The 121,896-nt window shown below is 39.4% G+C and overlaps 3 protein-coding genes and 1 pseudogene across 4 annotated transcripts; 2 read left to right on the forward strand and 2 right to left on the reverse strand.

The window, feature by feature from the left end:
- Window positions 1-31,190: 31,190 nt before the first annotated feature.
- LOC147379585 (large ribosomal subunit protein uL5 pseudogene) lies at window positions 31,191-51,254 on the reverse strand (annotated as a pseudogene).
- A 5,522-nt stretch (window positions 51,255-56,776) lies between these two features.
- ACTL6A (actin like 6A) lies at window positions 56,777-88,138 on the forward strand. 2 transcript variants are annotated; one of them, XM_086395229.1, is made up of 14 exons: window positions 56,777-56,975; window positions 68,834-68,910; window positions 69,074-69,248; window positions 73,407-73,507; window positions 74,125-74,222; window positions 79,363-79,457; window positions 79,729-79,835; window positions 79,931-80,020; window positions 81,438-81,499; window positions 81,872-81,986; window positions 82,135-82,215; window positions 83,998-84,093; window positions 86,338-86,424; window positions 87,667-88,138. In XM_086395229.1, the coding sequence occupies exons 1-14, from the start codon at window positions 56,951-56,953 to the stop codon at window positions 87,745-87,747; spliced, it is 1,290 nt and encodes a 429-aa protein (XP_086251355.1). In that variant the 5' UTR covers window positions 56,777-56,950; the 3' UTR covers window positions 87,748-88,138. The 2 variants fall into 2 exon arrangements, with proteins under 2 accessions (XP_086251355.1, XP_086251364.1); XM_086395238.1 differs by lacking the exon at window positions 56,777-56,975 and adding an exon at window positions 57,066-57,691.
- Window positions 88,139-88,370: 232 nt separating this feature from the next.
- Window positions 88,371-105,675, reverse strand: MRPL47 (mitochondrial ribosomal protein L47). The gene is made up of 7 exons (XM_086395249.1): window positions 105,558-105,675; window positions 102,722-102,873; window positions 102,133-102,193; window positions 98,922-99,018; window positions 92,926-93,056; window positions 90,711-90,806; window positions 88,371-88,684 (listed from the first exon to the last, which is right to left on the reverse strand). Exons 1-7 carry the CDS (start codon window positions 105,653-105,655, stop codon window positions 88,561-88,563), a joined length of 759 nt encoding a protein of 252 aa, XP_086251375.1. The 5' UTR covers window positions 105,656-105,675; the 3' UTR covers window positions 88,371-88,560.
- A 155-nt stretch (window positions 105,676-105,830) lies between these two features.
- Window positions 105,831-120,944, forward strand: NDUFB5 (NADH:ubiquinone oxidoreductase subunit B5). The gene is made up of 6 exons (XM_086395263.1): window positions 105,831-105,975; window positions 113,187-113,275; window positions 114,521-114,587; window positions 115,351-115,412; window positions 116,442-116,548; window positions 120,277-120,944. The coding sequence occupies exons 1-6, from the start codon at window positions 105,852-105,854 to the stop codon at window positions 120,395-120,397; spliced, it is 570 nt and encodes a 189-aa protein (XP_086251389.1). The 5' UTR covers window positions 105,831-105,851; the 3' UTR covers window positions 120,398-120,944.
- Window positions 120,945-121,896: the final 952 nt, after the last annotated feature.

The following is a 121,896-nucleotide window of genomic DNA, read 5'->3' on the forward strand; positions in this document are numbered from 1 at the left end:
TAGGTTTCTCAAGAAGCAGGTCAGGTGGTCTGGTATTCCCATCTCTTTCAGAATTTTCCACATGATAAAGCAATTATTGAAATTTAAAAAATGGCAGAAAACCTGTGATAGATAGGCAATTGTTTCTCCAGGCAAGAGTACTGGAGTGGGGTGCCATTGCCTTCTCCGATGAAACTAAATATAAATTCTATTATTAAGACTAAAAAATTGTTACCTTTTAACCAGATAATGGTTTAAATAATCTTTTGATTTTTCTCTGTAGATTATTTACCAGTCTTCCCTAATGGCTCAGCCATAAATAATCCACCTGCACTGCAGGAGACATAGGAAGACAAAGGTTCAATCCTGGGGTCAGGAAGATCCCTTGGAGGAGGAAATGGCAACCCAACCCAGTATTCTTGCCTGGAGAATCCCATGGATTCTCCTTTATGTAGATTGTTTAGATGGTTTATTTCCATTTTGACTTTAGGAGAATTTTCTTCTCTTCTGACAGTGTCCTAGTAAAGATTAGGGTTTAGGAAATGTTAACTAAAGTAAAAATATTTAACAAATTTTATTACAATTAATGTAGTTTAAATAATTTTGAATTATCCCTTACCCCTTCCTTCCTAAGGCTGTTTAGTCTCTCAAAACTGCAGAATTTAGACCTGAAAGAAAGGACTTTAGAACTTTTCTAGTTCTATCTCCTCATTTAGCAGTCCTGGTCATATTTTCTTAGTGAATTAGTCTCTGAAAATGCATAAAGTACAATTTTCAGGTTTAAAAAAAACTACTCTCAAATAAACAAAAAAATTAACACGCGTTAAAGATTTTACTCAACTTGTTAGTTAATAAAGGAACTAGGAATTCTCTGGTAATCCAGTGGTTAGGACTCTGCTTTCACACTGTGACCTGGATCCAATCCTGGTCAGGGAACTAAGATTCCACAAACCACCCAGTGAGGCAAAAAAATAAAAGGGACCAGAAGGATATTAAAATCAATACAAAGGGCAAATGAGAACTGACAAAGGCAGATGAATTGATTTCTGTCTCAGGTATAAAATTGGTTAATCCTTTAGCAGGGCAACATACCATGAACTACAGGATTCTTTTCATTGGTTAGAAATTACATGCATCTCTGCAAGATGAATAAAGTCAATCTTCGTTATTTGCAGATTCCATATCTGTGAAATTCTGCTCATTAAAACTTATTTGTAACTCTCAAATTAATATACTTACCACACTTTTGTGGTTATTCAAGAACATGCACAGGGCAATGAAAAATTTGAATTGCCTGATGTGCATGTTCCCAGCTGAGGTTAAACCAAATGACATTCTGCCTTCTTGGTGAAGCTCTCACACTGTAAACAAATGTCTTTTTTGTGGTCTCAAAGTGCCATGTTTTTTACATTTCTGTGGGGTTTTTTGTTGGTGATTTCACTGTTGAAATGGTATAGTGCTCAAGTGCTGTCTAGTATTACTAGAGCAAGCAGGCGTTGGTGTACCTTATATGTGGTGTGTATTAGATAAGTTTTGTTCAGGCCTGAGTTACAGTGCTATCAGCCATGAGTTCAGTGCTAATGAATCAACATTATGTATGTATATATTAAATAAGGTGTTTCAAATATGAAAGGAGATTATATATTGATCAGTTAATGAAAATGTTGTAACCAGGAGCTCTCAGGAATTTAACATTGTATTTCCCATAAAAGCAATAGTTCTGTGTGTGTGCTAAATCACTTCAGTTCAGTTCAGTCGCTCAGTCATGTCTGATTCTTTGCGACCCCATGAACCACAGCACGCCAGGCCTCCCTGTCCATCACCAACTCCCAGAATTCATCCAAACCCATGTCCATCGAGTCAGTGATGCCATCCAACCATCTCATCCTCTGTCGTCCCCTTCTCCTCCTGCCCTCAATCTTTCCCAGCATCAGGGTCTTTTCAAATGAGTCAGCTCTTCACATCAGGTGTGTCCAACTCTGTGCAACCCTATGGACTGTAGCCCGCCAGGCTCCTCTGTTCATGGGATTCTCCAGGCAAGAATATTGGAGTGGGTTGCTATGCCATCCTCCAGGAGATCTTGTCATCCCAGGGACTGAACTTGTGTCTCTTTTGTCTCCTGTATTGGCAGATGGGTTCTTTACCATTAATGCACCTGGGATGCAATAGTCAGTATTTGCTAGTTCAGTGTTCACAGTAGTGCTATAGAACATTACCAGGAATAGTGAGACTCAGCTGTTTATTGAACTCTACAAGTTAATCCCTGAGAGTTATAAAACTTGCCTGGAACTAGGAAGTCAAACCCAGCACTGGACTGCAAGAACACCTGATAACACTTTTCCTTATTTCCATATTTCAGATAATATTTCTAGCAATATTTAATTAGCTTGTAAAATGCCTTGACCCCACTTGAGTTCTCTGCTGTTTTCTAAAGTTGCGAAACACAAAGCATTTTGATCAGTACTATGTGGACTGCTTTTTCTCACTTCTAACTCCAGAGATGCACTGTCTTCTAACATATAAAATCCAGTCTCCTGTGCTTTAAACATCATCACTTTAGTTCATATTTAATCTGTCGTTCACCGACTTAAATCCATTTCTGCTATTCCTAGTGTTTGGAAAACTTACATTTCAGTTATACAGTTATATATGATATGATTATCGTATTTTGCTCTCAACTCAAATATAAGATGGCAAATCAAACTTTTGCAATCCCTTAGATGGGTTTCCTTTTGGACGTTTAAAGGACCTTATTTAGGAAGTTTTGTTTAGGATAAGAGCCATCTGGCTAACTTAAAAGACCTGCTATATAGCATCAGAAGACAATTCATCAAGTTCTGCCACTCACTAGTTGTGTGTTGCAGGTAAGTCATGTCACTGCTCTGTGTCTCAGTTTCCTTGTCTCAATCTCAATCTCTAAAATGAGGTTGAGAGCTACCGAACTTGTTTACCTCCCAGTATTTTTTTAGCGACCAGCTACACGTGCATAAGGCAGACAAAGTCTAACCTAGTTCCTGGGATCAGGCAGTGACATTTAAGCTGACACTGGAAGAAAATAAGGAGAAAGAAAGGGTAGCTTGTGAAAAGTCTCATCTGGAAGACAGAGTGTGAGACGGACCCTCAGACTGCAAATCCAGTGTCACTGGAGGGCTGAGGAGGCCAAGGGTGAGGCTGGACTGAGACATGGGCTTGGTAACTGCCTTGAATATTCTTCAAGTCATTCCTTTGTTAAACAATTAAAAATAATCAAATTAACAAATCCCCTCTTAGATGAACATTTCCCTGCTTATTTTGGTCTATCTTAAAATTGAGATAGTAATCTAAGGGCTCCTAGTCTAGCTTTTCCAATTCCTAGCAGCAGTCATCAATTTTTTGCCATAAGTTGAAGAATATTTGTGTATCTTTCGTTAAACAAGAGTAAGAACATATGAAAAGTAAGCAAGAATACCACTGACATCTCCTGCAATAACTCAATGAGATATTATAAGATTCCAACCAAATTTTAGGAGGAATTCCTAGTGACATAGTACAGGTTTTGACACTATTTTACTTGGTGTGGCAAATGACAAGCACACTTAACACTCAGTGGAGATCTTAGCAGGCAGACACTGGCCAATCCATTTTAGAAAGCAATGTTTTACTTTAAATTCAGTAAGCTGAATGCACAAATATACCGCTGCACTGCCATGAACTGAATTACGTGGGAAAACCTAAGGGTTCAGCAACAGCTTCCAATCAATCATTAGGAAGTTGTGTTGCCCTGTGAAAGGTGAGCTTGTGCCTGCAAATTAAAAACAAAACAAAACTGTTTAAACATCTGGCCTCACAACATAATCATACAAGTCTTCTAAAAACAGATTGGCATAAATCAAGCTGGAGAAATTGGGCCTGTAGTTAGAGAACACTTCTATTAAAAAATGGCTCCTTCTAAGGGAAATCTGAAAGAAAAAAGAAAGCTTTCATCAGAACCATGAGACACTTCATTATTCCCAAATCTAACCAAACCTATTTTAAATAGGAGTCATTTAAAGCAACTTGTGCTTACTGTGAATGTCTTTAGACTATAAACCAATTCCTACAGTGTTTAACAAAGAAAGACATATTGTTAACGGTGATGAATATGCTAACAAATTTTGAAGGAAGGAAGATTAGACAACCACATCTTACCACATCATCTGATTTTGTTAGAAAAATATTCTTCACATGTTATCAGTATCTTAAATGTTTCAAAAATGGGTCATATATAGGAGCAATGCCAGTTTGAGATCTAAAATGTAAGCTCTAATTGTAAAATGTGAATTTCAGTTTTAAGCTGTGGCTACTCTATGACCAAGGGTTCATGACTCTGAAATAACTATCTCTATTTTAACTTGAAGTGGTTTGTTTTATAAGAAAATAACTGCAAAGTTTCAGTTAAGGAACATAAAATGTTTAGTAGTACTGTATAAGTTAAAAGGCGTATAGTATATAGTAGCTTTTTTAAGGCTATGTTCCATCCAAATCCAAAAAGCTTAAAATATTTTACCATAAAAGTCACATTATACTATTTGGCTATTGCAGTTTCAAAAAATGCAAAATAAAATGCCATGTTATTCTACAGAGACAAATATACCAGTTCCTCAAATGAACATATTGATTGCTCATCACACTTAGCTCTGAGTCTCCTGTCAGCCAAAGCATGAAGAAAAATACAAGTTATGTAATTCTTACCATATGACTAAAAGAAGCATACTATTCCTTCAGGCAATCTTTTCCTGATACTAAAGTCTAAATGGAATTAATGTTTATTTTCTATCTTATGTATGCTGGGGAATTTACATACATGTTATGATTTTATCCTCTCAGTGGACATCATAATAATCTATTTTTTCCACTCTATGAAGTGTAGGTTCAAATCTAGGACTGCTTAATTTCAAGGCTTATGCTTTTTCCATATTTCCCAAGTTCTTTGCACTGAACACTTTAAATCCTGCAATGGGTCAGGATCCATCTTAAGAACTGTCCTAGGAACTCAGCAGCATTCTTCGTATTGTCATTTCTTCTATTTAACCTCTATAGAAATTAAGGACATACTTTTTTTGTTGTCGTTGTTTGGCAGCTCTGAATCTTGGTTGTGGCACATGGGCTTCTCTAGCTTCAGTGAGCAGACTCCGTTGCCCAGTAGCACGTGGGATCTGTTTCCTGACCAGGGATCAAACCCACATCCATTGCATTGGAAGGTGGATTTCTTAATCACTGGACCACCAGGGAAGTCCCAAGGACATACATTTTTAAAATGCCTTACTAAGGTTCTGTTCTGGGCAAGATAGCACTATTCAGTCTGTTTCATCCACTGAATACTGCTATGAAATCTAGATAGAACACATGGAACAGCTATTTTAAGGCTCTTGAAAAGTAAATCATAGTAGATAGATTGGAGAAGAAGATAAGAACTGAAGGATCACTGAACTGATGGTGACTTTCCAATTTTTATCCCTCTAATATTTCCTAGCCTGAACTGAAGGCAGCCCCAAATCCAAAAGTATGATCGAAATTTGTAGCCTGAACCCAACCAGGTAAATTACCCACTAAAACAAAAAAATCAACATTCTCCATAGGATTTCAATAAGACCCAGAGCCCTATAATATTCAAAATATCCAGAGCACGATCCAAAATTACTCAGCACTGAAAGAACCAGTAAAGTCTCAAGTCACATTGGAAAAGACAATCAATAGCTGCCAACACCAAAATGGCAAATACATTAGAGTTATATGACAAAGTATTTGAGGTAGCTATAATAAAAATGCTTTAAAAAGTAAGAGTGAGCAGTCTTGAAATACATAGAAAGATAAAAATTCTCAATAAAGAAGTAGAAAATTTAAAGGACCAAATGGAAATTTTACAGAGAGAACAAGAAATGTTCCCTGTGCTCAAAGTGCTTGTGATCTAACTGGAAGGATAAGAAAATTTTAAGTTACAGAGATCCAAATGAACAGATTGAAATCCATTCATAGATTTCAACAAACTCAGAGCACTTACTAAGACACTTAAATCATAACAATACCTTACGGAAAGTGCTCTGACAACATGCTGAAAGAGCAGAAGGGCCAGATGGAGGGAGTGGTCAGTCCTTGGGGGGAGGGGATAGAAAAAGATTATCGTAGATGTCCTATTTAGGATGAGATTAGATCAAGAATGTCAGAGACTCCACAAATCACTATTTTTTTGCTCTTATACAAGTCAGGATGAAAGCACTGCATAGCTGGTATAGAGAGTCTGCCATTTCAAACTGACTGCAACTTTCTACTTCACCGTCCCTAACTTATGGTGGGAACCTTAGCCAGGATGGAGTTATAGCCATCCTGTGTGCTAAGTCGCTTTAGTCCTGTTGGACTCTTTGTCACCCTATGGACTGCAGCCTGCCAGGCTCCTCTGTCCATGGATTCTCCAGGCAAGAATACTGGAGTGGGTTGCCTTGCCTTCCTCCAGGGGATCTTCCTGATCCAGGGATTGAACCTGCATCTCTTACATCTCCTGCACTGGGAAGCCGGTTCTTTACCACTAGTGCCACCTGGGAGGCCCCTTTAGCCATCCTAGAGACGTTCTAAGTAGCAGGAAGGAAGAGACAAGCAATGCAAAGATTTTACCCGCTATTTTTGTTTTGAAGGAAGATTTCCTGAAGCAGCCACTGATATATTATTGGCCAGAACTTAGTCACATCGTCACATCTAGCTTTGATGGAAATTGTGAAATTTTGTCTTTATTTTGGACAGCCAGATTTACATCTAAAATCTGGGAGTTATAAAACTCAGGGAGAAGACAAGAACAGCTATTAGGAGACACCCCGGGATGTTTGATACAGCAGGTTTCGTGTTGTAACCATTTGAACTTCTCTGGGTTTCTAATCCTTCCCTTTTCTTGGTTACTCTCCTGCTTCAAAGGCCTCTCTATCTCTCCTAACTGGTTTCTACTTGATTTTCAGTTCATTTCAGTCGCTCAGTCATGTCCGACTCTTTGCGACCCCATGAATCGCAGCACGCCAGGCCTCCCTGTCCATCACCAACTCCCGGAGTTCACTCAGACTCACGTCCATCGAGTCGGTGATGCCATCCAGCCATCTCATCCTCTGTCATCCCCTTCTCCTCCTGCCCCCAATCCCTCCCAGCATCAAGGTCTTTTGCAGTGAGTCAACTCTTCGCATGAGGTGGCCAAAGTATTCGAGTTTCAGCTTTGGCATCATTCCTTCCAAAGAAATCCCAGGACTGATCTCCTTTAGAATGGACTGGTTGGATCTCCTTGCAGTCCAAGGGACTCATCTGCATGTGTAATGACCATCTATAACTTAACATTGGAAACTTATAACTGAGCTCCTGAGCCCCTTCTTCGCCCTCCTAATATTTTATCCCACCTTCCACGTCTCAGTGAGTAACTCAGGTAAAAACCAGGCATCACCCTTGAGTTCTTTCTTCTCATGGTACACGTCCTGTTCACCGTCACACCTGGTTTTCTCTTCCCTTGAAGTGCCCAGAATCTGACCACTTCTCACCACTATGGCCTCTTTATTCCAAGCACCATTATCTTCTGCTGTGATCATTACACATGTATTTATTTAATAGAGTAATATCCCCTCTTATTATTCTGTTTTAGACTTTTCTGTCATAAATTTCATAATCATTTTAAAAATAGTATAGACAGAAAGTCCCACTAATATTTCAGTTTCAAAAGTCTTAAGCCTATAAAGTTGGGGAGAAATAAAATCTTACTTTTAATCTCTCCACTCAGGAATATGGCTTCCCCCCCATATTATTAAAGCCTTCTTTTATCTTTCAGTTGATTTATAGTTTCCTTTATTTATGTCACACATTTCTCTTGTAAATTTGTCCTGAGGCATTTCATGTTTTAGTTACCATTGTGGGTGACCTCATTCTTATCATAATGTTTTCTAGTCTACTATTGCTGGTATATTTGTCAAATGACTGGAGGGAATCATTGAATAGGTGGTGGTAGCCTGTAATTTATTTTTTGGGTGGTATTTGAGATTCAAGCTTTTGAAAAAAAAATTGAACTTAAGTAAAAGTCAATGACATGGAATATACAACCCTAAAAGTAAAGTATAGTCATTTAGACTGAAGATTTAAAAATCTATGTTCCAGATGTATGCATTTGTTAAAACTTGTCAAGTGGTACATTTAAGATTTGTGCCTTTCACTGTGTGTAAATTTTACCACACACACACACAAAATCCCTAAACAAATAGGCAGGCTGAAGTGTTTAGAGGTAAAGTGTGCTGATGTCTGCAGTTTACTTTGAAGTGCATTAAAAAAAAAAAAAAGGAGATGGATTGGTGGGTAGATAGACAAATTGATAGGTAAATGTCTATAAGAAAGCAAATATTGCAAAACAACAATTATAAAGTCTAGGTGGTGAATACATGAGAGGTTACTACAGTTTTATCAATTCTGATATGTTTGAAATTTTTCAAATAAAATTTCTGGAAAAAAATTCCTCATATCAACTACACATTTTGTTAAAATATCTTGGGCTTCAGTAGTGGTTGATATCTCAGTGGTTTTACCTCCAACAAAGAGAACCTCTGCCATTTGTGGCTTGCCATTTGTTTACTAGTGGTGAACTAAAAACATCTTTGATTTTCTGTTCTGTGTTTCTATTCTAAGACACTTATAATTAACACTGTTGGGAGCATAATGTCATTGCACCCAGTGCTATTTAGTGCCAGCAAGCAGCCGAAACACAGCCTTCAGGCTTCATGGTGGGTTGGCTCATTATCCAAATACAAGGATGCAAACATACTGTAGTTGCATTCAGAAGACTAAATTAGAGGGCAGTGGCTTTAAATTGTAGAATGAATCACAAGCCAAGCTTGTTCAATCTGTTTTTCATATGTTAGCAACCAAGATTTGAAATATTACTCCTGGCTTTTAACATTGCTTTCTTTTCCTTGTAAGATTAATAACAGAATAAGCTAAGTTGAACTAAACGAGGTGTGACAGAGCCTCCTAACCCTTTTCCCAGTTTATCAGAGTTTCCAGGGATGGATGGGACAGGTAAGTTTTCATAACTGCTTTTTTTTTTTTGGTATTATAATCCTTTTCATTCATATTGACCGTAATTCTGAATTTTCTAGTCTTGTTTGCTGTTTTACAAGTTTGTGCTTAAAAAAAAAATAGTAGTGAAAGTCTTTATGCAGCTATCTTAGATGTAGCAAAGAGATAACATAACATTTTATAAAAATAACCAGATACCACCCTCTTCCATCTCTCACTCGTGCCTAAGGTTAACCAGTTTAGGTGTAAAATATATCACAGGTAGAAATATAAATTCTGAATATATATAGCATGATATCCTTTTGTCCAAACAAAAGGAGCTGATAAGAGATTATAAAACTTACTTTGTGACTCTAAGCCCAACTCCTACCTCCAGTTTATAGGTAAGATAAAGACTGTTGGAGGTGAGAGTTACTTTTGGAAATAGTTATTAGAGCCCTGTGCTTTAAAATGTTCCCATCTGACTCCCACCTTAGATAACAGGTATAAGAGGATGGCTCAGAGAACTTGCCATGGGTCTTCAGGTGTCTGGAGGACCTGGAAACTGACTTGTACCTGGAAAAGTCTAAAGATAAGGGCTCGCTAGAGCTGCCCCTGGTGAGAGAGTGAGGATTGAAGGCTCTAGTGGGAATGGCCGGTACTTTCAGGATTTGGTGGAACAAAAATGAGTATTTCCAGTGAAGCAGACTGGACATCACATCACACATGCTGTTCAGCATGAGTTGTCTTAAAGTGTCTTCATTCTAGAAGCCTGTCTGCCTGACAAGATGGCCCTGAGAGGAAGAGTGGTCTTGGGGTGTAAATTGAGAAGCAAGAGCTTATAGGAACAGTGGTGGGGTCAACTGAAAGATGCTTGCCCACGTCTGGGAACAGTGCACTGGGGACCTCTAGCAGGGAGTCTTCAACAGCCCACAAAACATCCCTGAAGAGAAAGAGCCAGAAACTCTGCCTGTCTTAGGCAGAGGGCCTAAAGCCATGTGGCAAAACAATTAGGGAAATGGTAGAACATGTAGAGAAAAACAGACTCACTACAAGTGTCCAAGGGAAAGTCACTCTGTTGTGTCCGACTCTGCAACCCCATGGACTATACAGTCCATGGAATTCTCCAGCCAGAATACTGGAGTGGGTAGCCTTTCCCACTCCAGTGGGAAAGATCTTCCCAACCCAGGGATCGAACAGATCTCTTGCACTGCAGGCAGATTCTTGACCAGCTGAGCCAGACGGGAAGCCCACAAGTGTCTTCAAACCTCAATCTGTTTAAGAACTGTGGAGGAGAAACGCTTTAACTAAATGAAGGATTAAAGGTTTTGTTTTGATCAAATCAAACTTTTAAGTCATGATAACAAGACCATGTGATAAAACCTCAAAGCTATAAGAAAATCATTCAGATCTGCCCATGATAATGTCATGGGGAAGAGGGTCTTACTCAGTCATATTTGAAAGACAGTAAGAAAAATAAAGCTATTTAATAATTTTGCCCACGAAATCCAGCTAGTTCATAAAGATGATACATGAAGAATAAGCCAAACACATGTATCCATAGGAATTTAAAACTGAGGTGGATTTTATTATTACCTCAACGACTCACTGGCTCGCCGTGTGCGAAGACTATACTTCCCTACTCACTGATGTCAAGCTTGACCATGTTACTTGCTTTGGCCAATAAAATAGGAGTGGGAGTTATGTACAAAACTTTTAAGCAAAAGCTTTAAGGGTCATTACATGACTCCCCCAGCATTCTTCTCCCCCTGCCACAAGAATGGCATGTCCCAGATAGAGGCTGCTTCAGTCCAAAGTAAAGAGCATGTGAAGCCGATCCACAGCCAACCTGTAGTCAACATGAAATATGAGGGGGAAATGAATATTTTATTGTAACCATTGATATTAGGGGCTTGTTTTCTACTGCAGCATAACTAACCTAAGCCAACTGATACTTAAAATATTTGGTAAAACCAAAACACAAGCTTATAAAAAAGTTAAATAAAAATATAAAGATACAATAAAGTAGATTGTGATATAAGTGCACTGACAAACGTTATGAATTTGGAGAAAGGAAAGATGGCATAATATTGAAATGGTCAAAGTTGTTCTTAATCCTGAAAATTGGAAATAACAGTCAAATACAACATAATGCTATTAGGTCATTAAATATTATGCTATAGAGGAGTCTTTAAGGGCAGAGGAAGAGATCCATGTTACAGTGTTTAGCTTTTTTTTAAAAAGTATGTTAAAACCCCAAATATACAATATGAACCTCTTTTTGTAAATAAAAAATGTTTTCTCTTCTCTCCCACTTCATTAGGAAAAAGTGGAAAATTATCCTAAAACACTACCAGTATTTATCTTTGAGTGATGGAATTATAAGCTATATTTTAACTTTATTCTCTTTGCTTATATGATACAGAGAAGGAAAATATTTTAAAATAAAAAAAATACAGTAAGAATGAGAAATACACAAAGGAACAGGAAGAGTGTCTGAGCTCTGGTGATAGAAATGACAATGTAAAGGAAGCTACAAGAAGCTTTATAAAAAGAATTGATAGGAACTTGGTTCACCAGCCTCTGAAACTCTCCAGGGCTTCAGCATCCATTCATGCTGAAGCAGTTTTAGGTCAACATACTGAGATCCTTGAGATTTGTTACTTTCTTCATGTTTCTCAAATGCAGGCTCCATATTCTCATCCCCATTAATACTCATCCATCTGTTCTTTTCTCTCTCATTTTTCCTCTCTAATCCTCTCTCTATTGTAAATAAACTCCTGCACATCATAATCTGTTGCAAACTCTCGAGAAAACAGTGTGCCTTTCACAGAGTAGAAGATTAGTAGATACGTGTGTGTTGAATGAGTACTTTTTTCCTAGTGTTATTTCACTGGATACCTTCATCTTTGCTCCCTATTCTCCAGCCATTGCTTCTCATCTTGTGCTCCTATTCTAAGTGAATGGTGCCACCACCCACTTAGCTGTCAAAGCCTGAAGTCTGAGAGTGTCCTTGAGTCACCATCCATTTGCCAGTCCTATCAGTTCTGTCTCCTTCAAGTCTGTCAAGCCAGTTTTCTTCCCACATCTTTTCTGCCACTGCCCTTGGTTCAGGGATTCAGCATTTTTTCCCTGAATTATGGCATTAGCCTTGCCTCCAGATTTTTCCTCGCTCATTTCATTCTTATTCCCTGACCAATCTTAGGGTGACTTATTAAAAGTGCAATTCTGATATAACACTGCTACTGCTACTGCTGCTAAGTCGCGTCGTCAGTCATGTCCGACTCTGTGCGACCCCATAGACGGCAGCCCACCAGGCTCCCCCATCCCTGGGATTCTCCAGGCAAGAACACTGGAGTGGGTTGCCATTTCCTTCTCCAATGCATGAAAGTGAAAAGTCAAAGTGAAGTCTTTAAAATCTATCAAAGGCTTCCCTGAGAGTTCTGATAAAAAACCAAAATCTGTAACATGGTAAGTGAACAAAATTCTTCACCATCAGGCTTTTAATTATCTTTCTTCTTCTGCCAAACTGTGATACTCCACACACACTGAAAAATGTGCAGTTCTTGAAACACAACTTGCTTTCATTTATCTCTTATCTCTCTCTGCCTAGAATGTTCTTTCTCTCATTTTCATCCTCTTCTTCTCATGAGCAAAACCTACTCGCACTTCCTGCCTAAACTCAACTTAGGCATCACCTTCTTTGTGAAATTCTCCTTAACTAGAATTTTCTGTACTCACTTTATTCTTCCAAACCATCCCTGCCTATTTCAAGTATAGCACCTTACACCATACTGGGATCTTTTTTTTTTTTTTTCCTGTGACTTCCCCACTGCAATATAAGCTTCCCCTTGGAGTCACCAATCATGTCTTATTTATCATGTACTTGGCATAAAGTCGATGCTCAAAAAAACATTGATGTCAAATGTAGTGATTGATAGAGTATGAAGACTAAGCAGAATGGAGAAGTCCAATTTGACCAAAGTTTTTATACTAAGTGATTAGTAGAACTAAGGTGCTGAGAACTTATAGGGGAGTTTGGAGGCAGTTAGTTTGAGAAGAAGGCTGATGCCCTGACTTTATACATGATGAATTTCATCTGACAGTATCCAAATGAAAAAGACAAATATGGACATTTTCCTACATAACCACCATGCTCTTACCCACACAGACCCATGGCAAACATACCACATGGGGGACAGGTGGGCACAGCTAATTCCTCACTGGAGTGGCAGGCAGCATCCAGGGCACTGCAATCTCCCATGATCACTCAGAACTGAGTATGAAGGGGATAGGGTTAAAATAGATATCTATCTGCTTATATGAGCAAAAAAAAAAATGCTACAAACTTAAAACCAATAAAAATGCAGATGAAAGTAATTCTCCCCAGAGTATACTTTATTATGTAATTTTAGCATCTTGTTAATATTTTAAATTTCCAAAAATGGATAAGAAGAAAAAGCAATCTCTAAAAGTTCAAAAAGAATTAAAATGAATGTTTCATTGCTTTAAACTATATATCAAGTTGGTGATATAACTACATTGAGAAAATAATTACTTCAAGTTATTAATCCAGCATTTTGACTGTATGTCATCAATGGAATATATTCTAGGAACAGATAGAGCTTCAGAGAAATCACAGACTTCATGCATTAAGTAGTTTTATTGTTAACAGTACTATTATTTTGCAGCTGTCTTTTATATTGCAAGATAAAGCAACTAGCTATGTTAATGTTGTTAGGAGTCAAGATTTTCCACAGTACTATATATTTATATATCCCTGTAATGTTAAATTTGAATTGGAAATATCAGTATGTGCCTGTGATTTTTTTTTTAAGTTTAAAGAAATATGTGTTTCATAGCTCTGACCACTGAAAAGGCCTAGATGTAATGACAGCACAGATTGTGACCTTTAAATATCATTTCCCACTCAAGAAGACAAGGCTTCTTGAAGGAATGAGTGATTCCAGATCTAAGACCTGAGATATATGTGTGTGTGTGTGTGTGTGTGTGTGTGTGTGTGTGTATCATATATGTGTGATTATTGCCAAGAAATATGATTATCAAGCATGTCCTAGATGATGAGGTCCTGAGTTTAACCAAAAGATATGAATTTGTAAAGTCAGAATGCCTCTTTATTATTTGGAGAGGTGACGTGAAACTACCAAATAAACTGGGTATTTCATATTCACATTCTCTATCTGTGGACAGATCTTGGGAAACCCAATTATAAGCAGAAGTAGCATGAGGAGTACCAAGCCCAAATGAGTAGAGTTAGTTGGATAGTCATAGCAGATGTTACCAAGCCATACTCATCTGAAGCAGACATCTCCACCAGGTGACTCTTACACCCCTGTAGCGTGGAGTGGGTTCTTGTGCTCTGCTTACCTGGTATTGCAGTGTTACGGACCCTTGGCCTCCATTCACTCTCTACTCACTCTCCCTTCATTATTTTCTTCTGGTCACTCCTCTCCCCACAAGCAAGCTCTTTCGATGTGGTGAGATTATCAACTCTTAGGAGCAAAAGACCAGATCTATGGGTTGTCCCACAGATGTTAATGCACAACATAGTTGCCCACATTTCACAAGAAAATACAGATTTCTGGCTTGTCTCATGGGAAAAAGGAATTGGGTAACAATGAGCTGGAGTAATAGGAGCAGCATGAAATCCCCATTTCACCACGCAACCACCCAGCCCACATCACTCGTTTCTGTCCCCTGTCTCGCTGCTGTAGGCACTGAGCTTGCAGCTGTCATTTTCAGGGGCCTCTGTAGAATCAGTCACTCTTTTGAGCCACTGCCCTTTTTCAGTAGCTAAGTCTCAGAAAGTAAGCTTTCTTCCTAGAGTCTAGCTTCAAGGCCAGAGCAGGCTATCTCCCTGTTGGTCTACTGTCTGCATTTGTACCATCTACTGATGAGCTGGTTAAAGCCATGAAACAGAGTGACTTTACTGAAGAGAAAAAAACTGAGGCCTGAGCCTGGGGGAAACCCACAGCAGAAAAGTGAGAGAGAAGAAGCCTCTTTAGAACAAGATTCCCATTTGCTCTTTTTGTTCTTTTTAATCTTTTTTTTTTCTTTAACAAAATTTCCTGCTTACAGAGTTAAGAATCAGCGCTCCTTCTGGAGCAAAGTGTCTGAAGTCAGAAGCCCTGAAGCAAATCTGTAATGTGAAGTTTCCTCGCTGAGTTTTGCACACACTTACTGTGTCACACACACATGACTGACACAGGCCTGCGCTCTGGTACCTCTGTGTTTAAGTAGTGCACAGGCTGAACCCCAAATTATTCTTGGTCCCCATTGCAGATATTAGCCTGTGTTCCATTTTTAACTCTGATGGAGACACGTACACTGGTTGTCCAGGAGACAGGAATCTGGGCAACCCAGAAAGAGTGCCCTGAGTAAGGGCAAATTTTGTTTCTCTGTGATCCTGCTCACTCAAGCCTCCAATCTCACCCTCTCCTTCCCTCCCTCTCCCACAGAGACCCACAGTGAACACATCACTGAGGGGAGCAGAGCTGATCCTCACGAGTGGCAGTGCCAGGACAGTGGAGACCCCCTGACCTCCCCTCATCTGTGTGTTGATTTCACTGTTTATGTTTCATCAGCTCAAAAGAGCCACACCTACCCTCTCTGACTGGGTCAAATCTCATTATCCCATTAAACACTCAGTTCTGAAGGCCAGTCCTTAGTCAAACTTCTCCAGGCAATTGTCCCGTGTATTTATGTTTGATTAATGTCTGCTTCTGTCACTACGAGGGACCATGTCTGCTTTGTTTGTTGATGTATATCCAGCATATACTTCCTCTCAGAGTAGACACTTGACAGCCACTGCATAAGTGAATAAATTCTAGGCCATCGGCACTGGAAAGGACTTCTGGTGGCATTTGGTCTGCTTTCCTCATTTGATGAGTGAAGTGAAGCAATTTCCCCAGGTCACATGGATTTTCAGAAAGACAGCGTTAAGTAGTAGTTAAGGCCACGGATTCTGAAGGTACAGTGCCTGGATTCCTAGCCAGGTTCTACCTTTACTGGCCCACTAAGTTAATGTCTTTGTGCCTCAATAGCCTCATCTGGAAAATGGGGGTATTTGTGAGGATTAAATGGTTGTGTGTGTGTGTGTGTTTGCTCAGTTGCTCAGTCACGTCTGACTCTTTGTGACCCCATAGACTGTAGCCCACCAGGCTCCTCTCTGTCAGTGGAATTTTCCAGGCAAAATACTAGAGTGGATTGCCATTTCCTCCTCCAGGGGATCCTCCTGACCCAAGGATCGAACCCACATCCCTTGCATCTCCTGCACTGGGAGGTGGGTTCTTTACCACTGAGCCACCTGAGAAGCCCCAAAGTGGTTTTTATAGAGTGCTTAAAATTATACTTGGTACACAGTAAGCACTATATGAGGGCTTGTCAAAAAAACAGAAGCTGGGATAGGACCAAAGTCTGGGTCTCTTGATCCCCTAAATGCTTTTTACAAAACTGCCTGAGATTATTTTGTTATTGGGATAGACCAGTGCCATCCAGTTGAATTTTCTGCCATGATGGAAAGGCTCTACACTGCCCAGTATGGTAGCCTGCTAGCCACATGTGGCTACTGAGCACTTGAAATATGGCTAGCATGATAGAGAAAATTAATTTTATTTTAATTAATTAGAATTTGAATTTAGACTCAATGAGGGACAGTCAGGAGTTGGTTGCTTGCAGCAGCCAAGTCATCATGGCTGATGGAATTAGTGTCTGGCTACCCTGGGAGATCCTTCTGAGCATGAGAAGCTCAGTGTCTTGGAAGCCAAGAAATTTCCCACATCTCTATTTTGGTCAGGCCTCCCCGACCGGGCACCTGGCATCCAGGCAGAGCTGCTATTCTGTCAGGTAGCTGTGCAGGTTGGCTTCCCCCCAGACCTTGGTTAAATAAACACATCTTTCCTTTTTTAGGGCCATACACTGCAAATTTTAAAATATCAGTTTACGGATAAACAAAAACTTTCAAAGCTCTAATATAAATCTTTTATTCAACTGGTTTTGGAATATATATTCTTCAAGAACACTTAAAATGCTTCTTTTGGAGAACTCCTTTCCCATACGTATAGATATCTATTGCCATTAAAAAAAAAAAAAAAATCAAGAAAAAGCAAGACCTCAACTGGTTGGATTCCAAATTAAGCTACAGCTTGAGCTAAAAATAGCTTGCCAGTGTTGAGAATCTGTTCTCTGAATTTAAATGGCTTCCTCACTCCCAGAGGACAGCATTCACTGTGTTCTGTGGCAGGATTAAACTTTGGGAAAGCACACTTCATGTTTTCCCTGGATTCATTTCTGCTTTGGGCACAAAGCAGAGTGAAAGTAACCGACCATAGTTTTTGGTTCTATGCTACATGTTGTTATGTGTAATGAACATAAATATCTATAATGTAGTAGGAGGTGTGTATGTGTGTGTGAATTCAGCTTTGTATTGATACTTCTAAAGGTATGCCTAAAACCTGAAGGAAAATTCTGAAGTAGGTTTTACCTTTTTTTTCCCCGACCGGTGTTATCATTTACTGTATAAAATTTATCTTCTAATTATCACTGAAAGACTCTGTTCTCTTTAATTTCAAGAACAATCTTTGTTTTGTCTCTGGAATTCTGGGAGAGCTTTCCATGTAGCAGTGAAGACTAGAAAAGAAATATAAGTTGGAGACTCAATATGTGGCAAAAATTTTATTTCAAAAAGGCTTGCATTCATACACTTAAAATTTTTTCAGTACCACAGAAAGTCAGTGTAAGGCATTTATCATGCATAGAATTTTTTTTCAAGTTTTCATTTTTGTCAGTTATTCATGATGTTTTAAATAATCAAGGAATTCTAAAAACCTTGTAAATTATTTTTGGGGATGAGCCCCTCCGCATATGTACACACCTCAGTTGCCTCCAAAGTCCTCCTCCTTCACTGTCTTGGCCACACAGACCATGCGTTTTAGAAGTAATAGCCATGTTTCCTGACATTAATCTTTTTCTTCCCACCTACCTCTTTTTAAAGATGTTTGAAATTTCCAGTACTTTTTCTTATTAAAAAAGCAGGGCATGGGCTTCCTTGGTGGCTTCAGTGATAGAATCTTCCAGCCAATGCAGGAGACACGGGTTAAATCCCCGATCTGGGAAGATCCTACATGCTGCAGAGCAACTAAGCCAGTGCACCCCAGCTATTGAGCCTGTGCTCTAGAGCCTGGGAACCAAAACTATCAAAGCCCAGAAGACCGAGAGCCTGTGCTCTGCAACGACAGAAGCCACCACAGTGAGAAGTCCGAGCACCACAACTGGAGAGTAGCCCCACTCATGGCAACTAGAGAAATGACTGAGCAACACTGAAGACTGAGCACAGCCAAAAATAAATAAAGAAAATTATATAAAAGTCAGGCATGTAAATCAAAAATTCAACTGATTCAAAAATATAAAATGAAAGACCTCTGAAATCTCACTCCTCTAAGAATAACCATAGTTACACTTTGATATTTGTACTTCCAGATCCTTCCTACTCTGTCTGCTCCTGCCTGATTTTCACTGGCATGCAATTGATACTTCATTCGATTCATTTTTGGGGAACATCTATGCAGAATAAGGGGCTTCCCTGGTGGCTCAGTGGTAAAGGATCTGCCTACAATTCAGGAGACTGTGGGTTCAATCCCTGGGTCAGGAAAATCCCATGAAGGAGGAAATGGCAGCCCACTCCAGTCTTCTTGCCTGGGAAATCCCATGGACAGAGGAGCCTGGTGGGCTCCATGAGTCCATGGAGTCTCAAGAAGAGTTGGATATGACTGAAGTGACTAAACAAAATCAGCAGCAGCAACATGTTAAATAAGGCTTTATTCTGGGGAAGGATTATGGCAGATCAATCAGAACTAGTTGGCACCCAGAGAACTCATAGAGGAGCCAAAACACAGGTTAACATGAAATGCAGAAAATGAAAAGTGCTGAAAGGGAGACTCCATACTTTGGGAGCTCAGCTGAGAAGAGAGGCTTTCCGTCAGGGACGATTGGAACAGGTTTCCTGGAGGAAGCTGCATCTCGGCTGGCTTCTGAGATATAGATGTGACATGGACACGTAGAGGTAGGGAAGGGCAATTTTAAGAGTAGGAACCAGGAAGACTACAGACAAAGAAGAACATACCTCAAGCAAAACAACTTATGATGAACTTTACTTAAATCTTAGAAGAAGCAGGACTTCTGGGTGTCCTGTGACTAAGATTCCATGTTCCCAATGCAGGGGGCCCAGGTTCAATCAGTGGTCAAGCAACTAGATCCCATACACCGCCAACTAAGAGTTTGCATGCCACAATTAAGACCTTGTGCAGCTGGATAAATTTTTTTTAAAAGACATGGAAGAAGCCTAGAAATGTGGTGGGAAGGAACCCTCTTAGTCATCATGACTTAGATTGGACCTACTTTCAAGCCATGGAGGAAAATAAAAATTTTAAGACGAGGGAACAAGATAGTGTGTTATGGATTGAATTGTGTCCCTGTCCCTCCCCACCTCACCAAATTCATGTGTTGAAGTCGCAACCTCCAATGTGACCTTTAAGAAAGTAATTAAGGTCAAATGAGGTCACATTAATGAACCATAATCCAGTAAGGCTGGTGTCCTTAGAAAAACAGATACCAGGAGTGTGCGTGCACAGAGGGAAAGGCCAGGTGAAGACAGAGCAAGGAGGTGGCCACCGGGAAGCCAGGAAAACAGGCCTCACCAGAAACCAACCCTGCTGGCACTTTGATTTAGAATTCCAGGCTCCAGAACTGCAAAAAAAAAAAAAAAAAATCTGTTTAAGCCACTCAGTCTGTGGTATTTTGTGGAGGAAGCCCTAACAGACTAATAGTTAAGCATATTTGGTTTAGAATATTTCTTGGTTTTTACTGAAGAATAGACTCTAGAATGGTCACATCTTAATATGATGAAGTTGTCCTTATCGCTTCATGCTTTGCTTCTCCATTTAGACAAGACTGACACCATTGCTGTGTGTTATTTAGTATGACAGCCAGATATTGAATACTCATTCATATTTTCAGCACCTGAGTTCTGTACAAATAATCAAAGGTCACAGTCTTAGCACACTGAGTAATTTTATAATTTTAGGTAAAATGGCTTGATAATAAAAATAATAGCAATAAAATCAACATAGCGGTTAATAACACCGCTTATAGTGCTGCAGACGCTATTTTAAGTGTTCCTTGTGTACTGACTCATTTAATCCTCCCAGCAATCCTGTCAGGTAGTTACTATTATTATCCCCATTTCACAGATGCGGAAACCAGACATGGGGGTTAACTATTAATAACTCATCCCAGGTTTTACAGCTGGGAAATGCAAACTGGGACTGATACAGCTAGAACTGACCTAGTTTACCTAGACATTTGTCCGTGTAATTAGCATCCTGATAGGAAGTATTGCCACTTGACAATGTGTTGAGGATGACTTGCTTATTTTCAGAGGCAACTCAAAATTTAAACTGAGTATAAGTTCTGTGATGAAACTATGTGCTGTGTGTGATGTTGTGAGTCTAAGGCAAGATATGAGTATTTAGCTTCAAACTGAATCTAAACTTTCTTTGCCACTTTCTGATACCAACGTTGGCGTCACTCGGTCTGCACTCAATATTTTTTCATCCTTTCTGAAACAATGGGAGAAGTTTTCTGGCCAATATTTGGCTTCAAATTGTGGAAGTCTTGGCTGAGAACAACTAAAAATCCTCCTCAGTATCACTGAAAACATATTATAGTTCAATTTGCAGATATGTGACGAAACATTCCTCACAATTCTAATGTCTAAACAAAAACTGGAGTTTCTGGGCCCACAATGCTGAGGGCTACCTTTGGACCCTGGAAGGCCTTTCCCTAAAGCTCTGAGTGATTTGCTGACCTCTCTCCAGACATCTCTATTTCATTCTCTCCAACTCAACACTGTCTCTGCTATCTTTATTGCAAAAGTCTGAACTGTGCTTCTGTGCCAAGACCCTGTCAACTTACACTCTAGACTGAATTTTCTTAGTCTGGTTATATAAATTTTGAAAAACAGAGAACAAAATCTCTCTTTTCTATGTCAAGTAGTTCCTTAGATGATAAAGAAATCACAGTGTTGTACATATATAGAAGATCCTCTGTAAACAGTTCTGAGCTACAAAGAAATTATCTCTGACACAATTCCCAGTATTCACAGCAGCAACAAAAATTTAATTTTATTTATGAATGGTACAAATGGATATTGTAAAATGCATAAGAAGGCTTATGGGAATCGGGAGGGGAAATCTGTGAAGAGTTTTCCATCCCAGAAGCTAAGAATGCTGTGAATTTGTACATTATTCTGGGAAAAGGGTCTTTAGCAATTAAAGAGTTAAGCCTGGAGTGAGGCAGGCAGCAGCTGGAGGGAGTGTTTATAGAGTAAGGCAGGAAGTGTGGAGTCCAGGACTTCTGCTGGCAGGAAGAGGTAGAGGAGAGGGGAGGGGAGGAGAGCCTGGAGGGGAGGGAGGATTTTTAGTTGTTGACAGCCTGGAAGACTTTCACAATTTGAAGCCAAATATTGGCCAGAAAACTTCTCCCGTTGCTGCAGAAAGGATGAAAAGACGCTGAGTGCAGATTGAGTAATGCCAAAGTTGGTAGATTCAGGCCTTGTGCCCAGAATACATTTGGGACTTCCAGCATTTGAATGGACCTACATGGAAGTAGGAATTGAGATGCTTAAATATATAGAAACACATTGATAAAGCATTCTTAATAATAATAGCAACACCTAACATTTATTTAGCAATTTTTATATGCCAAGAGCTGTATTAAATGTTTTATATTTATTATTCTGTTTAATTCTTAAGAACCCTATGAGGAAAATCCCTGTTTTAGAAAGTATTCCTCAGTGAGGCTTTCAAAGATAAATAGTTTGGCCAAAGTATAAATTTAAATAGTATTGAGACTTCCCTGGCCATCCAGTGGTTAAGACTCATTGTTCCCAATGCTAAGATTCCACTTGCCCCTTGGCACCGCACCCCCCCCCCCAAAAAAAAGGTACAAATTTTAAAAACTTATAAATATGATAGTCATAAAATGTATAATGTCCAAGATTTGCTGACCTAATTTGTGACAGAACCATCTGGTTCAGAGGGAAGGACAGGAGATTGTAGTGTGCACTTGCAACTTAACAATCTTCTGGATATTAACATCTACTCTTAAAGACTTGGAACCCTAATCAGTAAAACATAGTAAGTCAAAATTGCATTCCCCTAGACAATTGGGTGACCTCAGGTGGACTTATTGGACGATGTTGTCTCTAGCACTATCCAATGGAACTTGCCACGATGCCGGAACTGCTCTATAATTGCACTGTCCAGTAAATAACCAGTGGTCACATATAGCTAGAGAGCACTTGAAGTGTGACTAGTATAATTGAGGAACTGAATCTTAATTTAAATTTAAATAGTCACACCTGACTAGTGACCTCTGTATCAGATTATGTTAGGTGACACTGCCCTCCTCCCCTTTTTTGACATGACTCTTTGACTTGAAAGAGCACGGTCTGCAGAATCTGCACATGATTCGGATAAACAGTAAATATTGAGAGGCACTTTTTTTAGATGATACAGAAATTGTCTATTTTTTTTAAATTACAGTTGATTTACAATGTTGTGTTAGTTTCAGGTGTAAGGTAGTGTTTGCTGTTTTATGCTTTGAAAAGCGCTGCTCCAATCCATTCTCTCCTAGAATGCACTTTCTAAAAATGGCAAAAGTGGTATTATTGATCCCATTTAACAGACTGGTAACTGAGGGTCAGCTGTTGAAGACAAAATGATTAGTGGTAAAGTGGGATTTGGACCCAAGTGTGTCTGGTTGAAAGTTTGCAACCTCAAATGCCTACAGAGGCCAAGTAGGGCAGACAGATGGGTCAGGAGCTTTGGTTATAAAACAGACCAAAGCAACTAGTCTGGATCTGGTTGATTACAGTTTCAGAATTGCCAAATCACATCTTGTAATTGTTCAGGAAAATCCATAATTCCGGACTCTTGTGTATGATATTTCTGATTTGACCCCTGTATGGACCAACTAAAACAGACTTTCAGTCCTGATACTGCCCACAGGCCACCAGTGTTCAATTCTAATGAGAGTGCAACAGTGGGAGAGATTTCCTCTTTGCACAGCTGCATCTACAGTTACCTGAGATCGTGGGTTTGGCCTTTCCAGTCCTTTTCAGGCTGAATCAAGGGCTTCTCACAGCAATGACACTTTTAATATTTGTCACATATCTCTGCTGCTGCTGCTAAGTCACTCCATTCGTGTCTGATTCTGTGCAACCCCATAGACGGCAGCCCACCAGACTTCCCCATCCCTGGGATTCTCCAGGCAAGAACACTGGAGTGGGTTGCCATTTCCTTCTCCAATGCATGAAAGTGAAAAGTGAAAGTGAAGTCACATATCTCTAGATGGTTATTAACATGTTTGTCTTCTCAGCTAGATTGCAAGTCCCTGGAGGGGAGGAACATCGACTCAGCTATCTGTTGCCTATATAACCCTGCAAATAGAAAACATTTAATACATGTTGCTTGAATGAATATGTATAAAAATTAGAAGCTTAAATAAATACAGCATTAATGGGCCATTTCTTCATTTTCACTTTAAAAATTAATTTTATTTATTTCTGACTGTGCTGGATCTTCGTTGCTGTGCAGGCTTTTCTCCAGTTGCAGGGAGTAGGGGCACTTTATAGTTGCATTGTGTGGGCTTCTCACTGTGGTGCATCTCTTGTTGTGGAGCACTGGCTCTGGGGCGAGCAAGCTTCAGTAGTTGGGGCTCTCAGGCTCTAGAGCACAGGCTCAGTGGTTGTGGTACACAGGCTTAGTTACTTTGCCCGGCATGTGGGATCTTCTTGGATCAGGGATTGAACCCATGCCTCCTGCATCAGCAGGTGGATTCTTTATCTCTGAGCCACCAGGGAAGCCCCATTTGCATTTTAAATTTCTTTTTTTTAATGTTATGTATTTTTTAATTGAAGAATAATTGCTTTATAGAATTTTGTTTGTTTCTGCCATATATCAACATGAATCAGCCATAGGTATACGTAGGTCCTGCACCTCTTGAACCTCCCTCCCATCTCCCTCCCCATCCCGCCCTTCTAGGTTGTTACCCTGTTTGAGTTCCCAGAGTCATACAGGAAATTCCCATTGGCTGTCTATCTATTTTACATATGGCAGTGTATGTTTCCATATTACTCTCTCCATACATTGCACCCTCTCCTTCCTCCCATCTTCTCCCCTCCATTTGCATAAGTCTGTTCTCTGTTGCCTGCGTTTTCACTTTAAATTTCTGTGGGCCAAACTGATCTATTTCTCTGTAGTGATGTTGTTGTTATTGTTTGTAAGCCTAGACTCAGACAATAATTCAGAAATAATCTCAAAGTAGTAATGGCAACTATCTTTTTATTTTATTCTTATTAAAAAGTTTTTTTGGCTACCAGTTTTTTTAAAAAGCTTGCTGTGCTTAAGGTTCTTTCTGTACATTAGCTTAATTCCCTCCAATAAGCCAATGAAGTAAACATTGTCATCTCTATTTTATAGAAGAGAAAACAGATTCAGAATTGTTAGGTAATTTGTCCAAGGTCACATAGCTCTCATCTCTTTTGCTTCCCAGTATTAATACTCTGTGTGGAGAAGGCAATGGCACCCCACCCCAGTACTCTTGCCTGGAAAATCCCATGGATGGAGGAGCCTGGTGGGCTGCAGTCCATGGGGTCACTAAGAGTCGGACACGACTGAGTGACTTCACTTTCACTTTTTTCACTTTTTCACTTTCATGCATTGGAGAAGGAAATGGCAACCCACTCCAGTGTTCTTGCCAGGAGAATCCCAGGGGCAGGAGAGCCTGGTGGGCTGATGTCTATGGGGTCACACAGAGTCAGACACGACTGAAGTGACTTAGCAGCAGCATTAACACTCTGTGAGCTCTGCTCAGTGACTCACAGTGCATTTTAAATCTACCTGGTAAAGTTAATACATCTAATCCCTTTCCTTTGGTGGAAAGGCAGTGAGTGGAGGAGGAAGGTGAGCCAGCGGAGTTCCCTGGGGCTGGGGCTAGTGGCATGAGACTCTCTCAGTGGGTTCAGTCTGCCAGTATTAAGCAAACCAGGCAGTGCAGAGCTGATGTTGGTGAAGACTGGTAGAAGGTCTAAGAATGTCACTGTAAAAAGGAGGGCTAGAAAAAAGAACCCAGCTAGAAAATCTGTGAATAATAGGAGCTTAGGGAAGCACATATTGTATCAGCAGCAAAGAGTCCGTTAGGTTTTCTTTACATGGTCTCTGAAGTTTGATATTTGGGAAAGTCACAGGAAGGCACAAACTCTGTAATATTCCAGAGCAGTGCCAGACCCTAAAATAGGGGCTCAATCATGCTCAACAATTGATTAACTGTCGTAAGTTTGCTTGTAAGGGATGCACTAACGGATGTTTCTTACCTTTAAAATTCAAGCAAAGCAGAGGTTCAGAAAATTTGAGAAAGCCAACACAACCCAGTGGTATTTCAAATTGTAACTTTCTCCTCCCCGCCCAATTCCCACACCAGCAATTTCTCAACCCCATGAAGATGTTAGCATTCAGCATCTATTAACCCATACATTTGTTTTAAGGACCCATTTGCACACTCTCCCGAAATGCTGATCACTCTCAAGAAAGACATTGTGGACTTGGCAAAGTTCCAAAATAACCCAAGGAGAAAGAATGACCTCCAGGGGTTTGGACTTTGAGTCCTGGGCCTCTAATGGCGACTCAGGAAAGTGGTATGATCCCATCCCATGAAATGAGGAGAGGCGTGTACACAGAATTTTCCATCAAACTCCATAGCAAAAGGGCACATGATCTGAGGCTTGACTCTTATAATTCTAAGATGTACAAAAAAGAGATATACTACAGTCTTACAAACTTGGTGCTAAGTTTATGGAATCTTTTGCCCAAGAAGTGGTTCAGGCTGAAAATAGAAATTGTCTCAAAAAAAGGTAAAAACCTCAAGAGGTGTTTGAGGACAGATTTGTTTCGCACCCTCTATAATTGGCATCCAAGAGGACAAGCATGCTCATAAACAAAAAATCCTGTATCTCATATAAAACATTGAAAAATGTTTGTTCACACATAAAAAGATTTCTGCATCTTGCAAAGATCTCCTTAGAAAATAACTTTTGTTTCATGTTTGGACTTCATTTTAAAGGTAAATAAATGAATTTCAAAAATGCCAAAATATACAGACTTAAAAGTATACAATAGTAAGAACTTATTTTGAAATGAATGAGCCATTAACAGAAATAGAATATTGAAGTTCATGCCAGCATGTAATTTTCTAATATTAGGGTGACTTCATTTCAAAACATAATGAAGTTCAACTGAGCTGAAATGAGTTCCTTCTCAACCCACAGTGGTTTATTTATTGCTGCCACAAAATAAAAATATACTTGTCAACGTGGAAAGTTGTAACACTTATATGCTTTTTATTGATGGAAAACTTAGAATTAGTGTGACATGACAAATCTGTCCCATTAGAAACATGTCAATTAATCATACTGATTGATAAACCCAAGTATCGTTTCTTAAGTTTTTTTTTTTTTTTAATATTTATTTATTTGACTGTGCCAGGTCTTAGTCACAGCATGTGGGATCTAGTTTCCTGACCAGGGATTGAACCCAGGCCCCTCTGCATTGGGAGCTCAGAGTCTTAGCCACTGGACCACCAGGGAAGTCCCATTTCTTAAGTTTTAAAAATCACATACTTTCCAAGGAACCTGAAAACTTCCTTTTTGAAACAGATCTCAATTTTTCCCATGCCTGCCTTTGAGGTAAACTAAGTCTTTCTGTTGACTTTACCAAAAATGATTTTTTTCCCCAGGAAAAAATATACGGCATATGTAAAAGCCTGTATGCAGTTTTCAAATAATTCCAGTCATTAAAAGCAGAGCTGCAAACACAGGGCTGGGCAGGGGTGGGAGGGATTAGGGGAGTCCTTTTCTGTACAGTGAAGTTTGGTTCTCTGTGAAGTCGAATTTCATCAAACTGTGTTATGAATTTTAAATATATTGGATGCTAAAAGAGAAAAAATAAATATGCTGTCCTTTCTTGTGGCCATGTCTTTAGATGTATCTGGTCATTACCTTGGCAACCCTTACAAATGGCAACTGACGTCAAGAAAAGAGGAAAAACACCGCTGAGAGCATACACTCCATGCATTATAGATCATCCTGAGGCCTCAGTCCCTTGCAGGCACTAAATGGCTTTGAGATGAGCACAAGCAATCTCTCATTTTACAAACATTCTTCATAAACTTTTTAAGGACTTAGAGATCTGAGAAGAGCATCTTTGAGTTTTTAATTTAAGCAAAATACAGTTCAGCTATTAGCTTAGGTGTTCTGACTCACGATAACTGCCAAGCCCATTAAAGTGTTTGTCACTGGTAAATCTTAAAAACGAACAGAAGCTGCTTTTTTCTTTTAAGAGTCCCCCCCCCCCCAACTTTCATTATGAAAAAGTTCAGAGCATCAGAATTTGAAAGAATTTTACAGTGAACACCTGTGTACTCATCACCCAGAGTCCTCCATTACCATTTAAATTTACTGGCCTAGTACATACCTGTCTGTCTGTCTGTATGTCTATCCACCTGTACATTCATCCATCCCCTTATATATACTGTAATCCATCTAATTTTTGATGCATTTCCAGCATCGAAATTACAGACATGAATGTAGTTCTAGCCAGGAGTTTTAACCACTGGAAAACCAGGGAAGTTCCTATAGGTTTTCTTTTGATACAACATTTACAGTGACATGCACAAATCTTAAATGTACATTTGCCAGAGGTTTGAACAGTGCATACAAAGTCCCATCAAGATATACAGCAGTATTGTAATCACAGTGCCCATGTGACTCTTCTCATTTAGTTCCAACCCCCAGCCACCCTCCAGAGGCAACCTCTCTTCTAATTTCTGAATTAGGGCTTTAGCCTAAATGAGGGCTTCCCCAGTGGTAAAGACTCTGCCTGCTAATGCAGGAGCTGCGGTAGATGTAGGTTCGATTCCTGGGTGGGGAAGATCCCCTGGAGGAGGAAACGGTAACCCACTCCAGTATGCTTGCCTGGAGAAATCCATGGACAAAGGAGCCTGGTGGGCTATAGTCCATGGGGTCGCAAAGAGTCAGACATGACTAAGCACACTTACATACTTGACCTAAATGGGAAGGAAATCCAAGGAATAAGGGATATATGTATCCATGTGACTGATTCACTTTGCTGTATGGTAGAAACTAACATGACATTGTAAGGCAATTAAACTCCAATAAAATAAACAAACAAAAATAATTTTAAAAAAGAGCCTTGTATTAGGTCTTATTACCTCTAAGAGCCTTTCCTCCTGAACTGTCCTAAGGACTTCATCCGTCCTTCAGATTGCAAGTGTACATGTTCAGTGACACATAATACTTGCATAGCCAGCATTTACTTTTCTTCTTTTGTAGCTTTCCCCTGACTGCTACCATGTAATCACAAAACCTCTGCTCTAGTGATGAAAGGCAAGATCAGAACAGGCTGTGTAATTTTTTAGACTCAGTGCAAAATGAAAATGCAAGGCCCATGTTCAAAATTAATTAAGAATGTCAACATAGTGACAGCCAAGCATTAAACTAAATACAGGGCCCTTCTAAATGCAGGGCCTTTTCAACTGCCCAGGTTACACACTTGTGAAGCTGGCCCTGGTCAAAGATTGAACAATTGTTACAGTGCTGCTGATTGATCAAAGTGTTGTGCAGCCAAGCTGGGTTGTGGAGCTACTCATTTAGAAGTTGAATGGTGAGCGGAGGTCCGGGAACCTGGCAAAGGGTCAGAGTAATCCACAGCAGAGAAGTACTCGGGGGATTCTAGCAGCAGTTATATATACAACAATATATATGGATGTATCAGGGTTTCAGCCTTGGAGATGGCCCTTCTGCTGCCCTCTGGCTGCAGATGTCCCTGGCAAGTGACTCTGGCTCAGTCTTTCTTTGTAGCCTACTCTCCCTGAGTCATGAAGGAGTCTTGTAACCCAAGCTAGACTAACTGGAGATTTTCCCTATGGTTTTTGTGCTTAGAGCTGCAGAGGCATTATCTTTCCAGCCTCTTCCTTACTTTTATTTCCACACTGTGCCGCCTTGAACCAGGGATGGAACCCATGCCCCTTGCAGAGGAAACATAGTGTCTTAACCCCTGAACCAGGGAAGTCCTGTACTGCAATCTTATAAGAGAACCAAAGTAAGATTTTTCAGGGTTTTGATTAATTTCAGAATTAAGTAGCACAGGTTTTATAGATTTATGGTCCATTTGCTCCAGGCTCTCTACACATAATATTTTTAAAATAAGCTTTGTTTTTAGAGTAGTTTTTTGTTTCATAGCAAAATTGAGCAGAAAGTACAGAGAGTTCCCATATACCTCCTGTCCCCACACGTGCATAGTCTCCCCCACTATCAACACTGTGAATTAGAGGGGTAAATTTGTTATCATCAATGAGCCTACTCATCACCCAAAGTCCATAGCTTACATTAGGGCTCACTCTTGGTATTTTGTATTCCATGACAAATGTGTGACAGTGTGTATCAAACATTAGAGTATAATACAGAACCAAAATCCTCCATGTTCTGCCTGTTCATCTTTTCCTCTCCCCTCTTCCTTGGCAACCACTGATCCTTTCATTATCTCCATAATTTAGACATTTCCAAAATGTAATACAGTTGAAATCATATAGGATATTACCATTGTAGATTGGATTCTTTCACTCAGTGATGTGTATTTAAGGTTCTTCCACATCTTTTCATGGCTTGTAGCTCATTGTTTTTAAGTGCTGAAGAATATTCCATTGTCTAGATGTGCCATGCTATATTTAACCATTTACCTAATGAAGGACATCTTTGTTGCTTCCAAGTTTTGGCAATTATAAATAAAGCTGCAGAAAACACCTGTGTGCAAGTATTGTGTGGACATAAGTTTCAACTCATCTGGGTAAACACTAAGGAGCCACAACTGGTGGATCATATGCTAAGACTATGTTTAATTTTATAAGAAACTGTCAAACCATCTCCCAAAGTTGGCTGTACCATTTTGCATTCCCACCAGTAATGAAAGAAAGTGCCTGTTGCTCCACATCCTGCTAGTATTTGATATTGTCAGTGTTTTGGATTTTGTCCATTCTAGTGCATGTGTAGTGATTTTAATTTGCAATTTTAAATTTAATTTGCAATTTCCTAGCAGAGACATTACTTTGCCAACAAAGGTCCATCTAGTCAAGGCTATGGTTTTTCCAGTGGTCATGTATGGATGTGAGAGTTGGACTGTGAAGAAAGCTGAGTGCCGAAGAACTGATGCTTTTGAACTGTGGTGTTGGAGAAGACTCTTGAGAGTCCCTTGGACTGCAAGGAGGTCCAACCAGTCCATTCTGAAGGAGATGAGCCCTGGGATTTCTTTGGAAGGAATGATGCTAAAGCTGAAACTCCAGTACTTTGGCCACCTCATGCGAAGAGTTGACTCATTGGAAAAGACTCTGATGCTGGAAGGGATTGGGGGCAGGAGGAGAAGGGGACGACGGAGGATAAGATGGCTGGATGGCATCACCGACTCAATGGACGTGAGTCTGAGTGAACTCCGGGAGTTGGTGATGGACAGGGAAGCCTGGCATGCTGCAATTCATGAGGTAGCAAAGAGTCGGACATGACTGAGTGACTAAACTGAACTGAACTGAACTGAATGATCTATAGTGTTGAACATCCATCTTTTCCTATTCTTATCTTGCATCTGCATATCTTTTTTTCTTTTTTACTGAAAAATTTTTGTTGGCTTTGTTTTATTTTTTTTTTTTTTTGTGCTGGGTCTTGATTACTGTGAGCAGGTGCTCTCCGGCTTCTGTGAGCAGGGACCACTCTTCACTGTGGTGCATGGACTTATTGCGGTGGCTTCCCCCATTGCAGAGCACAGGCTCTAGGTGAATGGGCTTCAGTACTCGTGGCACATGGAATCCTCCCAGTCCAGGATTCAAATCTGTGTCCCCTGCATTGGCAGGCACATTCCTATTTAGCGTACCACCAGGGAAGTCCTGTTGGCTTCTTCATAATTAAATTTTTTCGTTAATATATATCTGACATATTATATTAGTTTCAGGTGTACTTTCTTGGCCTTTCAGAAAGAATCAGGAATTTATTTGCCAGGAATGATGATCCCATCATACTTCTGCTGAAAACAGCGCGTGGCCTATGTTCTAAGTCTGTGTTTGTCCCCAGTGCGGCCTGTTCTGCCCTTCTGTGATGCTGAAACCCGGCCAACCCAACACCACACATAAGCCCAGACCATAGGCGCCGGTGCTTGTATCACATTTGATTGCCAGATCGATGTGTTCCTGGATCCCAAAGCCATTTCCAGCATCTGAGCAATTCTTTTTTTCTTAACTTACACTTCTGTGCCTTTAGACCTCTTTCCAGAATTTCTTCTGCCTTGGCCACACAATGGATGGCAGTCTTTTCATTTCTGCTGATACCAAAGGACCTGATGGCGTATCTAGCTTTGGAGAACACGGAGGTCTGGCCCGTGGGCTGCTCCTGCCCTGAGGCTGCCCAGGTCAGTTCGTGTCTGCTCTCCCTGCCAGAGATGTTGAGGCAGAGCTTATAGATGGGAAGTCCCCACATGGGGCTCTCCTTTTCACTCTGATTCTGAACTGTGATGGAAAACAGGAAGAGTATCTGTGTATCTTCTTTAGTGAGGTGGCGGGATGTTGGCCCATTTTTTAATCAAGTTGTCTTTTAATTGCTGAATTTTAAAGGTTCTTTGCCTGTTTTGGATAATAGTCCTTTATCAAATACATCTTTTGCAAACATGTTCTTCCTGTCTGTGGCTTGTCTTCTCATTCTCTTAGTAATGTCTTTTGCAGAGGTATTCTTCTTCTTCTTCTTTTTTTTTTCACTCAAGAGATAGTTCAGGGCTTCCCTTGTGGCTTAGTGGTAAGAAATCTGCCTACCAATGCAGAAGACACTGTTTTAATCCTTGGCCTGGGAGGATCCCACATGCCTCGAAGCAGCTAAGCCCATCTGCCACAATTATTGAGCTTGTGCTCTAGAATCCAGGAACTACAACTACTCAGCCCACATGCCATAACTACTGAAGCCTGTGTGCCCTAGCCAACAATAAACAAATAAATAAATTTTTTTAAAAAAAGAAATAATCATTTCAACTGAGGGGATGACAAGAAGATCCTTGCCTTCATAAAACATACATTTTAATGGAGAAAATGACAATAAATAAATAATTGAATAGACATATGCAGGCATTTATGTGGCGATAGTTCCTGGGGAGAAAATTTAATCGGGGTAAGGAGTTAGAGAGTAACTAGAGAAAAATCACTCTAGCTACTATGTGGACCTCCCTCTGAGCCACCAGGGAAATCCTCACTATGTGGACCTACCACTACTACTACTAAGTCGCTTCAGTCCTGTCCGACTCTGTGTGACCCCATAGACGGCAGCCCACCAGGCTCCCCCATCCCTGGGATTCTCCAGGCAAGAACACTGGAGTGGGTTGCCATTTCCTTCTCCAATGCATGAATGTGAAAAGTGAAAGGGAAGTTGCTCAGTCGTGTCCGACTCTTCGTGACCCCATGGACTGCAGCCTACCAGGCTCCTCCATCCATGGGATTTTCCAGGCAAGAATACTGGAGTGGGGTGCCATTGCCTTCTCCGCTATGTGGACCTAGCAGAGCCCAAAGTGGAATCAACTGTAGTGGGAGCCAGAACAGGTGGGGAAGCCAGGTAGCCGTCTGTTGCATTCATACAAGCTAGATATATGTGGGTATGGACGAGGTTGGATGCTGTGCAGGTGATGAGGAGTATCCAGATTGTTTGTTGTTGTGTTTTGGCCACATCATGTGTCTTGTGGGATGTGGGATCTTAGTTCCCCAACCAGGAACTGCTGGGCCCTTAGCAGTGAGAGCACCAAGTCCTAACCACTGGACTGTTAGGGAACTCCCTGGACATTAGTTGAAAGTGGAGCTGAATTCTATCCATTAAACCACTGATGTCTCTGTCACGCACACAAAAAGTGGAGCTGACATACTTGCTTATGGATTGGGTGTAAGAGAAATCAATGATTCAGGGATGAAAGCTAGGTTTGGGCCTAAGCTATCAAGTGAATGGTGGTAAAACTGGGAGGGGAGTAGGGAAGGAGTAGGGAAGGAACAGAATAGGTAGGACCAGGCCTGGGCATGGGACCCTCAAGTGAAAATTCAGGGGGCCAATGGACCACTGTGATTCAACTCAAAAAGTTAAGGTTGGTACTAATCAAATATGTGACTCTTCCACAGAGGAGAGCATGCTGGACATCTTTGCAGGCCTTCCAGATTCTTTCCCCACACCACTCCACCCTGCTCCCTGCCTCCGTACAGACTAATCCATAGTGATTAAGTCAGTGGACTCCAACCTTCTGGTGTCCAGCTGAATTCAGCCGCCGGCAGCACATCAGAAGAAAGGAGAGCAAGGTGGGGTGACTTATTCCCCAGCTCCCTCCCTTCAGTTCCCTTTAGCTGCCTGAGCCCCTTCATGAAAATTTACAGCTCCTGTCAGGCAGGCCTCCACACAGCTGTCTCTCCAGACGCGGTCACTGCCCCCTCCTTTTAACCCTCTAGTCCTGGGGTAGAAGCAGCCCCTCCCTCCCCCTGCTGGCCTCAGAGTACTGCTGTCCGTGAAGTGAAGTGAAGTGTTAGTTGTTCAGTCACATCTGACTCTTTTTTGCCCCCACAGACGGTAGCCTGCCAGGCTCCTCTGTCCATGGGATTCTCCAGGCAAGAATACTAGAGTGGGTTGCCATTTCCTCCTCCAGGGGATCTTCCCGACCCAGGGATCGAACCTGGGTCTCCTGCATTAGAGGCAGATTCTTTATCATCTGAGCCACCAGGGAAGCCCCATTGCTGTCCTTATGCCTTTACAAATAGTCCCCGTAGTGAGCCCTACTTGAATTACTGTAATTTCAGTGAGCCATCTGTTTCCAATTGAGTCCTTGACTGCATTTGGAACCCTGAGACTGGCACTTCCCTGGTAGTCCGGGGGTTAAGACTCTGCGCTTCCATTGCAGGAGGTGCAGTTTCAGTCCTTGGTCAGGGAACTGAGATCTCACGTGCTGAGTGGCACGGCCAGAAAAAACAATCAATTAAAAAACTCCTGAGATTGGATAAGATCACTTAGGGAGTGAGAAGAGATAGAAGAAAAATTTGTGGACTGACTTTCAGGACTATCTAATTTAGAGGCTGGAAAGAGGAGGTGTATTTCCCAAAGGGAGGTCAGAGGGACAGGAAGAAAATCAGGAACTTGTGGTGATGTCTGGGTAGCAGCTCTGGGAAGATAACGTGCAAGAAAGGGCTCTCTTACAGGTGGGTCGGTGGTAAAGAATCTGCCCGCCAATGCAGGAGACATGTCTTGGATCCCTGGTATGGGAGGGAGAGAAACAGAGTAAAAACACCACAGAACACATGCAGGCACACACAGTTACACCTGCCTCAGGAACTCTTCTGTGATTACGGCCATGGCAGGAACTATTTTATATTCACCCTAATGTTGAGGACCTGATATCACAGTGGCAGCTTAGTGGTTTTCTGGATGAATAAATGCTTTTTTTTTTTTTTTTAATGGCTTATACACTATGCTTTTTGGTGCATGAAGGCCCCTTTACAGACTTGACCACTAATTCCTTGAATTGCCCTATTATAATATGTCCCTGATTATGCTGTTGTATACTATGTAATGCTTGGGTGTGAATGTACTTATTTTTTTCCTCAAACAGAATTGTATTGAGAAGATAACAACATAAACTCTGCAGAAACAAAGGCTGTGGATTTTTGTCACTTGGGCTCTAGTGCCATCAGATAAATCTATTACTACTGTACTTCTAAGAACAATCCTCTTTGTTTAAAGTGTGAAACTGCTCTTCACTAATATTTTGGTGTCATTCCCAGAAAGCATGCTTCGTGTAATTGGCAAGTTTTTGCAAAGGCTATTCGCTATTTGCAGCCTCTGTATTAGTGTGCTTGACTGATTTCCTCAACTCTGTTTATCCTATCCTGACTCAGTACTGGTGAAAAAAAAATCTTCTACAAAGTAAAATTTGAATCCTGGCTATGCTAACTTCACAAGCAGTGACCTTGTGAAAGATCTTAACTGCTGCAAGTCTTAGTTTCCTTATCTATAAAATGGGATTAATAGTACAGTTGATCCTTGTTACTTACAGAGTTCACATTTATTTTTTTTATTCATTTATTTTTGGCTGTGCTGGGTCTTCATAACTGCTTGTGGGCTTTCTCTAGTTGCAGCAAGCAAAGGTTACTCTCTAGTTGCAGTGTGCGGGCTTCTCTTGCTGCAAGAATGGGCTCTAAGGCATGCAGGCTTCAGTAGTTCTGGCACATGGGCTTAGCTGCCCTGTGGCATGTGGAATCTTCTTGGACTAGGGATCAAACCTTTGTCCCCTGCACTGGCAGGAGAATTCTTAACCACTGGACCACCAGGGAAGTCCAAGATTTCATATTTTCTAATTCATCTACTTGCTAGAATTTATCTCTGACTCCAAGATCAATACTTGAGGCACTTGTGTAGTCATTCACAAGCATGTGCAGTGCAATGAAAAATTTGAGTTGCTCAACATGTGTGTTCTCAGCTCAGTTCAGACTGTAAACAAGTTATCTTTTTATGGTCTATTTAGTGCCGTGTTTTTTTTTTTGTGTGTGTGTGCTTTTTCTTGTGATTTTGCTATTTAAAATGACTTCCAAGCATAGTGCTGAAGTGCTGTCTGGTATTCTTGGTACAAAAAGGCTGTGAGGTGCCTTACAGAAAAAATACAGTGTTAGATAAGCTTTATTCAGGCATGAGTTATGGTGTGGCTGGTTGGTAGTTCAGTGTTAATGAATCAACAATGTATATTAAATAAGACATCTTTAAACAGAACAGGGAGCTTTCCAGGTGGTACTAGTGGTACATGTCTCCAATGCAGGAGGCATGAGAGACGCAGGTTCGATCCCTGGGTTGGAAAGTTTCCTGCAGGAGGGGCAGCCCACTCCAGTATTCTTGCTTGGAGAATCCCATGGACAGAGGAGCCTGATGGGCTACAATTTGTAGGGTTGCAGAGAGTTGGACATGACTGAAGTGACTTAGCACGTGAGCATGTGCAGACACAAACTGAACACACATAAAACAAATATATGTTCATTGGTTGATGAAATTGTTGTAATCAGAGGCTCGCAGGAACCTAATCCTGTATTTCCTTTAGGAGAAATGGTTCAGAATAGTAGCTAATTCAGTGTTTGCAGAGACTTTATAAAAGATAGGGTTAGGGTTAGGGTTAGGGTGTACCTTAAAGACCTCGTTTTACCTTGTGCGCTTGCATGCTAAGTCGCTTCAGTTGTGTCCAACTCTTTGCGACCTCATGGACCGTAGACCACCAGGTACATCTGTGCTTTTTGCCTTAATTACCTCATTAAAGAATATATCTCCAAATACAGGTACATTCTGAGATCCTGGGGATTAGGACTTCAACATATAAATTTTGGGGGACCCAGTTCAGCTCGTGACACCACCTATCCATCCTCATCTCCCACACCTGCTTCTCTAGCCAGGTTTCCAAACTGGCCACTGATTACTCCGTGGGGTTTCCTTGCCAGGTTTTGGGACTTTGTTCATAATATTGCAACCTTACAGCATCCCCTATTTTTGCATGTCTAAGTCAAATCTACTTTTCAAAGACAAGATTACTGACAAGTGCTCATTAAGGAGGTAATTAAGTTAAATGAGGTCTTTAAGACTCATTGGTCCTAATCCAATATGATTGATGTCCTTATAAGAAGAGAAAATTGGGACAAAGACATGGATACACACAGAGGAAGGACCATGTGAAGGCAGAGATAGAAAGTGGTCGTCCAGCCAAGGAGAGAAGCTGACACCTTGATCTTGAATTTCTCTGCCTCCAGAACTATGAGAAATACATTTCTGTTGTTTACAGTTGACCCTTGAACAATAAGGGTTTAAACTGCATGGGTCCACTTACATGTGTGTTTTTTTCAATAGTAAATACTGCAATAGTACACAATTCCCAGTTGGTTGAATTCCAGGTGCAGAACCACATATACGGATGCATCTTGTGTAAGGAGGACTACCTATAAATGATACCTTGATTTTTGAATGCACAGAGGGTAGGTGCCCCTAATTCCTGCCTTGCTCAAGGGTCAACTGTATTAAGCTACTCATCTGATAGTATTTTGTTATAGCAGCCCAAATGGACTGAGACACCAGGCAAAGGACTTTGGGTTGGATTCTGTAGTTGGTAGGGATGACTGAATTTTTTAAAGAGTGATCTATGTTGTCCTTCAAGAAAGGAACTGGAACCATTTTCTGAAGAGAATGAGCTAAAAATGAAGGCCAAGACTGGAGTGAATAGATTTGAGAGTCATTTGCCTGTGGGAAGCTGGGTAGATGATTACTGTTAGAGAAATTCTTACAGGTTTATACATCTACAGATGAGAATTTTATATTATGGTTTATTGTTGGGCTCTGTTACAAAAACATTTTCAGGATAGTAGTATAATAAGAAAGTTAAAGAGTCTGGGACAAGACTTGGAAAACATTCTCTAACAAAAAAAATGATACTGCCTGAGTTCTGGAAAATCTTTTGCAGTAGCTTGTTTGAAACTTTTCTGTGGGGCCATGAGGACTCTGAAAGAATTTTGCAGCATTGGCCCCTGAGCATATGTCCTGAGGATATCATTGCAGATATGAAGTACTGAGATATAACTTGTGAAGACAAATAACAGGAGTCTAGCAGACATTCATCTGAGAGTTCTGAGCTGATGTATGTGCCTGGACAAGAGGTAGAAAACAAAAAGTTATTTCAGTTTGTATCTTTTTATTTAATTTTGTTTTTGGCCTTCTGGAATTTGATCAGAAACCCAGTTTCTATGGATACTGAAGCAATGATTGCATGAGTCTGCAAAATAGGTAATAAAAGCCCAAATTAGTATCTATGTTGGTAGTAAGGAGGGTATAGTTTGGAGAAGTACTGTAGGGTGATATTGATATGACATAGTAACTAATTGGACCTGAAGATACAGAGGAGAGAAACTGAGATTTCTCAGAATAACTCGGAACTTGAATTTTGAAAGAGCAGAATAATTTCACTTTTGGACATGGTGAGTATGAGGTGTTTTTCCAACTGGGGCATGTGAATGCAAAAGCCTAGCAGGCCAAAACTGGATTTGAGAGCCATTTGCCTGTGGGTGACAGATAAAGCCAAAGGAAGAGATAATCAGGAATCTGCACACTGTAAGAAAGGACAGGTAGATGCTGTGAACAGCTGTTCCCTGGTTGCAGTGGAAGGAAATGGAGACACAGGAGTGGTTGGAGATATTAGAGGAAAACCAGGACACAAACCACCAGGAAAGGAACAAGTGATATGGTTAAGTTTGGAAAGAGATGGATAGATGAAACTGCATAGGAATAGGGTATAAGTAGAGGATGTTCAAGACAGATGAATTTGATTTCAGAGAAGTTAAAGGCTAGCTCATCTTAGGGAACAGGAAAGGAATTTAAAGTAGAGAATGTCTGGGAAAAGGTGCCATGAGGAATACAATAGGAAGTAAATAAAGATGAGCAAGAGGAGTGCTGATCCCACTGAGAATTCAGTTGATATTCTCTAGGGTGACAGTATAAGGGAAAATTGTGTGGTTTACTGATGTTTCCATTAATGCTTTGCAGCTGTTTTAATCAGCATTTTTTTTTCAGTTGCAAGTGACAGAAATCTCAATTCAAAATAAAGAATAAAGGAAATTTATTGGCTTACATCACAGGAAAGTCTGAAGAGTATAAGGATTTATGGCATGGCTAAATCCAATGCCTCAAACAATGTCATCAAAACTATATTTTACTCTTTGGACTTTCCTGGAGGTCCAGTGGTTAATACTCCCTGCTGCCAATGCATGGGGCATGGGTTTGATCCCTGGTCAAGGAACTAAGATCCCCTCATGCCATACAGCACCACCAAAAAAAAAAAAAGAATAGCAATGAAAACTTTTTCTACATTGTTTGCCTCCACTTTCCTAAGTATCCACTGACAGCCCCAAGAATACAGTCTACCTGCTTAAGCAAGTCCATACAAAAAAAAATTCCCTCCCAATTTTCCAGCCAAACCCTGATATAAACTACAGTGTCTAACTTGGGTAGTGTGACCAACACTGGACTAATCGCTGGGGCCAAAGGGATGGGATAGTTTGATTGCCTGGGTCTGAGTCATATACTCACCCCTGAAGCCATGAATTACATAAACCCAAAGTGGGAAAGGGGTGGTTTTCAAAGGCATACTGGTTAGGTAAAATACCTGGTCCACTACAGACTGGAATATGAGTGGAGAAAATAGATGGTAGATTAGTATCTGTACAAAAACAACTCCCTAATCTCAAATGCTTCAAGCAACAAAGATCTATTTCTTCTATTGCTCCATGTCCATTGTAAGTTGGCTGGGGCTACTCTTCTCACTCAGAGTGTATTGTTGGTCATGGAGGCAAAAGGAAAGAAAATATGGCAAAGAAAGCATTATCTCTTTACAAAAATTTTTTATTGTATATTGGAGTACAATTGATTAACAATGTGTTAGTTTCAGGTTTACAGCAAAGTGATTCTGTTATACACATACATGTATTTTTTCTTTTGCAAATTCTTTTCCCACTTCAGTTCAGGTCAGTTCAGTTCAGTCGTTCAGTTGTGTCTGACTCTTTGCGACCCTATGAACTGCAGCACTTAGGTTAATACATAATATTGAACAGTTCTGTGTGCTATACAATAGGTCCTTTTTGGTTATATTATTTTATTTAAAAAATTTTTTACCTTTTTATTTTATATTGCAGTATAGCTGATTAACAATGTTGTGATAGTTTCAGGTGGACAGCAAAGGGACTCAGCTATACATACACATGTATCCATTTCCCCCCAAACTCCTCTCCCATCCAGGCTGCCAGATAACATTGAACAGAGTTCCCTGTGCTATACCGTAGGTCCTTTTTGGTTATCTGTTTTAAATACAGTAATGTGTACAAGTCCATCCCAAATTCCCAATCTATCCCTATCACCAGCCTTCCTGCTAGTAACCATAAGTTCATTCTCTAAGTCTGTGGGTTTGTTTTATAAATACATTAATTTGTATCATTTTTTAGACCCCACATATGTGATATCATGTGATATTTGTCTGTCTCTGTCTGACTTACTTCACTTAGTATGACAATCTCTATGTCCATCCATGTTGCTGAAATGACAATATTTTGTTCTTTTTTTATGGCTGAGTAGTATTCCATTCAGAGAAGGCAATGGCAACCCACTCCAGTACTCTTGCCTAGAAAATCCCATGGACGGAGGAGCCTGGTAGGCTGCAATCCATGGGGTCATGAAGAGTCGGACACGACTGAAGCGACTTAGCAGCAGCAGCAGCAGTATTCCATTATATATGTACACATCTTCTTTATCTATTCATTTATCAGTTGACATTTAGGTTGAGGAAGCATTATCTCTTAAAGCTTCTTCCTGGAAATGAGACTTTTCATAAAGACATTTTGTTGGCCAGAGCAGAGAGGGTAGAGAAGTAAGACTCTACCAGTTACCTAGACCTAAGAGAACTGGAAGTTTTGCAGATGTCCTAATGATGACCCCAGGAACTACCAAATTTGAAATATTGGCCAAGAGAAGATGGCAGAGAAACCAAGATAAGAGAGAATCTAAAATGTTTGGAATGTCCTGGAGCCACGAGGGAAGGAAATAATGCAAGAAAAAAGCCTCTGGGGTAAGTGACTAGAGAACAAAGGAAGAAGGAAAATCCCATTTGATAACAGTAAGAGAGTGGCAGAAAGCTTGGGGGCTGTTATCATATCTCATTTCATAGCTTGTCACAGAAAAGTTTACTGAAACTTGGTAGGGTAGATTGAATTGAAGCTGGACCAGTCTCCTTGCGTGAGCAGATATCAGGGATAAAGATCCAGCTGTTGGCACTGGGAGAACATCTAGCTAGACAGGCAGAACATAGTGGGCAGGAGATACATGAACCTTTAAAATTCAGGGTCCAAGCTAATGGTTAGCCTTAGCATGGATGTGGCTACTGGATTCTAGACAGAAGTAATGTTCCGATTTAAGATGACACAGAATGGCAGGTTTTAAGTGCCAGAAAAACTTGTTACAGATAAAACCCCAGCCCCAAGCTGGGGGAGGAACAAGGTCAGGACCCCTGGAGGCTTGTGGGGACAGAAGACTGTCACAGGTCTTAAACACAAGGGAGCAAGATGAAAACCATTTTTGTCACTTTGTAACTTCTTGACATCAAGTCAAACCTCAGTTTCTAGAACTGAGAAAAAAGGTTAGAGTTCAACCGCAGGAAGGTCTATTTACTTTCAGTTCAGTTCAGTTCAGTTCAGTCGCTCAGTTGTGTCCGACTCTTTGCGACACCATGGACTACAGCAGGCCAGGCCTCCCTGTCCATCACCAGCTGCCGGAGTTTACCCAAACTCTTGTCCATTGAGTCGGTGATGCCATCCAACCGTCTCATCCTCTGTCATCCCCTTCTCCTCCTTCCCTCAATCTTTCCCAGCATCAGGGTCTTTTCAAATGAGTCAGCTCTTCGAATCAGGTGGCCAAAGTATTGGAGTTTCAGCTTCAACATCAGTCCTGCCAATGAACACCCAGGACTGATCTTTAGGATGGACTGAGTGGATCTCCTTGCAGTCCAAGGGACTCTCAAGAGTCTTCTCCAACACCACAGTTCAAAAGCATAAATTCTTCTGGGCTCAGCTTTCTTTATAGTCCAACATACACAACTACTGGAAAAACCATTGCCTTGACTAGACAGATAAAGTAATGTCTCAGCTTTTTAATATGCTCTCTAGGTTGGTCATAACTTTCCTTCCAAAGAGTAAATGTCTTTTAATTTCATGGCTGCAATCACCATCTGCAGTGATTTTGGAGCCCAAAAAAGTAAAGTCAGCCACTGTTTCCACTGTTTCCCCATCTATTTCCCATGAAGCGATGGGAGCGGATGCCATGATCTTAGTTTTCTGAATGTTGAGCTTTAAGCCAACTTTTTCACTCTCCTCTTTCACTTTCATCAAGAGGCTCTTTAGTTCTTAATTTTCTGCCGTAATGGTGGTATCTGCATATCTGAGGTTGTTGATATTTCTCCTGGCAATCTTGATTCCAGCTTGTGCTTCTTCCAGCCTAGTGTTTCTCATGATGTACTATGCATATAAGTTAAATAAGCAGGGTGATAATATACAGCCTTGACATACTCCTTTTCCTATTTGGAACCAGCCTGTTGTTCCATGTCCAGTTCTAACTGTTGCCTCTTGATCTGCATACAAATTTCTCAGGAGGCAGGTCAAGTGGTCTGGTATTCCCATCTCTTTCAGAATTTTCCAGTTTGTTGTGATCCACACAGTCAAAGGCTTTGGCATAGTCAATAAAGCAGAAATAGATGTTTTTCTGGAACTCTTACTTTTCCAATGATCCAGCGGATGTTGGCAATTTGATCTCTGGTTCCTCTGCCTTTTCTAAAACCAGCTTGAACATCTGGAAGTTCACAGTTCATGTATTGTTGAAGCCTGGCTTGGAGAATTTTGAGCATTGCTTTTGAGCTTTCCAAATGATGATACAAAGCTTCTCAAAGCCTTTGACCATGGAAGGTCAGGGCAGGATCAATGAGTGAGCATTACTGCACCCAGCTGGCAAGGGGAGAAGGCAAGATTAAGGAATTATATTGGTCCTCAGAAGAATTGTGAGGTTAGAATGTTGGGAAGTTTGTATGCAGCTTTTGAGGTTGATGGTGGTAGATAGGGTAGAGAGAAAGACTAAAATCCTGAAATGATCAAGGAAAGTGGAGTGTATTCTGAATTTCCATAGATAATTAGAGAAGGTGGGGGAAGGGATGTATAAGTGAATGGCTTGGGCTTCCTTCCAAAACAAATATGGTACTGAGAGCAGTGGTGGAGAAAAAGTAGGAAGTAACAATGAAATAAAATATAGCAATGCCTCCTTACCCTGTGAGCAATGAGGAAACACAATGGGATGTGGCCTACATTAGAGATGACAGTGGTATTGGTGGAAAACCAAACTCTAATCATACTGAGTCATGAACTATATTTAAGATAAATCGTGTTCAAGGATGTAGGGGAGCTTGTTGATCCTAGAATGGGGAGTTCCTAATACCCAAAAGTAGATCTTAGTTTTAATTAAAGGTCAGACAGATATGAGAATGGATGGAATTGAAGTATGAAAGAGGGCATCTGGCAGAGAGAATATGTGGTTGTGTAATTACAGAAATAGATCATTACAGAACTGTATTTGCCCTAATATCCTTTTCTGCCTCTTTTCATGGACATAGCTATTGCCTTTATACTAGTTTTAAACCCCCAAAATATTAATGGTGTTTTCCCATTAGTGAGTTATCCAGGCAAAATTGTAAAATAGATTCAAGTATGTGACTGCATTGGGCTTTGCAGGTGGCTCAGTGATAGAGAACCCTCCTGCCAATGTAGGAGATGTAAGAGACATGGGTTTGATCCCTGGATCGGGAAGGTTCCCTGGAGGAGGGGATGGCACCCCACTCCAGTATCTTGTCTGGACAGAGAAGCCTGTTGGGGTCGTCCATAGGGCTGCAAAGAGTTGGACGTGACTGAAGTGACTTAGCATGCATGTGCATGTGCCTGGATTAGGACAAAATGTGGTCCCCCCAGAGAGGTCTGCATTCTAATCTCTGGACCTTTCCATGGCAGAAGGGACTTTGCAGATGCGATTAAGGTTAGGATCTTGATTCTGGGAGATTATTTTAGATTATCTAGGAGAGCACAACATAATCACAAGAGTCCTTATAAAACAGAGGTAGGAGTTTCAGAGTCAGAGAAAGAGATGTATTGACAGAAGCAGAAATCAGAATGATGTGGGACCATGAGCCAAGGGTTGCAGGCAACCTCTGAAGCTGAGAAGGACAAAGCATGGGTTCTTCCCTTGAGGCTCCAGAAGAAACATGGCGCTGTGAATACCTTGATTTATTACTCGTAAAATTCAGTTTTGGACTTTTGACCTTTAGCAGTATAGGAGAACAAGTCTGTGTTGTTTTTAAACCATCAATTTTGTGATGCAATGTTACAGCAGTAATAGAAAACTAATTACCATCTAAAGACGCGATTTAGGGAAAATCCAGACTCTGACATCCCAATGTCTCAAAAGGCAGGAAAACAAGGGCTAGAGTTAGATGGCAAAATCATGAGAGGTTATCATTTGCCATTCCTCATCTTTAAAATTTAATAGCAGTCATAGCCAAATTCTCTCAAAAAGAAATGCAATGACCCTATGTTTATACATAGATTCCAGGGTGATTTGAAGTTATTTTTGTCAGTCTACAAAGAAAACTGGAAATTCTTTGAAAGAGTCAAAGAAAGAGTTCTAAATGACAAAGAGGAGAGAAGATAAAAGAAAACAATTACTGCATTTTAGAAATACTATTCCATGTGTTTACTTTTTACAAGATATTCTGTACAATTTGTGAGAAAATGAATTCTTAGGAGATCAAGAAAACAACCTGTGGCAATGAATTCTCATAAACTTCATGAAAGAGTATTTTTTAAAGTTTATTGAAACTTCCACACTGTTCTGTAAATTATGCTGTAATGGCATCCTCTAGGTCTTCTGAATCAGTTTATTTTCATTAAAAAATAGCTAGTTTCAAAAGTTAACTTTATTAATATAGACACATCCTCCCCTCTCTCTTGCCCTCTGCAGATCTCTTTGTGGATGGTATTAGACGTATGCTGCTGCTAAGTCGCTTCAGTCGTGTCCGACTCTGTGCAATCCCATAGACGGCAGCCCACCAGGCAAGAATACTGGAGTGGGTTGCCATTTCCTTCTCCAATTAGACGTATACTGTGATATAATTTTGATATTTGAAAGTACCTGTGAGGCATTAACTTCAGGGGGCTAATTGGATTTTTCTTAATAATGGATTTTTTCTTGAGTAACAAATACACATTATTCCAAGTTCCATACACTGAGAACTATTTGAAGGGGAATTTCATTTGGCATTGGTTCTGTTAGCCTGTCTGAACTGGTGACCACACAACAGACAAGGCAGGCCAAACATTAAAAAGTTGCAGCCCAGGGTGAGAGCCTAGTTTGGAAAGCGTGAAAAAGTATAGCGTTCAGGAAGCCCAGAGACGTTGGCACTCTGTGAGTTCAGCTGTGCCTGGCTAGCTAGAGGCGTGGGCAGAGTCATGGGAAGGTGGGACCCGAGGCAGTGTGCCAGTCAGAATTTGGATTTAGCCTGGAGATAGAGTTCAGCCAGAGCCTGGGAAGATTAACCCAGCCATCAGTCAGAGCACAATCAGAGTGGCTGTGTCATGGGCAGCTGCTCTCCCCTTCCTGCTCTCGTTTTGAGCCATTTTCCTGGTATAAATGGAAAAAGAATGAGCAGGGCCATCCAAGTACATATTGGAGAATTCAACAGCAGGTTAGATTTGCTGAAAAACAAGCAAAACAACAACAAAAAACCCCTAGTTCCCAGTAGCTATCCACCTTTCTATGCATGATACTAAACACAAAAATTATAAAAGAAATGACTGACGTATTAATATCAATGCAAAAAAGTTTTAAATTTGTGTATATCAGTCAATATTCACAAGTGTGCAAAGACACAGACGTCCAAAATACCTGTAATACGAGATCAAACTATCATTTAATCTATATGAATATTTATAACAGCAGAACATTAGAAATGATTGAAATGTCAATCAATAGGCAATTGCTTAATGATGCACTATCCTTACAGTGAAATTTGAAGGCTTTTTTGTAAAATGTCAAGTAATAAATATTTTGGGGTTATGGGCTATAAAATCTCTTTTGCTACTACTCAATCTGCAGTTATAGCATGAAAATGTCCTTAGAAAATATGGAAACAAAAAAGCATGGAAAATAGTTCATAATGAGGTTAACACTCAACCCTTTTCTCCTGTCAGGACTAAGAAGACCTTCATTTAGCGTTAACCTAATGTGATGGTGAACGTTTTATTATCTCAGGCAGTCTATACGTATTAACCCAACCAAGGAACTTAGTCCATTCAGTTAAAAAATAATAGCATGGAATGTTCCAATAAAACTTTATTTACAAGACTATGTGGGTGATCCACTGGTCATAGTTTACTGACCCTTATTTTAAACAATCATTTTTTCAGATCAGATCAGTCGCTCAGTCGTGTCCGACTCTTTGCGACCCCATGAATCCCAGCACGCCAGGCCTCCCTGTCCATCACCAACTCCTGGAGTTCACTGATGCTGTGAAAGTGCTGCACTCAATATGCCAGCAAATTTGGAAAACTCAGCAGTGGCCACAGGACTGGAAAAGGTCAGTTTTCATTCCAATCCCAGAGAAAGGCAATGCCAAAGAATGCTCAAACTACCACACAATTGCACTCATCTCACACATTGGTAAAGTAATGCTCAAAATTCTCCAAGCCAGGCTTCAGCAATATGTGAACCGTGAACTTCCAGATGCTCAAGCTGGTTTTAGAAAAGGCAGAGGAACCAGAGATCAAATAGCCAACATTCGCTGGATCATTGAAAAAGCAAGAGAGTTCCAGAAAAACATCTATTTCTGCTTTATTGACTAGGCCAAAGCCTTTGACTGTGTGGATCACAATAAACTGTGGAAAATTCTGAACGAGATGGGAATACCAGACCACCTGACCTGCCTGTTTAGAAACCTGTGTGCCGGTCAGGAAGCAACAGTTAGAACTGGACATGGAACAACAGACTGGTTCCAAATAGGAAAAGAAGTACGTCAAGGATGTGTATTGTCACCCTGCTTATTTAACTTATATGCAGAGTACATCTGGAGAAGGCAATGGCACCCTACTCCAGTACTCTTGCCTGGAAAATCTCATGGATGGAGGAGCCTGGTGCGCTGCAGTCCATGGGGTCGCTAAGAGTTGGACACGAGTGAGAGACATCACTTTCATTTTTCACTTTCATGTATTGGAGAAGGAAATGGCAACCCACTCCAGTGTTCTTGCCTGGCGAATCCCAGGGATGGGGGAGCCTGGTGGGCTGCCGTCTGTGGGGTCGCATAGAGTCGGACACAACTGAAGCGACTTAGCAGCAGCAGCAGCAGCAGAGTACATCATGAGAAATGCTGGGCTGGAGGAAGCATAAGCTGGAATCAAGATTGAGGGGAGAAATATCAATAACCTCAGATATGCAGATGACACCACCCTTATGGCAGAAAATGAAGAAGAACTAAAGAGCCTCTTGATGAAAGTGAAAGAGGAGAGTGAAAAAAGTTGGCATAAAGCTCAACATTCACAAACTAAGATCATGGCATCCAGTCCCATCACTTCATGGCAAATAGATGGGGAAAGAGTGGAAACAGTGGAAACAGTGGATGACTTTATTTGGGCCGGGGCAGTGGGGAGAACTCCAAAATCACCGCAGATGGTGATTGCAGCCATGAAGTTAAAAGATGCTTACTCTTTGGAAGGAAAGTTATGATCAACCTAGATAGCATATTGAAAAGCAGAGACATTATTTTGTCAACAAAGGTCCATCTAGTCAAGGCGATGGTTTTTCCAGTGGTCATGTATGGATGTGAGATTTAGAGTATAAGAAAGCAAGCACCGAAGAATTGATGCTTTTGAACTGTGGTGTTGGAGAAAACTCTTGAGAGTCCCTTGGACTGCAAGGAGATCCAACCAGTCCATGCTAAAGGAGATCAGTTTTGCGTGTTCATCGGATGGACTGATGTTGAAGCTGAAACTCCAATATTTTGGCCATCTGATGCAAAGAGCTGAAAAGACCCAGGGTCATTGGAAAAGATCCTGATGTTGGGAAAGATTGAGGGCAGGAGGAGAAGGGGACGACAGAGGATGAGATGATCAGATGGCATCACCGATTCAATAGACATGAGTTTGGGTGAACTTCGGGAGTTGGTGATGGACAGGGCGGCCCAGTGTGCTGTGGTTCACGGGGTCACAGAGTCAGACACGACTGAGCCACTGAACTGAACTGAACTGACATTATCAGAATCTAACAGTTGGTAACCAAAGTGAGTAATCTTAGAGTAGTGTGGTGTAGTGTGATTCTATATAAACTATCAACGGAACGTATGAAAATAATTTCCCACAAAATAAAGGCTTTCCTGTAGTCAGTTTAGGGAGAGCTGGAAGATGGCAGTTGTTAGAATCTGCTTCAAATACTGATGTTTTCACAATTAGTTTCTTCTGTTTCTCATATGTTAAAAAAAACAAAACCAAACTTTGATATCCTTTTCTTGCCACCCAAAAAAGGACGAAAAAAAAAAAAAAAAAAACCCTTTCTCCCCACTCTCCAAGAACATAAACCCTATAGCTTGTTCCTAGGCTAGAGATACAGAGCATACTGCAATTAAAATGTGAGTACCACCTATTAGGTATACCAAATGCTTTCTATTTTGTTTGTAACTGTCTTATTCATATGACAGAGTGAAGATAAAAGGCATCAAGTGGGAGGGTTGTACACCACCACAACCCCCTGCTGCCCGGCATCTTCTAAAGCTTTGGTGGAAGTCTAAGCCTTTTTGGTAAAGAATCTGCCTGCAACGCAGGAGACCCGGGTTTGATCCATGGGTCAGGAAGATCCTCTGGAGAAGGGAATGTCTATCCACTCCAGTATTCTTGCCTGGAGAATCCCATGGACAGAGGAGCCTAGCGGGTTACAATCCATGGGGTACAAAGAGTCATGCACGACTGAGTGAGTAAATGAGCATATGGGATCCATTCTCCAAGTAGCAATTGAAATGTGCTTGAAGCCATTTTCACCAAAACTTGGGGACAGTTATAGTCCCTGAGTGGAACCAGGGCTCATTTATTCCTGTATTCCCATTGCCTGGCCTAGAGTAGGTACTAAATAAAGTAGCTGATCAAAGGTCACCTTGCTTTTGTTGTCCAGAGTGAATGAATTTTGTCTCATGAATGTATTCCTGAGTCTGGTACACAGTGAAACAGTAGATTTAATCCATAAAATCAGAAACTCTACCTAAACAGCTAATAAAGGAATGAAACTCCATCTTGACAGAAGTTTGATAAAGTTCTGTGTTGGTGAGGTTTGGATGAAAAAGTGTACTTTCAAACATGTTAATGAGGAAATGTAAACTGTACAACCTCTGTAATTTGGCAACGACCATTGAAATAAATGCATATGCCCTATGACTCAACAATTCTACTTCTGAGAATTTATCCTGCATAAAACCTTTCTCACATATGTACACAGAAGAGGATAGTCATCAAAGAATTCTTCACACTAGCAGGAGACACGAAATAATGTAAATGTCCATGCATAGAGAACTGGTGAAATAAATTATGGTCTACACATGTAACAGAATTCTGTCTGATGTTGAAAGTGATTAAGATAGAATTATACAAACTAACATAGAATGATCTTCAAGATATTATGGTTGAGTGAAAGAAGTCAGGTGCAGAACAATGTGTTCAGTTTGCTGTTGCTTATGTAAATAAACAAAATATACTGGAGGAAGGGATACAAATACATGTTTTTATTTGAAAGGAAGATATATGGAAGGTTCCAAAGGCAACTGGTAACAGTGGTTCAGTCTGGCAGGAGAAATTGAAGAATTTCAAGGACTGGAGGAAGAGACTTGCTTTTCACTCTGGATTGTTTCAGTTTCTAGCCATGTGTAAAGACTATCCACTAAATTTTTAAAAATAAAAATGTTCAAAAGTAAACATCTTAGTTTCCAAGGAGAATGCTTTTTAAAACTCACTGGCATAATGTGAGTTACCATTTATATCAGAAAAATTGGAGAGGGGAGTGTGTACCTACATAATTACTTGTAGAAGCATAGAACATCGCTGAAGAGGAGGTTTGGCAGCTGGGGACTCAAGTAGGAGGCAGATGTTTCTTTTTGTAATTTTTCATTAAAAAAAAAATATATATATAATAAAAATGAACACTTTTGTTGTTTTTAAAGTATACAGAAAATGCAGTGGAAATAGAAAGGAAAATGTATCTTAGGAAGTAGGAACAGCGTGCTTGGTAGTTTAAAATCCTGACTCTCTCAATCACTGTTGTTACTGTGTGCATACTCAGTCACGTCTGACTCTTTGTGACCCCATGGACTGTAGCCCGCCAGGCTCCTCTGTCCATGGGATTCTCCAGGCAGGAATACTGCAGTGAGTTGCCATTTCCCACTCCAGGGGATCATTCTGACCCAAGGATTGAACCTGCATCTCCTGCACTGGCATTTGGATTCTTTACCACGGCACCACCTGGTAAGCCCTGACTCTTTTAATAGCTGTGTCGTATTGGGCAACTTGCTGAATCTCTAGGCCTATTATGTAAAACCTTCATGGGGATGTTGTGTAGATTACATGGAAAATATATATGTAAGAGCACATTTCCTATTAGGATCTATTAGCATCTATTAGGAGGTCAGTAATTTGTAGTCATTATTATCACATGGATGAAATTCTTCTGATTCCAAAATGGTTTCAATTGTTCTAGTGAAGCAATTGAAGAGCATAAAGCTTGGACTCTGTTCAGTTCCTTGGGCTGTGTAACAGTCCCATAACATGGTGTTGGCACTGACCTATATAAGTGGGAAGCCCAAGAGTTGCTGCAAAGCAACCCAAGGCAGCATAGTACGTCTTTATGTCACCAGTTGATTAAATGCTGACATTGTTTACTTGTGATTACAAAAGATGTATCAAATGAACAAAGAGATTTTTTAAATGATAATGAAACAGTAAAGACTTGTAAAATCCAGAGAGGATCCAGCACTTCATCTGTTTTCCTTTTTTGTCTTTTCAGGGTCACATTGTTAATACTATAACAAACCTATTAGTATGTTATAAAGGTACTGCTGCTGCTGCTAAGTCGTGTCCGACTCTGTGTGACCCCATAGACAGCAGCCCACCAGGCTCCCCTGTCCCTGGGATTCTCTAGGGAAGAAAACTGGAGTGGGTTGCCATTTCCTTCTCCAATGCATGAAAGTGAAAAGTGAAAGTGAAGTCGCTCAGTCGTGTCTGACTCCTAGCAACCCCATGGACTGCAGCCTACGAGGCTCCTCCATCCATGGGATTTTCCAGGCAAAAGTACTGGAGTGGGGTGCCATTGCCTTCTCCTTATAGAGGTACTAACCATGATCAAATATAATTTCATTTTCTGTCTTGGTCATATTGTTTGAAATGTTTAGCAGATCTCTTAACTATTCTAAAGGCAAATAGATGTACGAACCTGACTGATGATATGTCAGTTGGTAATAAAATTCCAGACTCCAGATATTTATTCATTCATCTCAGTAGTGCTTGCATGAATGTTTTATTTTGGGAATTTCCATAAAAAGAGGAGGGTACTTATGATGACTCTTTATACATACACATATCCACATAAAAATGTTTACACTGAAAGTTTGTTTTCATAATTGCTTATGTCATGTATTTTGCAGCACGAAATAATTCTAAAATGTATGTAAGTTTTTATGTTATTCTTAATAGATGATAATCCCTTGAACTTGTTTCCTAACTTGCATGGATAACAGTTACATTTCTTCTTTTCAGCTGTAAACATGATAAAGGCTAAGGTAGAGGACAAGAGCAGTAACATTTTGTAATGACTTCTCTAATCTGAATTCTGACAGAGCTGGTGAAAAGGAGTTAGGATACAGCATTAGATTCTTTCTGGGGCAGCGTTACAATAATAGAGGACCAGCGACCCAATGAGGCAAAACCGAGGGTTGCACCAAGTACACAGGAGATTCTTGATGCTTGGAGATTACAACGGATTCCGGAAAGGACACTTATATTTATAGATCTGGATTCAGAGTCAACCACTGAGGATCTACTGTGGGTAGATAAATTTACATACATGTTACTTCAGTATCTTTTATTTTTAGATTGACATACAAAACATGCTGGCTTAGGTGGGGAAATACCAAGTGTTTTTTGGTATATTATGCTTTTGAGAACTGACACACAGACAATAACCTTGAGTTGTTGTTTAATCTGAGTAGCTATCAGTAACAATAATGTAGGCTGAGCCAAGACTTTAGAGAAAATATATTAGGCTATCAAGGAGAAATATTAATTAAAAAAAAAACCCCTCAGATGTTTTATATTTCATAAAGTAGATTCTGCTGGGTCAGTATTTTTCTTTTAATGTATATTTTACTATTTTTCCTAATTATGGAAAAATGCAAGAAAATAAGCTGCCATGGAGTAAGTCTTGCCTTAAAGGAAACACTGTCATGACTTCTGAGAATGCACAGCTCTCTTGGGATGCTGAACAGGTTTTCTTTCTCAGCAGTCCCTTCCTCCAATACATGAGGACCAATACATTCATTGTCCTATTACATCTTTTGCTGATTAAAATTTATGAAAGTCTTACGTGTGCCCTTTTATCTGCATTAACATGTGATTAGTCTTGACATACGGTGAAGGTGATGGCACCCTACTCCAGAACTCTTGCCTGGAAAATCCATGGATGGAGGAGCCTGGTAGGCTGCAGTCCATGGGGTTGCTATGAGTCGGACATGACTGAGCGACTTCACTTTCACTTTTCACTTTCATGCATTGGAGAAGGAAATGGCAACCCACTCCAGTGTTCTTGCCTGGAGAATCCCAGGGACGGGGGATCCTGGTGGGCTGCCGTCTATGGGGTCGCACAGAGTCGGACACGACTGAAGCGACTTAGCAGCAGCAACAGTCTTGACATATCAAATATATTCTTAAGTTCATTTCATTGGAAGTGTATTCATGTATTTTATAAAACAATGTGTCTCCACTGATACATTAAGAGAATAAGCTGACCTGAAATTACAAATGATCTGGTTCTTTTAAAATGAAGTATAATTGATTTACAATATTATATTAGCTTCAGATGTTCAACACAGTGATTCAAAAAATTTTCATAGATTACAGTCCATTTAAAGTTACCATAACATGTTGGCTGGTCCCTGCTTTTATCTGTTTTCCAATAACTTTCCAAATTAACAAATGAAGCAGAACCCTCACTTTAAGTAAAAACATCTAACTGTGACTTTTCAGTATTTTCTCAAGCAATCTCTTTGTGCTGTCAGATTGAAGAGTCCCCAGCACTCCAGTGTGTTATCTGTAGAAGGAGACAGAAACTGCATCTCAAGCCTCCCTGGAGGCTAGCCATGTGGTCCTTTGTAACCCTGAAGAACTCTTGTTTTCTGATGGACTCTCAACTAGTGGGACAAATATTTCAGTCTTTTTCAACCCAGATGGTATCTTAATTCCATGGGAAATGTTAGAGACAATATTGAGGTATCAGTATAATCTATTGATATTGCGCTATATGAATTACTCTTCATTTAAATGGTAAATTGATAAAAATGGATTATTGTGCACTATAAATACAGTGGAAACAGTGTCAGACTTTATCTTTTTGGGCTCCAAAATCACTGCAGATGGTGACTGCAGCCATGAAATCAAAAGAAACTTACTCCTTGGAAGGAAAGTTATGACCAACCTAGATAGCATATTCAAAAGCAGAGACATTACTTTGCCAACAAAGGTCCATCTAGTCAAGGCTGTGGTTTTTCCTGTGGTCATGTATGGATGTGAGAGTTGGACTGTGAAGAAAGCTGAGTGCCGAAGAATTGATGCTTTTGAACTGTGGTGTTGGAGAAGACTCTTGAGAGTCCCTTGGACTGCAAGGAGATCCAACCAGTCCATCCTAAAGGAGACCAGTCCTGGGTGTTCATTGGAAGGACTGATGCTAAAGCTGAAACTCCAATACTTTGACTACCTCATAAGAAGAGTTGACTCATTGGAAAAGACTCTGATGCTGGGAGGGATTGGGGGCAGGAGGAGAAGGGGACGACAGAGAATGAGATGGCTGGATGGCATCACCGACTCGATGGAGGTGAGTCTGAGTGAACTCCGGGAGTTGGTGATGGACAGGGAGGCCTGGCGTGCTGCGATTCATGGGGTGGAAAAGAGTCGGACACGACTGATCGACTGAACTGAACTGATAAACACATATAGTATCTCTTCAATATTTAACTACCAAAGGAATAGTTTTTATATTTTATTCATTTTTACAACTCATTAGCTTTATTAGTCTGTGCTATGCTAAGTCACTTCAGTCGTGTCCGACTCTGTGCGACCCCATAGACGGCAGCCCACCAGGCTCCCCCGTCCCTGGGATTCTCCAGGCAAGAACACTGGAGTGGGTTGCCATTTCCTTCTCCAATGCATGAAAGTGAAAAGTGAAAGTGAAGTCGCCTAGTCGTGTCCGACTCTTAGTGACCCCATGGACTGCAGCCTACCAGGCTCCTCCGTCCATGGGATTTTTCAGGCAAGAGGTACTGGAGTGGGGTGCCATTTATTAGTCTAACACAATATAAAAACATAGAGTGGAAATAGGAAGTCCCCGGTGGCTTAGATGGTAGAGTCTGCCTGCAGTGCAGGAGACCTGAGTTCGATCCAAAATGAAATTATTTGGGGGGTTTTCTATGTATCCACAGTGAGAGCTGTAGTCACAGGGACCACAGTTAACACATAGTACCTGGTGCATGTGGTATGTGTGTTTCATGCACTGTCTCAGTAAACTCTTTCTGTAAGGGATCCCATAGTAAATATACCCTCCAGCTTAGTGTGCCACACAGCCTCTGTAGTAAAACTCAATCTGCCCTTACAGAGCAAAAGCAGCCATAAATGAATAAGCTCCACTGTGTTCCGGTAAAACTTGGTTTATCATCACAGAAAGGTGAATTTCATATAATTTTCGTGTGTCACAAAATGTTTTTCTTAAAACTAATTTTTTTAAATGTTAATGGAATAATTGTTCTTAACTCACTGCACTGGCCATACAAAAACAAAGCAGACTGCAGGAAAGTATAGTCATTATCTTGTAATAACTTATAATGGAAGAGTATGTAAAAAGGAATATATATTTATATGTGTATGTAACTGAACCACTTTGCTGTACACCTGAAACTGACACATTACAAACCACTATATTTCAATTAAAATTTTTTTAAAATTAACATTAAAACAAACAAAGACAAGGCAGGGTAATTTGGTCCTGGGACCATACTTTGCTGACTTATGTGTTATCTCATTGGGTAAACGATGTTTCTAAATGATTGGGATACCCTGGTGCTAGGAAAGATTGAAGGCAGGAGGAGAAGGGAAGGCCAGAGAATGAGATGGTTGGATGGCATCACCATCTAGTGATGGAGAAGGAAATGGCAACCCACTCCAGTGCTCTTGCCTGGAAAATCCCATGGACGGAGGAGTCTGGTAGGGTACAGTCCATGGGGTCGCAGAGAGTCGGACACAACTCAGCAACTTCATTTCACTTCACTGACTGGATGAACAAGAGTTTGAGCAAACTCTAGGAGATGCTGAGGGACAGGGAAGCCTAGTACGAGCAGTCCATGCAGTTACAAAGAGTCAAACACAACTTAGTGAGTGAACAACAACCGAGATTATACTAACTGAATAGTAAAGGGTTTTCTCACTAGCCTTGTTCCCTATCCTATAATCACTTTCTGCCACTCTGCTGGCACTGAGATTGATAGTTATTCAATTGTTCTTAAGGTTAAAAACTACCTATATGTCTAGACTCTAGACAAACTAATTTAAGGACGGCTATTAACCTCAAGGATTTACAACCCATCTGAAGAGTTTTAGTCAGTGACATGACCGTGATTTGGGAGTTTTTATAGACTCATTGGAAAAGACTCTGATGCTGGGAGGGATTGGGGGCAGGAGGAGAAGGGGACGACAGAGGATGAGATGGCTGGATGGCATCACTGACTCGATGGACGAGAGTCTGAGTGAACTCCGGGAGTTGGTGAGGGACAGGGAGGCCTGGCGTGCTGCGATTCATGGGTCGCAAAGAGTCGGACACGACTGAGCGACTGATCTGATCTGATAGATCAAGCTGCCTGCCAAAAGGCAAAGGGACAAATTGTTGTAGTAATCCTGGGGGAGGGACAACGGTGATCTGACTGGGTTGGTAGACGCAGGGGACTAAGAACAGACAGTTCCGAGATGTATTTAGGATTAGGTGCTCGCTCAGGTGAGGACTGATTACATTGCATTACACCTGCCTCACAGGATAAAAGGAATTGATGACACATTTTAAAGCGCTACTAAAGTTAACTGGGATACTGTTATCATCTCCTTTTAATTATTAGTAACCACTTTTAAAATTTCAGGGTCTTATCGGTTTGTCTGGTTTACTGATGCCCTCTACCCCAAAGTGGAGCAAAACATTCAAGTTTTTCAGTTAGTTGAAAATACTTTTTCTGGAAAAAAACAAAAAACCACCAACCCTCATTCACTACAAGCCCAAACCATGGGTACTCCTGGTGGAGACACTTTCTCAAATTCCAGACTTTTTTTTCAGAGGCTTATCTTGCTCTACCGGATTCCCACCTCTCCTCCGCGCCCCGCTACACCCTAAGCCAGCCCAACTCTTGCCTCCAGCCTTCCTTCTCTCCTTCCAGCTCCCTCCGCCCCTCTTTCCCTCCCACTAGAGACGCCCCGCCTCCCCGGTTCCGCAACCCAACTCCTTCCCTCCTTCCGTCGCTTTCCTCTCTCCCCGCCCCTATGGCTGCCTTCGATTGGCTAAACTGGCTGTGCCGCGACAAGGATGCGGCACAGCCTTATTTTTATTGGTTGAAGTGCAGCCGGGCCTCTTGTGATTGGCCGATAGAAGGAGACAGCAAGTGTGACTGCGCTCCGGGTGTGTGTGGCCGCCGCTTTGTTGCCTGAGGGGGGTGGTGGTGGAAGTTAAGGGAGTCGGGGGCTAGCGCTTCTGCAGACCCGCAGTCGCAGCCGTTGCAGTCACTTCGCCAGGTGGCCTTTACGAGTAGAAGTCTCGTCGACAGCAACCATGAGCGGCGGGGTATACGGGGGAGGTGAGTGCGGTCGATCGGGAGAGCGCGCCTTTTTAGCTTGTGGGGTTTGTAACCGCCGCCCCCAGCCCTCCCCTTGCCGGCGGCCCTTCCGGTCTCCCCCTGGGGACCCCGGCCTCCCCGCCCTATCCCCGCCCCGCGCTCTGCCCGCCTCCGGAGCCCACCCGGCTCGGCGATCGCTACCGGCGCCTGGAGTCGCCGCCCCCTACGGCCCCTTCCAGCCTCGGGCCGCGGAGGAACCGGCTTTTGGGGCTGCGCGCGGTCCCGGGCTGGCCGGGCAGCGGGCCCGGTGAGCCGCGGCTGGAGTGACTGGCCTCAGGGTCACCTCTCTCCCAGCCGGCTCTGTCGCGGTGTGCGCGTCCGTTTAAAGTTGGGAGGTCCCAGCAGTTCGTCGGCGTGGCTGGAGGGTTTCCGCGGCGTCTCGGAGGTGGCACAGCGAGCCGCGAGGAGTAGAACTGATTGGAGGAATCGTGGCCACTCAGGACACAGCCTCCTTCTCCGTCCGCGCTCACGCAGCCTCACGCCTTTCAATAACTTCTCCCTATTTGTTGACTGTGGATGATCCGGAGTTATTTGTGGGCGACTCTGCTCCGGCATAATTTAGGAATATATGCAATTTAAGGTTGCTTAAAGATGGGTGGGATCCGGTGTAGTGAAAGATTATCACGGGCCTGGGTTGTAATATCAGCCTCACCACTTAGTAAGCTCATTGGCCTTCGGTAAGTTACTTAACTTTTGCCAACTTCAGGTTCGTCGTTTGTAGAATAATTCCTACCCATTGGGGTGGTTGTGAAGATTAAACGGGGGTAATGCTACACTTACTACTACAAGTATGATCCAAGGAGCAGCAGCCGCAGCAGCACCTGCAAGCTCTTTAGAAATGTAAAATCTCAAGCCCCATTCTGCTGCTGCTGCTGCTGCTAAGTCGCTTCAGTCGCGTCCGACTCTCTGCGACCCCATAGATGACAGCCCACCAGGCTCCCTCGTCCCTGGGATTCTCCAGGCAAGAACACTGGAGTGCAAGCCCCACTCTAAATCTACCGAATTTGGAGCCTCCGTTTTTTCGAGTTGCCTAGATGAAGCATTGATGTATATGATTCATGTTTTGTGTTTGATGAATTAGAGAAGAAAGAAACCTAAAGTCGTGCTTTTGTTATTGTGTTTAGTAAGGATACTGTTTTCTGAACGGATGGAATATTATAGGTAGGAGATGAAAATAAACTTTCCAAAGTTTTTAGTAGTTTTGAAGTGAAGCTTGAGTTTCTGCTCAGGTGACACGCTGGCCCTCACCCTCTCCTTCTCCATATATGTTTTTGGTTTTGATTTCTGAAGTGTAAGAATCAGCTTTCCGTTTTTACTTTGGAGAAAGCCTAGTGGATCTTCATGATTTACTTTTTCCCCATCTGAAGATGTAATTCTGACAAAAAAGCTGAGTATACGTGCTCATGGAGGCTGCAGACTCTGTTTTTTGTTTTGTTTTTGGCCTCACCATGCAGCCTGTGGGATCTTAGTCCCCAGATCAGGGACAGAACCAAGCCCCCTGCATGGGAACCACAGAGTCCTCATTACTGGACCACTAGGGAAGTCCCTGCTGATTGTTTTGACTCTCAGGTTCACTCATCCAAGGACCTAAAGGTTGTCCACCGAGTATTCCCTTACAAGGCATTGTTTAATGTGACTAAGGTAGAAATGGATACTAATAATTCCAACAGTTAACATTTATTGAGTGCATCCTGTGTACCAGGAACTGTTCTTCATGACAGAGGCTTGTAATGAATTGTATTTAATACATGCATTGTCAGTTAATCCACAACAGACATGGGAGGTGGTTCTACTTTTCCCCATATTATTAAAGAAGAAAATAAGGCATAGAAAAGATTAACCAGCTTAGAGTTACATAGATTAGATCAGATCAGTCACTCAGTCGTGTCCAACTCTTCCCGACCCCACGAATTGCAGCACGCCAGGCCTCCCTGTCCATCACCAACTCCCGGAGACCACTGAGATTCACGTCCATCGAGTCAGTGATGCCATCCAGCCATCTCATCCTCTGTCGTCCCCTTCTCCTCCTGCTCCCAATCCCTCCCAGCATCAGAGTCTTTTCCAATGAGTCAACTCTTCGCATGAGGTGGCCAAAGTACTGGAGTTTCAGCTTTAGCATCATTGCTTCCAAAGAAATCCCAGGACTGATCTCCTTCAGAATGGTCTGGTTGGATCTCCTTGCAGTCCAAGGGACTCTCAAGAGTCTTCTCCAACACCACAGTTCAAAAGAGTCAATTCTTTGGTGCTCAGCCTTCTTCATAGTCCAACTCTCACATCCATACATGACCACAGGAAAAACCATAGCCTTGACTAGACGAACCTTTGTTGGCAAAGTAATGTCTCTGCTTTTGAATATGCTATCTAGGTTGGTCATAACTTTCCTTCCAAGGAGTAAGCGTCTTTTAATTTCATGGCTGTAGTCACCATCTACAGTGGTGGGACCGGATGCCATGATCTTCATTTTCTGAATGTTGAGCTTTAAGCCAACTTTTTCACTCTCCACTTTCACTTTCATCAAGAGGCTTTTTAGTTCTCTTCACTTTCTGCCATAAGGGTGGTGTCATCTGCATATCTGAGGTTATTGATATTATCTCCCGGCAATCTTGATTTCAGCTTGTGTTTCTTCCAGTCCAGTGTTTCTCATGATGTACTCTGCATATAAGTTAAATAAACAGGGTGACAATATACAGCCTTGACGAACTCCTTTTCCTATTTGGAACCAGTCTGTTGTTCCATGTCCAGTTCTAACTGTTGCTTCCTGACCTGCATACACATTTCTCAAGAGGCAGATCAGGTGGTCTGGTATTCCCATCTCTTTCAGAATTTTCCACAGTTTATTGTGATCCACACAGTCAAAGGCTTTGTCATAGTCAATAAAGCAGAAATAGATGTTTTTCTGGAACTCTCTTGCTTTTTCCATGATCCAGTGGATGTTGGCAATTTGATCTCTGGTTCCTCTGCCTTTTCTAAAACCAGCTTGAGCATCTGGAAGTTCACGGTTCACATATTGCTGAAGCCTGGCTTGGAGAATTTTGAGCATTACTTTACCAATGTGTGAGATGAGTGCAATTGTGTGGTAGTTTGAGCATTCTTTGGCATTGCCTTTCTCTGGGATTGGAATGAAAACTGACCTTTTCCAGTCCTGTGGCCACTGCTGAGTTTTCCAAATTTGCTGGCATATTGAGTGCAGCACTTTCACAGCATCATCTTTAACTTTCTAGCAAATGGGCAGCAGGAACTTCTGGGATAAAGAAAAGGCATTTCAGTAAAACCTTTTCTCATTAAAAAAATTTTAAGTCATTTTTCAAGTATATAACCATAGCATATTCATGTATGATTTAGATATTCAGAATAAACGTCCCTTTGTTCATGTAGAGGAGTATATCTTAAAGCCTGTTTCACATATAAAGTATTTAAAACTGACAAAAATAAGTGTATGATTTTGTGTTTGAGCTACTACTGTATGACCAGTATTTATAGTGGGTCACATTTTCCAAAAGGTTTACTGTGAAAGGCAACGAAACCTCCCACCCACATTTTGTGTGTAATTAACTTAGTAAACTGTATTTTTAACTTAAACTTGCTTATAAAATGAATGTTTGTAGTTTAGTTTTTAAAATTGGTAGCTCTCTTATTCCAGTGTTTATTTCTGATCAGATCTAACACTCAGCTTTAGATATAATGCACAGTTCATCCAGATTTTCATACTTGCCATAATTGGTTTCTGGGCCTACTCATTGCTCCTGTGTCTGTCTTATATGGTACTCCTCTGCTTCAGTCTCCTTTCCTTGACAGAAATAAACAGGTATACTACAGGTCCATCTTTGATACTTCTTTGCTTTATCACTCCACCGCCCCCCTCCCCATCTCTAATCTTAAAAATTTCTCAAAATCATCTTCCCTGTGAATTGGGGCACCCTTGTCCAAACAAAAAAGTAAAACAACCTCACCTCCTCGCAGTCATTAGCTTCCAGTATCGTGTTGGAATGTTTTTAAGACCAGGTTAGCAAATGGCCCTCATTGCTCCATGTTTTCTCAGAAATATCACTTCACCCCTAAACTTGGAAGCCATTTACTCAGGAGTAAAATGTGTGTGTGCTCAGTCGTGTCCATTTCTTTGTGACTCCATGGACTGTAGCCCACCAGGTTTCTCTGTCCATGGGATTTTTCCAGGCAAGAGTACTGGAATGGATTGCCATTTCCTTCTCTAGGGGATCTTCCTGACCCAAGGATCAAACCCAAGTCTTCTGCATTGGCAGGCAGATTCTTTACCACTGAACCGTGAAGGAAGCCTTAGTTTTTAACAGAACAATAGACCTATACAGGATTACAGAATAGACATAACTGATAGACTTATTAGAACTACAGGAAATAGACTTACTGGAAAATGAACATATGGAAAATTTCCAAGAATCAAGAGAGTCTTCCTCAAATTAAAATTCTACTATGTCCAGTTTACCACACTAATTCAGTTAAGTTCAGTTGCTCAGTCATGTCCGACTCTTTGCCATCCCATGGAATGCAGCACACCAGGCTTCCCTATCCATCACCAACTTCCGGAGCTTGCTCAAACTCATGTCCATCGAGTCAGTGATGCCATCCGATCATCTCATCCTCTGTCGTCCCCTTCTCCTCCTTCCTTCGATCTTTCCCAGCATCAGGGTCTTTTCCAATGAGTCAGTTCTTCGCATCAGGTGGTCAAAGTATTGGAGTTTCAGCTTCAGCATCAGTCCTTCCAGTGAACATTCAGGACAGATTTCCTTTAGGATGGACTGGTTGGATCTCCTTTCAGTCCAATGGACTCTCAAAAGTCTTCTCCAACACCACAGTTCAAAAGCATCAGTTCTTTGGCGCTCAGCCTTCTTTATAGTTCAGCTCTCACATCCATGGAAGTGATGTGAAAAACCATACTTTGTTGGCAAAATAATGTCTCTGCTTTTTAATATGCTGTCTAGGTTGGTCATAACTTTTCTTCCAAGGAATAAGCATCTTTTAATTTCATGGCTACAGACACTATCTGCAGTGATTTTGGAGCCAAAAAAAAATGAAGTGTGTCACTGTTTCCACTGTTTCTCCATCTATTTGCCATGAAGTGATGGGACCAGATGCCATGATCTTAGTTTTCCGAATGTTGAGTTTTAAGCCAACTTTTTCACTCTCCTCTTTCACTTTCAAGAGTCTCTTTAGTTTTTCACTTTCTGCCATAAGGGTGGTGTCATCTGCATATCTGAGGTTATTGATATTTCTGCCTGGAATCTTGATTCTAGCTTGTGCTTCATCCAGCCCAGCATTTCTCATGATGTACTCTGCATATAAGTTAAATAAGCAGGGTGATAATATACAGCCTTGATGTACTCCTTTCCCTAAAGACAGGTATAACTGACTTGTTAGATTTTTCTTTTCACAAAAATTTTTTGAGTGCTTGTTGTATGCAGAGTATAGCTTCTGTCTTCAAGAAGCTCGAAGTCTTATAGGTAACTCAGTCAAATAAACAGACACTGTATTTCACGTAGTTTTAGTTGTACAACCACCCCACCCCGCATACATTTAAAGAGCTGAAGTTGGAATAATATTGGTGGCATGGCAGAGTTTAATTGGCAGCATGTTTTTTTTCTTAGTGGTACTTGAAAAGTCTTTTATTGATGATAAAGGATATTGACTAATTCAGTGGAGTATGTTCAGTAATGACAGTATATAGCAGGTACAAAGATAACACAGAGTAGAAAGTTCTTAATGTGGAGGAGTCAAGGGACCTTACAAGGGAGGTTATGAGGATGATGAAAGAGGAATAGAGAGGGACAGCATATGAGGAGTAAATGGTGTGTTTAGGAGACAACATAATCTTCAGTAATGCAGGTATATAAAGTGGGAGGAGAGACTGCTGCCAGATTATGCTAGGTCTTGTATATCACTTGGGTGGAATGATTTGAATTTTATCTTGCAGATGATGATAAAGCACTGCATGATTCTCCCCTTTCTTTTCATTGAAGGGTTTATGTACCAAAATGTTCAGAGTTACAGTTTTGAAAGGAAAGGTGGATCCAGAAGGTAAAGATGGAAGCACAGTACCATAGGGAATTATGGTAATTCCCAGTTGCAATAAGAACTTGACTCAGGCAGTGGCAATGGCATTAAAGAAGAAGGGATTTGAAAAATGTTTAGCAGAAATCATTGGCAGAATTGGATGCTGCTGCTGCTGTGTTGCTTTAGTTGTGTCCGACTCTGTGCGACCCCATAGACGGCAGCCCACCAGGCTCCCCTGTCCCTGGATTCTCAAGGCAAGAACACTGGAGTGGGTTGCCATTTCCTTCTCCAATGCATGAAAGTGAAACGTGAAAGGGAAGTTGCTCAGTCGTGTCTGACTCTTAGCAACCCCATGGACTACAGCCTACCAGGCTCCTCCATCCATGGGATTTTCCAGGCAAGAGTACTGGAGTGGGGTGCCATTGCCTTCTCTGGAACTGGATGAGGGATATGAAATAAGAAGGTGTTCAGGAAAGTTGTTGCCTCTGATGACTGGGACCACTAACTGTGATAAGCACTGCTGAGATTAGATTAGGCAGGGTGGGGGAAAGGAGACAATACTTCAGGTATGTTGAATTTGAGGGACCCAAGGGACATCAGATGGAAGTAATGTACAGTAAGAAGTTTGAGATATGGATTAGGTGAAGGTGTGAGGGCTTGAGGGGTAAATTTGAGATTGGAAGCATCACTAGGTAGAAGTTGAGGCTGTAGGAGTGGAGCAGATTACAAAGGCCGAGTTAGAGGAGGGGCTCCTGATAGGGGGTCCTTGCCCTCCCTAAGGAGTCGATGGTTATAACTATCTATATTCATCTTTTTTTTTTTTTAATAGTCTATCTGAGAACATTCTAAGAAGACATAAGTGTCCTGAGCTGTGTGTATTAGTTTGCTGCCATAACAAAGAATGAGTGACTTAAACAACAAAAATTAATTTTTTCACAGTTTTTTCGGGTACAAGTCTGAGATCAGGTGTTGCCAGGGTTATTTTCCTTGTCGACCTTTCTCCTTGGCTTACAGTGGCCATTCCTGGCGTCTTCGCATGGTCCTCCCTCTGTACATATACGTGTCCAGGTTTCTTCTTCTTGTGAGGATATTAGTCATACTGGATTAGAGTCTACCCTAATGATCTCATTTTAACTTAGTCATCTCTTTAAATACCTTATCTCCAAACATTCAGTTACTTGGGGTTAAGACTCCAAAATCACTGCAGATGTTGACTGCACCCACAACATTAAAAGATGCTTGCTTCTTCGAAGAAAAGCTGTGACAAACCTAGATAGCATATTAAAAAACAGAGACATCACTTGGCTGACAAAGGTCCGTATAGTCAAAGCTATGGTTTTTCCAGTAGTCATGTACGGATGTGAGAGTTGGATCTTTGATGAAGAAGACTGAGCGCCAAAGAATTGATGCTTTCATATTGTGGAGTTGAAGACTCTTGAGAGTCCCTTGGACAGCAAGGAGATCAAATCAGTCCATCCTAGAGGAAATCCATCCTGAATGTTCATTGGAAGGACTGATGCTGAAGCTGAAACTCCAATACTTTGACCACCTGATGTGAAGAGCTGACTCATTGGAAAAGACCTTGATGCTGGGAAAGCTTGAAGGCAGGAGGAGAAGGGGGTGACAGAGGATGAGATGATTGGATGGCATCACCGACTCGAAGGACATGAGTTTGAGCAAACCTGGGAGATAGTGAAGGACAGGGAAGCCTGGCATGCTGCAGCCCATATGACTGAACAACAGCAGGACTTAAGCATATGAATTTTAGGATGAAACAGTTCAGCCTCTCTCATTGTCCAAGGGTCCATGACACAGAAAAGGTTAAAAGCCCTGGTGCAAGGTAAAAGGTTAATCCTTGAGAGCAGGAGTAGAAAGTTTTGGTTAACCAAGCGATTAATTCATTTAATTAGGATATTTCTTTACCCAAGAGTATTCTGGTTAATTAAAGTCTTAGAGTTTACCAATTCATGTTCATTGGAATACTGCTTTACCTACTTTATACTTAAGTTTACATGCTGTGGTGAAAATAATTCCAGTGTACTGCTTTTAAGGGCCTTTTCTTTAAGACAAAATAATTTGAATCAGAGATTATGTAGAGAAAAGTTGATTACTTTGGGAAATGTAACAAATGCAGAAGATTGCTTTCAAATTAGAAATAAACATAAGTGCCTCTTCATTTTATTTCAACAAAAATGAGGTTACTGTGCTGTAAAGAAACCATCTCTCAACTGTGATCATTGCAGTGTAATAATCTTTATTTTAAAACTTATTATTTTAGTTTTTGAATACTTAATATTAAAAATAAAATTTATGTAAGTTTGTATGTGATACTTCTGTATTCACTGCTGAGATTAAATAAATGTAATATTTTGTCATATTTGTCTCAGATATTTTATGAAATAAGATGTTGTTGGTATAGATTCCTCCTCTCTGCTTCCTTAGAGGTAACCAGTAAGCTGAAGTTGGGATGTAATATTCCCCAACCCTATACATATTTTTATACTTTCATTAAATGTGTATGAATCCATAATGAATTAAATAGTATTAAAATATGTGTGCATAGTAACTAGGTTTTTAAAGTAATTCTTTTGAGATTTATCCATGTTGATACATGCAGATCTGGACTATTCACTTTTAACTGCTGTCTAGCAATAGTAAATATTTCACTGTATGAATAAGCTGTAGTTTACTTCCCTGCTGAGAGACTGTTTAATCTACCTTTTCCTGCGGCAAGCAGTGTGATGATAATTATTATCCCAGTACACTTATGTGCTTATTAGGTACCAGGCATTGTCCTAAGTGCTTCCATACTCGAGCATCCACTGAGATAGGAACTGTTAGCACACATTTTACGTATGAGGAAACTGAGGCAGAGAGGTTAGTAAGTCACCTGAGGTCACATATATAGCTAGTGAGGGTTCCTGTACATGTCTGCTCGTGATATACATGAGAGAGTTTCTCTAGAGAAGATAATAAGTGTAATTGCTATGTATGCACATTTTCAACTTTAGTAGATATGACTAAATTCCCCAGAGTGTTTGTATCAGTTTATAACTTTTGCTGGCAAATATGTAAGAGCTTCTTTTTTTCTACTTCTTTGACAATACTTGGTCTTACCAGACTTGACCTTGTCAATTTAATTGAGCTAAGCAATATTTATTTTTAATAATTCATTGAAAAATTGCTTCTTTCAAAAATCAATACCTAGAAAACCCAAGTGCTTTCTTTTAGGAAGTGTGCTGTTTTGAGTGAAGTATTTTTAAAGTATGGCGCTTCTCTGGTGGCTTAGTGGTATAGAACCCACCTGCAGTGCAGGAGATTGGATCCCTGGGTGGGGAAGATTCCCTGGAGAAGGAAATGGCAACCTACTCCTGTATTCTGGCCTGGAGAATCCCATAGACAGAGGAGCCTGACCGGTTCCAATCCATAGGGTTGCAGAGAATCAAACATGACTGAAGTGATTGAGCACGCATGTATGCACACACATTTTTAAAGTATACTTAGAGGCTTTTCTCTGAATTTGAATATGAAAAAAAAGACAGCTTTCTCTCTCAGCATTAAACTTTTATCTCCTACAAATCTGTGAAATGTGTAAACTTTGGTACCTTCATTTTAATGATTTTTACCTGGCCCACGTTATACCTTATAACATTATACCTTACCTCTGGTTCCTTATTTTTCTTGGGGTTTTGCTAAGTTTCTTCCCAAATTCCATGAAATATAATGTTGTTTAATGTATGAAAAAAATGGTGTACCTCTGTGTACTGGATACCTCTCCTTGGCCCTTCCAGATCCACTTTACTCCTATGTCTGCCCGCTCTGTCCCTTAAAGGTTGACCCTGGTAGACTATCTGTGGACTATTAACCTTTGGTTTGGCCCGTGGTACAGAGAGGCCTGGTGGGCTACAGTCCATGGTGTTGCACAGAGGCGGACATGACTGAGCAGCTAAGCACACACACGGTCATGGGGCTTCCTGCTTTGTGCCTCTTGTCCTGGTTTGATTATTTACAGCGGCTTCTATCACGTTTAGAAGTAGCTCTGTTTGGATGAGAAATGATATGATCACCCTAGCCAGTGGGGAGAGGTTGGCAGATGTGTTAGGCTGACTCCATCCTCAACTGAAGATCGCAGCTCCTGTCAGGTACCCTCCCAACACAGGTCTCTCTCCCGGTACTAGTAACAGTTCTTCCCTTGTGTTTCTTCAGTTCTAAGTGTGGCAACAGATTTCTGTTATCACTCGTCCTAGAATATCATACTGTCCTTTCTGGTTTTCCTGTATTGTTCTTGTATCTTTGTAAGTAGACCCTATAATAAGTAAACTCTCCTTTAGTTCAGTTCAGTTCAGTCGCTCAGTCGTGTCCAACTGTTTGTGACCCCATGAATTGCAGCACGCCAGGCCTCCCTGTCTATCACCAACTCCCGGAGTTCACTCAGACTCACCTCCATCGAGTCGGTGATGCCATCCAGCCATCTCATCCTCTGTCATCTCCTTTTCCTCCTGCCCCCAATTCCTCCCAGCATCAGAGTCTTTTCCAATGAGTCAACTCTTCGTATGAGGTGGCCAAAGTACTGGAGTTTCAGCTTTAGCATCATTCCTTCCAAAAAACACCCAGGGGTGATCTCCTTTAGAATAGACTGGTTGGATCTCCTTGCAGTCCAAGGGACTCTCAAGAGTCTTCTCCAACACCACAGTTCAAAAGAGTCAATTCTTCGGCACTCAGCTTTCTTCACAGTCCAACTCTCACATCCATACATGACCACTGGAAAAACCATAGCCTTGACTAGACGGGCCTTAGTTGGCAAAGTAATGTCTCTGCTTTTGAATATGCTATCTAGGTTGGTCATAACTTTCCTTCCAGGGAATAAGCGTCTTTTAATATCATGGCTGCAATTACCATCTGCAGTGATTTTGGAGCCCAGAAAATAAAGTCTGACACTGTTTCCACTGTTTCCCCATCTATTTCCCATGGAGTGATGGGACTGGATGCCATGATCTTCATTTTCTGAATGTTGAGCTTTAAGCCAACTTTTTCACTCTCCACTTTCACTTTCATCAAGAGGCTTTTTAGTTCCTCTTCACTTTCTGCCATAAGGCTGGTGTCATCTGCATATCTGAGGTTATTGATATTTCTCCTGGCAATCTTGATTTCAGCCTATGCTTCTTCCAGCCCAGCGTTTCTCATGATGTACTCTGCATAGAAGTTAAATAAGCAGGGTGACAATATACAGTCTGGACGTACTCCTTTTCCTATTTGGAACCAGTCTGTTGTTCCATGTCCAGTTCTAACTCTTGTTTCCTGACCTGCGTATAGTTTTCTCAAGAGGCAGGTCAGGTGGTCTGGTATTCCCATCTCTTTCACAATTGTCCACAGTTTATTGTGATCCACACAGTCAAAGGCTTTGTCATAGTCAATAAAGCAGAAATAGATGTTTTTTTGGAACTCTCTTGCTTTTTCCATGATCCAGTGGATGTTGGCAATTTGATCTCTGGTTCTTCTGCCTTTTCTAAAACCAGCTTGAACATCTGGAAGTTCACAGTTCACGTATTCCTGAAGCCTGGCTTGGAGAAAAACTCTCCTTAAATTACCTAATTTTAGCATATCAGCTCTTTGCTGATTGAACCTCTACTAATACACTATATTTGACTTTCTATATTTTAATTAAATAAGTCTTTAAGGCTATTTAAAACTAGGTTCAAAGTAGTAGTAACATGAATATAAGCACATTAAGTACTCCTTAATTTTCATATGGTACTTGTAAGTTGTTAATGTTAGATATCTTTTCATCTTTTCAGATGAAGTTGGAGCCCTTGTTTTTGACATTGGATCCTATACTGTGAGAGCTGGTTATGCTGGTGAAGACTGTCCCAAGGTCAGTGTAATGTTAGAGTTAATCAGATATACAGGAGCCATTCATGCAGAGTTAAATTCACGCAGAAAGTCTGACTCAAATATGGTAAAAGACATTAGTTGGTGGGAATGACTCCTTGATAAGAGTATGTAAAACTTGCAAATCATGTTTTTGACTCTTCCAGGTGGATTTCCCTACGGCTATTGGTATGGTGGTAGAAAGAGATGATGGAAGCACACTGATGGAAATCGATGGTGATAAAGGCAAACAAGGCGGTCCCACCTATTACATAGATACTAATGCCCTGCGGGTTCCGAGGGAGAACACAGAGGCCATTTCACCACTGAAAAATGGGATGGGTACGATAGTTTTTCCTATGGATTTGATTGTAAATGTAGAGTATGTATAGTATATTTCAGATATAAAGCAGTGGCTGCTTATAAGTTGAATATCAGCTATCTTCTTGTTTTTATTCCATGAACTGATGTTCCAGGCACTGAGAATACAAAGATGCGTAAAACATGTTTCTTTTTCTAAGAAACTTATAGGTATAGAAGGTAGATTTGTGTATATAACTGTGTTTGATAAGCAGTGGAGTTACAGAGGAGAGATATTTAACTCTATGGGGGTCGGAGATGGTTTTCACAAAGCAGGTAACTGTGCTGAATCTTGATCACGGAATAAGAATTAGCCTGCCTGACAAGTCTGGGTAAAGCAGAGCAACCAGCATGTATGAAGAGATGGTATTGTGGGAGAAACTTACATGTTTGGAAATGTCATCAGTTAAGTATGGCTATAACAGTAGGTGCATTAGGGCCGGTTGCAGGAAAGGCAGGCAGAGAGCAATCATAAAAGGGCTTGGAATGCCAGGAGTATATCAAGCAGGTAACTGAAATATTACCCTAAAGGAATTTTTAAACAGAGATGTGAAACGCTCATATATGCCAAATGGAAAGATTATTCTAACAGTAATACATAGGCGTGATTGGAGAGAGATACAGGAAGATCAGTTAGGGAGGTGAGTCCAAATGAGAAATGAAGAGGTTTTAAATTTTAACACTGATGGCAGAGATCCTGAGGTGGCTGTCTGAGATATCCAGGACAAATGGTTCTAAGAATTTAAACTTTCAAAAGTTTAAAAAAAGTTTCCTAGATTTTTGGAGTTACTGAATAAGGGATACCATGCACTAGGGAAGGGGCAAGCTTTATGGTCTTAAAAAGCAAATGTCCACTGTCACTCTTCAGTTCAGTTCAGTCGCTCAGTCGTGTCCGACTCTTTGCGACCCCATGCATCGCAGCACGCCAGGCCTCCCTGTCCATCACCAACTCCTGGAGTTCACTCAGACTCAACATCCATTGAGTCGGTGATGCCATCCAGCCATCTCATCCTCTGTCGTCCCCTTTTCCTCCTGCCCCCAATCCCTCCCAGCATCAGAGTCTTTTCCAGTGAGTCAACTCTTCGCATGAGGTGGCCAAAGTACTGGAGTTTCAGCTTTAGCATCATTCCTTCCAAAGAACACCCAGGGCTGATCTCCTTCAGAATGGTCTGGCTGGATCTCCTTGCAGTCCAAGGGACTCTCAAGAGTCTTCTCCAACACCACAGTTCAAAAGCGTCAATTCTTCGGCACTCAGCCTTCTTCACAGTCCAACTCTCACATCCATACATGACTACTGGAAATAGGTCCAGTTATTTACTAAAAAGGATTCACAAGATTCAGCGTGTAATGGTACCCATAGCTAAGATTTATTATGCCAAAAGGATACATAGCAGAATTGGCAAAAGGAAGAAAAGGGCATGCAGTGCCCAAAGGAAAGCAGCACAAGCTTCCAAGCGCTTACAGTGTAGTCATAAAGGATGTGCTTAAACCTTCCAGCAGCGAGGAACATGTGTATGTGGTCTATTATACGTGCTCAGTTATATCCAACTCTTTGTGACCCCATGGACTGTAGCCTCCCAGGCTCCTTTGTCCATTGGATTTCCCAGGCAAGAATACTGGAGTGGGTTACCATTTCTTTCTCCAGAGGCTCTTCCCGACCCAGGCATCAAACCTGTGTCTCCTGAGTCTCCTGCATTGGCAGATGGTTTCTTTATGACTGAGCCACCTGGGAAATCCATGGTCTACTAAGGGAGCACATTAAAGACTCAGCACTCTGCTTCACACTTACAGGATAGCTGTATTATAAAGACAGACAATAGCAAGTGTGATGAGGATATAGAGAAACTGAAACCTCCATATCTATTTCTGGGAGAGAACATAAAATAGTACAGCAGCTTTGAAAAATAGTTTGACAGTTTCTTAATAGATTAAATATAAATTCACCTTATAATCCAAACAGTTCACTCCTAGGTATCAGTACAAGAGAACTGAAACCTATGTCCACACAAATACTTAAATGCAAACGTTCGTAGCAGCATTATCCATATTAACTGAAAGGTGGATATAGTCCAAAGGCGCATTGTTGGATGAATGGGTGTACACAGTGTGCTGTATCCATAAAATGAAGTCTTAATACTATTTGACACAAAATAACTGATACAAGTCAAAATATCAGTTGGGTTTTGATAAACCCCAAAAGCCTTATGCCAAATGGAGGAAATCAGATGCAAAATTCCACATAATGTGGAATCACTTACTCTAATATGGAATGACCAGGAAAAGCTAATTTATACAGACAGAAAGTAAAGTAGTAGTTGCTTGGGGCTGTGGATATTATGAGAAGTGACTGTTAAAGAGCATACAGTTTCTTTTTGAGGTGATGGAACTATTCTAAAATTATGTTGTAAAACGAGTCACACAACTGTGTAGCTTTACAGAAGAAAATCTCTTCATTGGACACATAAAATTCATTATATCTCTGTAGAACTGCTAAAGAACTAGAAGGATATTTTTTGTTACAAATATTTTATTTCTTATATTATCCTGATACTTGGAATAAATAACTATCTTTTGGATTCAGAAAAAAAAGGACTCAGTACCCATGGTTTTTATTGGTGACTGGTCATGTAGGTACCTTGTGCCCAACATGTTCCAAAACCCCAGACTCCCAGTATAAACCACACTGTTTGTATAAATGGTTTAGGCACAGTGATCTACTCTTATTTGGGGAAAGTTTTATATCAGTGTAGGAAACTGTTTACCAGAGAAGTTCCCAGATGCCAGCCAAGGGTCAGCCTTGCAAGCAGGCCTTTCTCAAGTTTGCTAAGTTAACTCTTTCTGCATAGCAAGTGAGTTTATTAGTTCAAAGTGTTTGAGTATAGATGCTGGTTTAATAAGCAAGTGAGAATGATTTTAAGACATGGAATTGATTTTTTTTTCCACCCAGAGTTTGGGATGTGAAAACAGGATTGAGGGTGAGATTCCTTATGGAAACTTACTCTGTATTTAACCAGTAGAGGTGCCTATGAAGGGGAGTGAGATGAACAATTAGAGAAGTAGGAGAAAATTCAGGAGAACACCAAGAAAAGAAAAAATTCGAGAAGTAAAGAAGTCCTGTGAGTCTCATTGTTCTTAACTGTGGTATTGAGATTTATGCTAAGAAGGGGAAAGAGAAGGTAAAGCTATAGAGGAAGTGCCTTGACCAAAATGTCCCATTCTGGACTTACCCCGGTCTGCCTGCCAGTGCAGGGGACGCGGGTTCAATCCCTGGTCCAGGAAGATTGCACATGCTGCAGGGCAGCTAAGCTCACGTGATGCAGCTACCGAAGCCCGTGCACCCTAGAGCCTGTGCTCTGCAACAGGAGAAGCCACCACCACAGTGAGAGGCCTGAGCGCTGCAACTAGAGAACAGCCCCTGCTCACCAAAAGTAGAGGAAGCCCATGGGTAGCAACGAAGACCTAACACAGCCCCCAAAACAAAACAGTGAATTAAAAAAACTCACCCTGATAGGCCTATAAAAATATTAATATGATGTACAAATGATGCCATTTCTTTGTTGGTCTGTGGCAGAAAAAGTCTGTAAACTCAAATCAATGGTATCAGTAATTTAGAGAGGTTAGATGAGATTACAGATGCAAAGGATCCACTGGATTTACCTGTTAGAAGATCATTAGTGACTTATGCGAGCAGTTTCAGTGTAATGTTTTAATGGAAAGCAAATTGAAAACATATTCTTCTTTAAATTTTTTATGATGTTTTTAGAGTCTTTTTTCATACAGATTATAGCTGTTAGCTCCAAATCATGCAATTCTGTTTCCTCTTAGAATTTGAATTGTGTTTTGGGCTTTATAGTTAGTACTTAACCGAATACTATTTATTTCGTATTTTAGGTCTGTTAGATACCTTAATTTTATCTGGGTCAGGTCTAGGGGTTATGGTACTGTTGGGGCCGGAGGAGCCATATCTAGAAGACAAAGCTAATGTCTATATGAAGTACTGTTTTATGAGGTAGAGCTGTAAAATAAGTCAATTCTGTATATTAAAGTATTAGTGCTAAACCATTAGAAACAGTCTCTCGGAAGATGCTGTATTCATCTTCAAGTAAGTATTGTTTTCAAGGTATTTATCTTATATTCTAGTTGAAGATTGGGATAGTTTCCAGGCTATTTTGGATCATACCTACAAAATGCATGTCAAATCAGAAGCCAGTCTGCATCCTGTTCTCATGTCAGAAGCACCGGTAAGACAAACTTTTTCAAGTTTTCTAGGTTGTTTTTTTACTCATTTTACTCTTTTTCTCTAAAGAAGTATAGAAATTCATATTTTGAAAATGAGGGAAAGGGGGATTCTTTTTTAAATACTCTTTCAACTTTTATTATTTCAATAATAAAAACACTCAAAGAACAACAGTAAAGCACCCTCTGGGTTCTGGCGGTTATTTATCTATTTTTTTCCAGGAATTGAATATCTAATTTCCTTTGACTGCTTCCCATTTTGGTTCATGAATTGTCCCTTATCCCTCAAGGGCAGTGTATATCTGCTTTTATACTCAATCTTAGGAGTGACTAGATTCACTCTTAAGATTTAATACTTCATGTTTATAAGAATCCTGATTACTCTATATTTTGAAAAGTCTATAGTTTCTAGAATTCATAGCAGCAATTTTACTTTTCAAATAATAAACTTTATTAAGTTTATTACAAATACATAGAGATAAATGTTGTAAAGATATTATGAAGATTTTCCATGGTAATTTAATGTTTTACATTTTTGTTAATACAGTACTGAAATGAATTTTAAGATAAATCAGCATTTTAAACAATAAGTAATTTGGATGTCTTTTTCCCTCCTCTCAAGTGGAATACCAGAGCAAAGAGAGAGAAACTGACAGAGCTAATGTTTGAACACTACAACATTCCTGCATTCTTCCTTTGCAAAACTGCCGTTTTGACAGCGTATCCTTGAAAGAGTAATACTCAGCTTCTCTTCGTGAGTAACTGTGGTGTTGCGAAAGGTGATGTGCTCAGTAGGAAGACAGGAGTCAGTTCTTGCTTGTCAGAAGTTGAGGAGGTTGTCCCCATTGCTTTTTAGATACCTGTCTTTCAGTATTTCTTACTGGAACTGATGTGCACGAAAGTGTGAGAGGGAGATGGGAAAGAAACACTCAAATTCTGCTTGTTAATTTAACAAAGTTTTTAAAAAATTGTGTTTTTAGAAGGGGAATGTGAAGAGAAGGCCTAGATGAGTTCAAAGAGTGTCATTTCCTTCCTCCTCTCCAATACCTGAGAAAAGTGGAAGTTGTAAATTCATTTAAGATTTAATCACCAAATATTTTTTATGAGCATATTAAGGGACAGACAAGGAAATATTATGTCCTGACCTCAAAGAATAATGTAATATTCTTGTTGAAAACTAAATAACAGATTTAAATAATATTTCAAAATAGCACGGGCAAAAGTCATAAAGAAGTACATGATTCATTTGAAATTTTAAAATAGCAATTATAGTTCAGTGGAGGAAGATTGAAGCCTTACAGACCTTGTAAAGAAAAGAGAATTTTGAGACTTCCCTGGCAGTCAGTGGTTAAAGACTTCGCACTTCCAGTGCAGGGGACATGAGTTCAATCCCTGACTGGGGAACTAACATCCTGCACGCCATGTGGCATGCCCACCCCCCCGCCCACCCAAAAAAAAAAAAGTGAGGGGATTTAGTTGCAAGGTGAAGGGGAAGGAGTCCTGTATTTAGAGTTCAAGTAACAGTGCTTATAAACTGATCTTGAGTTAGGTACTTCACCTTTTACACATTTATCCTGTATACCTCCCTGGATCGCCATAATAGTCAAGTGGATTTTACTTGTGTGAGAATCACTGTGGTAGCTGTAATCTAACATTTGTCTGTCGTGCTGTGTCTTGGAGATGACTTTAGCAAAAGTGTGGAGGTGGAAAGGGTAAGCATTCCTCACAGTGAGTTTAGAGTTGAAGATTTATATTCAGCTTTAGTGAGAGTTGTAAAAATAGGTTTAGGTCAGACTGTGGAAGCCTTGCATGTTGTATTTTAAAAATGTGAACTTTAGACTTGAGAAAACCATTGCAGGTTTTGAGTAGAGGATGGAGAGCACTAGCAGACTCTCTGTGTGCATTATCTCATTTCATTTTCATAATAACCCTGTCAAGAGTCAAGAGTCAAGATAAGCAAACTGGTCCCAGTCCACAGCTTGAAAATGGCAGTTATGAATTTGAACATAAGATCTGTTTGGCTGCTTCCTTACAAGGAGTATGTAAACGGAATTGGCATTATTTTTTAACTTTTTATTATAGAAAATTTCTTATGTAAAAGAAGGTAGAACATTATATTGAACTGCCATGTGCCCGTCACCCAGGTTCAGTCATTTTCAACACAGAGCTAAGTTGCATTAGCTATATAACCATATCCACTCCCCCTCCTTCCATGGTTTTGAAATAAATCCCAGACATTAAGCATGTCTCTCTAAAAGATTTCACCATGTCTTTTTTTTTTTTAAAGATACAGCCACAATTTATTTAAAAACAAACAAACAAAAAACATATTTGAATCGGTACCCAAACAACAAGGATCATACACTGTATTTGTTTGATGTGTCCCTTGGGTCACTGGTCTAGATTGTAACCACTGCCTCACCCCCTGCTTTTTTCCATCTTGTAATTATCTGGTAAAGGAAGTAGATTGTCCTGTAGAATTTATAACATTTCTGGCTTTTGTTGACTGGTGTTTTTTACTATGTTCTTCTAGCCCAGTGGTTCTCAAGCTTTTACACCTAGAGCTTTTATTTATGTGGATCATATCGGGATATATTTGCCATATTAGTAATTAAGCTTAAAAAATTATATTTGCTTATTTTAAGTAAATTAATAATAAGTCAGTTGCATGTTAATGTAAATAAAATATTTTAATGTCAAATAACTGTTTTCCATAACCAAAGGTATTAATAAGAAGAGTGGCTTCATTTTGCAATTTTTCAAATCTCTTTAACGTTGGACTTAATAGCAGAAGTTGGATTCTCATATCTAGCCTTTAGATTCAGTCTGCTGTGTATCATATATGAATAGCCTCTGGAAAACTCTCTTGTACATTCATGAGAGAATGACAGTGAAAAGGGCAAATAACATTTTAGTATTATTCTAAAGATTGTTTTGACTTCTCAAACATGGTCTTGGGATTCTTTTACACTTTAAAAAATTACTGGGGGACTTCCCTGGTGGTCCAGTGGTTGAGACTCTGCCTGCCAATGCAGGGGACACAGGTTTGATCTCCAGTCCAGACAGATCCTACATGGCACAGAGCAGTTAAGCCTGTGTGCCACAACTACTGAGCCCATGTGCTGCAGCTACTGAAACCCGTCTGCCCTAGAGCTCATGGTCCGCAGCAAGAGAAGCCACCGCAGTGAGAAGCCTGCACAGCACCATGAAGAATAGCCCCCGCTCACCACAAGTAGAGAAAGCCTGAGCGCAGCAACAAAGACCCAGCTCAATGAAAAATAAATATATAAATAAAATTATTAGAAAAACAAGACACTGGAAAAGTGCAAGAAAAAACACTAAGGATACCACAGAGCTTTGGTTTTTATAGGTTATAGCTATCAATATTACTGTTTAAGAATTTAAAACTAAGACTTTTAACATTTTCTTATTAGTTTAAAAAAAAAAAGGATAGATACATTAATGTCAACACAAGTAACAGTTTTATGAAAAAAATAACTTTTTTCAACTTTTGTTTTAACAAAACAAAAACATTAGTGAAGAGATTAATGTTTGTTTTATCTGACTTAACTGATAGCTGGCTTCTCATCTGCCAGCCTCAGGCTCTGCCCTCCTGACACCTCAGTTTGAGAGGCAGGCTTTAGCTAGCTGTCTGCTGGCAGAGCTGCATACTTGTGGAAAATTCATTTAGTTACAAAGGTAGCAAAATCATTGGTGCCCCTCATTTTTCAAGAATGCATTATTCTCCTGTTCTCTCTGCATTTTATTGGTTCCCCTGAAGTCCTGCATTTGAATAGTTCAGTTGTCAACCAAACGTTCGGGTAGATTCTACACTCAGGTTTTGTGTTTTGCCCATTCTGTGGTTCTCTTGCTTCCAGAGTTTCTACCTTTAATGTCCAGCTTTTCTTCCAGCCCTGAACTCTCTGTGTAGACTTAGGTGGTAAGGCTGTAGTTCTTTACTGTTTTCTTGAGCTGTAGCCTGGAAGCTGGGAAGCACTTTCAGGAGAGGAGGCTGCAGACTTGCAGTTCTTACTCCTTCAAGTTGCAGTTTCATGAGGATTAGTTTTGGCTGAATTTTGACTACTTTTAAATACTTTGCAGTGTTTTGAAATGGTCACTGAAAATAATTTGTCCAGATTTTAGAACTGTCATCTATAGGAGGGCTTACATACTTTTAGTCTGGTGTTACTGTATCACTTTGTACTAATAGAGATAAAATGAGTGTTTATATATATAGTCCACCAGAGATCAATGAAGTAGCAGTAATAGCAAAGACAAATTATTAACCTACCTTTCTGGCCACTTATTCTCAGAGCTCTTTTCTCTGTTCATTCCTGCCCATGCCTTGGTTTTCTGCTCTTAGTCTTTCATCTCTCTTGACATGTTCTTTCTGATTTTGACATGTTCTTTCTGATTTAACTGTTGCCTTGACTTCAGATACCACTTATACACTGACCAATTCCAAATCATATCTGTATCCCAGATTTTTCTTGTGAGCTCCAGGCCCATGTCCAGCTGCCTACTAGAACTTTTTCTATTAGTTATTTGTTTAAGCACTTTAAACTCAATATATCCAAAATTGAATTCATCTTCTCTCCCGTCAAATTTATTCCTTCTCCTTTGTGTCTTATCTTACTCCCAGTTGTCTAGACCAGAAATCTTTCTCATTAATCCTTCAGATTAAGTAGTAATCAAGCCCTGTGTAATCCAGCCTCCCCTGACTCCAATCTAAACCCACAAATCCATTTATTTCTCTGTGCACTGCCATTATATTAAGTGTAGCCGTTCCTCTTGCCCATTATTCACACTGCAGCTCTAATCATCTTTGTTGATTGCCAACCTGCTGATTTAAGCCCTAATCATTTCCCACAGTCTTGCCTTTCTTATTCTTTCAGGCTCTGCTGAACTGGCTCTGCACTTCCCAGACCTCTTCCTGTGCTCTTGCCTCCTGGCCTTCCCACATGTTTCAACTCTTCACCATGCCCCCCTCCTCAGCTTTCACTTGGGTTTCCTAGGGATGGGTTATACTCCTTTATACTCTCCCAGGGCATCCTGAACTGTTCTTTGTATAGCTTTATTGGTCTCCTCTTCACTAAACAGGATATCCTTCAGGGCACAGACAGCTTTGTTTCACCCCTTTGTTCTTCTGTGCTTAAGGAATGCTAGTAAGAGACTGCTTCCCTTCTTTATTGAGCACCAGACTCATCACTAGGCACACGATAGATGCTCAGTAAATGTTGGATGACCCAATGAATGACTGCACTCCTAAATGTCGTTTGTGATGTTCATGTCATGTAGGCCTTCTGCAGCACAGAACTGTGGAAAATGGGATAAATTCTTTCTGCTGATATTCACTGGCTGTTGAATCTACCTGGAATAGCTCTTCGTATTGAGCTGGGAGAGATGATAACTGCCACTCAGCTGCCAAACTGCTGAAATGGTTCTTTAATCCTATGTGAGAATGGTTTCAGTTTTTAGCTCAGATGGCACAGCCTCCCACTGCTCTTACCAAGTTTCTGTAGATTTTGTTAAATGCTTCTCAATTTGTTGGAAGCCCTTTTGATCTGTGCCAGAGACTTTGAATAATTGTGCTAATTTTGACCAGCTTAACAGATGTCTGTCTCTGGGATAAAGGTTTCTCTGACTTTCTCATACCACCATTCTGAAAGTCCTGCCTGTTGTCATTTTTTTTTTAAACCAGAGTTATTATTTGATATCAACTTTCATCCCTGTGTTTACTTTAACACATTTTTAAGCCATGATGCATGTTTTTAAAAAGCCATAATAAAAACCTTCCCTTTACAAATAAACATTATTTTAGGAACCTTGATACTTTCTTTTCCTTAATGCTTTAAACTAGATTTGCTAATGGTCGTTCTACTGGGCTTATTTTGGACAGTGGAGCCACTCACACCACTGCAATTCCTGTTCACGATGGCTATGTTCTTCAGCAAGGTAAGTTTTTAACCAGGGTTCACTGAGGACAGAGATCATGAAATAAAGCAATGACTTGGGCTATCAAAGTCGTTTCCAAGTCATGTTTTTTTTTTTAAATCTGTAGTATATAGTGTATATTTAAAACTGATGCATGGCTTCATTCATGCTTGGAGGATACTTCCGTTAGTTCTACTTGAAAGAACTTAATCGTGTAAAAACACAGGAAATTCATCCCAAGGAGCTTGGATGGAATGCTTTCTTACTGAGTCCTGTGTAATCTGTTTCATAGGCATTGTGAAGTCCCCTCTTGCTGGAGACTTTATCACTATGCAGTGCAGGGAACTCTTCCAAGAAATGAATATAGAACTGATTCCTCCATATATGATTGCATCAAAAGTAAGTGATGATTGAATCTTATTTCTGGGGCTTACCTTCAACTCCGCACCCCCATGTTGTGAACTCTTAACCTAGCACTTGTTCTTGGCACTTAGGAAGCTGTTCGTGAAGGGTCTCCAGCAAACTGGAAAAGAAAAGAGAAGCTGCCCCAGGTTACCAGGTCTTGGCACAATTACATGTGTAACGTAAGTAATCCTGTTCTCGTCACAAAAGCATTATATAGGCTGTAAGTCTTTGGACAGAGTATGAGCATTTTATATTTTCAAACATATTTTTAATGATATTTGCAAACAAAATTAATAGCTTTTGTCAGGGGCTGGGGGAAGGGTATGCTTTTCATGCTTGTCAGATATCAACAAACTACTCTGTATTCATTTGGATTACTGTGGTGAGACCTGAAAGGAGCTTTGGGGTAAAAACAAACTAGTGTGGCTCCGTTAACATTTTCTTTGTTAAACTTGAGTCAGCTATATAAAAAAATGTATTATTGTTTATAGCAAGGAGCCAATGAAAGGTTTTCTTTACTGAAAATCCATCTCTGACCATGAATGACTTACTAATGGGGGAGAGGTTAGTAAAACAACCTCTCACAGCACAATATGCATTCTTTTTTTTTTTAATATTTGTTTATGGCTGTGCTGGGTCTTTCTGCTGCACACAGTTGTGGCGAGCAGGGGCCCTCTTCACTGGATGTGTGGGCTTCTCACTGCAGTGGCCTGTCCTGTTGTGGAGCACGGGCTCTAGGGCGTGGTGACTTCAGTAGTCGCGGCTTGAAGGTTCTAGAGCACAGGCTTGGTAGTTGCACGGGTTTAGCTGCTTTGATGCATGTGAGATCTTCCCAGATCAGGGATCGAACCTGCATCTTCACATTAGCAGACAGAGTCTTTACCACTGAGCCACCAGGGAAGCCTAATATGGCAGTGATGTAATATATTTGAATATTTGACAAGTTTTTTACACCCAAGGATAAAGATTTTTTGTGGGTGTTCGATACAAGGAAAAATTGTGAAGATGATTAATAGCTGTACCTAGACCTTAGAAGATTTTTCCTTAGCAGCTCAGAGGTCCTATGTATTTCACTGCATGTTTTGTAACTGTTTTATACTATGTCAGTCATTAAAAGTACCATAAGATACAATGTATATGCATTTTATGTATGTATATTCAGTTAATGAAGTCTTGCTTTTAAGCTTATTTTAAAGGGAAAAACAGTAAATCAACTATATTCCAATAAAAAAATTTTTTAAGTAAAAAAAAGTTTTATTATGCAGAACTGTGATACAAGGGTTTCCACTTATTTTTATCTCATCATTTTTTTTTCCCATAACAGTTGTAATTTAAATGTTATATAATTTAGTTCATAATACAGGTGTTAAGAATTAAGTTTCTTGATGCTCAGAGTCCTTGGCTGGGTAGATTTATACGCTTGAAATGAGTTAGCCATCCAGGAACGTGGTCCAGTTTCATTAAGAAAAATGTTTTGGATGGGAAAGGGAAGAAAAAGAAGAAAAATGTTTTGAAAATAATGTTATGAAAGTATAGATTATAAAGACAGATCTCAATAATCTTGTTTCTTAACCTTTTTTTTTTTTTAATTCATAGTGTGTTATCCAGGATTTTCAAGCCTCAGTACTTCAAGTATCAGATTCAACTTACGATGAACAGTATGTTTTTTTGTTTTTTTTGTACAAGACTTAAAACTTAAACTGTATACTTCACATATATATAAAACTGAATCAATTTGCTATACACCAGAAACTAACACAACATTGTAAATCAACTATGCTTCAATTTTTTAAAAAAACTGTGTATTTCGTAAATGAGGAGAGAAATTGATTTGTTTAGTTAAAAATTTGTAGAATATGCTTAACTGGTCTAAAGATAAAAGGTTAAATACTGAATAACATTTTGAAAGAAAATAAGGTTTTACCATTCTGCTTTCTTACAAGCTGATAATTCCTCAATATTGTTTATAATAGATTGTAATTCTGAAGAGGATGTTTGTCTCTGTTTAATATTGTCTGATACACTTTCAGAGTAGCTGCACAGATGCCAACTGTTCATTATGAATTCCCCAATGGCTACAACTGTGATTTTGGAGCAGAACGGTTAAAGATTCCTGAAGGATTATTTGACCCTTCCAATGTAAAGGTATAAAAGTTTATTTCATAATCACCCTGGTTTTTTCCTTTAAAGATCTCTTGTAATTACAAAAGCTAAATAAGACTATAAACTTTTTTCTATGTGCTTTATGGTTTGAAGGTCTTCTGTGTGACTGCTGGTTTCTGTTTTGTTGTAGGGGTTATCAGGAAATACGATGCTGGGCGTCAGTCATGTTGTCACTACAAGTGTTGGAATGTGTGATATTGATATCAGACCAGTAAGTGCCACTCTTGTTTATGGCATAAGGGTATCTTTTAGGGCAAACCAGTGCCCCCGGTATTTATGGCCATCATTTTTTTAAAGTTGGCAACTTTGGCCACTGACTCTGAAGTCCATTTTATGAAAGAATATGTAAAAAAAATGAAGTTCTACTAGAAAAGGGAAAATGCAAAACTCAAAAGCTGTCGTGTCCAGTGTAGTTAGCTTTTGGCCACGTATGGCAGTTCAACTAAAATAAATAGAAATTTACATTTCAATTCTTCAGTTGCACGAGCCACGTTATAAATGTAGATAGAACATTTTCATCAGCACGGAAAGTTCTTTTGGACTGTGCTGGTCTAGAGATTTCCTAAAATGTGACAAACCAAACTATATTAGTGGTTTTAGTGTATGTAGTACAGATTTACTTTTTAAGAAGGTGTGGTTTAAATTATGTAACTTTTACATGGAGTTTAGATATAAACTTCGTATTTTTTTTACTTTGCCAAGGTTTTTATTTTTTCATCAGTTTGTTTCTTGCCAAGTTTTAAGGACTGACTCCATATTCTGTACCTCTTCCCTGGTGGCTCAGATGGTAAAGAATCTGCCTACCAATGCAGGAGACCCAGGTTCAATCCCTGAGTTGGGAAGATCCCCTGGAGGAGGAAATGGCAGCCCACTCCAGTATTCTTGCCTAGGAAATCCCATGGACACAGGAGCCTGATGGGCTATAGTCTATGGGGTCACAAAGAGTTGGACACAACTCTATATTCTCTACCATGCTATTAGATAGACCATATCTTATTTAAACCCTAGATTTTAATTTGTAGCCAACGTGTTACCTCAGTTTTTTAGTTCCTTCATTTGCTTAGAGCTTAGTGCTAATAGCTAAGGTTATATAGACATTTGGAATACATTTTTTTAAACATGGACTGAATTTTTAAAATATGAGCTTAGCCACTAAAAAGGCAGGCTGATATTTAACTTTCTGATGCATACATGCAAATTAGAGGTAAAATATACTCCTTATTTGGGCTTCCCGGGTGATGCTAGTGGTAAAGAACCTCACCTGCCAATGCAGGAGACATTCAGTCCCTGGGCCAGAAAGAGATCATAGCAACCCACTCCATTATTCTTCCCTGGAGAATCCCATGGACAGAGGAGCCTGGTGGGCTACTGTTTCTGGGATCGCAGAGTCAGACACGCCTGAAGCAACTTAGCACACATACTCCTTACTACTAGGAATTTGTTTTTGATGGAGGAAGCCTCAGCATATGGATTTTGAAAAAGGTCATCCCTGCAGAAGAGAAAGGTAGCAGTCATTTTGGCCAGGACTATTGTCAGAGTATGTATTGTCCTCCATAATCTGTCCAATTTTAAATGCCATAGCTTCTAGATGAGAACTCTGAGATGATGTAATTAGGAAATAAACTTGTTAAATACTGGCTGCTATCTGCCAAAAAATTATGGTTGGCTTTTAGAATAGTTGCCTTAAATTAGTGGTTCTTAAACTTTAATACATGAATCATCTGGGGAGTTTTAAACAAACCAACACAAAACTTTTCCTAGACTCCATCCCCAGAAATTTGTATTTAATTGCCCCCAGCACTGGTGTTTTAAATGCTCCCTAAATGAGTCAAATGTGCAGCCAGGATTGAGAACCACTGGATGAAACTACTTGGTGTGATAGAAGTAAAAAATTTAAAAAGCGAAAACTGTAGTGGAACACATGGTTTTATCTGAAGTTGTGTTTAAAATGGTTGGAAACATTTGGAGCTCATTTATTTTTGTTTCATTCCAGGGTCTCTATGGCAGCGTGATAGTGGCAGGAGGAAACACGCTAATACAGAGCTTTACCGACAGGTTGAACAGAGAACTGTCTCAGAAAACACCCCCGGTAAGTTGTGTGTGTTCTTCAGTGGTATTTTTCAGTCATATATATCCTCTTACTGGTGGAAAATCTATGTAGATACAGTTTGTTTTTCAGTAGATTGATGGTATTTGTGTGTGCCTGGTATAGTATTAATACTCCTTATTAAAAAAGTTTTTCTAGATGACATCTATTAGTTACTCCCATTACTGTCCATTACTATTTGAATCTTACTTTATTCATTGATTCCATACTTAAGTGCCTACAGTCTGCTAGGCACTAGGGATAGAAAATATAGTCCCTTCCCACCAAGGGCTTAGTCAGCTAGGAGGACTAAACCTGCAAAAAAGAAAACCTGTAATGTGCTAAGTGGTTCAGTATGTCGTCCGCCAGGCACTTTGGAGTGTCAGGGGAAATCCTCCTGAAGAGCTGTTTCAATGAATGAGTTCAGTTGGTTGACAGTTTATGAAACATCTAGGTGAAATATGTGCAAAAATATGAAGGGAAGAGGGTATATTCTAACATTTTGAAGTAGTTGGCTTGTAGTCTGTACAGAAGTGGGGCATGCTATATGGCTGAAAAGATGAATGCAATGGTGTATTATGTCCTAGGGCTGCTGTAACAAAGTGCCACAAAGTAGATGGTTCAAAACAACAGACATTTATTACCTCTCCGTCTGGAAGCTAGAATTCTGAAATCAACATGTTATCAGGGCCGTGCTCTCTGAAACCTACAGAAGAGAATTCTTCCTTCCCTCTTTCCGTTATCTGATGATTTGCCAACAATCCTTGGCGTTTCTTGGGTTGCAGTTATAGCACTTTAGTGTCTATCTCCATCATCATATGGCATTCTCCCTTGTGGGTCTGTCCTCTTCTTGGAGACTATTTCTAAATTAGGTTACATTCACAGGAACTGGGGAGTATCAACATACCTCTTTGGAAGATACAGTTCAACCCAGAAAGATAGGTACCAGTCATATCACTTACATAGAAAATTTACAGGGTAAAATCTGGCAGAGGACTGAAGAGCTTTTATGTTTTATTAAAAACATCCCTTGGTACACTATGATAACTTTCAAAGGGATAGAAGAATCTGGTTTAGAGAGAAGGTAGTGTACATGGTACATTAGTAACAGAGGAATTTTTAGATTTTTAAACATCCATCAAGTAGTTTTTTGTAAGGTATCCTGCAATAAATACATTTAAAAAAATTAGAGGTTATATAGGCCCTAACAGAATCTATAGAATCTGTGTATTTGTTTTACATATGCCACAATCTTTATATTTAAGTATTGATACAGGCACAAGATTGACACCTCCTTACGTTTTTGGAGATACAGACTGATCTGGAATATACCTTGATTATAGTACTTTAGATTTCATAGAAAGTCCCAGAATAATGAATATATAGACATGGGCTGTCCAAGGTCTGTTCAAGACCAGGTAGATGCTATCCTTGTCTTTCAGGAGGCAATTAAAATGTAATGAAATCCATTGTAATAGGATTTGAGCAGTTCCTCACCTATAAAACCCGTGTTCATCCCTTCTGTTCCCAGCACCCCTCCTTCCCATCCTACATACTCCACCCCTACTGCATGCACAGACTCAAACTGAATGTTCATATATAGAGTAACTGGTAAGTATCAACAATCTGGAGTTCTCTCCATACAGAAGTGAGATAGGGGTAGTGCTGAGCCATAAAACCATGTTTATGGAGATGGTGTTCAAGCGTAACAGAAACACTAATCTGAAAAGAAAAGTGTGAATAAACTTCCCTGAGTCTGACGTCTGCATTTTGATTTGGATGGGGGCAGGAAGGAATGTGAGGAGGGGGTGAACCAAGATAGTACAAAGGCCCAAAGAATAAGTTAGAAAGTTGAGGAGGACTGCAGAAAGGGCAGCTAGTTGGGGTAGTAATTATACTCGGTGTTGATAAAATGCAATAATATATGAAGCACTTAGCACACTACTTGATATATGATAAGTGTTCAAGTACATATTTGCTGTTTTAAGATGAAATTCTGAGTACTGTACTCTAGCATGCAGTTTTCTAAGGTTTATATAATTTACTAAATTACACAAGACAAAGTACTTTAAAATCCTATACAGTAGTTCAACTTATGCCTATTATTAACCTAGCTACTACAAAATAATCATGTATAATTAGTGCTTGAACCAGAGCCACTAATAAGTCATCAAAATTGAATTTCCTAAATTGAGGCCCTTGTTCTATTTGATCACACTAATACTTATTCTTCCTTTTCTGTTTTAGAGTATGCGGTTGAAACTGATTGCAAATAATACGACAGTGGAACGGAGGTTTAGTTCATGGATCGGTGGCTCCATTCTAGCTTCTTTGGTTAGTTTATCTACTTTGCAAAATAGTTTAAGATTCTTATTTAACTTGAATGTATCACTTAAAATACTAAATTTAGTAAAAAGACTAAAATAATTCCTATGCATCATTTAACTTTGCATTTTAAATCTGTCACATTTGTAGAGGACCTGATGCTAGTCTTACCTATTCTGAAATGACAAAAATGCCTCATTGCCTTATTAGTGGGTATTGTCAGTCTGATTACAGTTTCCCTCTCCAAGGTAGGAATCTGTTAACTTATCCATGCCTCTTCTAACACTACTCACATTAGCACTGGTCAGGACTTATCTGCAGCCCACTTAAAATTAAATCATTCTTCTTAGATTCTGGTTGCTCCCTGGCCTATTGCTGAGGCAGAAGTCAGGAATTGGTGCCTGGGGCAGATGGTGAAGTCATGGTATTGAGGTTTACATGTTGCTTGGACTGGCTTCCTACCCTTGAAATCAGGAGGAAATTCTTGCACTTACCTGTATCCTAAATTTAGAAAATTTCCCCTTCACCTCAGAGCAGCCAAAGTAAATGAGTACTTACGCTAAATATTTTTAAAAGCTATTAACTATTAAATGTTTTTAACTGCCCATTTATCTATTTCTGGTCTATGTTTTATTTCTAGTCTCTTAGTTCAAAACTGAATACGTACGAATCCACTTGAATAGTCACAGGGAACGGATTTCTCCTGCTTACACGTCTGAATAGTAACGTAGTCCAGGATCCTTCCCCTTTGGTCATTTTCCTTTCACCTTCTGTTTATTTTGTATAGTGCATGTGTATTGTTGTTTGTGTACTTGCTAAACTTTATCCTAGTCTGAGTTCTAAATGTTACCGTTAATCAAATGCTAGAACATTGCATAAACACTATACCAGGATCAAGCCTTCCAACAATTTCTGTTGTTGCCGTTAACCAAGCCATCATAGCTAAACTCTTCCTTCATCTTCCTTTCCTGGCATTTTCTAAGTCCTCAAGACAGTATAGAAAGATTTAATATCCTATGTAAACTTAGGTAAGGCTAAATAGTGTCTTTGGGTATTCTAGAGGAGGGCAGAAATAAGAAGGGTGTAATCTGAGTACTATTTGGGGAGAGGTATAAGAGCTCTTAAAAGATTCAGAATTGTGAAAATGAAGATATTAAAGAAATATCTTTATTTATTTCCCAATATTTATTTGGGAAATATTTATTTCCCAATAGAAAAGTACATATATGTAATTTTTCTTTCCTTTCACAGGGCACCTTTCAGCAGATGTGGATTTCCAAACAAGAATATGAAGAAGGAGGGAAGCAGTGTGTAGAAAGGAAATGCCCTTGATAAGTTCCCAAACCTCTACCTTCTATGTCACCTTACGTTTCATAGCTTTAGTATACTCAGGAAAAGAACCACCATCTTTTGTAGAATGTTTATACATTTTTGCATATTTCAATTCCACTTAAATTTTTTAAGGCTTTAACTGGTTCTATAAATTAAAATAAGTTTGTGCTTTCCTTGAAATGCACTTATTCTTATTACAAGCATTTTATAATTTTGTATAAATGTCTATTTTCTCTAAATATTTTGCTTTCAGTAAAATGCTTTCCAACTCTGTTTAGTATATTACCAGTGGATTGGTAGAATTGCTTTTTATTGACTAGTAAAACTTATTGCCTATACTTTTTACATTAGGCTTTTAAAATTAAATAAAAATTACTAGCCATTCCAGAAATACGTTTTTGGACTGTTGTGTTGTAACTTGCTACTTTAAATACTAAATGTGTTTATCATTGTACCCACTGTTTATTTAAACAGAATTCATAGCTCCTTCATATCTAGTAACAATAGTAGTTAAGGTTACCTGAATTCCAAAATTACCTTTTTGCCTATTTGTTACAGCAGTTGGTATCACTTTCCCACTCTAAGATGCAGGCAGTTAATTAAAAGTCTGCTTAGACACAAAATTTATAAAATGGAAATTTAATCTGAACTTTATATCTGATTTTGACCACTTCTAAAATTAGCATGCCATAATAACTCTTAAAACAATCGACAGTCCTTTGACTAAAAACACAAGTTATTTATAAACCACTTAGTATTTACTTTTGTATGTAATCCAAGAAAAACAAAATAGTAAATTATGGTTAAGATGTCTTAGGCAGCACTTGACTTCTGGGCTTCAGAAAGATGTGGAAACTTTTTCTGAAGAAACTTTTCTTTCTTTCGTGCTAAACTTATCTTCCTTGCTTTGATGCGGGCTTGCTTCTCAATTCTCAATCTAGGAAAATAAAAGCATAACAGCAACTTATACAAAATGATTTCCCTGTTAGTACTGTCAACATGTCCAAATCAATTACTTAAAGACCTCAGTCATGCCAGTCTCTGTATTAGGTGTGCCATGTTTATTATTAAACTTGAATAACCACTGTAAACCTACACAAGTCAAAGATAAGCATGAGGTCTAGTCGTTAAGACTGTGCTTCCACTGCAGGTTCGATCTGGGGAACTAAGATCCCAAATGCCATTTGGTGCAGCCACAGAAATTGATTGCATCTATAACCCTGCACCAATTCTCTTTGGGAAAGTAAGAACAGATCTCATGAGTCTGCAACAAACTGGGCTTTCTCCTTTATTTTAGAAATAATGTAATTTTATTGAATACATTAGATTTATGTCCTACCTCCTGAGACATTTAGAAATTTCCTAATTTCAAATAGCACCCAGTCCAGCATCATTTCCCCTACGCTGAGAGAATAAAACCATGCTAAGAGATGATGCTTAGTGCTTGTTGGACTTGCCACTGAGTTGGCCTCTACCTATCAGCATCCTGGGACATTAGGCCTTCATGCCTCAGCTAAAATGTTGACCTCTAGAGTCATTTTGAAATCATCAAAATTGCAAATAATAAATTCGTGGATGCCAGGCCTCTACTGTATTTAAACTGAAATATAACAATGCAGTTAAGGTATTGAATTTCAACTGCCATACAACAATGGAAATCAGCCACAACTATACCTATCCCTGCCCTCTTGAGACTCCTACGCAAGGTTTACTATTCTTGAGAATGTTCAATAATTCAATTTGATGAAGACAGATTGCACTAGGGCAGAAACTGAGAGTAGAAAGGACAAATTCTGGAGACACTCTTGCAGGAAGTTAAATCACTGAATATAGTGATTTCTAGGAACTAATGGAGGTAACAGAATTCCAGATAAGTGATTTAAAATCCTAAAGGTTGATGCTGTTAAAGTGCTGCACTCAATATGTCAGCAAATTTGGAAAACTCAGCAGTGGCCACAGGATTGGAAAAGGTCAGTTTTCATTCTGATCTTGAAGAAGGGCAATACCAGAGAATGTTCAAACTACCGTATAATTGTGCTCATCTCACATGCAAGGTTATGCTTTTAAAGGTCCTTTTGTTTTTTAATTATGGAAACAAGCTTTGAGAGGAAAAAATTAGTCTTTAAAAGAATTAATGCTAAAAGGTGGCTGCATTATCTAAGGCAGTTGTTAAAAGCTGTGGTTCTTGTGCTGCTAGGATTTTCCCCTTAAATTCCCAGCTGCTTTTCTGCCTTGAATTCTGATCTGTAGCACCTTTAGCCAGTAACCGGGCAATTTTCCCCACCTTGTTTCTGCAGCCACAGCCCTGGATGTTAAGTGGCACCCTGACCCCAGAAAGCAGACACTGGCAATTATTTTCCTGTTCAATTGCAATTCTGGGGATTAAAGCTCTTCTCAGGCTTCTGTCTGTTTTTGGATGTGGATCCAGTGTTTCAAACAGCTGTTTCTAAAAATCTTGTTGTTATAGTTCTCAGCTTGTAACCATTTCACTCATCACCCAGGTAACCACTTCACTCCTCTACTGCAACAGAAGTCCTATTTCTCCCTCTTCAATAACAAACCTGCTATGCAAAGTATCTAGAAATCACCATTTTGCAGGATAACATGAATTCAGATATACTACAATCGGCTCCTTTCCTCACCCAAGCACCCTCTCATTTCATCATTCCTGCAATAACATGAGCTCACATTCTATGCAGCTGAAGTGTATGGAACTTTAACATTACAAAAAGATTTAAACAACTACTTATATATATTGATGAAGAGAAAGATAGTAAAACTTCTGAAAGGATATACATTAAAATGCTAGCAGCTATTTCTGGATGGTGAAATTATGTAAGACTTTTTTTTTTTAACCTATTTTTCTAGTTTTTCCACAATAAACATGTATTAGTCATATAAAAGCTTAACACACACTGTCTGATGTGAAGACGTGTTTTAGTGCTAAGGGTACTCGTGCTCACCTGACAAAACGTTCCACGTAGGGCATTGCAAAGAATCGTTTTCTATTATATCTTTTATTTAGGTACCAAGGTATAGGCCACTGCTTGAACTTGTGCCTGCCACGACAACAAAAAGGTATCACTCTACAGAAAACATGCAACAGATTTTCACTTTTTACAGATTTAGCCTTCTTTGGACTAGATATGTTTTCAATAAATTGTAATTGGCTTTTTAAAGCTTTTAAAATTTTTATACAGTTCACATTATGAAATAGTCTAAACTAAGAGGTATCAGACACTCATGAAGCCACTATAAAACTGCAAACATTAATATTTTGCAATGTTTGCTTCAGATCACTTTTAAAAATACATATATAAAAGTTTAAAAACACAACTTGTTCTCTACTTTTACAATAGCTTCCAGTCATAAACTGGAGTGTATCATTACCAGATGTATTTTGTAATTTTCCTACATACATATATGTATGTACTAACTTGATATATGTACACATATATGTGTATATACACATACAATTTCAAACACTGATACTCACATGTATACATTTTATGTTTTTAAAATATAATAAATTTCACCAAGTGATTTAAGTATCTACCTATGTATGCCTCAACATAACAAAACCTAAAAAATAATGCTAAGTGGGAAAAAAGGAAATTGTGAATTCATACTATAACACTGGAAAATATTTCAATTAAAAAAGTAACAGAAGGATTAATTTCAGGGCATTTAACCAAACTTTTGGAATTGTAATGTTTGATTTTAATAAGCTACATTGGTTAATAAGATGATATAACTGCTTTGTTTACTACTCTAACTCCAGAAAAGTTAAAAAGCAAGAATTTTTAAACTTTAACAAGATTAGCACTCTTACACATTCTAAAACTGACACTTTCTCTCCCCTATCCTCACCCTTTCTATCTAACCTCAGCTTGGATTAATCTCAATAAATGTTTGTAGAAAAGAAATCAAAGTTCTTAGGCAAATGTTTTGGCAATTCCTCTTTTCTGCACTGAATCACACAGTTACAGACTACACAGCCACTCACCTAAATTTGGCTCCAAGCTACCCCATTACCACAAACTCCATTAAAAGAATTACATGGAATTAAAAGAATCTACCAGGACTTTCCAGTGCAGGGCACACGGGCTTGACCCCTGGTCCAGGAGGATTCCTCATGCTGCAGAGCTAAGCCTGTGCACCACAACTACTGAGCCCCACTCAAGAGCCTGCGAGCTTCAACTGCTGAGCCCCCGCGCTGCAACTACGGGAGCCCCGGTGCCTAGAGCCTGTGCCCTGCAACGAGAGAAGCCGCCACGAGAAGCCTAGACGCTGCAACGAAGAGTAGCCCCCACTCGTTGCAACTAGAGAAAGTCCATGTGAAGCAACAGAAGACCCAGCTCAGCCAAAAATAAAATTAATTGAAAACAAACTAATCTACCAAATGCATAAGCACTATTATGCAGTGTAATTTCCGAGTACAGAGAAGGTCTCCAACCACCCAAAATTCCTTCCTCATTTTGACTGATGTTTAAATTTCTAATGATGCTTCCTTTCGGCAGTTCAACCCAAATGCAAATAAGCCCCTGGAAGACAGAATACACTGGGTCTTCTCAATTTCTCATAGCTCAGTGTGAATGTTTATTACCACATTCTTTCCCAAAGTCTGACAGGACTTTGGAAATGGACCCAGGAGACAAGATGTCACAGAAGTGGAAAGATGTAATGAAAATAAATTGTTTCAACATTTGGACTAGGGCCTATCCTAAGGGCAATGGGGCAAACTTGAGACTGGTCCACATGGTCTTATTCCTCAAGAACTTCTTCAAATAGTTTCAGGTTCTCAATGGGTGAAGAGGATAGGTGTGTCCTACAATGAGCTTCATGGGATTTATAACCCTCTGAAATTACACGTGCATATATAAAGTTTTCTGGGGAAAGGATTTATAATTTTCATCAGATTCTCAAAAGGTCATATGATTCACTTAAGATTAAGAACCACTCCTATGAAGAACCTATAAATAACTGAACCATGGGAATGGGATGCCAAGGGATACCAGACAAAGCTACCTTCATTCATATCCTGAAGTTCCAAAGGGATCTGGGGACCTCTGTTTATATTAGCTACATCTCTATAATGTATCTAGATATTCTTAGAAGATACTGGACAGAGGATGAGGCATGGGACTTCACTCTCATCTCAGAAGAGCTACTATGTACCAGATGATTCTTCCAAAGATGTCTCTTCTCCAAGCACCGGGTCTAGGCTTTTCTTGACCAGTCTGAAGAAGTCTGAGGGCATCTTCCCTTTCCTGGACAACTTTATCTAATGCATCCATGGAGTCTACTACCTGAGAAAAGAATACAGAAATACAGTTTCAACAATCATCCATGACAGCATTCCAAAGAAAGAGAACACATAAGGACTATGCTACAGAAAATCTATGATGAATCTTTTTGTCAAAGAACCATTCTGTCAAATATTTTCTAAAAATATTTTTGGCTTAGGTATGCATATACATAGGTGTCTGTAGTATCACTTTCTGTAACTTTTTTTAAAGTTTAATTAAAAATTATTGAGCTCAAATTTCCATATGTTATTTTTTTTGAATAGGATACACTTGCACAGATTCCTTTTGGAGACCCAATTTGACTCATCATTTCAAAACTCAATGAGCTATTACAAAATGATAACAATTAGTGACTTTTCAAATAGTAAAACCTATGTTCTGGCCTTAATTAGTCAGTGTGTCCCAAAGACTCAGACACAGATATTTTGACCTGCTTAACTCAAAGCCACACTGAACAGCTGAATCCACATGCTACTTCCTTTCAACCATATGAAAATTCATGAGAAATAAGACGGGTAAGAACAACAAATCCTATTTTGAGGACAAACTTAGAGGAGTGAAGGGATCACAGTGATCAGAGCCTAATACAAAGTCTCTGACCCTCAGGAACTCAGTAAACCTGGCTGCTGACTGACTACATTAAAGAGTCTGCCCAAGGTCAGAGCTAAGGCTCCTAACTGAAATCTAATGTTAGCTCACACAGACAGAAAATAAATGGTTACTAAGAACACAGAGCTAACATCCAGTTATTCATGTTACTGCTAACAGATAAGAAAGAAAATCAGAAGTATCAATTAGATACACCTCCTTCAAAAAAGTCACTCTCAAAGAGCTTTCTTTTCTAGTTTATAACTTTCCCAGAGGCAAGAGTGTCCTTGTATAGTTCCCAAAGTTTCAGCTTATATCTTAAATTGAGCATAATTCTTTTAAAATTTTTCTTGATAAATTTTCATTAGTAGTATGTCACAGAAGTGCTGAGAAAATTGCATAAATAATAACTTTCAGTTTATCTGGAGAAAACTTTTATATTTTAAATTCTAATTAAGAAAATACTGTACATATGATCTACTGGGCTGAAGTTCACCTCTAAAATATATCTTTGAAAGCAAGGAGAGGGAATCATCTACTATTGAAGTTTAATAAAAGTCTTAGAACAGCACCATTCTAGCAAGAGTTTTTTCATCAAACAATGAGCTATTTATAAACAGCCAATCCACTTAAAAGAGTCTCTGAAGCATAACTTTCCTTAAAAGCAGAGTTGGCAAACATACCTAAAAATAAAATCACATTACTTTACAAATGTTTTGCAGCAATGAAAAACATTCAAAGGAAGCAGGGTTCCTCCGTAAAATGGCTGATTCCAGGGCTGAGGCAGAAAAAGTATAAGATGAATCCAGCATATCCTACTATTCCTCATCAAAGACTGATGAGAACACAGAGGCCAGCCAGAATAACCCACAATGGCCAAATCTGGAATGACAATACTAAAGGATTTTAACTCATTGAATCAGGTTGGAATCCATGAATCAAGAAAAAAAAGGGAAAGGAAGATACAAGAAATGGAGAAAAGGAAAAGCCCTTCCTTACAGAAGAAAGCTAACTAATAAGTAGAATGAACAATGAACTTAGACAATTACCATTTAGCAAACATCACAGTAATAACTGATTGAGGCATGAACCATCATGCCTCAATGGATGGATGCTAAAACCAATGAGTTACAAGTTTGGGGATTTACATGTTCTCAAAATAAAGAAAAGTTAGTAACTATACAGTGAAGAAACCTAACACCACAATAACCAACCTACTAATGCTAAGAACTTCAATAACAGAATGTATCAACACTGCATGCCTCCTCACCTGATGCACTGAGAAGAATACAGCATCACATCTATGACATTCCTGCCAATCATGATTATTATCATGAGAAATATCATACAAGCCCAAATTGGCCCATTCTCTTCAACAATGTCAATGTCACGAAACACAAAGAAAGACTGAGTCATCAGATTAAAGGAAAGTCAAGAGACAAAACTGAAAACACATCAGTCAGGATTTTCTTTGCTATAAAGGATATATTAGGATAACATGAAATTTCAATAAGATCTTTTTTGGGGGGCAGGGCAATATACATTTAAATACCTACAGGTAAAGGGATATCACATATAGAACTTATTCTTAAACAGTTGAGGAAAACTGTATTTTTGTAGACAGGAGGCAGAGAAGGATAAAGCAAACGTGGTTAAGTATCCACACAGGGAATCTGGCTGAAGGAGGCCTTTTTGTATTGTTCTCATAATTTTTCTGTCAGTCTCATATTTTATTAAAATAAAAAAATCCAAAAATGATGCAACTCAATTTTTATAAAGGCAGATTAAACTTCCCCATAATTAGGGTAAATAACGGAGATTTTATCCCACCCCTTCTTTGACCCTCTGCAGGGATACCCAGATCCTAACAGTGGTGAGCAGTGTGGGGAAAGAAACCTGAAGCAGTTGAGGTTAGGAAGCAAGACTGAAGCAATTACAAAAAGCTGGGTTCCAATCTCACTGCCTTACTATGGTATGGAAAAAACATCAATAAAGAGCTGACCTTGAAAGCGCTCTATGGATAAACAAACAAATCTAACTAAATAAAACAAAACCTCTAAATGGAAGAAATAATTGCAGATCTGCATTTACTGATGTGGGAAAATTTCTAAAATATATTAGTAGAAAATGTAAGTCTCAGAAGAGTATATACAATATAAATAAATATGTAAATAAAAATAATCAGGCACATTTCTATTTGCAGAGAAAAATTCTGATGGATATATAGGAAATACACAGGATTGATTACCTCAATGGAAATAAAGGAATGGAAATAACGACACCAAGTGATTTCTTGTTAATGATGAAGAAAACCTAACTTAAGTAACAGTGACCTTTTCACAGTAATGGGAAAGTACTCAAACTGCTGAATACAGGAGGGGAAACGATGGTGGAGGAGGAGGAAGAGGAGCTCATCTCCCCCCACACACACAATGTGGAACAATTCTCAAAGAAAACTGACTGGAAACTGCAGATCTCCTGTACCACCAAAGCTGCATGGAAGATCTCCACGTAACCAGAGAGAAGGCCTCAGGTCCAGTATCTGTGCCCCTGGGAGGGATCTATAAGGAAGAGCAGGTCCACATGGGCAGACCCTCGACGTGGAGAGGGAGTGGATCAACCTACAATTTGGGCACTCCCATGCCAGTCAAGGGTCCTACATGAGGAGTCAAGCCCTCTAGCCTGCTGGGTAATCTGCAAAGACAGAATAATGGAAAACACCCAATCAAAACAGCAGACAGACAAATGAAAAAATGAAAGCAACATATGAGGTCTATGGGATGATCACAAAGTGTTCCAACTTGTGCATAACAGGGATTCTGAATCCTAACAGATTGGGATTCTGAAAACAGAGAGGGAGAAGGGAATCAAAAAATATTATTTGAAGAAATTACCAATGAAATTCCTAAACTCAAAGAAGGAAACAGATATCAAGGTACAGGAAGCACAGAGAGAGGGTCCTAAACAAGATGAACCCAAACACACCCAAACTAAGATATACCATAATTAAAATGACAAAACTTAAAAGAATTTTAAAGGCAGCAAGAGAAAAGTCAGTTACTCAAAAATTCATGGAGCTCCCCTAACACCAGAAGGGAGTGCCACAATATACTCAAGCCCTGAAAGGTGAAAATCCTGCAACCCAGGTATTCCACCCTGCAAGATTATGATTTAGAATAGAAAGAGAAGGAATTTCTCAGAAGAGTAGCAAAAACTAAAATAACTCATACACCATATAAAAAATACACTGTATAAAAAAAAATGAATTCAAAATGGTTTAAAGGCCTAAATAAAAGACAAGCCATCATAGAACCCCTAGAAGAGATCACAGGCAAAATGTTCTCAGACATAAATTGTAGCAGTATATTCTTAGGTCAGTCTCCCAAGGCAAAGGAAATAAAAGCAAAACTAAACAAATGGAACATAATCAAATGTAAACACTTTTACCCATCAACAAAATGAAAAGACAACATATGGAACCAGAGAAAATATTTGTAAATGATGGGACAGACAAGAGGTTAATATCCAAAATACAAAAGAGCTATACAAAAGAGCTCACACAACTCAATATCGAAAACACAAACAACCCAATCAAAATATGGGGCAGAAAACCTAAATAGACATTTCTCCAAAGACAAACAGATGACCAACAGTCAACATGAAAAGATGATCAACATCCCTAATGACTAAAGAGAAGCAAATCTAAACCACAGTGAGATATCACTTCAAGTTGGCCAGAATGGCTACCATCAAAATGTCTGCAAATAATAAATGCTGGAGAGGGTGTAGAGAAAAGGGAACCCTTCAAAACTCTTGGTGGGAATGTAAACTGGTGCAGCCACTACGGAAAATACTTTTCCTAAAAAAAAACTAAAAACAGCACTACCGTATGACCCAGCAATCCCACTCCTGGGCATATTTCTGGAAAAAAGAACTGTAATTTGAAAAGATACATGCACCCCAATGTTCACAGCAGCACTATTTGCAACAGCCAGGACATGGCAGCAACTGGAGTGCCCACCAACAGACAACTGGCCTAGGAAGATGCGATATACATGTATACACACACAACGACACAATGGAGTTATTACTCAGACACAATGAAGAACGAAATACTGTCATTTACAGCAACACAGGAGAACCTAGGAAATATACTTAGTGAAGTTAGAAAAAGACAATTATGGTATCCCTTACCTGTGGAATCTAAAAAATAATACAAATGACTCTCTAATATGAAACAGAAACACACTCACAGACACAGAAAACAAGCTTATGGTTACCAAAGAGGAGAGGGCGTGGGGAGAAAAGTAAATAAGGAATATGGAATTAACAGACAAAAACTACTATACATAAAATAGATAAGCAACAAGGATTTACTGTCTTGCACAGGAAATTATGTTCAATTTCTATAATAACCTATAATGGGAAGCAATCTGGAAAAAAAAGAAAAATATATATATAAAACTGAATCACTATGGTGTACACCTGAAACAATTTTATAAATTAACTATACCTTAATTAAAAACTTAATTAAAATGGTTAAGATGGGGCTCCCCTGGTGGTTTAGTGGTTAAGAGTCTGCCCCGCAACAATGCAATGGACACAGGTCTGATTCCTGGTCGGGGAAGATCCCACATGCTGCAGAGCAGCTAAGCCCATGCGCCACAGCTACTGAATCCCACGTGCCCAAGAGCCCGTGCTCCGCAACAAGAGAAGCTGCAGCAAAGAGAAGCCCATGTACTGCAACTACAGAAAGTCCCTGCATAGCAACAAAGACCCAGAGCAGGCAAAAATAAGTATTTTTTTTTTAATGGTTAAGATGATAACACTTCTGTTATAGGTTTTTTTATACCAATTATTAAAAAAGCATTAAACAAATTTGACCTAGTGGGTGCAGAAGTAGTTAAACCAGAATTAGAAATCTAAGATGGTGCAGGTACTTCAGAAAACAGCTGGACTGTTTCCTAAAATGTTAAACACTGATTTAGCACACAACACAGCAATTGACTCCTAGGGATCTACCTAAGATAGGTCCATGCACGTTTGGGGGTTATAGGTAGAAATGGGAATGACTGAAGATGGGTCTGAGATTTCCTTTTGGGAGGATGGAAATGTTCTAAATTAGATAGTAGTAATAGTTGCTTAAGAATGTAGATCTCCTAAAAATCAAGCAGAAATTGAAAGAAACCTACTTGCCAAGAATTGTAGGAACCATACGCTCACACGTTTTAGCTTTTACCCCACACTCAGCAGTCTCCAGACTCCCACAAATCTCACCTTTTCTAAGCGCTCCGGGCTTGGCATTGGCAGCCTCTGCCGCTTAGCTTCCTGCTCTAGAGTTAGGAGCATGTTTCTTTCTTTCAGGAGAACATACCTATATCAAAAACAGAACTAGTAATGCTATTCTGTAGTTATATTAATAAAATTGTGGATTTTGACATCAAAATTAATAATCTGTACTCAAAAGTCCTTTAGAATAATCCTTTAAACAGAGCTATATCTAGTCTCACTCATTTGTTCACTAAATTTTCCAAGTGCCACATACTGTATTAAGGAAGTACCAGAAGAGTTACAAACAAGCATACAATATAGTCCACACATTCCAAGCGGAAAGAGCAGATGGAAGGCAACTAACACCTGTTCAATTCCTATTTTAAGCATATTATATACATTTATTTCCGGAGAAGGCAATGGCACCCCACTCCAGTACTCTTGCTTGGAAAATCCCATGGAGGGAGGAGCCTGTTAGGCTGCAATCCATGGGGTCGCTAAGAGTCGGACACGACTGAGCGATTTCACTTTCACTTTTCACTTTCACACATTGGAGAAGGAAATGTCAGCCCACTCCAGTGTTCTTGCCTGGAGCATCCCAGGGACGGGGGAGCCTGGTGGGCACCGTCTATGGGGTTGCACAGAGTCGGACACGACTGAAGTGACTTAGCATAGCATACATTTATTTCACTGAATTCTCACAATAATTCTGAGGTTGGAATCATTTCCACTTTCTAAATGAAGAAACTAAAGCTAAGACAAGTAAGGTATTTGGCGGGCATGTAGCTAATTCAGCTAAATCAAATCATGAACTCCTTGTGTATAAATCCATTCTATTTTTAGCCCATATGCCCCCTCCACAACTGTAATGTACTGTGGTGTATTAAGTGGTATAGACAACAAGTACCAGAGAATTAAGTGGGAGAGATGAGACATTCCTTCTGGCCAAGATGGTCAGGGAAAGCATCAAAGAGATGGGATAAGTTAGGCTGGAAAGAAAACCAAAGCAAACACAAATACTGAGATCAAAACATGAAGTGGCAAAGCTTGAATGGGAGTGAGTTTTGTGAATAAATTATGTTTGACTGAGAAGTAGAGCTGGAAGAAAGGAAATAAACATGGGGGGCAGAGAACACGACACAAAGGAACCGGGCTACTTTTTGGTGTGGAAGAAGACAATTTGGAGGGGAAAAGTGGCAGAAGATAAATGATTTGGTTTTAGCCAGGATGAATTGAAACTGCCTTAACTATCCCTTTACCAATAAGCGGCAGTAAACACGCTGTAAGACAACAGTTTTTTTATAATGAATCTGTGCTGTTACATGTAACATATCTGACACCAAATGAGGGTTTGTCCTTCTTATATTGTCTTTTCTAACACAACTTTTCCAACTCCTCTGATACTAACTACCTGAAGTTAGTGCCAGATTCCACAAACGTAACAATTCAGTCCCACAAGAAAGACTGCCCCACTTTAGATGCCAATAATGATTTCTAGGCCTTACATGTATCTGACAGACCTGCTCTAAGTTAGGGGTTCCAAAAACCCTCTCCTTGGGTTTGATAATTTGATAGAACAGCTCACAGAACTGAGGAAAGCACTTTACTCTCTGGTTTATTATAAAGGATACAACTCAGAAACAGCCAGGTGGAAGAGACGCACAGGACAAGAAACAGACAAGGGGTGCAAAGCTACCCTGCCTTCTCAGGGCACAACACCCTCCCAGAACTTCCATGTATTTACCAGCTTAGAAGGTCTCCAAACCTAGTTGTTTAGGGTCTTTTAATCATGCGGGCATGACTGATTAAATTACTGGCCACTGGTGACTGAACTCAATCTCTAGACCCTCCCCCCTCCCAACTCCCCCCAGAGGTGGGCATGGTAGTGAGGCTGAATTCTTCACCCTCTAATCATGCCTTGGTCTTTCCTGAAGCTGTGCAACAACGCCCTCCCTGCCCACTTCACCTCTGAGAGTTGTTTAATTGGAACAAAAGACACTTACATCACTCAGGCAATTACAAGGAATTAAGGAGCTATGTGTTAAGCCATCAGAGACAAAAGACAAAGTATATTATTTCTTATTGTATCACAAGAACAAGCTTGTAGTATTAGTGATCTTATAAGCATTTTACAGGTCTTTAATCTGCCATGAAAAATAAACCACCCTTTAAATCAAGGGATAAAACTGTAACTGCCTTCTACAGTGCCTGGACAAATAGCAGCGCTGAGTGAAGGGGGCTTGGTGAAAGAACAAGGTGGGTAAGAAGTGGTAGGCACCGCTCCATTTAGACCAGCCAAGTGTCCCCATGTTGGTGACCTACATGTAGGAATGTAGGTTCAGTGCTGCAACACCACAGGTCTGATTTTACAAGAAGAGCCAGAAGTCCTTATTTTTGTGTTAAACTTCCCAATTTTTAAAACACAGTACAGTCCAAACAAATATATCTTTGGGCTAAATATAGTCAATAAATGCAGAGGGTGGGGGTGGGGTCAAAAGGTACAAATTTCCAGTTATAAAAGGAAAAAGTCATGGGGGTGTAAGGTACAGTATGGTGACTATAGTTAGTAATACTATATTGCATAACTGAAAGTACCTCAGAGAATGGATCCTGAAAATCCTCACCACAAAGAAAAAAAATTGCTGTATTAACTGGACTTATTGTGATCATTTTGCAATATATACCAATACTGAAGCATTACACTGCACATCCAAAACTAATATAATGTTATGTCATCATACCTCAATTTATACTCAATATATGTATATATACAAATCAACTGTCTTAAATCCTCTCAACTCTTAATTCATCAGGAGAACCTGCCAGCAAAACCTACCTACATTTCTAGTTAAGTGCATCCTCCTACACACTTTCTCAAAGCAATTAAGCTAAAGCTTTCAGGCCATGCAAAATAATTAAAAGGAAGAAGACGACATGTGGCCAATTCATCCCCATTCTGTCTCATTAGTTCCCTGGAATTGGTAGTATGACTGGTAGCAGTTACAGTAAAACTTCTGAACTCCCAACTCACTTTGACACGTCTCTCATAATGTAACTTAACCTCTGGAGTACTTATAAAAATTTCAATGATCTTATATATCACCAATGGTACTATAAATCATTTCACTTAATTTCTTACATCAGATCAAGTTTATATCTCATTATTATACTATAACTGCCTCAAACTCTTAGATGTTAATGCACTCAGTATACTTACCAAAGTTTATGTAAATCTTCATTACTTTTGTTCCTTAACTGCTGACAGGTCCACGAAGCTCCTATTAAAGTGATAAACTCATAACGTGAAATAATTTTCTAGTTACGTGTCCTTTGACAAATTACTTAATCTCTCTAAACCTGTTTCCTTATCTATAAAATACATAATAGCTTTCGATACTATAGTACAATATATAATTAGGACTTAATTGTGATTAAATTAGATATTAGTAATGTGACTGGCAATAGCATTCAAAACATGTCAGTATTAGTATAAAATATATTTCAGTCTAATGTCAAAATACTATTCTTATAAATTAATATTCAATTATCTCTAAAAGAGTGAAATCTAGAACAAACCCCAAACCTCACTTCAGTTAATATTTCAACCTGCTTCTCTTCTACACCTTTTGTCAACCTGCCAACGAATAGTTTACTATTATACTGTCCTTCTATTTTTCTCTAACAGACATTCCCAAAGGAACTGAAAAAAGAAAATAACATAAGTAATTCCCAAACTGGATAAATAATCCAAATATGATAGAAGGTTTAATAAATATATTTAATACTGGTCAACCCAAATATCTCACCAGATTTCACCTTTTCTTCCCCCCAATTCTTTGGGTCATCAAAAAATTCTTCCAGTCCTCTCCTAGACAATGTGGTCTGAAGTAATCTACACTGGTGAAAAGATGTGACATTTGGTGTATTCTTAGTCAACAGACTCAGAGAAAACCTGCAACTGAACATATATGAACAAGTGATTAAAGTTTCATGACATCTGGATTTTATAGGCAATAAATGGAATCATTTCCTCATTTACAATGTCAAAAAACCAACTTAGGGTTTCTGCACAAGAAACAATAAACTCATAAAATGCTTTAAAAATTATTTTTAATATCCCCAGTATAGATGCTGCTATCCTGTAATTTAGAACATAATTTCAGAGATAATATATTGACTAATTATATTTTACGGTAACATTTTTAGCTCCTTCATATGCTGCTGGTGGGCATATAAGTAGATAAAAGTATTCTGAAGTTCAATTTTGCAACACATCTGAGGCCCAGTGATTCCTCCTTTAAGCCAGTAATTTCACTGGATTTAGAAATTTCAACTGAAGAAAATGATCACATATGGGAATTGATAAATCAAAATGTCTATTGTGGTGATCATTTTGAAATGTATGAAAATATTAAATCATTTGTTGTACACCTGAAACTAATATATGTCAACTACACTTTTAAAAAGTCTAGTAAAGCATTATATATAACAAAAAACTGACAATAATGTAAATGTGCAACTTGGAAATGGTTAAAATAATTATTGTGCATCTGCATGATAATTTATTATGTAGAAAAATCTAAAAGTCATACTTATAAACAATATTTAATGACCTGGAGAAATAATTTAAAATACAATAATGAAATGTATCACAAACGCTGTATTCCTACCAAAAAAAAAAAAAAATCTAACCTGAATCTAATCATGAACAAACAAGCAGACAAATCCAAATGAATGAATATTCTAAAAAGGTTGACCTTCTTAAAGAGATATTAATAACATCAAAGAGAAAAAAAGAAACTGTTTTGGATTAAAGTAGACTAAAAAGATATGACAATTAACATGATAAATGATCACTGATTGGACTATGAATAAAAAAAGTAAGAAAGAAAAAATATTCCCAGTGTGATCATTGTAGTATTGTGGTTAAGACATTTCTTGTTTTCAGGAAATTCATGCTGAAATGTCTCGATGCTTGCAATTCTGACACGCCTCAAATATTTCAGAAGAATAAAAGCACGGATATAAAAAGTATAAAAAATGTGACAAAATACTGGGGAGTGATTAATATAAGTGAAGAGTATATGGTTATTCTTTGTACTACTTTTACAACTTTTCTTTTGGTTGGAAATTGAAAAAAAAAAGTTGATGAAACAAGGGTAGAATATAAAAATGCATGTAAATATGATCCTGACTTTATTTAAAAATTACATGTATGTGTATATTCTGAAAGTGAAAAAGAAGAAAACCTGTTTATCTCTGGATGGTAAAACAACAGTTGATATTTACTTTCTTTTCAAAACACTTTACCTTATTTTCCAAGTGAAAGTGAAAGTGAAGTCACTCAGTCGTGTCCGACTCTTTGCGACCCTATGGACTGTAGCCTATCAGGCTCCTCCGTCCATGGGATTTCCCAGGCAAGAGTGCTGGAGTGGATTGCCATTTCCTTCTCCAGGGGATCTTCCTGACCCAGGAATCGAACCCGTGTCTCCTGCATTGCAGGCAGACGCTTGACCATCTGAGCCACCAGAACATGAATGTGAAGTCGCTCAGTCGTGTCCGACTCTTTGCGACCCCAGGGACTGTAGCCTACCAGGCTCCTCTGTCCATGGGATTTTCCAGGCAATAGTACTGGAGTGGATTGCCATTTCCTTCTCCAAGGGATCTTCCCAGCCCAGGGATCGAACTCGGTCTCCCCTGTCGTAAACAGACGCTTTACCGTCTGAGCCACTAGGGAAGCCCTTATTTTCCAAAGTGTCTGTAAATGAACGGATAACTTAATAGTAATGATAAAAATCTAAACTTATTTTTAAGGAAAAAGGGTGATGAGATGGAAGAGATAATTGGTTCAAGTCTGCTACTTTTCAAGTTACAACCCCTGAATCTCTGCAAATAAAAAAAAACAAACAAACTCAAACCACTGCTTATCTCTGAGGTTAATATAAGGTATTACATTATAGCTGAGGGATGCCCAATAACTGCGCTGGATTCAAGAGCACACACATTACTTCCTTTTGGGGAAAAAACCCCAATAATTTGTAAAATTCAACTCATTAAAAACAAAAGCTAATAACAAGGAGGTAATCGTACAGCTTAACGTCAAACATGATCTGTCTGTCCAGAAGACAAGCGGTCTTTCCAGAAATAACCACCGTGTGTAGTATATTCTTTTCTCACACCTGCAAGGCGACTTTCAGTTCACTCGGCTTTCATTAATCCACTCAAAATTTACTGAACACCTCTTTTTGACAGGCTCTGGGAGTACACATCCCGTTCCCCCCTTTTAATCTATTGAAACCTGACAGAGCGCACAGTTCCACAGCCAAAAGCTTTTAAGTGAATTTTTCTGAAAACTCAGTCAAGCAGGATGCTTCCGTACCTCCACATTTAATTAAACAAATACTGGGTTTCTACAGACCCTGAGAACTGCCTGGTCCACAGTAAGTGGCAACAAAATGTTTGAGGAAGACACGGACATGTCGCAGGTGAGAGACTTCTCCAAGGTCACTGACTCCTCACGATGGTGGGCTCGCGTCCAGCCATCAAAGCCGCCTTCCCAGCCCAAAGCGTTTTCAGCATGTCAACAACCAAACAAGATCCAAAGTTGGGGAAGTGGACAGACCTACTCCTCAAATAACTTACCCTGTGCTAGCAAGGGTCTGAGAACTTATTAACGACGTAGAAGCCTTCAGAGCGGCTGAGACTCTTCTGCAGAAAACAGCCAAACTGGCAGCAGCCATCTTTTCGCATCAGCAAGCACACCGCATTTCCGCCAAAACGGTGTCACTTCCGGAGTCTCACGCCGACCGGAAGGCGAGAACGGGAGTTGACTTTGCCCTCAGTCAACATGGCTCCTTTCCGGCTTCGCCCTCTTGGGAAGATTGGCTCTCTCGGCCTCCGTTACTCTCCCCTGGTGTTCTCTTGCCCGTAGTAGCCATGGCGGCCATGAGTCTTTTGCATCGGGCTTCGGTTTCTGCAGTGGCCTCTCTGTCCGGCCGCCGTCTTGGCACCCGACTTGGATTCGGAGGCTTCCTCACCCGTGACTTTCCGAAGACTGTCGGTGAGTACTAGCTCTGGGAGAAAGCGAGATTAGGGAACGCGGGAGGAGAGATGGAGGGCTCTTCCCGGGTGACCTTGGTGGAATCCGAAGGGAGCCGGGAATGAATTGAGGACTTGGGGTTTGTGAGAAGGAGCATGAGGAAACTGAGGGCTTTCCTGAAGTAATCAGGTCGATCGTATTTAAGTAATTAGAATTTTTGAGACGCTTTGTCATTCACCTATCCTGTTGCTAATTTGTGGATGAAGCTGAGATTAGAAAGAGGTTAGAAAGCAAAGAACTAAGATCTCTATTTCTCAGGCACACGATTCTTTGTATTTTGCACCTGCGCTAGATTGTACTCTCACAAGGTGGGAAGTCATGTTGCTGAGGATCCTGACGATGCTAATTCTAATATATGGTCAGGTGGAGAGCTCGGGGCTAATTCCTTCTCTAGGCACAGTGATCCGTCTTCATGATACTTTCAGGTGTCCACGAAAATGTTTTCATTTACATTTCTTTTAAAATCAGAAGGTAAAGGACTGTAATGTTAATGCGTATGTGATGGTAAATCTAGCCTGAATTGTATTCGTTTTATATCAATGCAGTCACAAAATAATTATTCTTAATGTTTGGTTAGAGAGAAAGGGACCTATATGAAGATCGTAGGTCTTTTCCTAGGTCCTAGGAAAGTCAGGGCAGTCGTGGAAGGGTTATTTGGAGCCTCTTGGAGACTGTGGATTGAACTCAAGGGGAATGAATAATCATAATATTAATAGCAAAGCATCAAATGCTTTGCATTCATTCTGTTTGATTCCCTCTTGGTTTCTGCAAAGTGAATACAATGTTATCCCCATTTTACAGATGAGGAAACTGTAACTCAATTATTACAAAGATAATTCACTACTGTATTAAACTGAATAATAATAATGACAGCTAACACTTATTGAGCATGTATTATGTGCTGGACATCATATAGATATTAATGATATTCATTTAATCCTCTTGATCGAAAATGTGCTGTGAGCTATTTGTCCTATACAATAGATGTAGATACAGAAGAAGTGAAATTTAAAGGCAGAAAGGTTCCTCTCCAACTTAAAAATATCTTTTTCTGTTTACTGCTCTTCTCCCAATTTAATTTGAGTTATGCCATTTCACATGAAGAGGCATTATACATAGGGACTTAATGGAAAAATGATGGAAAGGACCAATGGTATTCAACGAATTTCCAGCAGGAATTTGAACCTGCTACAAAGCCACATGTGCTCACATTCCTTGATAAAAGACCTTTGTAAGTCTTTTCTGATTACACATATCCTCTTCACATACCCCCTGCTGCCCCATAGTGTTTGATCATGCCTATCTGGAGATTCAGTTCAGTTCAGTCGCTCAGTCGTCTCTGACTCTTTGCGACCCCATGAATCGCAACACACCAGGCCTCCCTGTCCATCACCAACTCCCGGAGTTCACTCAAACTCACGTCCATCGAGTCAGTGATGCCATCCAGCCATCTCATTCTCTGTCGTCCCCTTCTCCTCCTGCCCCCAGTCCCTCCCAGCATCAGAGTCTTTTCCAGTGAGTCAACTGTTCGCATGAGGTGGCCAAAGTATTGGAGTTTCAGCTTCAGCATTAGTCCTTCTGAAGAACACCCAGGACTGATCTCCTTTAGAATGGACTGGTTGGATCTCCTTGCAGTCCATGGACTCTCAAGAGTCTTCTCCAACACCACAGTTCAAAAGCATCAATTCTTTGGCACTCAGCTTTCTTCACAGTCCAACTTTCATATCCGTACATGACCACTGGAAAAACCATAGCCTTGACTAGACAGACCTTTGTTGGCAAAGTAATGTCTCTGCTTTTCAATATGCTATCTAGGTTGCTCATAACTTTCCTTCCAAGGAGTAAGCATCTTTTAATTTCATGGCTGCAATCACCATCTGCAGTGATTTTGGAGCCCCCAAAATAAAGTCTGACACTGTTTCCACTGTTTCCCCATCTATTTCCCTAAACGGAGGTAAAATTTCACTCCTAGATTCTGTTTATACACTACTCCCCGTTCTTGAAGTTCTGGAAGGATCCTTGCAGGTACTCTACACCCTTTCCACTGAGAGCAGCAAAGGATATAATAGCTGTAGCGAGTGTTACTGTGTTTTAGCTGTGTACCTGCTTTCAAAAGTATTTTGCGTGTGAAGCCTAATCTGTCACTGTGGAGTAAAAGTTCATAATCTGCTTTATATAGTTTATGCCTGCCTCTGGGCTTCCAAGGTGGCACAGTAGTAAATAATCTGCCTGCCAGTACAGGAGATGCAAGAGATGTGGGTTTGATCCCTGGGTCAGGAAGATCCCCTGGAGAAGGAAATAGCAACCCACTTCAGTGTTCCTGCCTGGGAAATCCCATGAACAGAGAAGCCTGGCCGGCTGCAGTCCATGGGGTCACAAAGAGTTAATACGACTAAGCAATTGAGTGCATGCAGGCACACCTGCACACATTCTCTGCCTCTCTGAGAACGTAAGATCCAGCAGAGTAGACAGCCTTTGCTGCTTTTGTTTCCTCTGGAGCTGGACTGCCTAGGTTTCAATTCTGGCTCCAGAATTCAATAATTCTGTGAATTTGGGTCATCACATCTGGGAAGTTAAGTAAAAGGTACTTAATTACTCAGAACCTACAGTTCTTCATCTTCAAAAATAGAGGATTTTTTTTTAAAGAGGATTTTTACTACAAATGTGCTTATATTCTGTTGACTTGACAGGGAAATAAAACCAGTCTCATTCTCACTGACAAGTATTTATAACCCTGAGATGTGCTTCCACATAATTTTGCATCTTTCTAGAAATGTTATTTTGAAGTAAACATCTCTTACCATAAGAACTGTTTTAAAAAAAAAGAGTGATAATTTTAACTTACCTCAAAGGTAGTGGTAAAGAGTGAGTGGGGAGGGTCTGCAGCCCCGAACATTACCTTCTTCAAGGCCCCGTGGCCACAACTTTCTTAAACATTTAGTGCTGCCATGTTATCATCACCCTCAGCACAGATTAAATATTCTATTTAACTAAATTATTAAATTTCTAGAAATGAGCTTAAGTCCTCTCCTCAGCTGCAGAGAGCTTTTTGTGTTGAAGGCTGATGTCGGTATATTATGACTTGAAAACCTGGGAAGAGTATTAAAATGATTTTATAAACAAAGCAGTGTGGACTTAGTTCAGACATGGATGATGGGGCATGTTAATAGGTTCTAGGGACAGTTTTAAGAGGTGTAATTGTCAGAAAGATAAAGGATGTGTTTTCTGATACATCTGAAAATGGGGCTCTTGGAATTGGTAGGTGTTGAGAGAGAAGGCTGCAAAAAGGGAAGTCAGGACCACATTAGGGCAGCTGGTAAATACAAAAGGGCTTCCCAGATGGTGCTAGTGTTAAAAATAAAAAACTCGCCTGCTGATACAGGAGATGTAAGAGACGCTGGTTCGATCACTGGTTAGGAAGATCCCTGAAGGAGGTTGGAAGATCCCTGAAGGAGGGCACAGCAATCCACTCCAGTATTCTTGCCTGGAGAATCCCATGGACAGAGGAGCCTGGCAGGCTACAGTCCATGGGGTTGCAAAGATTCAGATATGAATGACTGAAGCGACTTAGCACATACACGCTGAATAAAAAGCCAGAGTATCTTAACAAGTTGGTAGGCAGCCGAGAATATTTAGCAGAAGAGCAGCATCAGTAGTATGTTTTAGGAAGATGCATCTGAATATTTGGTGGACTTATCAAGCGTGTTGATTACTTAATCCAGTGAGGTGAAATGGGCATGGAGAGAAATGGAAAGTTTGAATTTTAGAGTCACGAGGCCTTGACAACTGATGGATGAGGTGTAGGAAGACAAATGAGATTTTTAGTCTGGGTAATTGAGTTGGTGGTACAATTAACTGGGAATAGTCAGAGAATGAGGGAAAGAAAATTAGTTTTGGGGGTTGTCTTAGAGACACACACAAAAATCTTACATTGAACTATTTGATCCTCACAGGTATCACAGTTGTCCACAACATAACTTTCCTGAAGTTATTTACATTAAAAAAAAAAGGTTATTGAAACCTTACTTCCACGTAATTAATGAATACCTAATTGAGAAATTCCAGGCTTTAGAGAGTGGTAGGAAATGCCTGTTTTTGTGGCAGAAGGATCTGAGTTCCAGAAGTCCTGCCAGCCAGCTGGTTGTAAGCAGTGTTCACGCTAATGATTTTAGACTGTAAGCAGATGGTCCTACTGTTAATACAACAACAAATCATGAAAAGAGTTTAGTACTATAAGGTATCTTTTAGAACAGTTAATAGTATAACAGTTATCTGGTACATTTAATGACATGAATATTTGTTGTTCAACAGTAGAGTAATTATATGTGATGAAAGCAAGAAGTTTACATTACTGTTTAATATTGCTAGAATGCAGCCAGTCCAAGCTTTCTTCCATAATTTTTTTTTCTGTTATAGTTTCTGTATTTGTTAATACTTGGATTCATAAACAGTTGTCCCTAAAACCCCACACAGAGTTTAATCCTTGTATGTATGTTTGTGTGTATATATTTCTGTCTGAAAGGGAAAGTTGAGACTATACTGTCTCTTCTGAATTTACTTTCAGGGCCCAAAAAAAGGATTCCCTCCCAACTTTTTATTTACTTAAGAAACGTAAATTCAACGATAGGGAGCTCCTGCCACTTGCGGACTCTAAAGAGCACTGGAGATACAGTACTGAATAATTCAGCTTAGCGCTTATTGTTCTAAAGGAAATAACCAAATGACATTAAGAAGAATAAGTAGGTGACCAGCTTTGGATAGGGTAGTCAGAGAAGACTTCTTTAAAGAGGTGACATTTGATCTTATCTCTGAAGGATGGGATGAGGAGGTGGCCATTCGAAGAGCCTAAGGAAAAGCTTTCAGGCAAAGGAGAAAGTAAGGGCAAAAACGTGAAGTCAGGATGGAGTTCTTAATGATGGAAGGAAATCATTCAGATTGACCAGTAGGAAAGATATGTCTTTTTATTCTAAGAGGAGCCATCTGTCAGATTCTTTGAGAGAAAAGATCTTAGAAATCTTCTAGGCCAACCCCCTGTAGTATGCATTGTTATATTCCATTATTGACACTCAAATAACTTCAGAGTGGGGGTTGGAGAGGCAGTTCAGTTTTATTTTCAACTGCTAAAATTGTCAGAAACTTCTTTCTTGTATTAAGCTAAAAATACTCTTTCACACATTGATCCTAGTTCTTCCTTTCAGTTCAGCACAGCCCTTGTCAGTTGACAACCTCAGCTATTTAAAGACACTTGTCTGGTCTCCACCCTGACTTCTTTTTTGTAGACCAGTAAGCTTCCATGTTTTCAGCAGGTCAGTTTCCAGCGTGTTTGCCATCCTAGTTGCCTAACTTGGGGCATGCTCCAGACTGTCCCTCTAAAACAGTGTACTCGAGGATGGACATGCTTCAGCAGGTCTAGTTAAGAGGTGGGTTGAGGGTTCCTTCTGTTTTGACCCTGTATTTCTGGTACATCAGATTAAGATTGGATTACCTGTGAGTTTTTTTGATAACCACATGACACCAGTGACTTTTCTTTTCCTTTCTTTCTTTTTGCTCGCACCACAGGGCTTGCCAGATCTCAGTTCCCGGACCAGGGACTGAACCTGGGCCACAGCAGTGAAAGCCCAGAATCCTCACCACTGGGCCATCAGAGAACTTCCACCAATGACTTTTCTTAAGTTTGTGAGCAACTGAATTTCTGGATGGTTCAGGCAGGACTTCCCACTTACTATACTTAATCCTTTTAGATTCAGCCTTTTGTAAATGCAGTAGGAGGGGTTTGGGGAGGATCCTATTTCGTCATTGGTGTGGTAGCCACTCTTACAGCAGTAGCTCTGTAATGTCAGGAATACCATCTCCACCTCATCTAGGCCATTCATAGAAATCGTGAGAGAACCCTTTGGCAGGTTACTGCATGAGTAATCTGTAGCTTTTGGGTATGATCAGCCAGTTACCCGTTACCAGTTTTATCTAACTTGCTACTTCTCTCGGTTTGTAATGTACCTTCCTTGTACTCCCCTAAGACCCCACCAACCTGTCTAAAGAGGAACTTTAATTGGGGCCTGTTCTTTTCTGATACTATATTCCTTTCTTTCCTTTGTTGTCCTTATAGATTTGTAATTTTGTTATCTACTTTTTCTCTCCCAGCAGGATCTATATACCTTTTATGCTATATACCTAGCAAAGACCTGTACGTAGTGGGCACTTAAATATTTATTGAATTAGTGAGTGGTTTGTACTATTATCCAGCCTATTTTTTTTAATCTCCTCCACAGAAATTTCTGTTGTATCTTTCGAATGATTTATCGAACTACATACTTACCTTGTCAAATTCTCTTGTTATTTTAGAGGCCTTAGTAGTGTGATTTATACTTAGTAAATTCACGCTAGCTTCTAATTCTCTTGTGAATTAACCTTCTAAGTTCATTGCAAGCTGCTGCAGGTAGTAGCAAATTTTAAAAGACAGTTCTTGTTTTCAAGGTACTTAGATTTCACTGGGGCAATTAAAGCAGGTTTGCACACCATTAGAGTATACAGCAGTTCAAAGGTAGGAGAGCTCTCGTCTTAGCTGGGAAGCATTTGGTTTTTTGGAGGATAAGATGTCATCTGGGTCTAAACAGTAGATTTCAGGAGGAGGGGAGGTTGTCCCTGACATTTAAGTTTGAGCAGTGAGTACAATCTTTCCGACATCTATTATGACTGAAATTCCTTTAATAATTCAAATTCCTGCTGGATTGAATAATTATCTTTCCATTTGTTTTGCATCAAGTCCCTAATGTATATTGCCTCATCATATCAGACAATTTAAATTCTTTTGCAGCATTAGCAAATATTTATTGCAGAGATAAGTAAAGAGTTCTGTGATCCACCAAGAGTCTCTGATCTTCCTACCTGCTACTGGAACAAATTCTAATAATCATTTAGATATTTTTTCAATAAATGTCTTGAATATTGATGAATAAAAATGACAATGTTGAATAAAAATGAGGAGAGTTAAAGTTTAGAACAGTACATCTTAAACACACACATATATATTTTGGCAGAGAAGGGATGCTTTATGATGATTCATATTAAACATTTATGCATGTACATTTTCTTATAATCTGATTTTTATCTCCAAATATAACAATATATTCCATATAAGCCTTGTATATAACAGGACAACTTAATATTTTTAGCTCCTGTGCGACACAGTGGAGACCATGGGAAAAGACTGTTTATTATCAAGCCTTCCGGATTCTATGACAAACGTTTTTTGAAATTACTGGTGAGTTAAAACTTTTGTTGAACTAAACTCTATGTATAAACAGGAATTTTTTTTTTCCTATTTAGTAAACATCTTTCTTTTACAAAAGATTCTGTTTTGTAAATGCATATTCCTTTTCTCAAAAAATATCAAGGTTTTGTAGTAAGGTCTGGTTTGTTATTGAATTTATTTTTAAATTAGTGAGACTCCTTTTTTCAAGAAAAATTCAGACATATTGGAGGTATAAATTGAGCTATTTCTTTCTCCTCAAGATTATGGGGTTTTGAAATAATCAGCTGTGTTCTCTGCCCCCCTCCCAGTCTATAAATTTTAAAACTGAAAGTGGATTCATTTGGTAATAATTATTTGTATTACTAAAATATTCTTTAAATTAGCAAAGAACTCATTGAAGGACTTCTTTAAATATATAACTCCATTATTTTGAGATGATTTTTTAATTCTTTGTTGTTTAGGAACATTGATCTCAGAGAGTGAAGCAGGGTATTAACCATATATTTGTATCTCAATAGTCTATAAGGAAAAGTAAAGACTTAGAAGGTGGAAGATTGTCCGGACTCTGCCACTGTTCCTAAAGCTATGACCCACTGGCTGCCCCTTAGACCTTCCCCTGCCTCCTATTGTACGTAATGCCCTTCTTATTGCCGGTGGTTGACCTCCCCCTTTTTTTGTGATGACCAACTCAAACTCTAGAAATCATCTTCATCTTATATTTTTATTCTTAATATAAAAATTTCTGGGACTTCCCTGGTGGTCCAGTGGTTAAGAATCCATCTTGCAATGTAGGGAATGAGCATTCCATCCCTAGTCAGGGAACTAAGATCTCTCATGTGAAGCAGAGTAGCTAAACCTGCAAGCCACAACTAGAGAGTCCATGCGCTGCAACAAGGTCCTGTATGACTCAAGAAGATCCAGTATGCCACTGCTAAGACTGGACAGACACAGCTAAATAAATAAATGTCCCTTAATACATTGCTTTAACTAGAAACTGAAAAATCACTTAAATATATATTGCATTATACTTGTGAAATCTGACTTTTTTCTTTAATTTTTGATGCTAAATGTAGGCATCTAAAAACTAGAGCAAAAGGAAATTATAGAAATATATCGCTTTATATCACATCTCCAATTTGGCAAGTTTATTTTATAAGAAATATAAGGAAATCATGTAATGAGGGTAGTTTGAGTGTGAGGAAAGATAGGAAACGGTTATGTGAAAACTTTTTTTTTCTTTTTTAATCTTAACAGAGATTCTACATTTTATTGACTGGGATTCCAGTAGCAATTGGCATAACTTTGATAAATGTATTCATTGGTGAGTATCTTCCCCACCAACTAGACTAGTAAGTTTTTAAGACCTGTGTACATTAATATAAAAAAGAAATTATGGATATTAGAAGGGAAAGTTCTTTAAATAAAAACTTAAGCATGAGAATTCATTTCAACCAAATCTTAATCTGCAGTAATGTACGGTGGTTCTTTTTCTAACTGTTTTCCCCAAAAAACCTTTAAGGTCACTGACTTTATAGACCACATTAAAGACCTGACTTCTTCCTCCTTCTCAAACCAGCTTTGATAAGTCTGAATGAGGAAAACAGAAATACAGGTGGAAAACAAGCTGAGGGATAGAACAAATTTTTTTATCCATCCTGGAATATAGAAAGTTATAATCTTCTTAAAAGATGGATTTGTGAATGACAGTAAATACTAGGTTTTCCTGGGAAATTCTGCTCGAAGTACTTCTAAAACTTCAATCCTTGAATATTTTGCTTAGGAGGTTTAGGGAAACTCAGAGGAATAATTTGTTTTTTATTATATCTTGTTACACTAAATAAAAACAAAATGAGAACTCTTGTATAATACCTATATGCAAAGCCTTACACATAGAAGACATCTAAAAAAATATATAGTGAATGATTTTCCACCAGATTGAAGTGAATTTAAAATATTAGACATCTTCATTGCTACAAACCAAAAGGTTCTTTAAAACCACAAGAGATAGGTTTCTTATTTAAATGGTGAAAAATTAACATAAACTCCTGTTACTAAAGTTGAACATCAGTGTTTTCTCTTACTAGGTGAAGCTGAGTTAGCAGAAATTCCAGAAGGCTACGTCCCAGAACACTGGGAATATTTCAAGGTTGGTATAGGTCACTAAAAGTTATTTGCAGGGTTAGGTGCCTTGTCAGTGTACTGGTTAATAGCTTAATTTAGCAATTGTGATACAGTTTTAAATTCAGTTTTTTATATCAAATAAATGATGCATTTTGTATTCACTTTTTGTAAGCAATTTCTTTGGGTAATTATCTGCATTGTTATATTACCTTAAGCTTCATGATTTTTTAAAGACCGACTTTGTACTATGTTATTAACCTAGCATAGTAACAAAATTTATCCTATGTTCTACACCATAGGAAAAATTGTCCTGATACTAATGCTGGCTATGATTTGTTGAATACTCACTGTGTAGCAGGCATTTTGATAGTGTTTTACAAATATTATCTCATTCCATGTAAATAGTACTATTATTTTTCCCACTTTAAAGCTGAGGAAGCTGAATCTTAAAAGGAAGTAGGTGACCTGTTTCAGGGATAGGGTCAGTATTGGAACCTAGAGGGTCTTGACTCCAGCACCTGCACTATGAATTAATCATTTTACCATACTGTCATTGCTACTAAAGTCCCAGATTAATTCTGTTACTTGTCTTTATAAGTGTTGTAGTAAGATGGCCTTGATTACAGTGTGTGTTTCCATGTTTTGTTATCTGAATGAATTACATTTTAGAAAAGAAATATTTCATTATTAAATCTTAAGGTAAAGCCATACAATTAGCTTATCTTTGCTCACTGGTAAAAACAGCTCCATTTTGGGATCACCAAACCCCAGCTTTCACGCTGAAATCTGCCGCTTAAGATACTCAGAGCATAGTGTAATAAGAACGAGCACAAGTTTTGGAGTCAGACTGGCCTGAGTCCAGACACTGCAACCTAGTAACTGTACAGTCTTATAGAATTTGCTCACCTGTAAATGAAGACAAATACAGTATCTACAGAACGGATTACATAAAAGTATTACTGATTAACCTGAGATGGTCCTTTTAGGAAAACAGTACACTGGAAAAGTGATGTACTTTTTAGACACTAATCTTAAAACAAATTTTCTCTTGTAGCATCCTATATCAAGATGGATTGCCCGAACTTTCTTTGATGGTCCTGAAAAGAATTATGAAAGAACAATGGCTATCCTTCAAATTGAAGCTGAAAAGGCTGAATTACGGTAAAAGAAGGGTGGGGGGTGGAGTGCAGGGAAGAAAATCCTTTCCTACAGTTGCAAACCACAGGAAGAAATTTAATAAAACGATTTCTTCAACACTGTAAGATGCTCTGTGTAAAAGGGTGAAGATGGCGAGAGGATCTTCGCCATCTTTAAAGATGATGCATTGGAGGCTAGGAGACTATTCGGGATAATATCTGTCACATTATTACAAGGAATTCAGGAAATGTCCTGACTCTTTAAGTGCAAAGCAGCCCTCTCCTTCCCCTTCTCCCTGCGATTCCCTTTTCTTCTGCACCCAATCTGATCCTTTAAGGTGACCACTATTTAATAATGATTTCTTGTATACATTCCTAGGAAAAAGTTTTTACATTAAAAATATATATTGTATATATCATTTACAAATTGTATTAACACAAATGGAATCCTGTTACCAACACTGTTCTGTGCGTTTTTTCATTTCATGTAAATACATAGTCATCCCTTGATATCTGTGAGAGATTGGTTCCAGCACCTCCAGCAGATATCAAAAATCTGAGGATGCTCCAGTCTCTGTATAAAATGGTGTAGAACAGTCAGCCCTCTGAGGATAGGGAGGGCCTACTGTATCTTGATGATCTCCTGTAATAGCATATACTCCATTCTTTCTAATAGTTGCACCGCATGGATGTGCCTTAATTTTTTTAACCATTAGGGGACCTCTTGTTGGTTTTTAGGCTCTTTTCAAGTTTTTTGATATTGTATATTGTGCTGTGCTGAATATCCTTACGTATGTATTTTGCTTATTTATTCAGTATATCTGGAATATAAATTCCTAGCAGTGGCTCTGTTAACCACATGTTATGCTTTACATTTTTAAAAAATGTATTTGTTTATTTTTGGCTGTGCTGGGTCTTCTTTGCTGTACAGGCTTTTCTCTGGTTGGTGACAAGCAGGGCCACTCCCCAGTTGTGGTGCATGGGCTTCTCATTGTGGTAGCCTCTCTTGTAAAGCATGGGCTCTAGGGGGCGCGGGCTTCAGTGGTTGGGGCCTGCGGGCTCCAGAGCAGTGGTCCAGAAGTTGTGGCACACAGGCCTCGTTGCTCCAAGGCATGTGGGATCTTCCCAGACCAGGGATCGAACCTGTATCTCCTGCATTGGCAGGCAGATTCTCTACCACTGAGCCACCGGAGAAGCCCATGCTTTACATTTCAGATAGCTCTTGTCAGATTCCTCTTTAAAAAGTTGTACCAGTTGTCTTTTCTGTCATCAATACATAGTAGTTAATTCTGTTTCTCCATACCTTTCCCAGTAAAGGAATTTATCAAACCTAAATATTTTTGCTCATAAGATCGTTGAAAATGTTATCTCATCATTTCAATTCTGTATTTTTTGGCAGAGTTGAGCATTTTTTCATCATCTATTGGTTATTTGTATTTCTTTTTTATAAATTGCCCATTTTTCTACTAACTTGTGCATTGATTAAAATAACCCCTTTTGTTTTTGTTGCAGATTTGTTTTCTCTGGCTTGTCATTTGTCTTTTGACAGTATAGAATTTTTTTGCAACATAGTGTTTTTATGTTTCAGATAAAAAAAGTGCAGTAATACCTAATATATTTTGAACACTTACTAGATACTGACACTTTAATTACTTTATATAAATTACTTGTTTAATTATTGTTAGGTTTGTCAGTCTTTTTCTTTAGCTTCCAGAATTTTATGTCATGTATATGTCTTTGTGAGTAATAAAATAAGTAAATATACAAGTGCCAAATTATTTTTTTAATGTTTGCTCATATTTCCTTTGGCTACTTTTAAATATGATCTTATTTGAGATTTATTTTGCTATTTGGAGTGAGGTTTACATACAATCAGATGTACCCATTAAGTTCAGTGAGTTTTGACAAAAATAAACTGAAATCACCACAATCAGGTCATTTTGATCACCTAGTGAGTCCCTTTCCTGTCCCTTCAGTCAACCCCCTTCCTCACCTCTTGACCCCAGGCTACACTGATTTACTTCCCATTCGTTCTGTTTTAACTTTGTAGTTTACAAAAATTGCTATGGTATTAAAGAATATTTAAATGATTAAATGAACATATGATTAGCTTGTTTTCTGGATGTAAAATTACATGTATATGTAGTTACCATATAGAACTGTTATTAAGTATTTAAGAGTGTGTTCAGCATTATGCCTCATATTTGGTTAACTTCGGACATTTTTGAACTTCAGACATATACCTTTGGTAAAACACAAGATTCTAAAATTTCTTAGACATATGGAGATTGTGAATAATTTCAAAACAAAGTAAAAATAAAAGCAGGACTCTGACTTTTACCCCTAAAATAAAAATGCCAATGTGAGCATGGAATGGGGAGTATCTACAGTTTTTTAAAAAATACATGTTTAGGTGTATAGCAAACTGAATCGTAAATGAAAGGCATAAAATAGGAAGGGACTGTCTTCCATAGGGAGATAACTGTTAGTTTCAACCCTCCACAATTTTTAATACTCTCTTCATGTGTATATATACACAGTCACAAATGCTTTTTTCTGTTTTTTAATGAAATGGGAAGATGGTACACATATTCATTTTATACCTTGCTTTTTTAACCTAACAGTATATCTGGCCCCTCCTTTCCATGTTACTATTTACGTAGATTTCCCTCATTCTTTTTAACAGGTGCGTAGGCTGTCCATTATATGGGTGAACCATAATTTGTTTAACCAGTCTCTGTGATGAATATTTTAATTACTTTCATTTTGAATAATTACATTCTAAAGAGTAAAAAAGAAAAAGATTGTATTTAATCTCCCCAAAAGAGAAATATATTTTCTTAATAAATATAAATATATTATCTTATACCACCGCAAAGATATATTATCTGTCATAGATTGGGTTGGTAAGCTGGTTAAGGTTAATAAAGTTAATAAATAACTATGATAAATTTCCAGTGATGTAAAAAGTTAGTATCTATGTAGTCTATAAAAATGGAAAGTAAAAGGCCTGATGGAAAAGGGATTATTCCAGGAATGTGTGGTAGTTTACACAAAGGCTTGGCTGTGAAAAAATGAACCTATCTTTCTAGAGCAGAGATTATTCAGTTTGTAAAGAAGGCGGAGGACGGATAAGTAGATCTTAGAGTTGGAGAATGTTTTTCTTTATCCTGGTTTTCCTTTTCTTTACCAGTATTGATGGTCTGTCCAGTGTTGACCAGGCTCAGTGTGATGTTGGTGGCTAGTGAATGAGACACCGTCCCTGCTGTCGAAAGGTCTTCTGTCCTAATAGTAATGGGCAGCCAGTGTAGACGGCATGTGCGCTCCTCAGGAAGGCCTGTTCCTGTTTTAATTCCTAGCATTTGGCACAACAGATAGTCATAATAGTAGACATTCTGTAAATGACTCTCTTAACATTTAAAAGGCAAGAAGACAGGAAATGCATTACCGTTGTTCAAGTGAAAGTGATTTGCCCAGACAAAGAACAGGGACAGGAGGAGAGAATTCATTATCATTTCAAGTGATGCTTGAGGGATTAAAAATAATATTCATTGGCTAACTACATAAGCAAGATAATAAAAGCCAAAATAAGTCCCAAATTTTGCTTATAGGTGTGTATCAATGGATCTGTGGAGGGACATTATATTTTACACAAAAGCAAGACTCTCAAGTGGTTGTTCTTTACAGAGATAATTCATTACATTTATAATTGGAAATGCTGTAATCACAACATCACTATTCTATTTCTTACAGATTAAAGGAGCTGGAAGTACGAAGATTAATGAGAGCAAGAGGTGATGGCCCCTGGTTTCACTATCCAACCATCGATAAGGAACTTATTGATCATTCTCCAAAAGCAACCCCTGACAACTAATCTTTTGTTTCTCTAAGTACAAAGTATATTGTCTTTAGGTTAAAATAAATTACTAAATATATTCTGTATTTTTTCTGTGTGATAAATGAAAGATCATTTTCAATGCTCTGTTTCTCAATATTGGTTCAGATTAAGGCGGTTTTGTGTGCGATTTCATTTTTTTCCTCAGCTTTACTGAGGTGTGACTGATGAAGTTGTAAGATGTTTAAAGCGTATATCATGATGACTTGATATATATTGTGAAAGGCAGATTCAGGTTTCTGGTTTGGGGCTTTCAGTTTCCTCTTTTAAGAAGGTTTGAATATGATAAAAAAAAATTCAGAGAAATCGGAATTTGTGAACTTATAAAGGTGTATTGTTTTACTTGTCTGATAAATGGAAGTTAGAGAAACCTATGTTGAATATCAGGAAATATGCAATTTACATACATGTGAGTGTTGTAGATACCTAGATTACTCAAGGGCAACTCAGAATTTTAAGTTATACAAATGTTGAATCAACTATATAAAACATTAACACCTTAATAAACAATTTTTCAGTGAACACATCTCAAAGTTTAATGTTTTCATGGTTTTTAGCCATAAATTGTTCTTTTTAAATGTATACACATGTTCATTTCTTTTTAAGATGCAATATACAATATTCCTTAGGGTCTTTTTTTGTAAACACTGGAGGGGTTCCACAAGGTAAAATAATCACTGCAAAAATTGTGAAATGAGTAAAAGCTAAAATAATGCCTGTCATTTATTAAGCATTTACTGTCTGCTGAGCACTGTGCTGAATAACTGAATTTACTCACTTTATTTTCAAAATGACCTTAGGAGGTACTATTACTTTCTGCATTTTACAGATGAGAAATTGAAGCTCAGAGACTTTAGACACATACTTAATGCTTCAACTTCCAAAATGAACTTTTAGCTTCAAAAATTCATTTTCAGTGAATAGCTTTTGAATACCCTTGTGCCCTAAGGGCCGTTTACAATCCAGCCATCATCCTTTGGTGTGGTTGCATTTTCTTATTACCCCAGAAGAGGGCTGCCTCACCCAGCTACTTGCAGATTTTGATCTGAGGATTCCTGAAGCAATCGAATTACCACCTCATAGTTCTGCCAGAGTATTTGGGAGAAGGATGTCCTATCCCTGAGCCCCTGCTTGCAGGAACCATTCAGTTTTGTAGGAGAAGGGGAAGGAGCATGGAAGCAGATAAGTCTTGTCAGAGGACATTGTTCATGATGCTACACCTACGTACCTTTATGTTCAGTATTTTTAGACTTCACATGTTATTTTTCAACACTAATAACTTTTATTTTCTCCTTTCTATTATTATATACAAAAACTTCTAGAAGATATAGAAAGTGTTACAAGAAATACTGATAATCCCACCATCCATAAAGAAATCTGAGAAATTTTCTTGAATTTTTTTTTTTAGCATAGCTGGGGTCATATACAGATATAATGGAGAGATTTTTTAAAAGCAGTTTGAAAGTGTTCTTGGAGGA

This window comes from Bos grunniens, chromosome 1 (genome assembly GCF_055505025.1).
Source record: "Bos grunniens cultivar Pamir isolate PY7600 chromosome 1, Bosgru_T2T1.0, whole genome shotgun sequence".
In the NCBI taxonomy this organism is placed as follows: domain Eukaryota; kingdom Metazoa; phylum Chordata; class Mammalia; order Artiodactyla; family Bovidae; genus Bos; species Bos grunniens.

What these genes read in the sequence shown, in the direction of transcription:
- ACTL6A (XM_086395229.1), top strand. Translation starts at nt 56,951, where the DNA reads ATGAGCGGCGGGGTATACGGGGGAG. An exon ending in TGGCTATGTTCTTCAGCAAG is followed by an intron (nt 79,458 to 79,728) that starts GTAAGTTTTTAA and finishes TCTGTTTCATAG; the next exon opens with GCATTGTGAAGTCCCCTCTT. An exon ending in CATATATGATTGCATCAAAA is followed by an intron (nt 79,836 to 79,930) that starts GTAAGTGATGAT and finishes CTTGGCACTTAG; the next exon opens with GAAGCTGTTCGTGAAGGGTC.
- MRPL47 (XM_086395249.1), bottom strand. Translation starts at nt 105,655, where the DNA reads ATGGCTGCTGCCAGTTTGGCTGTTTTCTGCAGAAGAGTCTCAGCCGCT. An exon ending in GGAAGAAAAGGTGAAATCTG is followed by an intron (nt 102,194 to 102,721) that starts GTGAGATATTTG and finishes TCACTTTAATAG; the next exon opens with GAGCTTCGTGGACCTGTCAG. An exon ending in ATCTTTGGAAGAATCATCTG is followed by an intron (nt 90,807 to 92,925) that starts GTACATAGTAGC and finishes TTGTCGTGGCAG; the next exon opens with GCACAAGTTCAAGCAGTGGC.
- NDUFB5 (XM_086395263.1), top strand. Translation starts at nt 105,852, where the DNA reads ATGGCGGCCATGAGTCTTTTGCATCGGGCTTCGGTTTCTGCAGTGGCC. An exon ending in AACGTTTTTTGAAATTACTG is followed by an intron (nt 113,276 to 114,520) that starts GTGAGTTAAAAC and finishes TAATCTTAACAG; the next exon opens with AGATTCTACATTTTATTGAC. An exon ending in TTTGATAAATGTATTCATTG is followed by an intron (nt 114,588 to 115,350) that starts GTGAGTATCTTC and finishes TTCTCTTACTAG; the next exon opens with GTGAAGCTGAGTTAGCAGAA.